The 144,179-nt window shown below is 31.4% G+C and overlaps 3 protein-coding genes and 1 long non-coding RNA gene across 4 annotated transcripts; all 4 read right to left on the reverse strand.

Moving 5' to 3' along the window:
* Nucleotides 1-4,209: 4,209 nt before the first annotated feature.
* Nucleotides 4,210-7,852, reverse strand: LOC121121218 (uncharacterized). The gene is made up of 2 exons (XM_040716096.2): nucleotides 7,301-7,852; nucleotides 4,210-6,962 (listed from the first exon to the last, which is right to left on the reverse strand). Exons 1-2 carry the CDS (start codon nucleotides 7,430-7,432, stop codon nucleotides 4,767-4,769), a joined length of 2,328 nt encoding a protein of 775 aa, XP_040572030.1. The 5' UTR covers nucleotides 7,433-7,852; the 3' UTR covers nucleotides 4,210-4,766.
* A 9,346-nt stretch (nucleotides 7,853-17,198) lies between these two features.
* LOC121121944 (tachykinin-like peptides receptor 86C) lies at nucleotides 17,199-119,558 on the reverse strand. Its single transcript, XM_040716933.2, has 9 exons — nucleotides 119,203-119,558; nucleotides 97,596-97,707; nucleotides 91,436-91,537; nucleotides 69,638-69,772; nucleotides 41,205-41,270; nucleotides 40,992-41,142; nucleotides 40,735-40,931; nucleotides 40,460-40,652; nucleotides 17,199-17,753 (listed from the first exon to the last, which is right to left on the reverse strand). Exons 1-9 carry the CDS (start codon nucleotides 119,429-119,431, stop codon nucleotides 17,526-17,528), a joined length of 1,413 nt encoding a protein of 470 aa, XP_040572867.1. The 5' UTR covers nucleotides 119,432-119,558; the 3' UTR covers nucleotides 17,199-17,525.
* Nucleotides 93,890-95,001, reverse strand: LOC121121945 (uncharacterized). The gene is made up of 2 exons (XM_040716934.2): nucleotides 94,350-95,001; nucleotides 93,890-94,274 (listed from the first exon to the last, which is right to left on the reverse strand). The coding sequence occupies exons 1-2, from the start codon at nucleotides 94,861-94,863 to the stop codon at nucleotides 94,042-94,044; spliced, it is 747 nt and encodes a 248-aa protein (XP_040572868.1). The 5' UTR covers nucleotides 94,864-95,001; the 3' UTR covers nucleotides 93,890-94,041.
* A 10,423-nt stretch (nucleotides 119,559-129,981) lies between the features above and the next one.
* On the reverse strand, nucleotides 129,982-131,098 carry LOC139905982 (uncharacterized). The gene is made up of 2 exons (XR_011781162.1): nucleotides 130,121-131,098; nucleotides 129,982-130,062 (listed from the first exon to the last, which is right to left on the reverse strand). It is a non-coding gene; the product is annotated as an uncharacterized lncRNA (long non-coding RNA).
* Between the last annotated feature and the right edge of the window lie 13,081 nt (nucleotides 131,099-144,179).

Genomic DNA, 144,179 nt, shown 5'->3' on the forward strand with positions numbered 1-144,179 from the left:
CTTGCTAGGATTGAAGAATATAAAAACAAAGAAAATAATGTATCATAGCAAGAGCGTATAATTATAAGTTCTAGCCACACACCTCCTACTTCAAACTTAAGATATTTTGTCTCTTTGAAAAGAGGTAATGAGGAAATTTGAAATGACATAGATAGTAACCACCTCATTTCAACTGTTGTATTTAGTAGAAAAGAATAAGGACCGGTCCTAGGACTGATTTTTTTTTATTAAGACCGGACTAATAAGGATCCAATCTTTTTAGATCGGTCCAACATTACGCATAACCTTTCATACAAAAATAAACAGAAAAAAGGCCTAAAATCCTTTGGTAGTTGGACCATTCTTCCCAAGTAGGGAATTATTATCTAATAATTGTTTTGAATTACAAACAACTCTATAAAGACTAATTCGATCAATGAACGTTCAAAACACTAATTAAGAGAAAATAAACCGAAAAATCCACAGCTGACAACAAAATAAAGTGTACATTTTTGTGTTAGAGAGATTATGCCGTGTCTCAAATACAATTAAATAAGAGGTCGATTTAAAAAATCGACCTATCATTGTTTTGGACACTCTCCAGATCACTAAAATTCTATGAATCAAATTTTTGAACAATATCCTTTACAAAATGATCACCAAATTACATTATGCAAATTATGAAGTCTTATTGAAATATAAATAATAATTAAGTGATTTGATTAAATAATTACAAATCCATAAATTATTTCCAATCCAAAATACATAAATATAATAAATATTCCCTGATTAATATTTTTACTTTTCAATATTTAAAATGAAAGGTAAGGGTATTCTAACGAGTAAGACTCATCCTTATATAATTTGCAAGATAGATAAGATTCATTAATAAAAAAATATACAAAACGTTTAATTGCAAAAACTTTTTTTTTATAAAAAAATTCAATTTCCTTAAATTTTTAAATGTATTTCCTCAAACTCACAGCTAAAGGTCTCGAAGGTACTTTATTTGAATATAAATCAAATAAGGAGGTCAAATCATATTTTATTGTATTAGAAATGTATATATCGAACCAAAAATCTGAAAATTTTTTCTCTTTCCCCCAAAAATCCCTTGTTCGGATAAAACCATTAGTAATTTCAAATTTGGGATGCACCACAGACTTGACAAAAAGAATGCAAAAGAACATCCCAAATTTTGAAAGCAATTCCAAAGGATTTTACGTACATAAAAATAATCTGATTAAACCAAAAAAAAAATTGAACTATGGACCATTAAATAATATTGGATAATGCGTAGTGATGTGGTTCTTAAGATTGGTCTTGGTCTCGTCTCTCTCTCAACTTCTCAAACCCTTGGTCTTGTCTCTATTTCAAATGCTATAAAGTCTCGGTTTTGCTTGGTGTCCAGACCAAAAGCATCTACAATTAAAGCTTTTGTTTTCTTAAAAAACAGTCCCGCTTTTTCTCTTTTAGTTTGAGACCCTTTAAGTATTGTTATATCTTTGGTTTCGACCTATCACATTCTTAGTTTTTGCTATAAACTCGGAAAATATTGTTTTGAGCACAACAGTAATATCATGTGAAGAGTGTTTCGAGTTAGACACGCTTTCGTTGATTTGATGCTGCTCATTCAAATAAGTATCTACACACTGTATTTATTATCAGATGAAATTCTAAGCTAGAGGTGATGAATACAAAGATCAAATCCTAGGTTAATAGGAATACAAGGTTAGACCATCATGTAATCGGGCTTGCTAGAATCTTCAATTTGATGTACTTGTACCAATCACTTGGCAAAACAGACAGATTTTGATGTCATAGAGAATAACAACAGTATATTAACACCATATAAGATTAGAAATTATATTATTAATAAATAATAATATATGATTAATAGTACTCTTTGACGTCACTATTAAAAAGCGTGGCGGAGGTCAAACGTAAGTTGGAAAAGCGTTATGGATTAATCTTGTATTTCTATTAACCTTGATGAAATCCTCTCAAATATATACTTTAATACCAGAGCTTGCGGAGTCGGAGTCTTTTTTGTTAGTGTCGGAAAATTTGTACCGACTCCGACTTCGGCTACAAAAATTATTATAATCTATGGAAGTAAAACTTATAACCAATACAAAAAGAGTTTTGAGCGTAGGATTGTATCTGATGAAGCTGTGCCATAATCATTGTTCTTATTTTTATTGGAAGAGAACTGTTAGAGGTAACAAGGAATACTCTCTACATGGAATATTCAGCCTTTTTGTCTTTCTTTTTTCACCCTTAATTCGTCAAAGTAGGGAAATTTTTAATGACAATAGTAGAAAAAATATCCCTTAGTTGGTCAAAAAAAGGGAAAGGAAAGAAAGAGTGCATGTTCCATTTTATAGAGTATTCCTTAGTGGCGTGTGCAGGATTATATATATATATATATTTTTTTTTTTTTTTTTTTTTTTGGGGGAGATTTTGCAATTTTTCTAAAAAGATTCCAAAAATTAACATTTTTTATAATAAAATTTCAAAAAGTAATTTTAGATATTACATTTTTTTGTAACAAATTCAAGAAATCCAGAGATTTAACGAAAAATTAAATTTTTGGAAAAAAATTTCAAAAAACCATAGCTATTTTCAAAAAAACATTTTTTCCCCGTAGTTGTTACGTTCTGCATCATTCATACTATGAATTCATCTTTACTCGAGTTCCAAACTTTGAGCCGAACAGGGCATTCATTCCGGACGATAACTTGGAGGAAAAACCTCTCAAACATAAAGTCAATCCAAGTTTCCAATGGACAACTCCATTGTCAAATCAATTCTACTCCAGGCATAAGAGAATGAGATGACAATTAATATTCAATTGAGTCCTTAATGTATATTCACCAATGTGGTAACATATGAAGGAATAGGTCAAGGAAGAATCCTCCATAACCACAAAACCCAAGAGATTATTTTCTCTAATGCCGTAGTTGAGCCCTATCTCCTATCATCACAGATTGTTATTAATCAGGTCCCTCATCCCAATTTAATGAGCCTAAACGAACTTTTTGAAATCAGTTCGAACTTGAAAATCGTATTTATTACTAAGAACGTGTTTCCCGTAGGCTTTCCGGTATACTACCAAAAAACTTTGTTTAAAATAAACTCGGTATGAGGACCTCGGGTACAGATCATACCGAATGGCCGAACAACACATCCTCACGGCATCCATGAATGCCACCAGGCTCACCAACGGTAAGCGTCTCCTCAATGACTTGAAGAGGCATGGAGGAAGAATAATCTTCTCCGACGAGAAGAACTGGACTGTCTACAGAAGCTACAACGTCCAGAATAACAGGTGGCTTGCCAAGGAGAGAGAAGAGGTCCCTGCAGTCTTCACCGCAAAGTTCCCGCCCTCCGTGATGACCCTGGGTGTCATCTGCAGCACCAGTGAGGTGATGCCTCCTTTCTTCTTCAATCCCAAGGAAAAGGTTAACGCGATAAGGTACTGCGAAGTCATGGAGGAGTTCGTCATCCCCTGGATGAAGGATACGGCCGCTGAGAGGGAGTTCATATTCCAATAAGACTCAGCGTCCGCACATCGCCATGAGGACCACAAACCTCTTCAACTCCCACGACATCACTTTCTGGGATCGCAACGCCTGGCCCTCCAACTCACCCGACCTCAATCCGTGTGATTACTACTGGTAGGGGAAGTTGGAGAGGGAGGTGTGTAAGGTCAGCCACAAATGCATCGCGGCCCTGTAGGGCTCCATCACGAGGGAGTGGAATGCTGTCGAGTCCGCGGAAGTCATTAGGGTATGCAAATCCTTTAGGGGCAGGATGGAGAAGATGGTGGCTGCTGAGGGAGGACATGTTGAATAAATTTATTGTTCAATATCATGTCTAACTTTTTCATATTAACAAATACAATCCAAATTCCATTTTTATCAAACAGGTTGAACTTTAAGATAGTTCCAATTTATCGTAGTTACAACATTCCTCGTTCTTCTCTCTGTCTATCAATATTTACTAGAGATATAAGGAATATTTTACATAAATAATCATTCATAAGACATTGGAATTCCAGTTAATGATCGAAAAAGAGCGTCTTTTTACACAATCAACCTAACTGGCACTTTAATTGCCATACATAAATATAGAAAGAGGTATTTGACTAAGAATGCACAAGATACCCACGCATGTGACGGTTTTAGAAGATCCATTCATACACTGGACTTCTAAAAACCTGTTAAATAATATTCAAATTCATTTATTAAATTATAATTTAAATAACACTTCATTAATAGTTTAGTTTACTATAACTATAGAAGGGGAGATATAAATATTTAGATTTTTTCAAAAGTATCAGTTTATTAGTTATATTTTAGATACTCAAAAAGTGCAAATGATGCACATTCAAAATGAAGTACCTTTTTTTTCATTGAAACGATAATTTAAAAATTATATATTTTTTTAAAAACAGAGACATGGCCAAGATAGATATCCTCGTTTAAAAAAGGAACAAGAAATGATTTCACGGAGGCAATGTAAATATATTGATAAATGATAATGTTGGAAGGCACAACTACAAACGACTAAACAGAATTTAATTTTTTGAGACTGTTGACTGACCCATAATTATATATTTTTGTCAATGAGGAAGACACGAAGTAATTTTCTAAGGAAGAACAAAGTAGATTTATGGCACTAAAATAAATAATACCCTTTCACATATCTTCAACATTGCAAATACATCCGTTAATTCTTGAAATAAAAAGGAGGAAAAGCTCTGATGTTGACTAATAATACGTTTACTTCTTACGGCCTTTCTTTTTTCTTCCTTTGGAATCCTGTGTTTTGACTTTTTTGCGAGGAAGTTCTGCGGGCTCCTCACTCTCTTCCTTGATTTCTTCCATAATTCTAGGTTGTGACAAAACCATAGCCTCACCCTGAAGCTTTCCTTCTTCTTCGTCAGAGTCTGACAAAAGAGGAGCCTTAGAGTGAATATCCTTTTCTTGAGACCTAGATAATAGACTCATTTCATCGTCATCTTCTGTCCGGTTAGAGCTAGGAATGGGTCTTCCCTTTTCTTGATATGCAACACCTTTTTCCCAGACATGGCCATTACTTTTTGAAATTTTAGCCCATTCCGGACGGAAGTCGGTCGATGAAGCGAATTTATCATTCTTCTTAGATTCTTTATCAGTACTTTGTGTTGAATTAATTTCTTCTGTAGCTGGTAACATATTAGAGATAGGTAATGTCTCTAGCGAAGGAATTTCGTGAATTGACACGTCGTCGGCCATAGTGTCAACTGACTCAGGAGAGGTATCTCCTTTAGGTCCACTGTCGTCTTTTTCCAAATCGGTGGATGACCCTTCGTCAGTTCCCGTACTACCCGACTCAGGAGATATGTGTTCTTTCGGAACACTATTTTCTTTCTCCAAACCGGTGGCTGTTCCTTCATTATTCATCGCATTACCTGATTCAGGAGAGATGTTATCCTTCGGAACACTATTTTCTTTCTCCAAATAGGTCGACGACCCTTCGTCAGTCATCGCATTACCTGACTCAGGAGAGATGTTCTCCTTCGGAACACTATTTTCTTTCTCCAAATAGGTCGACGACCCTTCGTCAGTCATCGCATTACCTGACTCAGGAGAGATGCTCTCCTTCGGAACACTACTTTCTTTCTCCAAATAGGTCGACGACCCTTCGTCAGTCATCGCATTGCCTGACTCAGGAGAGATGTTATCCTTCGGAACACTATTTTCTTTCTCCAAATAGGTCGACGACCCTTCGTCAGTCATCGCATTACCTGACTCAGGAGAGATGTTATCCTCCAAGAAACTTGTATCTTTTTTAAATTCCGCGGATGACTCTCCACGAAGAAACCTCTCAAACATAGGAGAGGGCTCATTTTCTTCCTTTAATAACCTAGGCTTCAAGTCGGTTATTTCAGCTGAAGAAGAACAATCCTCCGTTGATGTTCCATCATTTGATGACTGGGTGTTAATTTCAATATTCTTAAGGTTAATAAAGGACTGGGGTACAGATGTAGGTTCATTTACGTTCTGTAAATTACTAAGAGATAAGGAGCTATCCTTGAACGGACTAGTAGACACCCGTTCATTTGTGTGTGTTTCTGTGTTGGATTTTTCACTGGTGAATGAAGTAAAGGAAGAGATGGGTTTAACGACCGGAGATAATTCAACTGAGTCTTTGCGAGAAGAGCTTGATTCTGTTTCTCCAGTTTTAGAATTTTCAGTCCCATTCATATGAATTTGATTAAATGAGCTGAGTAGTAACTTAGCTTCCTTTGGGCTTAAGATTCCGTCAGAATAATTCAAGTCATCCTTTGAGTCTAGAACCTTATCACCATTTAAGCTATTTTTGAATGCCGTCATAGGAGATAGATCCTGCGGAACAGATTCAAAATTTGAAGTAACTATTTGAGTGACTTCCTTTTCAACTGAGGTTCTCTTAGATTTAAACAACTCAAATGAAGGACTGCGAGATCCTTTTTTGGGAGATAATTCTGTATCATCCTTTACAAATGAAGATTCTCTGGACAAATACACGTAGCTCTTAGATGGCGATGATGATCCAGATGGAAGAGAAGATGGAGCATACCGCGAACTATTAGGAGTTGGAGATCGTTCCATACTTTTTCTATTGAGTACTTCCTCAAAAGGAACATATCGACCTATTTCAGATAATCTTTCTGACGAAGCTCGACTAGAACGTGAGGTTTCAAAGTTTATTTTACCATCTAAACCCTCCAAAGTATCTTCAATGATTTTTTTACTTTTCTCAGGAACAAAGTTTTTAGTCATTTCCTGAGAAAGGACCTTCTGAATGACTCTCCTAGCCTCTTCTTTTTCGTCAAATTCATTTAGAACTTCTCCATTTTCAGTTGTCGTTATGGATATAGATACCTTTTTGGTACTGGAGGGAGCATTTGAGCTACTCAAGGGTGCTACCTTTTTAACCTCAATAGATGATTCCTGCAGAAGTGGAAAAATGATGAAATATTATTAATTTATACTTAGATGTATTTCGTATGAACATATAAATATGAAGGAAATTAAGCGAAGACTCTTTTTATTTGAATATAGATAAAAGTCATGATAAGGAGCCTTGAGAATGCAGTTTAGCCCTAGACTATAAGTCAATTTCATGTGTAATTAATTTTAAAAGATATCTTAATCTATCTTCTTTGCTAGTAATTGCTACTCATTAGGGCAAAAATAAGCTCAAGTAAAAATTGAGAAGAGCATAGAATGACTTTTTTAATTTGCAAACCATAAGTGGAATTAAAATCCACATGGTCAAAAATCCTCACCGAATCAACTTCATTGTCTCTCTTTTTCTTCCGAATCACGGAAAAATATCTATAATATCCAAATCCCAGAAGAAGGATTGCTCCAATAGTGACTGCTGTTGTCACTCTCAACACTTCCGCACCGGTAGACATGAGTAGTTGAGCCCCAAGGTCACTAGTAAATACTAAACAGTAAGATAGAGATGATTTGAATCACCAGTAACTCACTCCAGCAGCACCTTCCCTCTCCACTTGATAAATAACATATGACTTCGTAAAGGAAAAGAAAACTGTGAGGGTAAGCTGCAGACAAGAAGAAGAAAAAGGCAACAACAGAACGCGGGAAATATGTAGAGCTGTGTACGGTTTATTTATTTAGGTATTCAACTTTCATGACCTTATGAATATGAGATTGTAATAGTCTCTTTCATTTAATCGTGAGTAGGAAATCATGGATGGAAAGTTCTTTTCGATGACCTTACTTCCCCATTTACAACGAAAGAATCAATCAAATAATTAATATAATATATTCAAACTCTACTAACACTACAACTTCAAGTCCACATTGTTTTTGATTCTAAGGAGCGCGCGCTCAATCAACTTTTTTCTTCAAGACGTACTTATTATTAAGAATATCAAGGCAAAAAAAACAAAAACATGAAAGAACATAGCTGCTGCTGGAACCCACAATCTTTAGCCTGCATAGCTAAGTTTGTTAGTTCCTTCTTTTTCTTTTTTCTGTCTATCCTAAATAAATTATATTAAAATACAACAATTAATATAATTCATAATATCATCATGTAGTATGCATTTCATAGAAATGAAACGTGACCCGAAATTAAGAGGAAACGTTTAGTACGGCGTTACTTCGCTAACAAAAAAGCCTACTGTGTCTTTAGTTTGGAACTGTCGATATTTTTGATTCTTTTCTTATAATTAGTGTTCTGAATGTTGATTGGTTCAACAGGAATTAGCTCATTGTAAGCTGTCAACGATTCTCAACTATTATTGAATAATAATTCCATAGATGCGAAGAATTGCTAAATTGACAACTGATTTGGGCCTCATTTTTTATTTGGTTCGGAAGAAAGGTTGCGTGATGCAATATAGGTTCGATGCATAGAATTCAAGTGAATGTATCAATCATATCATCTTAACATATCTAAGGACGGGCTGATCCATTTAAAAAAATACTCAATAATAAGTTGTTAAAAAATGAAAGCTTACTGTATATCTATTTTTAAAATTCGAGTGATGTCATTGAATGTACTATTTATGTACTGGATGTACGTTTTATAATTTATGCATTCCTATGAGAAATGCCTTCTTTGGTGTCTTTATGTTATTCATTTAAGCCTATGGCTACTTTTAAATTTTTGCAGATTGGGTGTGGTTAAAATTTTAGATTGTGTATCACTGTGGATATTTAATATGATCCTTGTTATTCATTTATTTTCAAACATCCTTCTTCTGGAAATTTTAATTACTCGAAGAAGTTCAGGGGGCTTTCCTGTTGCAGAAAGTCTTTATCGAAATTTTAAGGATATTCTACGGGAAGGATACTAAAAAAACAAGTATCACACTCTCACCCCACACACGCATCATCAATCAAATCAGTTCAAATATCTAATTTCGAATCACAATGTTTCAAAAATGAAAACCAACCTACCCTGTCATAATAGTCTTCCACGTGTGTGATGTTTTATGTTTAATCTGAAGTAAATACATGTTTTTCCTCGAATGCATTATTCTTCATTGATCAGAACTTGAGAGAAAGGTTGAATGACGTCACGTAGTAAGATTAAAAATCTCACTCCGAATTAATTTCACAGAGGGCGTCAGCAGAGTTCTTTATTTTTGGGCTTAATTTTTTTGAAAAATTTGGAAGTTTAAAATTTTGTCATATATTTTCATTTGATTTTTTTGTCGTTTTTTGAGGGATAAAGACAAAAATTCTTTTTTTTCTGGAGGGGAGGGGGGAGCTGATCTGAGTGTCCTTGAAAATATCATTTTTTTAAACTGAATATTTTTTATTCACAAGAGCTTGTTCCACCTCTCATTCAATGGGGATTCCAGATTTTTCATTCATTATCACCTCCGCCCTATTTGCTTACGTGCAAACTTGATTTTAAATTCGTAAATTTGCGTATTAAACACCCTGTTATTTGATTGTTTTTCGGGGAATGTGGTAAACACGAAGCAACAAGGTGTTTTCAAGAGAAGATTGCAAGCCACATTGTGCCAATATGGTATGTTGGAGAAAAGCTAGCTTGAGGCACCTCTCAGAGGAGCAAATGATAAATGTCAACGATTTGGTTTTCAGTGGCTACATTCAGTACTGTCTTCCATCTGCAATTCCTTCCGTTTCTTCATGAGGAAGCGGGCTGAGCAGGGAAGTTCTACCTCAAAGCCATCAGCAATTCAAGTGGATTTTAAGTTCTTTATGGTTATAAATTACTTCAACAACCTTTCCGAAAACACAAAGACACCAACCCCAAAAGTTACTGTTACATCTGGGAGGTTGGCATGTCAAACAAAAATACTCTTGATAACCTTGTTCCTCACGGCAGACTCAAAAACCTCCCAGACAAATCTCCCATGATTATCTAGATCTTTTTTAAATGCAAATATGAGATCGGAGAAGGGATGAAACATACCTGCTTTCTGATAGCAAAGTATTTTAACATTCTCACAAATATCTCCAGCCAGATCTCTACTCAAACTTTCCTCTCTACTTATCATTCTGTCAATCTGTCAGGTCGCCAGACCTTTCAGGTTGTCAAATCTTTAAGGGAAGATCTCGGTAGACTTCTCGTTGAGCCCAACCTGCAGAGGATCTTGACAGAGAGAGGAATTAATTGCCAGGAGTTTTCCAATTCACAGAGCTGGGGTTTAGGAAAGAAAAGAAGTGTGGATCTACCGAGGTTGAGAAAAGGCTTGTTCCATTCTGCAAGGATGTCTAGAGCTCCATTCAGTTCATTGTCAGTAGTGGGAACATTACTGGAGACTGTGACATCCAGCTGGGACTAGATGGATGGAAAGTTTTTTTATGGTGTCCGTTAATGTGATACAGAAAGACAATTCTCGAGCAGGCCCATCCAGTGCCTTCAAAGATTCGGGAGTGAAGCGCTTGTTTTTCTTTACGATAGTAAAGAGTATTTATCTATTAAGTATAGTATTAGGCCCAGTCAAATTATATTAAAGCCAATTAGGGCAAATTCTTTGTATATATTATATAAAATTCCGGAAATAATGTAAATTTTCAAAGTGAAGTATTAAAGTATTTAATACTTACCCTAAACAATACAATGACAATTTTGTAATAGTTGTAGCAACTGAATATAAAGAAATTACCTACATTGAGTAATGAGTAAGTAAGTTTTGAATTTTGATAAATTATATCAATTCTGGGCGAAAAAAATCAATGCTTCAAAGGATGAATGTTAGATTAAAAACGTTCAGAAAATTACTTGGATTCCTCAAAATCAGTTTTTATCCAATATCTCTAAGTAAAGTTGACAAAAATGTCGGATTTTCCCCCCCACAATAATCAACATTATATTATAAATTTATTTTTAATGAACATTTTTTGGCTATTTTGAAATAGTTGTTTATATCTGTTAATATCTGTTTTGATGTCTGTTCTTCCCTAAGTTAATTGCTATACAACTTATAACTTTCAGGGGCATCTGCAGGGGGTGGCTGAAGGGGATGTAGCATTTACCCATATTAAGAATTAATTCCTTTTTACTAAAAATTTTTTTGGTCAGGTTGAAAAAAAAATTTGCGAAAATAGTTGTAAAATTTTTTTTGAAAGATTTATTTTCTTAAAAAAAGTCATTCAGGCAAATTATGCAACAAAGCAAAAAAGTATATTTAAAAATTTTTTTTTTTGTAATATTTAAAATTTAGTTTTTGAATTTTTTTCCCAAAAAAATTAACTTTTTGTGAAAAGCTGTGAATTTTTCAAATTTAAAGAAAAAAAAATAATATTTGAAATTTTGTTAGAAAAAATTAAGATTCTGTGAATAGCTATAGATTTTTTAAGTTTATTTTCAAAAAGTTTAATATTTGAAATTTAATTTTCTATGAGTAGCCATAGATTTTTGAAATTTTTTACTAAAAAAATATGATTCGAAATTTTTCTCCCAAAAAGTTAATTTTTTGTAAACAGTTGTGGATTTTTGAAATTTTTTCAAAACATTTAATTTTATGTGGAGAACTATGGATTTGTGACCGTTTTTTCAAAAAAAAAAATCTGAAGCCAAGCCCTTTTACAAAATAAAATCCTGCGGACGCCCTGTTATCAAAAAAAAATTGTTTCATTTGCGATTTGCATTACACAATAAATTATGTCTATTAATTTGATTTAATAAGATTATTGAGGTCTATTATTATTTCATGACCAGATGTTCTCAAATAATAATTATATGTATCAGTAAATGTCCTTAAAAGGTAAAGAAACAAAATAGAATAATAGATATGTATTAATATTTTATCTTTGGGTCCACTTCCAATTATCTACATATTTTGTGACTAGTACAATGTAAATATATTTCATCGCCATTTTATTAGAGCATTTGTGAGTTAATTGAAACAGACGTTTATTCTATGTTGTAAATCTACTTTTCATGATTAAATGAAGGGACATTACTTTCCCGGTCATGAGTGTCAACTATTTTATTAAATATGTGCAGTAATCATAATAGCTATAAATTTTAAGTATTCACATCTGATATCATTTGCCCGCCTTTGCCCTACATATTAATTCCAAAAGTATATATAAATAAAATTTTCAAATTTGTAGATATGAGCTTATATAGAAATAAAGGGTTGAAATTATTTTCGTTGGAGATGAATATACGGAGTTTTCAACCCATATAGCCACAAATAACTTGATAGAATTGTCTTTTTAAAGTCTCCTAACTCCTTTCACGCATGACTCTTTATATAAATCTTTCTAGCGGTATATGGAGGAACCTCATAAATAAGTTACGTTTCTCGTATTGTAAATTTAGTTTGGTACATAGATATCTTTATTACATATTTCTTGTTGAAGAGGGAGGTGTTCCTAATTATAGAAAATTTCAGCGATCTCAAGTAACTATGCGGATGTTCGTTTACCTTCCTTCTCAGCTCTGACTCCACTAACTATAAATCACACAGGCTAAGGTCAGGGCTGTTGGACGGCCGCTCGTCAACTTTGATAACGACGTGGAACTAACTGTCGAGGTAAAACATGACAGTTTTGGCAACCTGAACCTTTTATTTGAAGGGTATGTGGCTTCTACCGATGGTATCACAACATTATTAAGAATGTCCAAGTACACTGAGGAGGTGAACTTGAATGTATTGTAAAAATGTGAGCCGGCATGACATTGCCCTCACTGTTGATAAAAGCTAAGCGCCATTATCTTGGATGAGAGCATGACCTTTATTATAGGAAGAAAATTACATTTGTCTTCCGCCATCCAGCAGTCATTTTTGGGAGTAGATAGAGTCCAATTGACAACATAGTATTTCCCGCTGTAAGCTCCAACAATTTTATAGTACTATAGTTTATAGCCCTTGTAAAAAAATCGGTTTTAAGAAAAATAATTAGGTTTGTAACTGGAATTTTGAATCTTCTATTTTTTTAAAAAAAAAATAAATTTTAGTTGTTCCTTTGATTTGGTGCATACACGGGTACTTTGTCGAAGGCCACTTTGCCAGAACCTTCTTGCAGATAGCCACATTGCCGAACGGACACATAGCCTAATGCAAGGTTTAGCAAAAGACTTCTTCTTTTTTTTGTGATGATGATTCATGTTGCAATCTTAATCAATTATTGCTATGATTAAGTGTTTATTAATTAATTATAGTCTCTTATTCTATAATTATCAAGATTTGTTTGGTCATTGGATGAGAAACTTATTCTACACAAGGAATCCATGTTCCTCCGAAAAACAATACGAAAAATAATCACCAAACATCTACACCTGACAACAACATAATATACTCTATATTTTTGAGAGGCAACGCTGTGATTTATAGGAAGATTGACAAGATTTTTATTTTTCTATGATTCTAATAGGGGCTCAAGCCCACTATTGAATCAGCTTTATAATGAACTTTTTCCTTTAAATTGAATTATCATGAATGGAAATCATAATTACATAGTGTTCAAACATGAATCATCATCAAATATATTTATTATTTTTTTCGCAAAAGTATCTGTTCGGCAAAAAAAGGGTTTCCACAAAGCTTCCTAGAGCCGATTTGGTACCCCATTATCGTGAGGGGCAAAATAAACGTTCAGGAGCTTTTTTTTTTTATTCCTTCTTGAAAATTTGAATTTAATTTGGAATCTTAGTTTTTTAGAAACTAAACTGCACTTTTCCCTAAAGAAATATCCATTTTTGTCCCAAATGACCTTTCTTAAATATATATATATATATATGTTTTTTAATGAACTTTCTTTCGACAATTGTCCCAAATTATGTCAGAAAATAGTTTTACTTACTCAAAAATATTGCCTTTTCAAATTGCATTGCACGACGAAGGGGGGACATATCGTTCAAACCTTTTCTTCAGATTTTAAAGGTATAAACAATTAAATTTTCTTATCCATCGGTTACCAGATTAAAAAAGGACAAATATTCTTAATATAAACATAAGTTATAACTGATATTACTAAATATTTCATATTGATTATTAAATTCCTTGTATCTTCATCTAAACAAATCCCTTTAAAAAAAAATTAAATCCCTACATTAAACTAAATAATAAACAGGGTGAGCATTTTAGAGAAGATGGTTCTGCTGAATTAATAGTTAAGACCATTATTAACATCAGCTGTCTGTTATATGATTTTGGGAGGCGAAAATGAGTTACTGCTATAGAGAAGAAACTCAAAAATTTCAGGATAGAAAGAGAAAGTATGACATGCGGGCAAACTTATATAATGTACCCCGTCCTTCTTGATTCAAAATAATTCTTGCTCTACCTCTATTGTTTCCCCACTGCTGATTTCTAAGAAAAATATTGGACAACCCAGTCTGATACAATTAGCTATACAAGATCCTCATATCGTTCAGACTTGTATCTTTGTAACTCTTCCGGGAGAGCACAATACACTTGAAGGTGATAATCGGATATGTTATTTTCTTTATTCAATATACAGCGGCTTGGAAAATGATAAAGTTTATGACGTTTGTATAACTGACACATAGATAGGAAGGTGGAGATAACTGATCTGACGTAGAAATGTTAATTTCCTTGCAACTGCAAATTAATTTCTTTGAATTTTAAGAATATATCTGAGAATACGCAATGTTATCCTTGATGTTTTTTAGATCATCATAAAGCCCAGTTTGAGAGTCAAACAAAGAATAAAAATATTTCAGGAAGTTTTCATTTGATAGCCTTGTAACTTCTCTTGTAGCAATAAACGTTTAAAGTATTCATCATTATCAATGCCAAACTGTTGAAACAGTCTGGAATTAAATAATGTACCCGGATCATATTTACTGTTTTCATAACAGTATTAATTGATTTCTAAAGTCGGCTACTAAAACTTTTATGGTACTAGATGCTGCCTGTGATTACAAAAAGGACTGCAACGGCTTTATAAGAAAGGGATGAAGCAATGATGACGACCTATCATGGATGATGGATGCACCATTGATTGCACTGCAAGAATGTTAGCAATTGGGATGTTTTTGTCTTGCAAAAGTTATCAATGATATCAAATACTGACTCTCCTTTTAATATTGATTAATTTTTCATCTTTGACAAAAAGAAACATAAGCGATTATTACATATTCATTTCCTAGTAAAATGGACTTATCTAAATACAAGCTAAATTATGTTACACAATTTATCTTTTGTTTTCAGTCATTTAATCTATTCTTCCTTGAACTGAGTTATTACTACGAGGTATATACTTCATAATTTGGTCTAGTGACTTATGTACAACTGTGGGCATAATCTTTCTTACTGTGTATGTAATCCTTACCAGATCAAGCAATTAGCAAAGGTTTGTTGTTGGAAGTATGCAAACTGTTAGTGTATTGTTGTGAAGTGATCAAAACCATATTTCCAATAGTTTTTTGTCCCTTTAACTTTTTTCTCAAAGCAGCAGACAAATAGGTTTGATGACTCTCCATGATTTTGATTAATTAAGAAATAAGAGATTTTTGATACAAAAAATATCTTAATAAAACTTTATAACTACTGGATGTCATTTAAGTATTGGCTTAAAGTTTTAGGGTACATAATTTGGTTTTTAGACAATGAATCTTACTTTTTGTAATTCCAGGTTTTAAATTATTTATTCTAGGTAGTCTGATTGCTTTTGAGAATAATAGTGACCTGAGTTTAGAGTAAAATATAAAAGGTATCAATAATGAAGTACTTTAATACAATCCAGGTATAATGTACTTACATCTTATCAACCGGATAATATTCAATATTTCCATTATTGCTTCCTTGTAGTCACATCTGCTTAATTTAAAAGATCAATTTGTTTGTTTTATGTAATAATTTGTAATTTCCGCTTTTTTGTTCTACCCCCCCCCCTTTTTGCATAACCGTCCACCCAGATCAAAATATTGGTGGGTTTTTGTCTCATTTACAAAGTCAATAAATACTATTAACTACTATTTTATGCAAAATTATTGCGAAAAAGTGTTTTTTTTTCAATTTACTTCGCCAATTTCGGTTTGACAATTTTTGACATAAATTAGAAATGGACTTCTTATCTACAGAACTTTTTGGATGCGTGTATGTTGGTACGTTATTTGAAGTTTATAACATATTTTAAAAAAAAATCATAATAATACATTTATTATAATACACGTCCACGCCAAATGGGTCTAAATATTTTGAAGAAATAATTAAAAAAAGATATAATAATAATATTGTAATTTTCCACTCCCTCTTTCACCTGAGCAACGCCGGGTTGCTGGTAATATATATGAAGGTTAATAAAAATTCAAAGTTAGACCATAATGTAATCAGGTTTGCTATAATTTTCAATATGAGATATTGTACCGACTGCTGGACAAGACAGACAAATTTTGACAAAACACGCAACCACTCATCTACTATGACGTCAATATTAAAAGTGTGGTGGAAGTCAAACATCAGTCTTATACGCGTTATGGTATAGCCTTGTATATATATACTTAAATACAACTTTACAATAGTTTCCTTGCACTAATACCACTGTAAATACTGAAGGTTCTCCTCGTGTAATAGACAGCAGGTGATAGCAATGATCTTATTTCAGTAATCCCATATGCCTTACTCCTGCATTCTCCTTGCCCTCTCCGAAATGTCTACGCCCTAGTTGACATTTTTGTAATGAAAAAATGAGTGACATGGCAATAATGAATTAGGATTATTTTCAATATCAGCTACCTGTTATATGACTTTTTTGGGTTATGGGGAGAAAATGAACAAATAAAATTTTCTACATTTAAAATAGTATTTGTGGAGGTAAAATATATTAATTATCTCCGCTAACGAAGTTCATTGGAGGTTATGTTTTTACCTCTGTTTGTTTATTTGTTTACTGATCACCTGAAATACAGCCAAAGTTACTGATCAATTTTGATTTAGCTTGGTACAAAAATTATATATGATCACTGTGCGAGGGCATTTTTTCGTCGAGTCAGAGTCGGAAAAATTAGTCAACTACAAACATTATTATAATAGATGTAAATTCAACTTATTTATAATTATTGGTTGATTTATGCAAATAAACCACATTTATAATCATTGGCTAACATAGTTATGAGGGAGAAGTGAACACCACGAGGACCTATTACATAATGAACAAAGATGAAAAAAGAGCACACGCATCAACAATTTTTCCATTTCTAATTTTTAAAGGTAGTTTTTACCCGACAAAAATATTAACTCTAGTTATGCCTGATTTCGATTATAAAAAAAGAAGTTTATATTATAAGTATATAAATAGACTTATTATCAAAAGATTATGATCAAATACATGCAATAAACTTGAATACATTTATGAATATGAAACGCGAATATAAATTCTATATAATATACATAATACGACTACATAGAGAGGAACATATATTTCTTTATCTTTTTGATGAGTAAACAACTAACATCAATTATAAAGTACACGTCATACAACATATTAAACACTTTTCTTAGTTCCATTTACATATCGATACTCCTATTTATTCTTTGTAGCAAATTAAAAATGAAACATTTTTGACAACAACTCTCATCATTATATCATTTGATTTGAACTTTTTGAAGTGGATCTTCCTATGTTTCTATAAGGGTCCTTGCCGTAGTTAATCAATGATTCTTTACGGGATGTTGCAACAATCATGGAACATCTTCGAGGTACACGGTTTGTTGAGGTGCGAAGTAGATTATTTGTGGACACACTCTTTTCGCGGGATCTTGAGGAAAGAGTTTTGGAGGTTGAATAACTACGATTCTTATTTGTATACTAAAATAAATAGAAAATATGTAAGTTTTTCTTCTACAAATATCCGTGTTACAATAGGGGTGGGTTCCTTTGTAGATCCCCATCCAAATTAAACAATTTTTATTTTTTACCAGGAAATTTAATATTTGAAATTGTTTTCAATAAATTTATTTTTTTGAGAATAACTATGGGTTTTTTGAATTTTTTTTTCAATAAATTTAATATTTGGATTTTTTTACAAATAAAAGTTAACTTTTTATGAAGAGTTGTGGATATTTAAAAAAAAAAAAATAATTTAATTTTTCAATTTTTATTAACAAAAAATTATTTTCTATAAATAATTATTGATTTTGCAGTTTTTTTTCCGAAAAAATTAATATTTGAAATTTTTTTCCCAACAAATGGAATTTTTTGCTAACAATTGAAGATTTTGAAATTTTTTTTTCAAAAAAGTTAATATTATAAATTAAATTTTTTAAATTTTCATTGAAACAAAAATTATATTCAAAATTTTTTTCCCAAAAAATTTAATATTTAATTTTTTAAATTTACATAAAAAAAAATAATTTTAAAAAAATCCTAAAATCAAGCCTCCCCCAAAATATAATCCTGCGGAGACTCCTACTGTACGTCTCTGACGATTTGTTATTCCAGAGTAATTTTCTTTATTAATAGAGCAAATTAATATTTTTATAATCAAAGTATGTCTGTCCATCGACTCATAATAACTCCGAGCAATGCTGGGTACTAGCACTAGTTGGCCATAATATACATACTTGTATGTATATTATGAAAATATAGAACTTTTTGTTATTTGATACAAGTTACAACGTATTAAAATTAATATTCCCTCTAGATTGTTATACATAACATAATTAGTTTCAGTAATTGATAACATTACTAAATATTATAAGACATTGTCTTATACGAATATGTAATTAAAATAGAGAAAATGAAAGAGTTGTATCACGTGTCTCAAATTTTGCATACATCAAACGATGAAAAAAGTTCACTTGTGGCGCCGTCAAAACAAAGGCAGGCTAAAATTATTTTCCCCCAAATAGAGTGTGGATTACATTTCTGCACTCAGTTTGTAAATACTATTGTCGACATGTTTTTCAGTTTTTAGCATGGCTTCCAACGAATAAATGATGGTTTTTAGATTTACTTGCTTTGATAAATCAGTAATGAACTCTATTGTCAAGTAAACAATGTAACTTGACTTATTCCCCACTAATTAACAACTAAGTTAATCTGTATAGCTTTTACAATAACATAAAAACTGTAGTTTTCACATGTAGATAATATCTTTTACAAAAGGAGGAGAGATTTGTATCAAAAAATATTCTTATTAAGCCTTTGAATGTGCTGTAAATTGCACTTATAATTAAAAAAATTGAACTTGACAATAATAGAATGAGAAATTGAGAGATTTTATTTGAATGGAGCAAATCTAAGTTTCTTAAATAAAATAAAGGTTCTAAACTATATATAAAATCCTTGAGTCTCTTAACTCATCCCACAAATTTGAATACAAAGCCTCTAATTTACTCAAATATGTCTTGAAATATTGGCCTGTACATATGTATACATACATAGATGAAGTGAAACAATAAACAGGGCTTTTCTCCTGTTCTTGACTGTTGTTTGAGATTGTTTTTATGTTAATGTACCACAAATATAAGTTATAACATAATACCTATGTTAAACAAACCTACTTTATTAGAAATATAATATCCAATTTCAAGGTAGCTGGATTATTACTCCCAATATTTTTATTTGGGGGCAAAAACGGTTAGCAACATTAATATTTATATAACCATTTTGCTTTTCATATTTGTAACATAAACAAAATATTAAGTAGCTCGAATATCTTCCTATTAATACAAAGTTTGGATCAGACTTGGTCTCAACTATTGCAGCCCCTATGTAAAAAGGATTGAACGGGTCTAAATATCAATCTGGCTAGGAATAAGTACCTATAATAACTGAGAGTAGAGCCATTTTAGCTTTAACAGGACCTTGGACATATATAAATGTGCGGGGCTCTTATCTTTCTTTGCCTTTCGGATATTTCAAGTAAATTTCGAATTTTACAATTTTTTTTTTTTTTTCAATAACCTTATTAAAAAAAAAAAAAAAAAATAGAATAATCTCTTTTTTTCTAGAAAATAAATATTATTTTTTTAAATCAAGGTTACAGTGACCTTGATTTAGTTAGCTACCTCCTCTATTTTTTTTTTAGAATGATAAAGAAAATTTTAATGATCGATCAAAGTTGTATCATAACGAAATGTTAGAGCTTTGTTTCTAAAAATATTGTCACAACTTTGTTCTTAATTTTTATTAGAAAATATAAATTTTCTCTTAATAAAAATCAAAATTTTGTAGTCTCACTTTTTATTTCTCTATTTTGAGTGGGAAAATTTCTAAATTCCCCCCCCCTCCTTTAGACTCCTTACATAGATTCTTGACTTCCCTATAAAAACGAGGCAGAATAAAGTCTTTAAATCTTTCAACTCAAGTTTCTTAACTATTTTAATTCATGTCAGAGTCAAGTCGTTTAGTCAACAATGCTAATTCCTAAGTAAGAGTCAATATCAGCATACATCGTAAAATAAAGAATAAAGAACTTTCGTTAATAAAAATATGTTTATACTAATTGGAGATGCAAAACTCAAAGTAAAAAGTATAAATACTTTGGAGCTATGGATGCACCCAATGTTATGAGTAAAGCTTTCATAATGTGCCAAAATAAAATAAATATATACGAACTAAGTTAATTACATCATATCAAGTGTTTAGCTCAAATAAAGTTTTAATCAAGTTTGAAATCCCTCAACTTCTAATTTATTTACTATTAGGGCAAAATGAAAGTTCTCGGTCCACAGAGAGATGGTAAATAGTTAAGTTTCCTTATGGGTGCAAAGGTCAATCTTTTTATGACTAGTTGCAACGGGTTCGTTCAAGTAGTTTGTTTACACGAACTGTTGAAGTAAACATCTTTTGTTTTTTTTTGTTAAAATTGAATATCGTGAAGTTATATAACTCTTTGTTTTGGATAGACTAACCCCTAAGGAAATTCATCCAAAGTTGAAAAAAGTTTACGGGGACTCTACTCTTTCCATGTCAACTCTTAAAAAGTGGGCAGCTGAATTTAAACGTGGTCATCTTCCGGAAAGGTCATGGCAAGCGTGTTTTGGGAAAGCGATCCTTTTATTGATTATGTTGAGACAGAACAATTATAGGTGAATATTATTATTACTCCAACCTTCTTGGCTAGCGTGATACCGAAATTGGTAAGAAGAGACCTGGCTGATAGAAGAAAAAAAAAAAACATTTTTTAACTGAATAGAGCACCTACATACAAGAGTGCGTTAACAGTGGTAAAATGGCAGGATTGGAGATTTGATTTGCTCGGCCACCCCTATTCTTCTGATTTGGAGCCCTCAGCCTTTTATCTGTTCACAAATCTAAATAAATTTGTTTCGCATCCAATGAAGAAGTTAAGAGGGTCGTTGATGATTTTATTCACAACCTTCCAGGATCTTACTTCCTGGAAAGAATACTGATGTTGGAAAGGATCTGGATCAAAAGTGTGGAAGTCAAGGGAGATTATGTAGAAAAATAAAATTTATTTTGAAATGAAATTCACTGTCTTTCATTGTTAGAATGAAAACTTTTCGCCTTAGCCAAGGAAATCAATTAGTTATGTAGGTTATATATCACGAAGTTTAATATAGATATATTTATGGAATGAACATTTATGTTAATAAATTAATCAGTATGTGTAGAAATACCAAGGAATAACAATCCAACAAATCAGAGAGTATTTAATAACTTTCTTTCGCTTATAGATAAAATATGAGAAGGTTACTCTATAATAGAAAACTTTCTTGAAAATAAATTCAACATGGCAATGCGTATTTCTGAAAAATAAAAAATATAATGAATATCTGTTTTTTCAATCAATTTAATTGACTATTTCTAGATTGGTATGACAATTGGCATAATATAATGTCCAAAATAATTTCTAAAGCTAGTGAATATGACTATAAAATGGATCTTCATTATTAAGCTAAAATTGTTTCAAATTAGAACTTAAAAACATAATTTACACTAACGTAAAAATTTTATTCAGACTAAAATATCTATAATTAATATATGAGTATAAATAATTAAAAAATTATATAATTCAGATAAAATAATATCTTTAATTCCTTTTGGAAATGAGAAACAAAAATTGCACTTTACCCCAAACTCAGTAGATTAAATCTAGCCTCTGATGTAAAAATCAAGATGTCAATTATAAATACATTTTTAGGATCATTATTCACTGCAAAAGGATTTCAAACAAGAAAAAAAAGTGCCAACAGAAGAATGAAGAAGTGTTGGCCATAAACATATTGGTTTTCAAAAATATATGTTAACAGCCAGCACTATAAAGAGTGCTCCGTGATGAACATATATCATATGAAAGTATATGTAAAAAGGAATGAAATCTTCCAGACGTTTAGTTCAACTCTTATTAAAAAGAGAAATAAGTTCATCAAATCATATTCATTTATTTTCTAACGCTGTTAATATTATTATTATTTTATTATAGAGGAGAAAAGGTCTAAGTATTGAGTAACTAAGTGTGGATGTGATCATGAAAAACAGAGAGTAAAACTGATGCTTTTTCGGGGAGTTATTTTATCTATTATATAAGCTAATTTGGTCTGTTCGTCGACACCTAATGCTAATGCCGGATACTAACAATAGTGACTGATAAAGGATTGTTTTTGAACACTAATGAGATAGGTAATTAAGTATATACATACTGTAAGTTTTCAGAAAGTCGTTGGAGGTTCTAGAAGAGGGTTTCCAAAAAAGAAGAATACAAAAAAAGGGCTTTGTTTCTCTTGAATTTTGAAAGTAAACTAATTAAAATTATAACCTTTTTGTAAATTTGACTCTTTATATTAATAACTTAATAGTCAAGTAAAATCTTTAATTATGAGTTTAATTCGTTTCTGAAATGAGCTTGTTCGGACTAACGAAAGCAATGTTACCCTATAAGAAATAATTTAAAAAAATATTGAAGCTTAAAGTAGCTCTCATTTTCCGTCAACAAACCTCGACTACCACTAAAAACGCTTATGTAGATGACATTTTTGATCTAAAAAGTCATGTCTTGGGCGAACTCGTAGCTTAGCCCTTCGTTAGTGGACTAGAATTTTCTGTAGTCCACATTTTATAAAAGTGCTTCAAATCTGTTTAAAATAGATTTGATTGCTAGAAATTTTTAGTATCCTCATGAAACATCTTTAAAATTTTTTCCTAAATTTTGTAATTTCTAATCAAACTTTGATGAATTTATTCGCTTTAAAGTCGTTCATTCAATTTAAAGTATGTATACGCGTTGTTACTAATGTAATATTAGTAGTCATTCTTTATATCACACTGAATCTCATCTAAACTAATGAGTTCATTTTTTTCTACCTAAAATTCGTTAAAAGTAATTAATCTTCCATATAAATTTTTATCAAAAAGTAAAATTATAATGTTTCAACTATAATAATCAGAAGTTATATCTTGTTAGTTTAAAAAAATAATGTATTTTTTCTCCTTTTCTTGAACTCAAGCCAGTATTTGCAAAATATTTGAAATTTAAGTAGAGTAATTTTATGTCAATGTCGACTGTATATCATTTAATAAAAATTGTTTAATTCTTGGGGATTTTTTTTTACTCAAGTACTCTAAATACGTAAAAAATGATGTTTACTAACGGAGGGCTAAGGTGTTATTTTACTAAGTTTTGGCCATACCATGGGAAAAAAAAGAAACTCCTTTTATTTTAATTCCTTTATAAAAGGAAATGACAGGAAATTATATTTAGAATATTATCTTACATATTTTTCTTAAAAATATGTTGAACGTGGTTTCGTATTTGTGATTTAAATACTACATAATCAACATGTAATCTATCTATTTCAATTCCATCTTTTTAGTAATTGAGGGATTCCATGGACAATTTACACTCTATATATTTTTCTGATCCGATGTAAAAAAATTTTTTTAATGTCAAATAACTTATTATTGGCAAGATAAAAATGAAATTTTTTATAATTGTAACACAATCCAGTTCTAAGTTATTTTTCATAATGAATATGATCATGAATCGTCTTCAAGATCCCTGCGTTTTGGATGGTAGTTTGTAAACCACTCATTTGATGGATACATACCCTATTATATAATATACATTGTTTCATAACTTTTGAGTTATGCAATGAAATACTTTGGAGTTATGTTTTAAAAAAATAGGGTTGTCCATATAAACTTTTTAAAGAATAAATTAGATACTAAATCAATATTTTACTCTAGGAAAATGATGAAAGTGGTAGAACCGTGGGCTTAGGGGATATTAGTAGTTTCATTAGTTCATATAAATAAAGTTATATAATAAAATTCTACGTTGAATGGTTTTTAGAGTTGTAATCCCTATAAAGTTAATCAAATCTTGTGAATCTAAGCAACTTCACATGTAATTTTCATTCCCAGAAATGATAATTAATAGAATGCATTTATCACACAAAACCAATCCCTGTACTGACTTTATGTCAAGTGTAATTATATACAATAATGCAGAATAATGAACAATACACAGGGAAAATTGTAGCATTAATCCCAAATTCCTCTTTGTACTAAGCTTTAAAAAATGTTAAATTTATCCTCACTGAGTGCGTTTTAAGATTTGATAAAATTATAACGAGACGTTATTGCGGGTGTTCTATACTTTTTTAATTATTTTGTTATATAAAGAATAAATTATATAACTCAATATATTCGCATTATATGGCATTACAAGAAAACAGGTATATTTTTGATAAACTTGGGAAATTATCTGAACACATATCTCATATATTTTATTTGGATAAATAAACCATCGAACCTTTAAGGAAATATTCCATAGAACGACGGTTCAGGACCATTTCCAAGGACCAATTGGACTGGTTCTAAGGCTATACTGAACCGAATAAACAAGGACCAACACAACTCTAGTTCCAACTATTTCTGTACATCTCTACTGTATAAACCCTCTGTTAGTGAACTGAGAGATTTAAAAAAAAAAAAAAAAAACTTTTTATTCATTTGAATCTAATTTTATTTCCCAATACTTTTCACAATGCTCCTGAAACATTGAATTTAAGTTTATATAAATCTTATTGGTCGCTGTACAGGTAAAAAATGTCCTAAGACTAACCTAAAGAAGGAAAACACCATTTGATTTACAAGAGAGTTTGACTTTTTTAAATCTCCGACTACTTCCAATGTAAAATCACCAGTAAAATTGTAGCTAAGACAATTTTTCAGAGGCATTTCCCATCACATGGAGACTTCAAGTTTTTTGATTATTTCCCAAGACCTAGCCAAGGATCCCCCAGTTTTTCAAAGACTTTAAAGATCCTCGAGTATGGGCAGTCGGTGTATTTTAATCCTTTTATAACCAGAAAGTGGTTCATTTGGACGCTCCAAATGTGTTGTGTGTCCCACAATTTCCTGATCCAAAAGGAGTTGAGGCATTTCCAAAATTTAGCAAATGATATCATGCTTAAGCCACAATATTTTATTGTATTGTGCATTCTTTGAGTTGATATATTTTTCTTCCTTAAGATTTTAAGGAAAGAATGTTAGAATGTTCAATTACATTAATCTCAGAAGCTATCTTTGGACAGAATGGAGATATTAGAAATAAGTTGGGGATTTTGGGCAAAATGTACGTGCTTCATGCACTTACTCTATCCTATGTGAATAAATTTAAATAAGCGTTATTATCATTTAATAATTATGTTTTCTTATAGGGTTTATTTTTTTACCAAGTTAACTAACTATAAATAGGATACTCTCTAGGGGAGGGTTAATGTCAATTCTTTCATCATTTTTAAAGTATTTTTTTAGTGCAATATGGCCCTTTTTCCTGGGAAAGTCATCATATACTACAATTTTAATTAATATCGCTATGAAATTCAACTTTTTTTTTCTAGACTAATTACGAAGGAAAACAAACACATGCGACTGTATGTAAACACTGGTTCTCACTTTGTATTTAAGGTCATATTTTAAATACAAAAGTAGGTATTCAATAAACATATACCAGGGGCATCCACAGGATTATATATATATATATTTTTATTTTTTTTTTTTTGGGGGGTGATTTTTTTTAAAAATCAAAATCACAGGGGGGAAAAAAATTGATTTTTTTATTTAACATAAATACACAAAATACAGAACTTTAAAAAAAATCAAAATCACAGAATTACATTCTTTTGAAAATATGTTTGAAACATTAATATTCTTGGAAAAAAATTTCAATTTTTATTTATTTAGCATAAATACACAAAATACAGCCAATAATAACAATTATAAATTATCATTAAAAGAATATAACGTACAAACACATTCCTTATAGTATGACATCAATCACTACATTTTAAACTTCAAACACTCATATTTGAACATATTGAAAAAAAAAAACATGAGAAAAAAAATTTCATTTATTAAATTTTTGAAAAAATGTTCATTTATTATATTTTTGAAAATGAAAAAACAAAAAAATTCTATTTTCAATTTTCAGAAAAAATTAAAAATTTTTTCACAAAAAATATTATAGTAAAAGAAAAAAATCCTTCATTTATTAAAAGCTACAGCCTCTCCAGACCCCCCCCTATTTTATATATCATATTTTTCAAAATCTCAAAAATCAACAGCTATTGTAAACAAAACAAATTACCGTATGCGTCAGAAGGCCTTGTACACTTTTTATACAGATAATAGCGTTTAAATTTGGTGCGTTTCATAAAGAGAGAGAAATAAAAATAAATTGGTTTCCTTTTAAGTGTTGATTGAGGTAATAAAATCAGCTGTAGGTCTTTCAGGAGTTCCAAAATACAGAAATGAAAAAACTTCAACAAAAAATTGTTGTACACATCAAAGCCCGTGAGAAATCCCTTCATGATTGCACGTAACTTTGGTATCAGTAAGGCCACTGTAAACAACACCAGGAAGCTCTACAACGAAACCAAATCCTATTTCTATCTTTATAGGTCGGGAAGACCAAAATCGGTACGCACAGAGAGCCTCATAATGAGTGTGAAGGTGAAGATAGACGTTAATCCTCGTGACAACATCTGCAAAAATTGGACAGGGACCTCAGGGTTCACGAAACGGCTGTGTAGTACATTGTTAAACAGGATTTGGGCCTGAAGTCTGGGACTGTCACAAAAATTCAGGATTTGACGGCTGTACACAGACAAAAGAGGCTGGAACGGTCGAAGATCCTCCTTAATAAATTGAAAAAAACCAATAGGAAAGTCCTCATTTCTTCATATGAAATTTTTTTACAGTTGATACAGTCAAAAGCTCCCGCAGCCTTCGGTACATTACCAACACTCTCAAAGACGCCCTTCCAGGGATACAATTCACCGGGCATTCGAAACATACAGTAAATGCCATGATACACGGTGTCATTGGTTCAATCGGTAAGGCGTTTCCACTGTTGTGGATAAAATGGACCTTGAAGGCCTTAGAATATAAAATTATATTGGCGAAGAAGGTGTTTTCCGCCCTCAACGTGACCTACAACATTGGAAATTGGGTATTGCCACAAGATGGATCACCGTGCTACACTTCCAAGATCACTCAAAAGTATTTAACCAACAAATTAGTGGGAGATAGGTTGTGGTCCAAGGAGATGTGGCCGCCCAATTTCCTTCACCTAAACCCACTTGACAACTATGTGTGGAGTGTCGTAGAGAGGAAGGTCATTGCTCACTACCACAACAGCGTGGAGTTCATGAAAGACAAGGTGGAGGAGGAATTGCCCAACATTGCAGAAGAAGCCCTCAGGAAAATTTGTTGTAATTTCGAACCCCCTTGGCGCTCTGTATTGCGCAGAGGGCGGAATTTTCGAAGAATAATAGAAACTAAAATATTATTCATCTTTTTTTAATATTGCTTTGTATAATTAATATTAAGCCTAGTCTGATCTTTGTTCCTAATAAAGTAAAAAGAGTACAAGCACTTATGACGCAAACAGTTAATGTTTTTTTGATATCGAGGTAATGCCGCAATTCTATGATACATAAAGATAAATAATATCATAGTTTCATAGCAACATATTGATGCAGGGCTTACTAATATTCAATACAAATGATGAGTCCCTTATTCTAATTGATGAATATAAGTATCCGTATAAAATTTAGTTATTACTTTGAGTTCTTAGCCTACACCACATATGTAACGTCGTTCCCTATATTGTATCACGCAACCTTTCTTACGAAAATAAAAATAAAGAAAGGACCAAACTTATTTGGTAATTAGCCAATTATTTCCTACTAATAGACGTGCTAAGAGCTTAATAAGAGCTAATCCAATTCAACCAATCAATGTTCAGAGCACTGATGATAAAGTTGACGTCACTCATCTTTATTTCTTCTTTTTCTAATTATTTCTCGTAATAGTCCCAAGGACCTTCGGTATTAAGGACCTGTCCTAAGAACTGATAGGCGAGGTCCTCAGACTGGAGTAGACCGAATAAATAAGGACTGAAACAGCACTAAGTATATGCTATATAATATTTACAAAATAGCAAATTAAATAAAAATACAAAATATACTCTTCCTTTCTGGGGTCATATATTTTTAATCTACAAATCTCTGAGTAAGATAAGCGGTAATACAAATTTAAAGCACGTAGGGAATAGGGAATCATAGACAAATGATCAAAAGTTAAATCGCAAGGCTTTAAGAAAATCAAACTTCAAAATTCCTATCTAATTTAACTTTTTTTTATTGAAGGCGTACGGAATGCAAAAAGTTTCCTCATGAGTGTTTTTGATTATAATCCTTGTTTGAATTTTGATTACGTGAGATCTCTTCAATTGTGAACAAGTAGATGCTCAAGAGTTGATAGTAAAAAGGGATCTAATATATTTATATAATGCTGAAGTACTAAAAATATTGTTTAAATAAAATTCCTTTAGTATCTGTGTCTGCAATTTCTGTTAATTTGCTACATTTTTATGTAAATATTTGTCCCTAAAATAATGTTTAGTTAAAATTTAGACATTAGAACGGTTTGATTTCAACTTTTATCGAATTTCGATTAGAGATAGGCTGGAAAAGTTGCCTTAGGGTATGAAAATAAGGTGTAGAAAATTTCATTTCTCTACGATTTCATCTTCAGTTGGTCCATTTTGTTTAAATTTTTTGAAAAAATGATAATTTTCCCTTAATTTGACTATATTTTTTGATAAGAATATATATAAGATTTTTAAAAATATACAAATGTTAGTACAGTTCACATCTAGTATTTGCTAAACTTTTTTCTAAAATGGTAGTTTGTTCCGCAAAAAGGGAAAATTTATACCATTTTTTTGATGATTCGCGGTTAACCTGCACCTGTTTTTTTCTTGATGGTAAAGTTGCTTTTACAAATCCATTTCTACTATTTTCTCCACATATTCTCTCCGATGATTTTGTAACGGACTTTATCATTCGCTCTACTGCCTCGGTGTGGCATGGTATATACAAAAAGTTTTCATATTTTCCTTTTGATATAATTATTTCTTGTATATGTTTGTTTGTACATTGTCATTGGAGGTTCTGTAACATTTTCTTCCCATTCTATCATTTCATAATAATATTCTGCAAGAAATTGAGTATTTGGGATTCTAAATTTTCAAACCGTGTCTGAAATACTACTTTTCTTTGCTTTCAATATCCCATGCCTCCCAACTTCATGGACTTGGCTTCTATCATCGTTTATCAATTATCATAGACATCAAAATGTTTTCAGGATGACAAAAGTACACATTTTGATGTATAATTGGCTTCACAATTATTTGGGCTTGAGGTCAACAACTTCTTAGTCATTTTAATGACTCAAATAGGTGTCTGGATCCGTTTATAACTGATGGCTTACTTTTCATTTTGAACCATATCGGACCATTCATTATAAAAATAACAATTTCTTTCAGGTTTTTAAATATATTTTTTTGTAAAAACATAAAGCCTTAAATTGTTATTGGAAGTAGTAATCCATCTAGAATGTGACATTTTACCAGGATATCTATTTGACAGTGCGTTGCTACAAGTACCTATAGATACTGCTGTGTAAATACCTAATATGTATTGTTGGTTATTAATATTAGTCAAGTTATAAAAAAGTTGAAATTGATGGGTTTGTATTATACAATTTTGAACTTGTCCAAGCAATCCCTATTTCTCCAGTTAGACCTGTGGGTCCTGAAGTTTTACCATCCAAAGTTGTAACAAGGTTCATTCACAGAAGCTCATTTTGATATAAAGGTATATCACCCATTGAAGATGTCTTTCAAGAGTTCTTTCCAGTTAAGAAATAATCCCATTTTTGAACCCAGAGTAGGTCACAGTTCCATCACATCCGTCAAGTCTTTAAAATTGATATTTTCATTTTCTAGAAAACTAAGAATGGAAGAACTAATATTTAATGCAGATCCAGATCATTTCCTACAAGTTTTTCTTAATCTTTGATAACAACAATTTACTTTGGGACTCCATTGACTTTGCGATGGAATAGCGAGAAGGAATGGTTTTAACAGTATAAAGTTCTATGAACTTTACAAGATTTGGATGACTATCAATATGGATTGGAACAATCAGGAAACATACATCCAGGCTTGTGAACGGAATGGTTTTTTTTTAAACGAGTTTTTAGCCCTCCGTTCAAATAGGTAAGAGGAATTTTGGAAGAGGTGTAGTTGTCCGCAAGACAAGTATCTTAGAAGTACGACTATGCAAATTCAGAGGCAATTTTTGAAATCGGGGAGGGTCTAAAGCCTCCATCCCTGCAGACGTCTCTGATATTAACATTCATGTAAATGTGAATTAACCAATTTAAAAAGCACTTCATTATTATGTCCCTTTTACGGAGTAGGAATTTAATTTATCTTGTACTCAGTTAAACAAATTCTCACACTCATTGTTGTTTATTTTTGGTGTAATTTTTTGTATGGATTCAAAGTACTCTACATTGAGTCCAACGTTACTGGCTACAATGGAGAGTAATAGTATTTCTATAAATCTTGGCTGCTATGTAGCCTACATGTCGGTGTTAAGTTAAAAAAAAACAATTTATTTTTATGAAAAAGACAGGCATTTTAAAGATATATTACGGTCAATTATAGGCCTTGAATTCAAATTTCTGGGATAAATTGAAATACTCAAGAGTGTTAAATGTAATTTAAAAATTCCGTTTCATCTACTTGACTTAATTTGGCCCCAATATTGTTTTAGAAAGTATAATTTATTAATTTCCTAATTCTATAAAAGTGGCAGTGAATATTGTCTACTTTAACTTCAATTAGTGGTTTAATCAGAATCATTTGTTCATTGAAATAAAGTATAATTTTTTGGAAAATGTATTCCATGTGCAATTTTGAGAAAAAATATTTTAGCTTCCTTTTGGGTTGACGTGCTACAAATATCCAATTCTATTACAATGACTGAGTATTATTAAGAGTTGGTCATAAGTTATATATAATAAAGTTTAATAATTGATTATGAGTTAACGCATCTATATTTACATACGGGATTAAGAGGAGATCGATATGAATAACAACAGATATAGCCTTTCTAATTCTGTGAAAATAAAATATTGTTATTTTTACTCGGCTATTACTGTTATGAACTTTAGTTGTATTAATTATATTAATACAATTCCCATAGACATTTGAGACGAAAAAGAAGCTTTGGCGCCCCAGACAAACCTGAAAGCGTTCTTGTTTTTCTACATTCAATTTAATTTAGCAATCTCATTTGAGTATCCCACTTTTTTATGCCTCAAAAACTGTACAGCTTCATTTAACGACTGCGCTACTGTATGTATGTATAATGTTCAAGCCTGGAACTACCCAAGGTTAATTGAAATATAAGGTTAGACCATCATGTAATCGGGCTTGCTAGAATTTTCAATTTGATGTATCGTACCGACTGCTGGGTAAAAGAGAGAGATTTTGACGTCATAGAGAATAGAAAGGGTACCAAATACAAATCCACAAAATACCAAAATTAGGAACTGGGACTACGTTGTGGGCCAAGAGAGAGAAGTTTGGTATCCTTGGAGTATGATATTATATTTTATTTACATTTTATCGTATATGTATACATTATTAATAATTGATTATTATTATTACGATAATAATACCTATTTGCCATTTGGAAAAAGTATAATGTATTGGCACAATGAAACTGTCAGTTGTGCAATTGCCATTTGTGATTCTCCTAACAACATAATTTATCATCATTTTCCAAAGCATCCCTCAAGGAAGAAAAAAGGGGAAAGTACTTGTCATCGAAAGGAATCTTTTTTGAATTTTGCAAAAAAAAAAAAAATACAAAAGGATTTCATTAAGTTTCAAGGGATTTTTTTTTGGATACCGAAACATATGTGATGGGTCGGCTCATCAGCATAATTCAGGAAAAGTATTTCTAAGGAAGAATATGAAGCTATAAAAAAAATTATTTGCACTCGTACATTCATTAGTATATTAATATTGTAAACAAAGGTAGCTTTAAAAGAAAAATAGCAAAAAATTTATTAGTCAAAAAATAGAGACGGAAATTATATATATTTTTTTGAAACTCATTATTTAATTTTAAACATTAAACTTTCAAAGTGTGAGTGCATGTGTTCTAGCTAAGTCTAAAAACCTTGTCAAACAATTCCTCGGAAGTTTGATGGCCAACATTTTTTCGAAGTAAAAGAGATCTTCCTTAACACAACTGTAATGCTATTGGGAGCGAAGTTTTCTTCTTGTATTAAATCCACAAAGAGTCAATATGGGAACTGTTTGACTGTGGATTAATCAGTTATATTTCAATAAAGTATTCGTTTTAAGATACTCAAGTTTAATTAAATCATTACATAACAATGCATCTTATGATTTTTTTTTAAATTCATGATCCCTAGTAGATATAATTATGTTGCACTTTATCACAATTACCTATTATTGATATGCCGGGAGTGGCGAAGTAACACGACCTTTTGTTAGATTGAACTCCACACATTCTCCAAGGAGTCTCCATCAAGTATCTTCTATTTGATGAAGAATGCTTATGATAATTTATAGCCATCCTAACAAATGGCAGTCAATACAAATAAATTATAATTAATTGAAGGAGTAATGTAAGGATCGAATATATTGATCTTGGATTGAATGATATAATTGATGATGACAAGGTTGAGAGGAGTTAACACAGAATAATTAATAAGTAATAAGCCTTCAATTTTATCTTCCAAATAAAGTTTTGTGAAATCAGACAGTTTTCTTCGTTCTCGCTGTATGTAGTGCGCTATGGAAAAGTGATCTTCTTGAGAAAGTGAGACTTAGCTTCATATCCTTCACTACGACGTGGAAGATCCTCAATGGGGTTGAGTAACTTAAATAAAATAAAGATCTTATCAAATCTTGTAGAATCAAGAAAGTACATTGTTGAGACAGACTCGGAGAAGACTCGGGACTCCAATACTTTGAAATAAAGGAGCATTGATAGAGTTGTTAGATGAGAATCTGACCCAGGAAAACGAAAGTCCTTCACTTTGATAGCGGAAATAAGGATTCATAATGTCCCAAAATCCGGAGTAGATAAGGAGGATGGATGAAAGGATGACTAAATAGAAGTGGACATCGACAGCAGACAAAAACTATGGTAGAGACATAGGGAAATTCAAATTCTGTAATAAGTCCCCCTTTTTATATGTGTTTGACTAAGACTAGAGTTTAAGATCGACTTCGAAGTAATTCCAGCCAATGTTTTTACTATATCCGACTAATTTGTACAAAATTACATATATTAGTGCTATGATTCTCGAGACCGATCTTTGTCTCTTTTATGGTTTTGGTCTCGTCTCGGTCATCTGGTAGTTAGCCGAGTAAGTCGATCATACCAACTTTTATACATCTCTTATCTACTCCAAGACTATCCATCATATTATTTCTTTACCATTTTTTAAATGAATTACATATTTATAAATTCGTAATATTAAGATCGATATAGTATATTATTCAATACTGCATTATAATACTTGCCTAGTAATCTACTATAAAAGTGTAGCTATCAATTTGTATTTCTATATGATTTAAATTTCTTCTTATACATTATAAAATGGTCAATATATATATTCAGGCTTGTGAACGGAACACAAATTTGTACGGCGTTTTATGGAACGTGTGTTCAATGAACGGAAGGGATTTTTTTTTTAACATTGAACGCTAAAAATTAGATTTTAGCATTCTGTTCCAATAGATCGTAGAAATTTTGGAAGGGATTTATTTGTTTACGGGATAAGTATCCCAGCAACATGACTTTGCAAATTCTGATACAATTTTTGAAACTGGGCTGAACCTATATTCTTCTCTCCTGCAGACACCCCTAATAGTAATATTCATGTAAATGTGAATTAACCATTCTAAAAAGTACATTATTATTATTAATCTCCCTTTTACGCAATATTAATTTAATTTTTCTTGCACTCAATGAAACATAGTTTGTCCACATGTTATACTTTCTCTTTCTATCTCGAAATTGGAAACAGGGACAGAGGATAGTTGAAATTCAATTCTTGCAACCTTTCAATAATAAGGAAATAACTGGGGTACGTCAAGCGTAGGGATGCGAAGTGAAGGAAGAATATTAGTGGCCGAGGAAGAGAAGACGCGCAGTGAGGCGGAAGGATCTCGACTTTTCCGAGTTGTTCGGTTAATTAGCACTTTGACGTGTTACGGAAACAGATGTAAGATCTCATTTTGTGGAAGAAGTTTTGAATTAGGCTCCTATTGAGTATTCGGAGGAGGGGTGAGTTCTGTTGGAGTCCATCCGTTGCGGTTGACTGAGGGGCGAGGCCGGAGGAGACCATATGCAATTATGTAATGCATTAGGACTATTTCTTATTAATCGAACAACACGGAAAAGTCGAGATCTTCTCTTCCTCACCCAATAATATTCTTCTTTCACTTAGGCTCCCTAGCTTGACAAATCCAAGTTATTTCCTTATTATTGAAGGTGCTGAGAATTGAATTTCGACTATCCTCTGTCCCTGTCTCCAATTACGAGATAGAAAGTATAACGCGTGGGAAACTTATGAAACATGAAACACATTCTCACGCTCTTAAATATTTGAAGAGTACTTTTTAGCCAAAAACGCTTTAGAAATATAATTTATTAAGTTCCTAATTCTAAAAATGTGGCGGTGAATTTTGGCTACTTTAAGTAATATTTGAGGTATCTTCAAAGGATTAATCTGAGTGACATGTTCATTGAAATGAACTATAATTTGTTGGAAAATCTATTCCATGTTCAAATTCGAGAATAATTACTCTAGCTTCATTTTGGGTTGACGTGCTATGTACTATTTTTTAACTATTTAAATATTGTATGAATTGGAATCTGTAGTGTCTACGCACACAACCTGCTTCATCCCTTAATATAAATCTACTCATTTATTTACTTGATTATGTGTACCTTGTCTTACTTTTATCTAGATTTGGATGAGGTTACATCGAAGGAGATACATATTTCTTCCAGGGACGAGCAGGATGCTCGTGTCCCTTTAACCTATGTAAGGGTGGATGATATATCTCCAGGAACAGGCAGGGTACTTGTGTTCTTAAAACTTCTATGAGAAGTTTTCTCCTTTCTCCGGTGTGTGTGCTGATAACACTGTACATCCATGGAGAGAAATAGATTTCTATATATAAGAGTAAATGGTTTGTCATAACCTGGTTATGGATGGAGCATATCACCAGGTTTCTATTCATGAAGGAGAACCTGGTTAAGTACCGGCATGGATTTGGTGATTGGCGGGTGGTGTCTCCTTTCCTTTCCTCTTATTATTTCTTGTATTGTCGTGTATATATATGTGTGTATGTAAAGTACAGTCCTTACCTTTTATCAGTATAAATGGGCGTGTTATATATATATCAGAGTAGTATTTTAATAAGAATAGAATTGTTCCTATTAAACAAGCCTTGCCTTATTCCTCCATGTCTATCCTCTCCTCATTTCTCTCGGTCGTCCTGAATTCCTTTTAATAAACAGTTTGTCAACCTTCTTCGAGACAAAACAGAATCGGCATCGGAATCAGCATCGGGATTGTTTTTTTGAATCGTCCTATCACTATTAGTAACCTTGGATTGAGCACTCATAGATATTTCCCGCCATTCTCTTTAATCTGTTTTCCTTTTATATAAACCTCATTTTTAAAGAAATAAAATCCACTAGTCCACTAAATCCTCATAGACTCTCCTTTTATTAGGGGGGAGATTGTTAATCTAAATTCAAATTTTGCTCTAATTTTCTGATACAAGGGTATGTTCTAGCAACTTAAAAAAGGAATGATTTTTGAATTCGCTTGCAATGTTGGGGAGACTACTTAGTATAACATAACTACTGTTGTAAATGTACATATACTTATAATAAAAAGTAATTTGTGTGTGTGTGTGGGGGTGGGTTGTGAACGATTTGAATATTTTTTTCAACAAAAATTCTTCTAAAACATAAGAAAAGTTGGACCAAAATGTCCGGCCTCAATGAGAAAGATGACGCCATCACCCAGTTCATCCTACATATGTATTGATGGTACCAATAGGAAAAGAGCTCACACTCACAAATTGCGGTTCACTAGCAATGAGGAGGACTAGAACCCAGACGAGAAGTTTGGTTACCCCGGCCCCTATCTCAACATATTTTTGTTCTGAAGGAGGCCGTCAAGGGAAAGAGAGCACTATGTTGCACACTTGTCTAAACTGTCCTCCCAGCATCAAAGTGTCAAAGATATCCACCGACACCAGCTCGAGGAACAATCTGAACCGCCACGTCAAGAAATATCACCTCAACAAGGTTGAAGAGCTCGAAGTGCTACTGGCGGCAAAGACTAAGAAGGTGGGTAGGTGCCCCAAAACGGCACATGCAATTATTAATGATGATATGCAAACGTCCATTCTGTCCTTCACCAAATCTCACCAGAGCACATGGATACCCCATGTCATCGTTGACAATATGATTGTCAACTGAGTGATAAACAGCTGCTACGCCTTCTATAGTGTTGAAGATCCTAGTTTCATCAGGATCATCATGGCTTTAACTCATGGCAAAAAGGCTATCTCCAGGGCCAGGTTTATATCCAAATTGATAACACCTTCAAGGATATGAAGGAGACGATAGTCAATAAATTGGCTGAGGCAGACCATACATTTGGTAATGAGGGAGATGCTGGTCACCACAACTTATCTCCCTCAACTCAAATGAGCCTTTCTTACTGAGGAGACTCAAGAAAAAGCTAAACAATTCCGTTTTGAGGAGATCACCTTATTTGAACATCAGCCATCCAGCCAGCTGTATCAGGATGTGCAGAAAGAGACTAATTTGTTCACAAAACGTCCCAACTAGATGGATACGGCCAAGCATGAAGTGGAAAGATACCTGGCTGATGACTCTGAAGGTCTGGAAATGATCTTGGCCTACCGGAGGATTAAGTCCGCAGACCGATGCAAGACAGAGTCACATCACAAGAGTTTTATTATTCGGTCATTTTTTTGGACCGACTGAGTGAGTCGATCACGTGATAGACTCCGAACGATAATGTACCAATTAACACTACTTTGAGAAGCAGCTCCTGTTAATGTCAAATAAAGACCTATTATCATCATATTAAAATATTGTAAATAAATATATTTGAAAATGGTGTATGTATCGTTTATTTAAGTTAAAAAATATACATAAATAGGTTTGTTTATGGGTTTAAAGAAGCTGTATATTTGAATATGATCGCAATTAAATTGATCATATCCCTGATCGCAAATGGTCCGGATCGTTACATCGCTATATTGTAGTGAACTTCTGATCAATGCAATTTTTTTCCTGATAGCTCACAACCCTGCTAATAATCAATGATAAACGCAAGGTGGCGCTACTATCCTACAGTATGCAACAAACTACTATTTAGTAAACAGCGTTCATACTTCATTGTAATTGAACATGTCTGATTAATTTAGGAACAAACCTTGTCAGACATTATAATGGATATTTATTTATTTACTGGTATGTAGATATCCCTATATGTATTTACAAAAAAAGGATTAAGTTATATATTAAGGAAATAAGAATATGGGGAACGAAAAAATAATATCATTCAAGTAATTTCTTCAAAAATTGGGTTATCAACAAAACTAATACTTATTTGTGTAAATTATCTTATTAAGTATATTTAAGGCTTTAATGATGATAACACAGCATAATATGCTCAATACCTTATCTCATATAAATCCGCAATATGTCTAAAACTATTCCTTTTAAACATTTAAATTAAACTTAAACACACTATTAAATAATTATATGTGAGATATATAAGAATTTTTTTCTCCCGGGGATATCTAATAGTTGTAAAATCCCGAGAAATCCCGGCAAAAACTAAATTTCGAGATTTATTAAGTAGGTACAGCGAAAAATTAAGCGATTTTAATTTTTCAATTTTAATAAACTGAGGATAAAAAAATATGTTACTAGTAGAGGTGGTATCCAGCGTTACGCTGATTTAATAGGCGTCGACCAACATACAAATTTTGCTTGAATAATATAGAACGTGATTCCCCAAGAAATTATCGGTGTCAGTCAATGTTTTTCAGAAGCACACTCACACATAGTTACTTAATACTAAGAAAATCTTTCATCAAGAGTAAAAAGGATAATAATAACGCTTGATATTTAAAAAAGATGAATTGATGACCAGCGAGTATTTTAAATCATTGCTCAAACTCATTAAAAGTCAAATTCATTTTTTCCAGTTTTATATAAAATACTCCTTTTTCTTTTCTTTTTTAATATGAGTTGAACTGAACGCCTGCAAAATACCTTTTTTTTATACAGTGCTCCATGTATTTAAATTTTTTTAGAATTCTTCAATTCTACTCCCAATCCAACAAGAGATTACAAATAAAACTTTTACTGTTCAGACTTCGTTCCAGCGCCAATTGTTTTTTTTTCCCGGCTCGGTCTTGATTGTTTTTTTCTGGACCGATTTTCAGTCCAGACTGTAGGCCGATATTTCTCAATTTCGCTTTATGACTATAAAACTAACATATATTATAATTTAAAATTTAGATTTGCTTTTTAAATTGGCAATTTAAAATGACTATTATTACTCTTAATTAACTATGACCGAATTAAGTTTACTTCTGTGTTCACCATGAGTTAAAACCTTTGATAAATTCAATGAAAGGAATTTATTTTTAACTTGATCAAAAGATGCCTGAATTCGGAGTTCTGTATTCCAAGAGGAACGACTTGATGAAAATTCCTCCGAGTTATCTCCGTTTAAACTTCATATGATGTCATTTTAACATATTCACAATTTGAAGGCACATATTACATTATAAACACTTTGTGTGTAAATCGGTCGAGACCGAATTTTAAATTAGACCGAATGTTTCTTTTTTTACCGATCTAAACAGATTTTTTTATTGGACAGGTCTAGACTGATTTGTTCCTTTGGGACGATCTAGAATGTATTTCCATGAGACCGGTCTAGATCAAACTTTTTTAAGGACCTAATTATTGTGGTCCAACAAAAATCATAACGATCTCAGAACGGTCGAAAATTCTCAAACCAAAAACCAACCCTAATATCTAAATTGGTGGATATATATGTCTTTTAAATATCCAAACATACATTCATTAATACAGATAAAATTTGCTTGGTTAATGTAGATAACAAGATTTTCATTATAATTACGTTTAATAATTTTTTTTTTGTATATATCATTTAATAGTAGGATGTATTAATTTTTGAAATATTGGATAAATTATGATGAAAAAGTTTTACTATAGACAAGTACACTGTTAAATGATAGAAATCTAGTTATCATTCCACGACAATCAACATTTTTGCTATGCTCACTAGTTTTCGTAATCATTCAAGGCTTTGTGATAATGTTAGAGCTTGTCATTGTCATCGAGCGTAGTATTTAAAAAAAAAAAAAGATAGACATTCAATTGATTTTTTTTGTTAAATATTTGCTTAGGAAGATTGTGAATCCTTCTGTATATTAAAAAAATGGAATCCTTATATTAAATTTAGTTCAAGAATAACCTAGAAAAAAGTTATAACCAAAATATTGTAAATTAATCTCACAATCAAATGTAGAAATACTTCAATGTTACTTTGACTAAAATATGTTATTCCCAAGGGGGTCCACAGGGGGAAGGCTAGAGGGGTTGTAGCCCCCCAATCAAGGAATTTTTGCTTTTTACTAGAAAATTAAATATTTGATTTTTTTTTCAAAGAATTTAATATTGGAAATTTAATTTAATTTTACCAATTTAAAAAAAAATAATAATTTTCTTTGAATAGCTATTGATTTTGGATATTTAAAAAAAAAATTTATATTTGACATTTTTTGAGAATAGCAATGAAATTTTGAAATTGTTTTCCAAAAAATTTAATATTTGGAATTTATTTTATAAATATCTATTCAGAAAAATAAAATTTTTTAGATTTTTTTTCCAAAAATTTTAGTTTTTGGATTTTCTTTTCTAAAAAATTTCAAAAACCAAGACTCCCCTCTCCCCCCCCAAAAAAATTTTTATGGACGCCTTTGATTCTGCAAATGGTTGCACTCAAAAAATGTAAAATGAAGGGTTTTAACTTACCATTAATGATGGATTTGAGGTTGTTATAGAGGAATAGGTCCTATTCACAGTCATGCCATTGTGTGACGTCTGACAGCTATGAATCATGTTGAGCTCAATATTAGTTCCATCATTCCAATTGTGGTCGTGTGACTTTTTACTCATGAATAAGTGGGGAATTAAAAGAAATATTTTTATAAAATATTTCCGAAATCTGTAAATTGCATGCAATATAATGATAGATTATATATAAGATAATTAAAGTATTAGGCTTTGATTCAAATCCTATTTCATACCGAACGTTCATCCAAAAGTAGACAATTGGATTAACGATAGAGTTTGCCATTGCCAGCCAATAAAATCCCAGGTAAACGTGTTGAATGTATGGCTTATTTACAATAGAATTGTCATGATATACATAAATGAAATACACATGATAGGGGCACCAACAAATCCCAAAAACAGTGACAATGGTGAAAAACATTTTTACAACCTGAAATTATGTTTGACAATACATGCAAAACAATGAATTCTTATCAAGCTATAAACTAACCCTTTTTTTGTTCTGATAGTTTCTTAAAAGTGTTGGAGTTTCCTCACCAATAAGCGAGGATCCCCAGAGATGACGACCCATTCTCGTATAACAAAACGCCATGAGTATCATAGGGACCACATAGGTCATAACGAAGAATATAACGTTGTACCTATATACATTTGAGATCTTGCCGTGAGGGAATCAATATTTGATATCAATTAAATATCTTACACATAGTCTTGTATTGAAATATGAGGTAGTCCATCGGGCCAAACGAGGATGCAAATGGTTTGGGATCTGAAAGATAAAATAATTAGAACTAAAGATGACTTAAAACTCCTTAACATTAAAGTATATAAAATAACACATGGACTAAAAAGTATCCGGTTTCATTCATAGATGGCGTTATTTTTTCTGTAAGTACTAAACTTTAAAAGACAGTTGTAAAAGTTTAATGACAATCTGTACTTTAGTTTGTGAAATATTTTGCTAAGTGTGACGATACTAGTATTCTTTCCAAAGCAATTGATCGAAAACGATTTCGTGTTTTAATTTTAGACGGCTTCTTGATGGGAAAAAATATTGTAGAAGCTAGGGAATGCCTTGAAAAGTGTTATAGACTCTGGTCTATAGAAAACAACAATTAAGCGCTGCTTTGCTGACTTCAAACATGGTAGTGGAGATACAAATGATGCAGAACACAGTTCATGTCCAAATGAAGCGGTAATAAAAGAGAAGATTAATAATAATATAAAAAAAAACACACACACAAAATCGTTTTGAATGATTGAAAAGTGAAGTTACAAAGTTTGAGTTAGCCTGACATCGTAAAGATATAAAAAGAACGTGTTTCTCATGAGAAAGCTCTGTCCAAAGTGGGTGGCGCGTTTGCTCACTGTTGAATAAAAACAAAAATGTGCTGATGATTCTGAACTGTGTTTGGCCATGTTTAAACGTAACAAACTGGTATTCTTGCAATGTATGAAACATGGATCTATCCCTTTACTCCAGAATCAAAACGATCATCATCTGTGTGGACTGCAACTAGTGAACCCCGTCCAAAGTACCCAAAGGCACAACAAACAACTCAAAAGTTATGTTTCAGTATTTTGGATACGCATGTAACATATTCATAGACTATCTTGAGAAAGGAAACACCAATTCAAAATTCTTGCCGTTCAAAAATTGCTTCAATGAAGAGTTTATTACTGAAATGGAGAACTAGTTTGAAGAAAATGCGAGTCCGTCTAAAAAATACAAATTTTATCATGTTTAGTGAAACATAAAGTATGTATCTGAAAAGTGCTAAACTCATAATAAGTACCTGTGTACTTTAGTTGTTTTAAATATTATGTACCTACATACTTTAATTGAAATTTATTGATGCTGAATATATAGGTATTTACAGCATGCGGCCGTTGTTTGACAACGAACTTTGAGCGCTTGTGACTGATGTACATACGCAGGTAGTTCGTTGCTTGTTGTCTTGGTGGCTAGATAAAAGGGTTTGGATTCGGGTAAAAAAAATGACATTGATAAGCAAAGTATTTTAATGCCAGAATCGTGGAAAAGGCAGAGTTTCCTTTTTGGGATCTGCGTCGAATGAGACAATGTTCAGATTGAAAACTTCTTAAACCTGGAAAGGTCCTTTCTTTGAAGAGTCATGAATGAACAGGAAGAGTCTGGAGGTGAAGATGAATTAATAACAATGCGTCCTGATGGAATGAAGATGTCAAAATGCTAGAAGGATCAGCTTCCAGGCGGGTGCCTGGATTTTCCCCAACCCTGGAAGCTATCATTACCACTAAGGGGTGTCTAAATTAATTACTAAAAGAGCTCAGACACACATAAATAAAAAATATTGTGTTGGTTGTTAAATAGAGATAACTCCATATATCTGTTTTTAAAAAAGTCTTTTAACACATCGATATCAGTTTAATCTTTTAAACTTAGTACAACATGAAACTTGGTTACGTTTTTATAAAAAAACTTATATGAAATATGTAAAGCATCCTTGATCATTAATGTGATGTCCATGGGCTCCAATTAGGACTTTCAAGCGAAGGTGGAAAGTCATCCAAACTTTATAAATATACTCCTAATCCATTTTCTCTATTCTTTATACTTCAGTTCTGCTATATTAATATGGCATATTTGGCAACCTCTGACCTATTTATGCTACCATATAGAGTAATCAAAAGGGCTGAGGTCGGGCCAAAGTACTCTCAATCGAATGTTCATATTTTTCACCGTTACACTATGAAAAATATTTACGGTATCATAATACATAATTAGACTTTCGAAACTGTTTAGTGATTTTTTTTACATCTATAGGATAATCTTTTTTTCCTCAAGGTCACTAAGGAAACGAGCGATGTCAATCAGCATTGGTGTTGTGTCAGTCTAGTTCAGTCAAGTCTTACGATAGTAGTAGAACACTAATCGGCATCATTTATCCAACCAGAGTGGTGGGGTCACCCCGTAAATGGAGTGATAGTTTATATCATAAAAAGATTAAAGCAATAACCAATTACAAATATTAATATAATTTCCCTATATAAGTAGATTTATGTGAAAATAAATTGGTTAGATTATAAGAAGAAAAATGCGAATATGAGAAAAGATTAAGTAGAAAAATAAATCATATCTAATTTCCATATCAAGAAAATACAAATCAATCGATTATAACCATTATGTACTGTACATATTTGGTTTCAATTAAGTAACCATTAACAAAAAGTATACCTACACAAGGAAATGAAATGTGATATCTATTTTAGAATATATGTATGGATTAACGTATATCTTAGAGCATTTGAAGTAACGACTCATTTTTATTCTATCATATTGTGACAGGTATTGTCGTTCTACGTATTTTCAGAATCATAAATTGATACCTGATATACTCGTAGGTATAATACCTGAAACTGAACTGAAAATGTATTCCTTTAGCTAAAACACACCTTATAAATGTATCTATAGCATTATGCAGGCATGAGATCAAGTCATCATGGAAAAATCACAAGTAAGTCTCAAGCTATGAACTTCAAGTCACAAGTATTAAAAATCTCATGTTCACATCAAGTATCAAGTTTAATTCCAATCAAGTGACAGGTTATGAAAAAGCAACTGGAGTTGCTATCTTATTGCATGGTCTATAAAGTGAATAATTTAAAGTCAAAAATCCTTTGTCTTATTCTCTTTTCTTCTTCTATAAATATCTCCTGCAAAAAAATGTATGCAAAAATACATAGTAACATGCAGCGAGAATCATTCTTAAAATTTTTGTCATTTACCCAGGCAGGTGTTTATTTATATCCAAATAAATAAAAAACATTTTCTCTTACACTTTTAGAAGAGCAAATTGTATTTAAAATCAGAAATTCTTGACTACAATTCGTTATTGATTGATTTTTGGTCAATTGGTGAATTTAATTATTAATATTTATTAAGAAATTTAAATATAATAAGCTGGTTAGATGCTGTGAATATAGATTACAATAATATTCGTAAAAAAATCGCTTATCAGTTTATAACTATTAATTATTTTGAATATGAACTTGTTAACTTGTTTTGAACATCTAAATTATCAATAATTATTTTAGTATAAATTAAAATAAACAATGAATTCCCCCTGAATATTACTGCAATCTATATTTAATGAATCTTACCAGCTTATTATATTTAAACTTCTTAATAACTAAATTTCCCAAAAGTGAGTCAAGATCCTTTTTAAAATGCATTTAAAAAAAATTTGAAATATATGGTCTACATTTTTATTAATTATAATCAAGATAAAGTAATAAATAAATTATTTTTCAAATGCTCAAATGTTTGTTTCAATTTATTGTTTACTTTGATTTGCATCGATATAGTTCTTTCATGCCGAGATATGGCACTGAATCGTATTTATTGCTTAAAAACATGATTCAAAAAACAAACTTTGAAGGCTTAACCTGTATCAGTTGAAAGTTTTAATTGTCATATTCGTGTTCTACGACTTAAATAAAATAAAATGTGGGTTTCAGTCTGTGGGGGCTCCAAGATTTTCATTGTGTGGCATAGTGTTATGATATACATCAGAGATCAATACTAAAAACAAATATAAAAAGTTCTCCTTGTATACATGTTCATTGTTGCCTAGAAACGTAGTGGTGGTAAAGTGGCACTTTATTTTGGCCCAGTACTTCACTTGCTCAACCGTTATGTCCTTGGCAATGCCGGGTAAATTTACCCCTAGTCATTATGAATTTTAAAACTGGAACAAATATTTTTCCATCTATTTTAACCAGTGCTTAGAAAAAAAACTACCGAACAAATGCGTGACATCATAAACCCTCTAGCTAGTTAGTAGGATAAAAATATTAATATAAGTTAAGATGGATTTAGTGGTCAGAAGTTTCCTACTCACCGCTGAATACTGAACTGATATTTATGACACAAAAAAATCAAAAAGAAGAAGAAAGGTCGACATTACTGTGATCTTCTCATTCATCCACACCCCCTTCTGGAGTCTGGGTAGAATAAAAGTAGAAGAGAACATGAGGAAAACTCAAAGAACCGAGCCAATACTTTTTCTTATAAAATAATCTTCTATCTTCTTCAATTTTTTTGTCGAAGTAATTTGGATTAATTTTGGTCCGGTTCATTTGTTTCTGAATTTGCTAAACCATGTTTTAAACTTGGTAAATTTCTAAAAAAAATCAAAGACAATGAAAGCTGATATTCCATTTTTGATGTTGGATGACTTCCCTTTTATGTTGACTTGAGTTGAGCTTTTAAGGTTTCTCAAAGAAAATCCAAAATAAATTTCGAAAGTTTTTTGTTTTTTTTTTCGCTTTTGACCAAATAGATTTAGATTTATACTTAATTCTTTACAACAGTTTTAATACACAAAGTGGAATTGGATTCTTAATATTTATGTAAACAAGGAACCCTATCAAATATTGAATAAAAAGTCCATGAAGTGTACCTGACTACACGTGTTTGAAACACCGTTATAGACATATGTACATAAATATAACAATGTTTGCATTAAAAGTCACGTTTTATAGCAGCTGTGGTCATATATTATGTACATTAGAGAGGTTTGATTTTTAACTTTTTTTCGAATTTCGATTATAGGTAGTGCAGTAAAGTTGTCAGTTGGTGTAAACATTACCATAGCAAAAATTTTATATTTCTACTAGGTCATCCTTAGTTAGCACATCTTACTTAAAGTGAGAAAGTTGAGAAAAGTTCTTTATTCCGCCAATAAGGATTAAAATACAGCACTAATCATTTCATTATTTTTCATATACTGATTATGATAGATATTTTTTTCTTTCGTTTAAACCAACAAATGTATTATTTTATTTAACATAAATATATAAAATACAATTGGAAATAATATTTTAAATTATGATAGATATTATTCTAATCTATAAAAAATACTCATAAAGATTTTTTCTAAAGCTACCCTATGAAGCAAAAAGAAAAAAAATACATTAGAAAATTTTACTCTTTCCTTTCTAAAAATGCATGTTGTGTGTTTTTTTTACCTTTATCTCTTATTTTGTTTCATTAGACTGTTTTAGAAAAAAAACTTTTAAAACACTTTTTATAGGTTACAAAAATGTCCATCAAAGTTATTTTATGTAAAGAACTAAAAATTCCCTCTTACTATCTATATTGAGTAAGTCAAGAGTTTTTACATTTTTTCATAATTTGATCGAAATGCCCGACTCAAAGATGACCTCGTAGGAAAAGGAAATTTTGCATACGTAATTTTCATTTTATGACAACTTTTCGAACTACTCGTAATGAAATTCGAAAAAAAGGAAAATCAAACCGCTCTAATGAGTGAGTACATACATAAAAACATAATATAGAGATATAAGCTATGTATTCCAATACGTTAAATGTAAGTAGATAGGTATATTATTATAGGTAGTGAATACATTCCTGCATTAATATTTCATTCCAATTTAGGTACATATAACATAATATTTTTATTTTTATGCGACCGATGAAGAACCTTATTTTAGAAATAAGAACAGCAACCATTTATTCATTATATGTACATATACCGAGTGGGTTAAAAGTGTTTGACCACCCATGTATATGACGAGGATTTAATTATGTTTTTTAAATTTCCAATCAATTTTGTACATTTATATCAGCTGATCTGGATTTCTTAGCTTATGAACAAGTGGTGTAACATTGTTAGATGTTAATTATTAATAAAAATAGAAACAAAAAGGTTAGAGATTGCCACATTGGTCTGTGCCACCTATAGCAACTCTGATATTGTTGAGATGCACAAGGTTAACTGTCATACAGATTAATAGTTCAGAAAGCTTGTGAAGGATGCAGAATGCCTCAAAGATCGCCTTAGAAATTGTAGAACAATATAACTAGCCTCAAAGAATGCTTATTATGCATTGGAGATCAATCAAACCATGAACATGCCAGAATTTACAAGGAAAATGAAGGTGAGCAAGTCTATAGCGTATAAAGTTGTCCAATGTACAGGAGGAAGATCTCTGAAGTATGTTGATAGGCCTTTGGTGACTCAAAATCAAATGGATGTCCTTGTGGAACGCTGCAAGAGGATAATAAATGATCTCAAACACAATGATGAGAAGACATTTACTATAGATGTTGTCATCAAGAAACAAAATAACATGGCTGTTTGTTTTAAAGATATCTCTGGAAGCCTTTTGGAAGTCTCCAAATCGAAACATCCAGCCCAATGATGATGCTTGGCATCATAACCTTCATCCCTTGACAAAAATACCGACTATCAGGAGCTGACTACTTAAGGATCTCGAAGAGCCAAGTCTTGCCATAGATCCCCAAGACCAAAGTTAAGAAGTCTGGGAAGTAGTTGTGGGTATTCCAACAAAATGGAAAGACTTTTGGACTCTTACGACTTTTCAATGTGGTTACATATTAATTCTAAAGCTTGTAGAGTCTACCCCAGCAACATCATCTATCTTAAAGCCTGTATGGAGTCCAGGACTTACATACACTGCCTTCGGACATCCTCTGGAGGCTGTAATTGAAGCTGGTTGAAATCATTTTCATAAAACGTGTTTAATTAGATCCTGTTTTGAACAGACCATCTAGGATTTTATCAATTTTTTTTAACTCATGATATGTATGGTACTGATTGAAAAAGAATGCAAAATGAATTCAACAGAAACCCAGAGAAAAAAAAAAAACCTAACGATTGTACCCGTAAAAAGGAACAATCTTCATTGTAATTCTTCATTCTCGTGAAATTTTTATGAAGTTGATACCAATAAAGGGGGAAAAAGTTAAACTTTTTGTAAATTATTTACTTCAAGTTCTTTCATTGCAAAGTATTTTACGTAATAAAAAATTATTATTCGAGAGAACATTGAGTATGAGTGTACTTTTATTATATCCGGATTTGACTGTATATATCATTTTTATTGACAAATTATATCCTATTGTCTCGAATATCCCCCCTCCCTCCTCACAAATACTTTTTCTGCTGGGAACAATAGAAAAACTGACTCTGGAAAAGTTTGAGGCCTCTACAGTCATTTTAATTATAAAAAAATTGGATTTGTGAATCGAAATTGTCCATTTTTAGACCTTTTGCTCGTCCCACATATGATGCTAGGAGTCAAAAATTGTACTTTTTATATTTATTAATCAGCGAAAAATATTATGCACCTTGTTTTCCATCATTTAAGTGTACTAATAAACGCTCAATGATTTTGGGTTTCCCTGTTTTATCAAACATAACATGGAAAAATTTAACTTTATTTGAAGTGAAAGTTGTTGAACAGAAAGAAGATACATTATATTTGATCTATTTTTTTTATATTTTTCAAAAAATCTGAAACAAAATTAAGCCTACAAAAAATTTCAAAGATATACTAGATGGCGAAACATAAACATTCTGATTCGGCAATTCTTATTATTTTTCTTGCCAAAATTCAATATTTGTCAACATAGTAAAAATATCTTAACTGAAATGTGCTATGAATTTATTCAGTGCAAAACCATGCAATGTGGCTTTAACACACAGCTAGAGAAAATTTGTCAGCAACAAACATAATTACAATAATATTTTACATCAATATGTACTAGTATAGAACAACATTTTAGTAAATTGTATCATCTTATAGTTTAGTAAAATAGATATAAATCCTAAAAATGTAAATTTTATCATAGAATTCGAATTAGCATTGAATTTAGGATATTTTGCTACGAAAATGTACTATTTGGTAATTGCATTTAAAAAATTCGATATTTATAAGAGGTAGAAATAATTAAAATTTATTATCTAGTAACTAGATTTTGCAAAGGACAATTGAAAAATTTGTATCTCCTAGCTCCAATATTGGGGAAGATATAGTTGCCCAAATATCTCAGTTCAAGCTTTTGTACATGTTTTTCCACTTTGTCTCCAATATATATTTAAGTATAAAAATACATAATAAAATAATTTTTTTTTACGTAAAAGTATACTTATTTTATACTATTATATACTATTTTCCCTAAACAAATGTTATTTTAAATGTAGAAATTTATTCTCTATATAGCAATAGTGAAAGTTGTACTTTCGTTTTTTTTTTTTTTTGATGCACACAAAAATGGATTTTTCAGAAGGAATATTGGATTCGTTGAAAAAATAATCTTTGTAAAAAATATCTGTCATTTTTTGAATAATTTTTCAAATTTTTTTCTCCTTTCTCATCAAACGTCAATTTTCAATTTTAATGACGAAATTCCAAAAAGTTGCTGACCAGTCGCATCGCAGGCCCTACAAAATAATCAAGCATATTCCTATGATATTTTTTGGGCCTCCGAAGTAACTAAGAGCTTGACAAAAATAAAACGTCATTAAACATATTTCTATATCTTTCTCCTTCCCACTGCCTTTCTCTCTCTGTATCTTTTTTGAGAAGGACTGTCTTAACCTTTTGGTTTTTCTTCAAAATTAGTTGTTTTGTTTTATATGTTCTGTACAAGTTCCAATGTCTGTAGAAGTTATAACCTGTATAAGCAAATTCTACAAATCCCAATTTCTTCATCTTCAAATGCATTATTTACTTACAGCATTGGCCATTCTAATTACCAACTAAGTTAATTGATGCTATCATTTCCTTTTGATGTATGGTTATTATATATTTATAATTAATATAACTGTGGATATTTTAATTTTATAATAGTGTTAAGTAGTACTTATATTTTATTAATATAAAATAGCTAAAAATGACAGTATTAGATTATCAATCATCTATTGAATATTCAATCATTACATGCTCCTCATCCCAACTGATGTAAATCTTTCATTTAAAATTGTTCATCTAATGCATTATTTGTAACTTCTACAATTTTTTTAAAACAATTTGCCACTTGCACAGTACAAATAAAAAAAAAAAGTTATTACATATTTAATTCATGAAGGGATTTATAGAGAAAAAAGAAAGTGGGGGCTCCCCAAGGGGAGGGTTTTAGGTGCTGTAGTCCCCCCAGAAATTAAGGAATCTTTGTATTTTGGTTGATTTTTTTTTTTGAAAAGATGGAAAAAATTTACGCGAAAATAGGGGTAAAATTTTATTTTTGAAAGATTTTGTTTTTTATAAAAAGGTCATTCTAGCAAATTATACAGCAGAACAAAAAAATTTAATTTTCTGTAAAAAGCTATGGATTATGATTTTTTTTTGAAAATAAATTGATAAACCCCTATTATATATATATATATGTATATAATCCTGCGGACGCCCCTACACAATGCATTTACTTAAAATAGCATAAAACGAGTACATGGATAGCTACATTTACATACAAATGCTCACCAATTACTACTTACGTGTACGTGAAAACTGAATGAAGTGAGGCCTTATCCTATTTTCTATTTACAAAACCCTTATAATTATAAACAAAGATCAAAGTAAATTTGATAAGTCTACTTTCATTACTAATTTCATTCCTTTAGTTAAATAAGTTCATCCTTCATGTGTAACTACAAATAGGTATATATTAAAGGATTTACTATGTTTAAACAAAATAATAATATGCGTACAATGTACATACATATCTTTAGTTCAATAGCTATCCTTTATTCAGTTCTAATTTGTATAAATTAATTATAACAATGTTCGGTACTTTTGCCTTACAACCATTTTGCCTCAAGAATATTGCGCCATAATATTTAAATAAATAATATTTATATGTCGTGTTTATTTATTTTTGATTGAAATGAGTGACGCCCTCTTCATCCTGAGGTCAGAAACTTTTCATACAACCCTCGTATATAAGATTATGCAGAAATATCCTTGAGACAAAATTGCTTTAAGGCAAAATATACTAAAACAAAATGTTTCAAGGCAAAATGTCCTTTGGCAAAGTAGTTTAAGCCGAAAGTACCTAGTTTCAATTATAAAGAAAAATTTCCGTTCTATTTTAATCTTTTTTTGGTTTTTCGAGTTATTTTGTATACCTTCCATAAGCCATTCATTCCTAACTTTTACATCACTGAAGAGCCCATATCCATATTTTTTTGATAATCATGTATTAACACTTGATTGACATGAACCCCTTCTAATTAATCCTAAGTATCAAAGTCAATTAAAAAAGTGTACCATAAAAAAATTATTTGTTAATGACTAAAACTTTTGAAAATTACAGTATAACTTGATAATAATCCATTTTTATTTTGCTAATACTAAATGAATCTAATACTATACTATTTTTCTTTTAATTTAAATAATGAAATAAAATAACTTTGTTTAGAATTTAATTAACAAAATGGATATATTCTTTTAGTATTAATTTAATTAATACTATTATTCAAGAGCTTGTAATGCAAAAGAAATAATAAAAAAAAATTAAGAAATGGTTTTTTTCGAAGAATTGTCTATAATGGTATTTTATATTACGAAACTTAGATAAGTATCAGTTGGTATGATTGATTTATTTGGCTAACTACCAGATAATGTCGGCCCTTTTTAGGTCTACAAGAAAACATTTTCTATTTGATCTGTTTTGGGCTTACATATACATTAGGTAGTTTCATCTAAAACAATATTTTGAAGACTGTTTCTACCGCGGCAATACCCTATGTATTTTGTTATCAGTTGTGGATTCCCTAGTCTCACTTGATACGTAAAGGCTATAACATAATGGATTATTCTTGATAAATAAACGAAGTTATAATATACTATACTTTTGTTCCGTTTCTAATAGAACAAGAATACAATTTCTTGTTGATCCCTCTTCGTATTTATATTGGCCATCATATTATTTCTATGAAGAAATTTTGGCTGTACAATTACAAATGAATAGCTACGCTTTCAATAAAATATTGATGAGTAATATTTGAATATAGTATCAAATAAAATACTATGCTAGGGCGTCCGCAGAAATTGTATATATTTTTGTTTTTGGAGGGGAAGGCTTGGTTTTTAGAATTTTTTTCCAAAAATTTCCATTTTCCTAAAACAAATTTTTTTTTATATATTTCCTCATGATAATTTTTCCCGTCTACCTCACTAGTGCTCCACGATTTTTACTATGAACGAAATCATTGAACAGAGAGTTTACCTTAAATTTTGTGTTGTGATTGAAATTTTATGTGCTGACGTGTTGAAAATGTTAGAAAAAGCTTTTGGTGAATAAGTTTTATCAAAACGCATGCATATGAGTGGGACAAAGCGTTCAAAAAAGGGGTCGTGAGATCGTGGAAGACATACCGCTTCCTGGACGACCTTCGTCCTCTACCACCGAACTGAATATCGACACAGTGAAGATAATGGTCTTAACATCTCTCATCAGTCAGTTTGTACCATTCTGATGGAAAATTTTGGTCATGAGGCGCGTCGCTTCATGGCTTCTTCCAAAAGATCTGAATTTTCTGCAAAAACTGCACCGTGAGCAAGTCTCTTCGGACATACTTGATTGTGCGAATTCCGACCTGTTGAGCTACCAACTTACAACGTTCCTATCGATAAACAATTATATTGATACTATAACAAATATGTTCTTTACAAAGGTACATTCTTACAATATTTATATATATAAAGGTTTCATTCCCATTAATCCTTCTATTAATGATGACCTCACATCTCCCCTCAAGACGACAACTACCATAATAATGAGTATATTAAATCACTAACTGATTATTATATAAAAACTAATATTAATTCATTTTGAAGATGATTCAGGTTGATACGTTTTTAGGAAGCGTCTATTACATATAATTTCCTTTACTTCTACATCAACAAAGAGTGATCTTCCAAAGTGTTAGTAATTACTCCACGTATGTCCCCCATCTTTGTCTAAGTCTTTTTGGATCCTAACGTGATCTCAAGGAATTAGAAGGTTTTCTTCACCTAGGAATGCTCTGAGATCAGTCAAATTGCTCAGTAAAGGAAATTGGGCAATGGCTGTGACTAGTTCTGGGTTCGGTGATGTGCCGTGGATGAAACAATATATCAGCATAATTCCCGGATTCAACTATTTGAATTTTGGGTTTTGATAGTCTAATATTACTTTCCTTACGTCGCAAGAGGACTAATTTGATTCAAATTAGAGGTTCTTCAGGGTTGGAAACGAATATGAGGATATTATCGACGTTTTTCTTTACTCCTTTAAACCTGCTAATGCTCTGTCACCCTTCAAACAAAATTCTTCTCCGGAAGTGTTCAGTCCCATTGGAACTCTAAAATATAGAACACTTTCGAAGTGTGCAATGATTGGGGCCAGGTTGCGATAATTTTCCTCGATTTTAACTTGCCAATATCCCTTAGTGGTATCCAATACAACAGAATATTTAATTGATGATGGAATTGAAGGTGAGAGCTCTACTGGAGAGGGGAAAGGATGACTAGGTTCTTTAACAAAATTTCTAAGGCGGGTGTAATACACGACGAACCGTACCATTTGGTTTTGGAATGACTATACAAGGACTGACCCAATGAGTAGCTTGGCCAATTGGTTCAATTATGTCTCATGAAATCATGAATTTGAGTTATTTTTCAGACGCATCTTGGAAAGTAAATGGAATGTTTTGTGCTGTAGTAACTTGCATCGGTCCAATATCCACACTGTCCTTCAAGTATATTTGCATAGGGGGACCCTTAATTGCCTTAAGATTTTCTGAAGATTGAAAAACAGAATCAAATTCACCAATTATACTCCCTACTTCCTTTTTTAATTTTGGAAAGATTTATTCACCGTCGTCGATAGTGTCTTAGGGATGATAGATTCATTTGGAGAGACTTGAGGAAAAGATTCAGGTATAACCCTCAGTCTATGTAGACCATCCCCTGACACAATTAATTCATCTTGTAGGTTTTGAGTAACGTATGTTCTGATGTATGTTTCGGGGACTTCTCCAATTTAGATACGAAAACAGACTGTACCCATGCATCTCAAGCTCAAATTGTTCACTGCTGTGATGAAGATTCTTTTATTTGAGTCTATTGCCATGTTGTACTGCAATAGCAAGCCATGAGATATAAGAGACTGAGTAACTCCTGTATGAGGCAGAGCTTTCATGGTAAAAGCCTGTCCTGACCTTGGATAAACTTTGTCTCGAGATACAGAGTGACGTGATCGATCAATAAAGTTTTCACTTGCATCTTCGACGTTTTGATTGGCTTGACCTAGCTCTAAACTGGAGACTTATCATCCTGGAAGCATATTTTCTCTAAATGGGCCGTGTTTTTGTGCATTTCTTCACGTTTCATTTTTAGCAAGACATTCAAAAGGTCGATGTGATGTATTTGACTCCCTAGAAATGGAAAAATATTTTTTTTTGCATATTTCATCTAAATATCCTCTTACGCCTGTTTTTGAGCGTCTGGAGTTATTGTGAATGATAATATACTCTATAATTTTAAATCTAGACAACTTTTTATATGTGTTATATATTTGGTTTTATGGAAGCTTTAGAGAGTTTTAGGATCCATAGCCTTAATTTTAGACTGTTTCAACGACTTCTTCAAGAATAATCTCCTCAGACTTTGCCTCCTTTTCTTCCCATTATAACTCAGAGTTGAATCTCTTCTCCATTCTTTGTAAGGCATCCTCTATTTTGGACATAATGTATTGTTCTTGCTTAATCATATCCTCGGTTCTTTCCTCCAATGTCAAGGAGTCTACTCCACCCATAAAGTTTCTAAGTGCTGTAATTTGACAAGCTACATTCACCTTCATTCATGGAGAAGCCACTTTATTTGTCAGCTGCGCCACGTTGAGTTACCAACTTTTGACGTTTCTATTGATAGGCGATTTTATTGATACTAATACAAATAAATTATGTACAAAGGTACATTCTTACACCATAGATTTACAGGTTTAATTCCCATTAATCTTTCTACTTATACATGACATACATCATACAACCCAACGTACGTGGAAGGCATCATAACTGGTAATGGGACGTGGGCCCGCAAGTGTGACATACACTCAACCCAACAATTATCAGAATGGAGAGAGAAAAACGAGCCAAAACCAAATAATGTAAAATTGTGGAGCACTAGTGAGGAATACTTACTTATCCAGAGGTAGCAAGCAAACTGGTTTACAGATCGTGCTTAAACTTGGCATCGTAATGGAAGACAGTGCTGCAGAACTAGATAAAAAAACGTTTTTAAATACCTTTAGTGCAGGCAATTAAAATTAACTATTCCCGCTACTTTTTTGACAGAAGTTATATATGTAATTAATTTTAAAAATGGTGGATAAAAAATATGATAATGATAGTCTGGGAGTAAACAAAAGATAAATATCAGTTGCTGAGGTTGGTTTATTTGCATTACTGCCATATAATTTCGGAGCTTTTTTTGTTCCAATTTAGATGAAAGTTTACGTGATACAATTAAGGTAACGATGTTCTATAGTAGAAGAATCTGAAAACCCCGTTTACGCATAAAACAACTTGTATAATTAATTTGTAGGAGTTGTAACTTGTAGAAGCAAATTGTACAAATTCATTTTTAACTGCTGCATAGACTCATTGTTACTTCTCTAGTACTACTACAGATTATCCACATAAGATATATCAACATTTTAACTAGCTAGGATTAATCATATTTCTTCCTCTTGTGAACGCCATCCGAACAAAAGAACTACAAAATCGTTTTAAATATGTTTCCTGTATAGATGGCGTTCTAAGTCCTTGAATATGAAATGTTCCGAGGACTGATCTCATAAATTGCATCATAATTAAAGGGCAACGTCATATTGAGGGATATTAATTGATATTTTTGCTAAATAAAATGAGGATACTTTCATTAGATCTTGATGAAACTCCATCATATGGCTTTCAAAATAAAATAAAAACTTATCAAACACTTGCATTGAAATTACTTGATGCCAAAAAAACCCATTGATATTGAAATGAAATCTATTGTTGAAATAATTTATCTTTGGATCAATTAGAAGGAAGAAAAGTAGGATAACAAGAGGAAAATATATCATCACATCCTTAAAAATATAACAGTTAATAAGTTAATTTACTTGCTACACTAAGTAAATGACTATAATATATATTAGTGCCTTATATACATATGATGAAACTTTGAATTTTGTTTCATTGTAACTTTATTGTAATATTCTATTTAATATATCGATGGTATCTAGCAATGATATAAGGAGGAATTACTTCGATACTGCTCCTCAATTATACTCTGAGTCCAACAAGGAACTTTTAGTCTCTAAATGCAATAGTGATTAAGTTTTACTTAGTTCTAATAATTTTTGTAGCCAGAGTCCCTACAAATTTTCCAACTCCTGACTCCGATTCCACCAAAAAGTCACCGACTCCAATTCTGCTGCCGTTATTGTAAATAATAACTATTTTTCAGTGTAGGAGTTTTTTTGTGTTGACAACTTTAATAGTGTTTTTTACTTTCTATAGCTGTTATCATTATTCCTGAAGAGAACAGAATAAAGTATAAAATGTAACTACGGCTGTGTGTATTCATAAATGACAGAGAGTAAGACTGAGGATTTGTTGTGGAGTTTTAAGATAAATTCCTGGTTAGACTCAGATTAGAACTGACGATCGAAAAGGGAGTAATTTCTTTTTATGTCCTTGTTTGATAGGGTTTGTGATTTGTGTTTATTTCCCGTCACTCATAACAGTATGTAGGTAACCTAATAATGCTAATGATCAAGCCCTTAATGGTCATTAGTTTCATTGTATCATTGAATTTTTGTCCCTGATAGGAGGAAGGCATTTTTTTATCAAATCCAATCCGGTTTTTTAATACTTCGATATATACAGGGTTCGGAAGCAAAAACTGGACTGAATGACTGATTTTAGATAAATATTAATAATTTTAAATTTTTTTTTAACAAAACTTTGAGACACGACCTTTGTGAACATGTTCAGAAGTTGTTCCACTCCTTCAAAATGGCGGTCTTCCGGTAGTCCATCTTTGGGTGAGATATGAGGTTAGTCTCCTTCTCCAAGGTGTCCTACACAGCAAAGTCCAACGGGTTCAAATCTGGCAAAGATAATGGCCACATGTCCTTGGACCAGAAATCAGCCATATTTTCGGTGCAGAACTTCTGGCATTTGGCCGATGTGTGTGAGGGTACACACATAGTTGTCCTCTGGGTAGGTGGCCTTGAGCCATGGCAGTATGGTGAAGCTCAGCACCTTGTAGTAGGCCTCCTGGCCGATTTTCTCCCAAGCCTTTAAAAAGAAGGGAGGCATATTCTTGCCGTTGCACTCCCTGACACCCAGGACCATTGTTTAGACTGGATGTTTTGTACAGAATACATCCTTGACCTCCTCTGGTGATCCCTAACCCAACAGTCGTTCTGACGCTTGTAGATCTGTCCCACAGTAATAATCTTGTTACTGTGGATCCATTTGCCTTGATCCACGCACGAACTTTCTTGCACCTCTGAAGTCTCCTTTCCTTCAGAGAGTCCGTCAATAGGTGGTATCGTGTCCTTGTGCAAGAGGAAAATCACAAGTCCTCCTTCACAGCCCTCCTGATTGTCCCGTCGTCCACGTCAAACTCGTTAGAGAGGTGATTCATGGATTTTGTGGGGTCCTCCTTGATCTTCTTCCACAGGTCCCCCAGAAAATCAGAATAGGAGCACTTCAAAATATCCATAATCTCTACCCCCTCAATTTTGGCATCCAGATGGTCTGAGATCCTCGACCTTTTTGCTTGCCTCTTGCTCACTCATGATGAAAGATTTGAGAAATGTTTATTTTTGTTTACTTATGCAGAAAGGATAGGAGATTCGTAATATGCAGGAAAAATTACAAAACCTCTCTGTTTTAATTACATTATTAACAGTTCACGTTTTGCTTCTGAATCCTGTATATTTTTGATAGATAGTAAAAATGTAGATTTTTTATTTGCCAGTCCTAATTTCTTAGTTTAACATTTCCCTAAAATTGAATGAAAAAAGGATTTTTATTAAAAAATAAACTTGATTGTTTAGGCTTCCAAATGGCAGACAGCAAGCAACATAACAGATTTGACATGAAAATAATCGTTCAATGTGGAGTTAAACATTTACAGGTACACTGTCTGTATATACATTTCAATATGATTAAATATGAAATTTATTCTCCTACATTTTTATTGAATAGAGTATATGTCTTGTAATGTCACGGGTTATCTCCTAGTAGTTTTTTCTTCAGAACAGATAGGTGAAGAAAATACGGTAAATGCTGTTGTACAAGTACATAGTGATTTGTAAAAGCAATATGTGTCAGTTAAGGAATCTTTGAGACTTTGCATGTTTTGACATGATTAATTGTATATTTATAATTATGTCCAATAATTGGATTTACTGCGTATGTAGACAACTTGATTTGTTGTAAAATTCCGATGCATGCAATCACAGATTCTTTAAAGGAAGCTGATATTTTTTTGTGCAAAATAATGTACTTAAATAAATATAAATACATTTTATTACATGAAAAAGGTTTGCAAAACCATTCAGGTGAAGGTTATAAAGAATCCTGCATTTTTTGTCCTCCAAATACTTATTACATTCCACTCTATTCAAATGAATCAATCTAATAATATACATAATTAGAGACCTTATCTATCGAACATAAATTACATCATGTTGAAAACTGCACTTGACCAATCAATCCATTTATTATAAACAGGGTGTGTCCTCTATTTTCTCATAAGCTCATCATTATATTTTAATAAAACCAATGCAAAATTAATGCTAAATATTAAAAAAATTAATAGGGCATCAACAACAGTCTCGACTTGGCCTAGGGAATAAGAGCAGGTCTTGTGAAAGTATTCTTTGCCAGATTCTGGAATTCCTCCCGGATCATGGAAATAACCTCATATTTTGTGTCGGAGGAGGATCTCTTGGCGTGTGTACAACTTGGTTTCCTACAAAGAAATACATGGCGTTGAGATCCGGTGAGCTTGGTAGCCAAGCACTGGGTCCAACCAGAATCAAATAAAAGTCAGCGTTTTCTTTGCAATGCAGCATGGAGAAGAGAAGAGCCTTATTACTACTCATATGGTCCCTCAGGTGCAAATTCCTCAATTCAAGGATTGACATGATCTTCTTGTCCATATTTCCATAAGTTTGGAATCTCAAAATTACCTCGTCCGACGCAGATTGCAACAATGACTCTCTGCCTTTTCAACGATCTTAGAATAAATATTTTGTTGATCGATGCCATTTTTTTAACAGGCAACAAACTCTTCACGCTAGCTCTCAAAAGATCAAACAACGTCCTACTGGTACATACACAGCTATTACATATTACATTCAAAAGAATAATTTCTATAGGTCGCGTTGTCTATGAGCTACTGCAAATCCATTGGATTTTTGATTTTTTTTCAAAAAAAATTTGAAATTTAATTTTTTAATTTTTTTTTTTAAGCTTAACTTTTCAATTTTTTGTTACGAAAAATTAAATTTTCTAAGACTAGCTATGGATATTAGATTTTTTTCCCCAAAAAACATAATCTTTGAAATGTAATTTTTAAAATTTTTTCCAAAATATTTATTTTTTGGATTCATTTTCAAATAAATTCCAAAAACCATGCCCTCCTCCCCCCCTAAAAAAATATATGTATATAATCCTGTGGACACCCTTGCTACCCACAGCTAATCTAATGAAACCTGATGTTTTCCTAAAATTATTGAAATTGTCAGGGTTACCATGACATTTTGTATTTTGTTTTTACATAGTAAAAAAGCTTGCAATTTTAAACCCTAAGGATTGCCATCAAACAACAAATAAATTCTTTCTTACAAACATTTACTCATGGCAGGAAAGCTATGTACGCACATTGTACATATACGTAAAGGGAAAAATGATTTCAGCCTACTTCAAAATAGGCTTCAAAGTGTATTTTATAATATTTAATATTCACAAACTGTAGTTCAACATTTTATTTTTCCTACAATTCTATTGCAAGTGTCATCAATAAGTCATGCTTGGAATTTAAATGATTTAAAATAGAATATATTTACCAAGATATAGAAAATCCTTGAGGTTTGAATGTTTAATATTATTTAAAAATCCAAACAAGCAGGGAACTTTGTTTTTAAATGTGAAGTAAAATCTTCATAATGCAAATAGAATCCTTCTATTCGAGAGCTACTCAAAAATCAGTATATTAAATGTTAACTATATAGTTATTCATATTATTGTATACAATACAACGGACATGCAGGACCAGTGGTACGTCAGGCGTTAAAAAAATAAAAAAAGGCTATTTGGACAAATAAAATATTCTTCATTTTATAAATAGATAAAAATATTACTTTCTAAAAAACCAACAAAAATTCGATACAGTCTAAGAAAAGGTACCTTATAAATTCTCATAAGAAAAAATAAGATTTATTTTATCGTTTTATCTGATATTGGCACACTCATTGATGACACTCCATGTCTCAAAGGTTCCCTTCTCCTGATATAAACTTTTGTAAAAAGAAATTAGGGAAATTTAATTAGGGCATCATTTATAAAATACTTATCGTCGATGGGTATACCTCATCATTTGGAAGGGATAAATTATAAAAACTTTTAACTGAGTGATAATTTATTTAATATGTATTCGACATATATTCTTATGAATTATATATAATTAAATGAAGCATATATAATGAACTAATTATGTACAGGTTTTCCCGAAGGCATACAACTCCGAGAAATCCCAGAAGTGAAATTATAGTATTTACTCTCAAGCTAAAATCTAATGTCTCAGAAGTAAAGAGTGATTGAATAGTTTCTAAGTTTGTTTATCAATCAGTTAAGTATGTTTTTATTACATTCGATCTCAAGGTGAAATCATATACAATTATTTCACTTCATATAACAAAAAACAAATACACATAAATAATATAGTTACTTCAAATATAGCAATCCTGATTTATTAGTAAAACCCTGTATCTTAAAAATCAATACGTATGTGCTCTATTACATAAATAGAAAGATGGATACCCTCAATTCTCAAACATCGAGGATTCAAGAATACTCCCTCTTGTGTATTAATGATTTGATAGAGAGCCTAAGTGTAAGTCCTTGTTGGACTGGGAGTAGAATTGAGGAATTCTAAAATGAAATAAAATTTTGGAGGGATTGAATTCAATTCATATTAAAAAAGGAAAAAAAAAGGAAAGTACATACGAGGTCTTCATACAAAATTGGAAAAAATGAATGTAACTTTAAATAAGGTTTTGCGAGGAGCTAAAGTACTCTATGGCTCATCAAATCATACTAACAAAATCTGGAGCTGTTATTATTATTTTTATTCTTGAGGAGAAATATTTAGTTGTTAGGTGCAAGTGTGTTTATTAAACATGGAGAGTAAGGCTCAGATTTTGCTGGGGAGTTATCTTCTATACTAGCAAAGCAAGATTTGTCTGTTTGACAGACGCCTAATATCTACGGGAAAGACTGAGTAATACCCCAAGCACAAAAAAATATTTAGTCTAAAATTTTAACATTTGTTTATCAATTAAAGATCAACTTTTACTATATAGTTTTCTTTTTACCCTTACTTTCCCGATTAGGTGTGATCCTAATTAATAGATAAATCACATATAATACATACATGTTTCTAAAACTAATAGAAACCAAAGTCCAAAATCCTTGCTGAATAATTAAAAGCTTAGTTTCGAGACCTTCTTAGATTTTTTAGACCATTATTTAAGACATTTTCTTACAATCATTTCAATTTTGATATTGGGCGTGTAAATTGATTAGATTCAAATTATGGGTTCAGCCTTATGCAGAGTGATCTAAGCTGTAAAGTAGGCCAATAAATGTTTTATACATGAAACACACACTTATTTTGTTTTTTCCTTTTTTTTTTGACCAAACAAGAGTCATTTAAAAAAAAAGTAAAATGATTATAAAATGAAAGAGTAATTAAAACAATCATGAAATGAATATTTTCAGATATTTTTAATCGATCTATTGGTTTTATGTTATTAAAATTAGCATCAAGTTTGAATTTATTTTACCCTTTATGTTACAAATTAAGATAGAATTTAGGAAATAAATTATTATGTTATCTTAATTATAATAATCTACAAAAATCAAATTTTGTAACTCAAAAATACATTTAGCCCTTTTTAGATTGTTTCAAAAATGTCGTATAAAAAGTACACTTTGAATATGAATTATTTTTGATTTAATTTCATATAATCTTTGCATACGATAAATGTTAGATTTAGTGAGAGTAATGATTTTTTTGTTATACTATTTGGATTATAAATCCTAATTTTTATGAAAACTGACACAAGATAAAAATAAATAAGAGTAATAAAGTGAAGATAACTCTCCTCCTAAAGGAAGGACTTAGATAACTTTTTGTTGATTTTGATATAGATTGTAAAGCAATAATACATTTGTTGCGGAGCACCCTCAATTTTGTTGAAACTAGCGGATTTTAGAAGTACCAATATCCAGTTTTGTTTAAACCTACATGGCAGCGCTTATTTTCTTTGTAGGACCCAAGTCGATGCAAAAAAAAAAATAGTGTCATTAATGAATTCTTTGCTTTTCTAAGAGAATATATTATGTACATATATTTCATTGGTTTAACTCCCTGGAGTAAGTAAGTTTGAAGAGCATTAATTATGCAAAAAACAAAAAATGTATAATGTCTTAAATGATTGGATACAATAAATAAGCTATATGAGGATGTAAAGGGTCGTGCACTACAATTGAATCAAACTTTGACATCCTCCAGATCATGAGCAAATATATTTTGACGATTTTTTTGGTTTGACTGAATAACAAAAATGGTAGTCAAGGGTAATCAATATGTCATCAGGGGTCATCAAGAATCGAAATTTATAAGTTTTTTTTTTCAGGACGATGGACATAACACTATCAATTACTGCTTCAATTATCCCACATGATGATTGACAGGCTTTGATAATATCTACTGAGAAGAGCTTTGAAGCCACGGGTTAAGAGAGTTCACGCTTTTGTATAAAGTGGCGCAGGTGTGCCACTCCAACTGCCTCTAGATATAAAAGTCCAAGGGATTCAGATCAGAGGAGCCTTGATGGATTGCTTCAGCCCTGCCTTGAAGGTGGGAGTCAATGTCTTCACCTGATACCAGTCCTGGAGTTTCCTAGAAATGTATCCGGAGGTCTCCAGCTCCTTAAGAACGATCCTCCGGACTGTGATTTTGGGGTAGCCAGTGAGTTTGACGGTGGCTTATACTTTGAGTCTTGCGTTGAATCATTCGGCGATGATGTTTCTTCTAAGCTGTTCCATCTCGTCCTCTAACTCAAGGAACACAACCGGAAATTTATTTTGTTAGTCATATAACCTCTTTTATGAGGAGGGGAAAAACTCGGCCGTGATGCATTCATACCGGATATGGATGAGGTCAAAGATTGCTCAAGTTATTGTGCACAAACCTTTCCATCCATGTGTAATGTTGTGCGGATTCCGGACCAAATTATAATGATAAGAAAGAAAATATCAAATTTACCCAGATGCAAGGATTGAAAGAAATTTTTATATTTGTACATAATTCACAAATCGTAGCTAACATGTACCACCAACAAAGCTGAGACTGTTTATTTTTCCAATTATGTTCTCTTTGTTTGTATAAAAACTTGTGAAAATCAAGAAATATATATTTGTATTAAACTATACACTTTGGATATGATGATGAGTGACTTACAACTTTATTTTGTTGAAAAAATACAAGTCATGGTTGATACAGACAAAATTAAGTATAATTTATAAGTACCATCGACAATTAGAAAACATAACAATGTAACAGTTAGGAACTAGCGGTGGCAAAGTGTTTTCAATGGGAAATGAGGTGTGAGCTTATATTTAAAAAAAAAAGGAAGAGTATAGGTACATATTGGAAACCGGCAAAAAATTTGTACATTTATTAATAACTACATTACTCGGAGTTATTTGTTAAACTATAATACATTGTTTTTCAATACTTTTGTTAACACCATTCATTGTGTGGTCAAATTGAGAAGTTTCACCTTTTTTATATAGAGCAACAGTCATGCCTAGGTTTAAATTTAAGCATGTATTTAAAAATTATAATTATTTTACAGAAAATTCAAAAAAATATTTCATATCAAATTATAAAAAGTAATTCAAAATTCTAAACTCACATACTAAAAAGAACTTATTTATAAACAATATTTTTAACCGTCATGCATTATAAATCCTTTTCACTACCAACTCTTGAGCATCCAACGTAAAAAAATAATTAAGGATTTGACAATTCCAGGCCAACAACTAGAAATATCTGACCTAGGGACTTATTAATACTCATAATCTATGTATTTGAAGGCCACAATGGTGTCCTTGGAAAGAAACATCGGATCCATCAAAGTTACCTGTACTTATAGTTGCTTCTAAAACATAAGAGATCATCTTTATAACTATGTACAATTACAATGCCTTGGGACCATCTTTATTTCTTAACAGAATGATTCTAACTCCCAGTTTTAATGACGACTAATGTTGAGAAATTTCTAATAGCTACATGGAATTAAAAAAACTCATTTGTTTTGTGTACTGTGTCATTTGTATCTATACCTGAGAAAGACAACATCCATGATAAAGAGGAACATTTTTTTAGCACTATCATTAGAAGGTCACATGGGCAGGCACTTCAAATAATAACTTGATATGACAGACTCTATAAATGATTCTCAATAAGGATACATAATATATGTATTGATATATGTATGTTTATTGCACCAACCTACAATATTTGCTTAAAAAAATTGCAAAAAGGAATTTTAACTCCTACATATAAAAAGTTTCTTTAAAAATGTATGTAAGTTAAAACCATGAATGGCTAATTTTGATTACAACAGAGTCAGATTTGAAACATAAATCAAGAATCATTATCCTATAACAATCACCAAATATAATCATATTTTCCAATTTTCATGTACGCAAATTTTGACAAATTGAACATCTTTTTTTTTGTATAGCTACAAGTCGGAACAAGAAAAATCTGTTTTGGCCATCTTTAAATTATAGAAAGTATAGTTAAAGAACAAGAGATTTGATACAATTTTGCATTCAAATAACAAGAGATTTGATACAATTTTGCATTCAAATAACAACTATTCGAAGGCAATTCTGCATCTAAAGGATAGTAGGTCTGAGTCTATGTTGTTCAGATTCAAAGTCAAGTCCATAAATCAATTACAAGGATACTCAAGGGCGTCCGTAGTGGGAAAGCTGAATCCCCCTCCCCCAAATTAGGGACTTTTTTGATTTTAACTAGAAAATTTAATATTTGAAATTTAGTTTTTGACATTTTTTGTGAACTGTTGTGTATTTTGGGGTTTTTTTTTGTTTTCCTTAAAGAATCAATTTTGTTAGAATTACTATGGATTTTTAATATTTTTTTCGAAAATTTTTTTTTTTTAATTTTTTTGTAAAGGTTGTGTATTTTGAGATTTTTTTCCAAAACATTCGTCAAATTTTAAATTTTTTTATGAAACAAATAAATTTTGAGACTAGTTATAAATTTTTTTCCAAAAAATGAAAAATTTGATCTTTTTTTTCGAAAATATGTAATATTTGAAAAATATATTTCAAAAAATTTAATTAAATTTTCTTTTTTTCGAGAAAATTCTAAAAACCGGGTCCCCTCCTCAAAAAAATAAATATATATATATATACATATATTTATATAGTCCTCAAGACGCCCTTGATTCCAAAATACACAGCTTTCATAGAACAAATTGAAAAATAATCTTTTTTGAAAAAAAAATTGAAATATTAGATTTTTTTTGAAAAAATTTCAAAAATTAAATTTTTTGGAATTTTTTTTCTTCAAAAATCCATACCTATGTCCACGTTTTGCTTTCGAACCCTGTACATATAGTTTTTTTATAGTGATCTATAAATATCCTGGTTGCCGAGTCATTGCCAGGTAAACAATAAAGCAAATACAAAATTATTAATATATTAAATCGTCACCGTGTGTTTCTCTCTCGGTTTACTATGGTTCCCTGATATATTGACATTGTGGCACTCTACCTTGTAACGTAAAAACACTTCTACATTTTACATGAATATCTCAATCATTGTACAAATATTAATATTAATCTATGGTCATTATTGATAAGTAATGCTATGGATGGAAGACTGTAATTAAGATTACTATTTCTATTAGTTATTATTATTATTATGTTTTCTTTCTCATTCTGATTGTTTGATCGTATTCAGTGCTCAAGATTTGATATTATCAGGAATACATCTTAGGAATAAAGTATCAGTTCTTTTTATTTAATCACTTCTAAGTATAATAACTCAATATTAATCTACTAAACGAAGACTTGATCGATATTAATTAATATAAAAATCAAAATCCCATGTAATATCTTTTTTTAGTTCATAATACGTAAAGTAAGCTGCTTTATATCATAAAAATGTAAACTTATTCAAGGAAAATTAAATGCATCTCTGTCTATTTAAAAAAGCGAGCCGTGCAAAGGTATAAATCAAGTGACCACATGATCAATATTTGTAAAAAGTAGTGGTTGTAGTCTTACTTTTTTTTATCAGCTAGAGGCGTTGAGTTAACCTGAATCAGGGTTAATTATAATATCCTTGCATGGCTAAAACATTGGATCCCAGATATCACATTTAAAAAAATATTCATTGTTCAAAATACTATTTGACATTTTGGAAAATTTAAAGGAATAATACTCATTGATCACAACAGCAAAGAAGGAACATATGTTTACGGCCTGTACTATTTTACATTTTTTCTACTCATGAATTTTTGAATCAACAATTAATTCGTTAAATTACCATCAATAGTTTAAAAATGAGGTTAATTTTATGGAAAGTCCGGAAATATCCATTCTACTTTGCCATTTATCAATGAAATGCGAAATGTGTCAAATTAATTTCTTTAACTGAATCCTAGTGAACGAGTAAGTTGTTTAACAGGAAAAAAAAAAAAAAACCTAAGTAGACCTTCGATAAGTGTGTTACTCATTTCAAGACAGATAAAAATTTAGTATTATAAATTTTTTTATCGGATATGACAAGTATTGATTTTGCAATTTTTATAACTTCTGTAAAAGAATTATTTTACTATGATCTAATCTCCTAAAAAATAAGATCATATCGCTGAAATTATTATATCCTAGTTTTAATTAGATAAAAGGCAATAAAAGTATTTTTTACACGTTTTTGTCAAATAATTTATGAAGCTTTTAATCTCGTAGTCAATTTTATCGACCATAGATTTGTTATGTTTTTTTCGTAAAATTCGCTGACAAACTACTCCCAACTTTTTACTTTGATTGATATAAATAGACTGGAGATCAATATAATTTTCTTAATCTGCCTGATAAGGCTAAACATGAGATCAAAAGCTTTGTATATCATGTGACAGAAACATGTTGTAAGTTAATCATGCAAATTGAAAATATTTTCTAAATATATATTTTTATTTGAATAAGTTACTATATTTATTTTTCGTTGATGTTTAGGATCAGAAATACTAAGGTTTGATTGCAATTCGTTTCTTTCCACAGCAGAAACATCATGACGTTAGAATACCTTGATCAAATCGTCCGTTTGCCTTAAAAGACTTTTGTGAAGGAAAAATCAAAATTAAAATCTGTACATTACATTTCTTGGACATCGGATATTTCTTTAAAAAAAAACATGTTGTTTACCTTTATTATGAAACTAATTGAAGAAACTTATTTCTAGTTTTGTATTTTCTACCAATTGGGTTGAAACACATATGTGAACATTATGAATACATCTGATTATTTTAAAAAGCTTTAAAATATTTGACGAAAAAATATTCATAATTTATTTTTTGAATAATTGGGTTGGCGTTAAAGTTGACTTATACCTATTTGTTTCTTTAATAGCCTTTGGAAACGAATTTATATAAATATTGTTAGAACTTGGTATGATCTAGGGAAAAGCAAACAAGCTCAAAATAAATCCTTTCTTGAAGCATATATCAGGTACCTACTTGTGTTGGTTTTCGGGGGGTAAATCCTATACCCGTCTCAGAGCATTATGATTTTTAGTGAACCAAACTCATTCGGACCTTCAAAAGAATTCATTTTAGATCGGTCTCAAAGTAAAAATCGATCTAGTTCGGTCCAAAAGAACATTCAGTCTGGATTTGTCTAATTTATAATTCGGTATAAATCAGGATAAGGGGGAAGTTTGGCCCAAAGATTAAGGCCGAAAAAAAATAGGTAAACTATTTTAAAAAGATTGAGTTTTGTTCTGAGATCTTGGTATGTACCGAAATATTGGTTCAAATTGGTCTAAATCAGATTTAAGACCGAACCGGGGAAATTAAATCGCTTTTGGGTCATGTCTAAAAAAATATACGATTAATAATATTTAAAAAAAAAAACCATTCTCAAAATTCAAATTATTTTTAAGTTTAAAAATTATATTGTTTGTATTCTTTCAAAGAGAATGTGATAAATATGGCTTAGGAAATTAGAATCCTCATTATTTTCATATACAGCAAAATCCAGCGCTTCAGATTTCCAGATTTTCCCCGGCATATATGATGACAAAATTACTTCATGCTTATTTGTGGTAAATTATACATACATGTGTTTTATTTAGTAGCCATAACACTGCCATGGAATCAATAGCAGAGACAAGATATCTTGTCTCTAATATTTTTGGAAGCGGAACGCACGTGCGCTGTTGGGATGATTAGGTTAACTACAATGTTTATACTAGTAATGCTCAGGTCTCAAAGATGACAAAATACCGTCCTTAAGTCTGGCAACAGGACTTTGTCTCCTTCCTTACATCCTATAGGAGCCCTGCTACGACTTTGTGGCCAAGAATATTTGGTCTCTTAGCTCCACTAACATGAATCCGATGGATTATTTTGTATGGAGCTACCTTGAAGTCAACAGAGGCCTCACACTTTTTGACTCTAATGTCCTGGAATGCAAGAAATTAGATGGGGGTCTAGTTTATAGGGGTTGCATGTGGTTCAGGACCCTAATTAGGCCGTTATTGGGAGAAAGGGATGGCATACTCTCTATTACTGTACCTGTAGTTTTTGTTTTTTGGATAAATTTTCAAAAATGACCATTTCATGTTAATTCAATATAGATAGATCCAAAGTGCCTGATTTTGTTGTTATACACTTTACAGTACATACTTATTACATAGGTAAGTACTTTTTCGGAGGTATTCTTACCTGAGAGAAAATGTCTGTGAATATAAAATAGCAGGTAAAGAGATGAGTATGCTTGCTGTCCATATGCCCATTATCACACTTCTCACAAACCATTTTGAGAGCTTTGGTCTTAGTGGGTAAAGTATGGCTCGATATCTATAAATAGAGGTAAAGGGTAAATATTAATGTATTTAAATTGCAATTAATTAATAATTGATGAACAAGAAAATGAAGGTCTTCCAATCAGAACTAATTCTTCCCCTCTTTACTAATCTATTAATTGCATATTTTTTATTGCTCTATGTATAATCATAATTGAATCTCATAGTTTTACGTCATACCCGGAAATTTATTTTTAGCTGTACAATAACAAAACAATTCGTCAAACAAATTAAATCTATAGTTTGTTAATTCTTTAATAAGTCATTCACAACTACATTGTGAACAAGTTCCAATGTAGTTGTGATTCTTTTTCATAGAAAGTACCCGTAGATTATATGGTTTTTCTTGTTGGAAATTTTAGCTACATTCAAATAGCATATACAAACAAAATCCCCGTCCAAATAATTAGCAAGTATAATTTATGCACACATCCAATTTCAAAAATTACGCAAATCAATCAAGGTTAATAGAAATAGCAGGTTAGACCATCATGTGACCCGGCTTGCTAGAATTTTCAATCTGATGTATTGTACCGTCTGCTGGCCAAGGTACGCAGATACTGACATAACATTCAACCACTCATATTCTATGACGCCACTATTAAAACTATTCCACTGTGGAAGTCAAACATCAGTCGTACACGCGTTATGGTATAATCTTGTACTTCTATTAACCTTGAAGTCAATTAAATTTTACTTTTTTCCAAAGGCTTTTGAATTACACCTTAAATTCCAAAAGTTGTTGATTACGAATCTTTAATTTGTTTCTACGTATAAAATCTGGTTTTAAAGAATATTCGATTTGTGTTTTTAGCCTTTTCATATTTTTAACCAATACATTTTTGTAATGAAAAAAGTTACTTTTTATGTTGATTTCAAATATTTGTTTATATTTTACATGCAATGATCACATCTTGATAAAATAGAATTTAACGGATAAAAAAAAGTCATATTTCATTAATTTGGGTTGAAAAAGAATAGAAACTCTATTTTTAATTGTTTTTTACAACAAAATATACCAGTTGAAGCGTAAATAATACAGGTTCCATTCAAAAAAGAATATTTTGCTCCAAAGGGTATAGTTCAACTGCAATATTGGTTTTGTTTTGAATTATATTGAGAAATAACAAATAAGAAGTTGATGAAATAATTTATACAAACTCTGTTGTTTATATTGGAATTTATTTGATTTCATGTTTTTACGAAATTAAATTCAACATTTTGAAAATTTTGATAAATTTTTCCTTAAAAAACATATTCAAATCAATATTGCAGCTGAACTAAATCTTTTTGTACCAAATACTCTTTTGTAAAGAGATTGCTGTATATATTTTCAATTTTGTTTTCTTCAACTACAACTTCAATTTAACATGTATGAATAAATATTAAATCAATGATTCATTATTTATTGATTACATTCGTATATGATTGATTTCCTATCTAAAAAGTAATGGTTTTAACTAACTTTTCGTTCCTTTTATTTTATCACACAACTTTTCTTCCAAAAAGAAACAAAAAAAGGGCCAAAAATATTTGGTAGTCAATCACCCAAGTACTCTTGAGTACTCGCAGACTATCATTTTCATATTTCTTTACACTCTTTAAAATGAAGTAAATGTATATATATATATATCATAACATTAAAATCCTACATATTATTTCATTTGAACTGTATTATATTAATGGGCCATTTCATGTCAAGTCTACCATTTATGGAAATTTTTGACATGGTCATCACTCATCACCGATTTTGATATTTCTAGTCAGGATGTCTATTTCTTCAGAAAAACAACATGTGTGAAATTTTAGAACCGTGGAGGAAGGAGGGGTCGTTTGGGAGTCCCTCAAAGTTTGGACACCTTCGAACTTGAGTTAGCCATAACTCCATTTAGAAAACACCGATTTCATTTTTTTTTTTTTTTTGCATTAAAATACTTTCAACTGGAAGAACTTCCACTCATATTTCTAAAAAAATGGGATATCTGCAAAAAAAAACAACGATGAAAACATTATTGCAAATTATAAAAAATGGCTCCCCAGCCAAACTTCAAAATGGATATCAACATTTTTTATTTTTTGTAAAAACTTTAATTTACTCACATTCTATATGTGTGCAAACAATTAGAGTGTGAGCTCAATGGGATCAACTTTATTTAGGCCGAAAAGTGAACAAAGTCATAATCGCCATTATAATTAATTCTGTCATTTTATTGAAAAACATATGCAATTCAGTGTCGTTTTTCCTTTCTATCCCCTCTAGCTTTTAAATATTCATAATCTTGCCATACAAGGAAAAATTATTTGACCACTTTGAGAAAATAGTGTTGATGAAGTACGATTTCAGCAATATATAACACATTATAAATTTAAATCCCTAAAGTTATATGACTCATGAATACATAATAAATATCTATTTTAATAGATCAAAATAAAATTATAGTATCAATATATACTTGTACAATTTTCTTATACAAGTTGAAACTTGAACAAACATCGCAACTTGTACACAACATATACATATATAGGACGAGGGATCAACAAGGAATTGTATTTCTTTCCTTTTGGAAATAGAGCACAAGCTGTATATTATTTATAACTTATTACTTTGTTTATTAATCCATAATAATCAATTATGAAGGTTCCGTGATGTATCGAGTGAGACAAGGGAATCAACAAAAATACAAATTACATGTAGTATTTTTGTGTTAGCGACGTAACGATTTGATAAATATTTAATAACAAACATATTTTATCTTTTAAAATACATTTAACAATTACATGGCTGATTGCAGATAAATATAAGCTCATATCTGAAATTGGTACAACATTTTGCAAAGAATATAATAAGTTTCATGTGGATTATAAAAATCTTTCATATTCAAAAGTTGGCTAAAACCTATAAAAAATGTAAAAATTCTAAAAAAAAAACCAAATCAAAAATTTTCAATAACCAAATTTGACACGAAAAAGCTAATTACAGATTCGTAATTGAAGCTGTAAGTACTATTAGAGTATAATTTAATTATTAAGAGCTAAAGGAAAAATATATACAAGGAATGTCCTCAAGAAATCCTCAGTGTTACTTTCCATTTTTCATGATCACACTCCCACGTAACTACTCAATACAATAATATGTATATCAATTCATATGACGTGTTACCTTCTCAAGAATGATAGAATAAGAGTTTGAGATTTTTTATTATATATTGGGATGACTAATGAGTACTTCCGTCTAAATCAGTTTTCACTTCTACATATTTTTATTTTGTGCCATTTTTATGGCTAACTTTTGAAGCAAAAGTTGTACTTTCAACAATTTTCTACACTTTTTATACAATACGTCTCCCTCCATTCTGAATGATGGCTTCAATACGGGGACGAAGAGAAACAAAGCTGGTCAGGATGACTCCTCTGTGATCATGGCCTACAGAGTGTCGAAATTCGGGTGAGAAGTTTTGTTCGTCTTACCCTCCAAGACTCATCAACAGAGAGAAGTACATGTGTTTCAGATCGGGCGAGGAAGAAGGCAATAAGTCTGCCCACCAAACATTAATTTCAGTATATATAACCTGTTTATCCTGATAATATTTTACGCCAATTGATTTTTCTCGCCAGAGAGATATTCGTTTAAATAATTTCTATAGTTGTTCTATTCATATGTTGACTTCCTACCTATATACTATCATGTTTAGTCTCGGAGTTTAATTCGTTTTAGAGGGATTTAAAGTTTATTTCACATTTTATTAAGTTAATATGTGTCATAAATGCACATCCTTCCTCTTCTGAACTAGCATTGGACCTCAACCATCTTCATTCCACCAATATCTGGATCTTCAATCTAAAGCAATGCCATTTGTGTTATCTTTTTCTTCTGGCATAAAATAGGCGTATTTTCTTTTACATACTAAGAAGCAGACTCTCTAATTGAGCGGAACATTTTTGCCCATTTGTTACTCAACCTTTGACGATGGAGGAAATTGGAAGTGAAAAGTATTATACTAAAATAGCAGAGTCATATAAAAATGGAAATTCCCTCAACCGGAAATGGGAGATCGTCACATACAACAAATGGGGTAAGAGCCCATCCCACGATGGGAAAACAAGGTTACAAAGAATCTCAAAACAAGAATAACAAATTTGTAGTTAAAAATCAGACTCCATGAAAAATAACTCTCTGCACATGAAAAAACTTCAAATCAAGGGCCTCAAAGTAAGAAAGGAGGGGCATGGTAAAGAAACTCCTCTATCCAAAAGGCCTAAAAATTCAAAGCAGGAGTCTCCTGAGCAACAAAAGATTCCACAATAGAAGCCTTAGCGTAAATTTCTGTGTGCAGAAATTGTCAAGGAGCCACAGAAATCACCATTGTAAGACAAAAATGGTGATCAAATCTCCCCCCATTGAGTAGAACAATGTAATAAAAATACTCGACACAGACTATATACGTCTCTTATTCACAACAGAATCCTCCACAAAACTGTTACCTAACTATGAAAGTCGCCGCTACACCAATCATAGAGTAGTGATCTATGTTAGTTATTACACTTTGGAACAATACGTCCGAAATGTTATCTTGAACGAGACACCTCTCTTGCCAGCCTCGTGGGGAGAGGTGGAGAAAATGAGAAAGGAAAAAAATGAAAGTGTAAGTAGCTGCAAGTAGGAAATTGTAAATGACTGCGGCGATGCTGGCACTAAAAAAATAAGTGTAAAAATACTCCAAAGGCCAAGGAAACTGTCGAGAAACTGCTACTGAGGACTACGGAATGTCAGATGAGCAACTAGAAGACCTTCTAAATCAAGCAGCAATTTGTGAAAAACTCTGGAATAAATTCAACTATTTATTCAAAAAGTCGGGATGGTAAAAAACAGTCCAAAATAGATATGTTCTTTGATTTGACTTCCAAAATAATTATTATTGGATAAAACCAAACAAACGAAACCAAAATGATTAGCACCTCTTATATCAACACTGCAAAGTAGCTAACTCTAAATTAAAACTCAGAAAATCTCAAATAACCTTAATAACAGAGCCATACCTCAGTAACAGGTCAACAAAAAGCCTAGCTCTAAGTTTGTATTTGAACTGCTAATTATTTACATGAATGGATTGTTGCAAAATTATCTGACAAAGATGTTTTCCCAGTATGCTTAAAAATAGACAAGTAAAACAATCTATAATTGTGCAGTCTATCTTGATCAATTGTTACAAGTTGAGAACGAAACCCTATTATGTCTTATTGAGCATGGTAAACACCTACGAAAACCTCTTCTTATGGCCGTGGATTCGAATGCTCATAATCATCACTTGGGGTAGTCAATACATTGACACTAGAGGATACATTCTTGAAAACCTAATGGATGAACATAATCTTATAGTATTAAATGAAGGAAATGAATCTATTTTTGTCTCTCAACGACCCAAATCAACTATTGACATTACAATTATGAATCAACATGCTTTTGAAAAGTTTGAGACTAAAGAAGGGCATGTAGATCTGTTCGTCCCCGTATTGAATCCATAATTCAGAATAGAGGGTAACGTATTGTATAAAAATTGTAGAAAATTGTTGAAAGTACAACTTTTGCTTCAAAAGTTAGCCATCAAAATGGCAACAAATAAAAATATGTAGAAGTAAAAACTGCTTTTAAATTTTTTGAGTCCTTTCCTTGTATACAGGGCTCACTGTATATTTTACTCCAAGATGTTTATCACATAAATATATTTTAATAAAATATTGCAGGTGTGTGCGAATAACAAGAGTTATTCATCTCTCTCATGTATATATTCAAAATTCATATGCGTACATGTTTAGATTTGAATAAAATATATACAGTGGTATGTTCAAATGAATTTAGTTTGCTTTTATTAGTGAGCACTCTTTTACTCATTCGTCATCTCAAAATATTTAAAAAAAAAAAAAATCAGAAACTCTTATTAATATACTTTCATTCTTTAGAAGTATTATTGTATTGAGAGGGTACGTGGGAGTGTGATTATGAAAAACGGTTGGTAGCACTGATGATTTCTTGGAGAGTTATCTACTATATTATGAAAGAAAAACTTGTCTTTTAGCTAGCTTCTAATTACTCCAAGCAATGTCGGGTACTACCGTTAGTAGTCAATAAAGTAAACTCGGTTATGTTATAAATATAACAAATGTATTATGTTGCCACCAGACGGCGCCACTCTTAATTGTTTTGTAAATACCAATATAAGTCAACAATACTCATATCCCATTATTTATAATTTCATTCAATAAAAAAGTAATGAATATAAATATTATCTATTGTGATTAATCGGAAAACGAATGAAAAAATGACATAAAATGGAAATATTGGTATTTATTCATAAAGTTAAGGAAACATAAAAGAGTAATAATTATAAATTATATTAAATCCAATAATTGTCGATCGGGCCAATTTAAAAAATTATACAAATAATGGTATATATTAGTCGTTGTAATATTCCCTTAATTTAACGTTGAATGGATAAGTTAATATTTTATTTGAAGAGATGTTTCACTCTTAAAATTTATTAAATTTTGGTCTTTAATTTGTGTCAAAATACCGTTTTGTTGCATATCCCAGAGATGTAAAATTGGTCATCCCGGTTTTGAAACAACAAATAGTATATTAGCTTCTCATAAATTCCCATCAGATCTCAATGACAGATAGATAGATATACATAGGAAAGGGTGTGCCCGGTTCAGTTTTAGTAGTTCTATCAATCCTGGTTCAGTTCTTTCATTTCAAAGGTCTCAGCTCAGCTTTATCGGTTTTGGTTCCGGTCTTCGGGCTCGATTTTTTTTATACTGGCTCAGTTTCGGAACAGGCACTTAAAACAAGGGGCGTTGTAAGCAAATTGGGTACAGGAAAGGACGTCAGATACAAGCAGGGCTGCAGCTACCTTATACTCTGATTGTGTAGTATCCAAAATTCCAACAGGGACCCCGATAACTAAGGTTGCTTAAAACAATGGTTTTCAAAGTTGGACCGTTAGAAACGGCTAGAGAAAGGGATGGAAGATCGATAATTGAGGATTTCGTTCAATCTACACATACATTGAACGTATGTTTCGTATAAAGAGGGCTATTAGTGTAGGGGTGCCTTGGCATAGTAAAGTTTGAGAAACCCTGGCTTAAGAAATATTATATTTATCATCTTATAGGCCCCTGAGAAGCTTAGAAGTGGACCTGGATCCATTATCTATCACAACCCTTCCCTCTTTTATTTACACTGTTTGGTGCCTAAAAATTACTTTTCCAGATCCATTAGAAACCTTTAGTTAGTTGGAACTCAGATATAACTGTATCACCCTGGCGACGTAAAAAAAATCATTGTAAAACGCTGCAATTGTACAGAAAAAAAGCTCAGAAAATTGACTAATTGATAAAGCTAATTTATTTTTTACAATATTTATTATTCTCTATAGGAATAAAAGCAGAAGAACCGAGACCGATAAGCGTATTGATTATTGCGTATCAGTTCCAGTTCTGGTGGTTCAAGAGCCGGAACCGCTAGACTGATAAGGCCACAACCTTGATTATTGGCCATTAAAAAGTTAGAGGCGATTATACTTATCCTGCAAATACAAAAAAACTTCTAACGCTGAATTGCCTCTATTCATCATCAGATATGTTATATTCAATAGTTTTACTTGTAAACCACTTCTATGAAAACATTTGGGAAAGTTAATTATAAATTCAGAAAGCAATCAATCTTTAATTAAAGTGTAATAATATTGAATCAAATATTTTCTATTGATTTTGTTTCCCCTGTTTTTTTTTATGTAACTTATATTTGTTACAAATCATTATTGATCTCATTTCTCGATCAGTTTTCAAAATATCCAAATTTCGAAAAATTATTCTATCTTTTGTTTAGTGCTTGTAGCTATGTTTGGTTTGCTGACCAGACGGTTTGCCCCAGAAAATTTCGTCCTCATATATATATATCGTAGCATAAAAGTGTACTCCCCCCTAATTTTGAGTCCTTTGAAATTCATTTTTTTACATGTACAACTTTGCCCAATGAATTCAACAGAGCCTTCTCAAAATCAAACATTAAGGATTCTGGTTCTAGAGTTTCATTTAGTCCTTTTAATGCCAGGAAAGACGAAAGTATGTTTTCTGAGATATAGATGGAAGTACCGCTAAAAGACGATGTATACATATTTGTCCTACAACGGCACATATTGTAAAAAGTAGATAACATACGCTAGAGCAGGATTTGAAAGTTCTATCGTAAGGCCAAAGCTTGTAATTAACGAAGTCGAGAATCCACTTTTTGCTCCAAAAATGAATATGCAATCCTCATAGAATTCCCATTTTCGAATAGTAAGAATTTTTGTCATTTGCTAGCAAGGTATATTCAAGAATGAATGCTAAAAAATGCATTACAACTTATTTCAAATAGAGGAAGACTCATTTTAAACCTTAAATTATAATTCGGAAGATATATTTTTGTTTTAATATATGTATAGATGAGAGCAAAAGTTCCAAGGGGCGAAAATTCCTGGGGCGAAACATCCTAGAATTGTTTGGTATAATTACTCCCCTTTTGGGAACCAAAGATTTGATGTCAACTTTAAAAAATATATTATTTTTGTTTCTAAATTACTGAAATACCAAAACGCGATTAATTCTTGAACTAAATACTTAAAAAATAAGATTCCGACCTTCATATTGTGTATACTATGTTTTGATACATTTTATTTCATATGCTTAAAATTTATAAGCAAAATAGGAAAAAAAAAAACTTATTTATTAATATACTATTTTTGTAAACAAGTAAACAAATTGCAGAGTTACAAAATGGGATCAAAAAAAGATTAATACTATTAAAACTATTGTGTTAAATTATACTCCATAACTGTAAGTTTATTCCTGTATGTACATTGTACATATATTGGATGTAAAAAGTAATTTCATTTATCTTTGATCTACTACGATTCTTGTTGCTGTGGAAATGCTTTAGTATCCCTTGTAAAAAGAAGAATTTATTATGCATCGACAAACATATGTGCAAACTTTGATTTGGTAATATAAATTTACTGTATTGATAAAGAAGTTAACTCCCTAAGAAGTCCTCAGGGTTACTTTAGTTTTTCATGAGCACATTCATATATATTCACTTTATACTAACATAGATGTTATCTCCTCAAACCGAAATAATAATCATTACAGATTGAGAAAATAATGCACATTCTTCAAGTTCTCATTTAAAGTTACATTCATGATTTACTCTAATGCTCCTCGGCTAAGAGTGCATAAATTATGATCAGAAACATATGAATGTATTAGCAATAAATAGATTTTGATTCATCTCATTTGTTGTTCATATTTTTAAATATCTTATATTCCAAATATTTTTTTTATATCTTGCACAAATATATACAACATATAAATACCAGCTACCTATACCTATAAATTAGGTCTCCTTTATAGTCTCTAGACTCAAATGACTCAATAGTACTTATATAGACTACAAAATATATTACTAAAAGAATGGGTGTTGGTGTCCTTGACGTTCAAAATACTTGAGTTGGAGTCGGTTATTATATTAACCGACTCCCCAGCCTTGGTATACACGCAGCATGAAATCTAAAGCATACAATATTCACACAATAAAACAATGATATCCAGCAGGCAACTCAGAAGAAGTCAACGGGTGACTGGGTGCCGCGGGCGTAAGTTTAGTGACCCTTGACATAGATATTTTCTCCTCAAACATGAAACAATAATCATAATAGTTTAATAATATAAAAATAACCTTTTCATGCTGCCAACAACAAGCAAACTCGCGAGGTAAAAAATGCTTAGGATTTACAACGCTGAATACACTTACTTCCCTTTTCTTTTTAATACGACGTTCTGAGCTTTAGCTTTATGCAACTATAAGTAAAATGTAGAGGAAAACAATAGTTCTGAGGAAAAAAAACGGTTGTTAAAATCGTTTTTCTTCTTCAATCTTTAATTAATCGTTGTGGTACCAACACTTTCCTCTATATAAAATATGTCCTTCTACTTTTGTTCTTACTTTAAAAAAATGCCTAAGTTATAATAATAATATGTATGTTCAAATATCATTTTATAATATTTCCCTGCGCTAATGATAATTTAAAATTATCTTAATATAACAGGCCTCTGATTGGTCTTATTTCCGTAGTACCATATGTCTTGCTCCCATCTTCTCCTTGTGCTCTCCAAAATGCCTACCCTAGCTATATCCCACGCAAGACACACTCGTTGCTAAACCTAATCTAAAGTCAAATTCATTATTTTTAATCTATTCCTCCTCCCATTTCTTTTCTTTTTGAATCTGAGGCACTGAACTATATCTATAGCATTAATAAAAATGATTCCTCTTCAGACAATCGATCAAACAAACAGACAGAAAAAACTTGTTTTTTTAAAATTTATGAATATAGACTAGCACGAACACTCTATCTTACAGATAGCCAATTAAAAATATTTTAATTATATTTAGCTTGTTAAAATTCTACAATAAAAACGATCTACTATAAACTATAATAGGTAAATTTCAATTATACAACCTACTTGTATACAACATTTTTGTAGTTTTATGTCCATTTGATGTAAATATAATCAAACCAGCACCTCCTTTTGACACACTTGAAAATGCAACATATAATTGAACATGTGAAAATACTGATTTTGGTAAAAATAAAGCAATTTTTTCAAATGTTTGACGTTGTGATTTATTTATTACCATTGCTATTGCTAACTTGCCATGTTTCTTGTTCAACCATATTGTTAATTGAAGACACATACTAAGATTAACTCACTAATCATTTTCTTCCTTCATTTAACAAATTCTTTTTTTTTTAATTCGTATACAATATTCAACTCACTCTTTCAGTTTAGACAATAATTTGTATTTTTGATTTCTAATTTCATGGTGCATTTTCGAATCTACAACTCATACCTTAAAAAAACTTTGAGACAGGGGGAATCGATCTTGTTGATGAAAAAAAAAAAATCAACTTATTATTTAAAAAAAAAAAAACTTGCCCTCCAATGCCCAGGAATCTTGTCTGATCAGAATTAAACATAGTCCTACTTACGTCACTCAGAAATCTGAACAACATTTATTTTATATTTAAAGTCTGTATCTATCTCTGATTTTGAAGTTTCTATCATTTTTTTTCGATCACACAGACATAAATAATTTTAATTATATAGGATGATAATAGTTGCATGTACAAGTGTACGTACAAACAATTTTAAATGTACACTTTATAGAACTTATATAAATTAGGAAAAATATTTAAAAAAAAAATTAAAGACGTTTTTCTCACGATTTTCTTTTATGTATAATATTATATTTTACCCCGGATTTTTATTACATTCTATTATATTGGATGGAAATGGATAATAATATTAAAATAATGATCGTCATCAAAACTTTATCTATCTCTCTATCTCTTGTCTTTATACCACCCAAAACGAAGCTCAAAAAAGAGTGCCTCAAATTTATATTATTTTTGAACCGTTAGCTATACATTATATGTAACTAAATCGTGTATCAAAGCATAAATGATCCCATTACTAGACTTTAAATATGTATATTTTCATACAACATACTTATAAGAACAGTAAGTAGGCATAGAAAAATGTACCTACTGCTTTCATCAAAGCCTTCCTTTCTTTTTTTCATCCATATTTACGATTCACTGGAAATACATATTTTAAAAAATATAATATTTAGGATTAAAAAGATGTACAGAAGTTGTACCGAAATGACAAAAGTTGGGAATTTGGTATTGCCGGATATTTTGTATTTTATTCCAGTAAATAAGAAAACGTCCAAAAAATCGTCCTTCATGGACACTGTTTGATTTAAAATCTGTAAAATGTCGAAAAAAAAGAAAATTTTCATGTTGTTTTTTAAAATTATCGATTTGAATCCAGTTACCGAATTTTTATTTTATTAATTATAATAGATAAAACATATATTTAGGAACAATAGTGTTCATTTAACCTCAAATAACTTCAACTATTAATATCCTGGATTGGATCAACGTCACTGGACCTTTTATCACAGTAGTCATTCCTCAAAATCAACTTATTAGTTGTGTCTCTTCACTGCTTCGACTTCTCAAAATGCTATACCAGACACAAAGTTCTGAACATGATGTAAAGAAGTAACATTTCATTCCAAATTTGTTGACTATATCAGAGGAAAATTAAAATTCCCTTTACTTTTCCGTATTCATGAAACAAAAAAATAATTCGAAGCAATTATTGATGCATAGTTTCTTTTTGAAAGGTTATAACAAAAAAAGTATTTTAATATTCACAATAAATGAAAAAATTAAAAATATGCTTAAATTAAAACAAATTAACCTTAGAAGTCAAGGAATAATAAATATATGGTCGTATTTTTAAGAGTTTAATTGATAGTTTTCGTATTCAAAATTATAAATTGGTAAAATAGGTTGTCATATTTGGCATAAATGAATCTTGTAGTTTTTTTTTTTTTTAAATGACACACACTCTCGATATTTTCTTTAAAAATATCAAAAAGAGTAGTTTTTCCAATCTATTGTTACTCCCCTTCTAATAAATTGCATATAAAAAGTAATGTGTGGCGATAATAAATAAATAAAACTACAAAATTGTCCTACAATGGCTTAAAGTATTCCTTAATTAATACTTAAGGACCTAATATAAGATCTGGTGTTTTCCTCCAATCAATGTTATACAATTTTAGGTTGATTTCTTGCCAAGTATTCTTATACGTGATATGAATGTGGATATGGATAAAAAATTGGGGCATGCTAACTTACACTTCTTACATAAGCTTGTAGGGGAACTCAATTTCATTGATATTGTTAAAATTCGAAGTCCTCATGACATTTTTTTTTTTTTTTTTTTTTTTTTTTTTTTTTGAGAAATGTAAATTAGACATCAAGAATTGAACTTGCTTATGTCTCTCCAAGCATTCAAAAAAATCGTTTTATTATCCAGAATCTTTTTTGATCACAAGACCATCCTAGTGGAATTTTGATCAACTCCTTCAATTTGGCAGTATAGACTATCCATGCTAACCAACCCGTTGGCTTGTCGTCTTATACTAAATATTAAAATTTCTGCTAATAAGTTTAGGAGGTAAAAAGGAGAGAATCAATACTGTTCAACAAAAGTGTTGAAGGGATCATAGAGAAGGGATCTGTAATTCATAGATTTTTGCAGCTGATACTCTTAATGCGTACCATATATAATATCTGATGTTGCAGAGGAAAAGATGGAGAGAAAACAAAAGAAAGATTGCAAGTTCAATATTTGAAGAAAAAAAATACCACATTCTAACAACGTTCGATATTGGAATATTTCTACTCCCATCTTTAGAATACTCTTGGAGGCCAACAAAACGATTTTTCTAGAAAATGCAAATCATTTGACACGTTTCCTGTGTTCACATTGCAAAGTATTTTGGGTTATGTCAAAAGTAGTTTTAAAAGAAATAAAAAACCGGGACCTGGTGGTTTAGGAGGAAAACATTTTACTCTCCCCCAGATTTTTTTGTTCCGTTTTTCTTAAAGTTTGGAGTTTTAATGGAGAAGTATGAAAAATTACCTGTGGTTAAATTGCACTTATCCCAAAGAAAGGTAAATTTGGTCATTGGAGGCCAATGGCAGGTTTGAACAAAACATATAGAATCCTAGCAGGAGTAATTTCAAAACAAATCGAGTCTATCCTCAACCAAAAGAAAGGGGAACCATCAAAAAGGATTTCATGACGAAGACGAAACTCCAACGAAGACAAGACGAAGACGAAATAAAAGATAACTACGACAAAACAATGACAATGTCTGACAAAGATTATATTATGACACTGACGAAACTCTGACAAAAACTAATGACTTACGATTACAAACCCAATAAAATAAATGCAATTACTGATACTGATGGCTCGTGCATCATGCCCCCATGGTCTTAAAACAAACTCATAACACAAAACTTTACTTAAAGCATATTAAATTAATAATTAGTGTGTATGTATGTATGTGTTACCGGGAATGTGGAAAATGCACGTCAGAGTGGGCATTGTGCAACATTTCCATCAAAGCGGGCATTGTGCTTTATGATACAATTTGATACTCTGGTTTATTATCATACTATCAATAACCCCTTCCAAAAAAATATTATAATACACACCAGTTGTACAAGTTAACCACTTGTTCAAAAGGAGATCGTTACCCACAACTTCCCTGCGCATCAAGGACGCCTTTGCATATCCTATAATACACCCCTCCCATAGGTTGAGCAAAGTAATTGCAAGTTCAAAAAGTGGATCATTAACCACCGCCACCGCTTCCCTGAGAATTAAGGATCACTTTCAATATCCTATAATATACCAAATCCCATGGGTTGTGTAAGTAAACCCTTGGTCGAAAAGGTGGGTTGTTATTCGTAGAACTTTCTAACCTCTTTTTTTTTTTGGTATTATACTTAATGGCAAACATAACGATAAAATTGTTTAGCACTTGAACTGTTTAATTATCAAATTACCCACAATCATTTTACCTGACATAGTTAATGTACGTAAAATGACCACACTATTAGAAATTTTATATATTGCCCAGGTTGCACATTGCCTGGGAATTCCGCAAATTGCGCACTCGAACGGGCGTTTTGCAAAATGCCCAATTTTCCACATTACACGTAAAATATGTATTTCATCATCCCCCAAGTTGTGCAATATATCAGTATGGACCAAAGTAGGTTCATAACCCACCACCAAATCGTTGTTATTGGCAAATGAACCCCTTATGCGAGACTCTATTTACTTTTTCCAACGGAGTACCTAGTGGGCTTATAACCCAACGCTAATTCATTGTGTTTTATATGACCTCTAAAGTTTAGCTAAAATTTTTACTTATATTATCCATTTGACTTGCTACTGTGTTTGCAAAGGCGGTCAGCATCAAGAATGTGGAGGGGGGGGGGGTCAGGCTTAGAAACATTTAAGAGCCATAACTATAAATTACAGAGTAGTATTTGTTGAATTTAAAAAGTACAATATTCAAAATCCCTAAATTTTAGTCCCGTTTGAATAATTCATGTATCTGTGAGAAAAAAATATTTTTTTACAGAAATTATCATACTTTATTGCCAGTCCTCCCTTTTCTTTGTATTTGTAGTCGTAATAGGCAAATATTAACGTATATAATTCATTTGAGTTCATTCATTGAAGGCCCAGGTGTTTTACAATATTGATATTACGACCACATAAAATTTTGATTTACTCAATAGATAATATTTGGTAATGGGTCCGAATCAGGACCCATCAGGACTTTTATTTAAGTAAATTGGCACTAAAAACCTCTTCAACGTTTTTCTTTTTTTAAGGGGGGAGGGAGAGGATCTGAAGAAGAAGTCACGAATATAACAATAATGAATTAGAATGACATTTTTCTGTACATATATTTTCAAATTAGACACTTCATGGATTCGAACTTGAAGATGGTGAACTAGGAAAGTCAATATCTTTGTATGTGATGGTTTTTGTATAAACTGCATGTGAATTCATAAACAGCAGGTGAAAAAATGAAATGAATATTTCTGACAAAGTTTTTCCAATCACTTGAACCGATATTTTTATAGTCTGTTATTTTTGTAAAATCATTACGTCTTAAAAAATAATGTACTCAATTTAAATATTTAATAAATTATAGAACACCAAACAAATTAAATAAGTAAATATTTGTCTATTACGACTACAAGTACAAAAAAAAAAAAAAAAAAAAAAAGGAACACTAGCCACAAAGAATGAGAATGTCTTTAATAATAAAAAAAATCACAGATAAATGAATGATTTACAACCTGGATTAAAATTTAACAGATTTTGAATATTTTACTTTTTAACTTCAACAAATACTATTTGGCTCTTAAACGTTTCTAGGCCTGAGCCCCGTATTCTTGATGCTGACCCAGGGCACCCACAGTAGTACATTTTGAGGGGACTTGGTTTTATGAATTTTTTGAAAAAAATCCAAAATTGACATTTTTGAAAAAATTTCAAAAATCCATAGCTATTCACAAAAAATTAAATTATTGGGAAAAATAATTTCAAATATTAATTTTTTTGGAAAATCAATTCAAAACCCATAGATATTCACAAAAAATTTAATTTTTAGCAAGACAATTTTAAAAATCAAATTTCAAAAGTTAAATTTTTTGAAAAAAAATCAAAAATCCATAGCTAGGCAGATAAAATTAATTTTTTTGGAAAAAAATTCTATATTAAACTTTTGGCTCTGCGTATAATCTGTCAGAATAACGAAAACAAAATTGATAATAAAAACAAAAAATCCTTAATTTGGGGAGGACTCCATCTCCTCCAGCCTACCCCTTGCAGACGCCTTTCCAAATCCTGTAGGAAGTCAAATGGATTATATAACTACAAAATCTGGTTATACTGTAGAAGTAATTATAAGAAAACCCCAGTGAATTACCATAGGGTTTAACCCCACTAAGTGCCCCGCTGGTATATTGCACAACTTGTGGGCAGGAAAAGTAAATAGAGTTTCGAATAAGGGGTTCCTTTGCCAATTACAATGATTTGGTTATCAGTTATGAACCTACATATTGACATACTTTTTTGTACTTTAAAACCCTATTTTTCAAATGTCCTTTATTACTAAGAAAATATACATCAAACTAGAAAAATGGTTTCAAATGCAGAGAAAACTCTTCCAAAGACGAAATTCTGACTAAGACGAAAATATGACAAAAATCATAACGAAAACGAAACTCTGACGAAGACAAAATTCTGTGGAAGACGAAATTCTGACTAAGAAGAAACTTTGACTAAGACGAAACTCCGACGAAAACGAACCTTTGACGAACCTCTGACGAAGAAGAAACTCTGACTGTGACGAAATAAAATAGAACTATGACGAAACAATGACAATGTATGACGAAGACAATATTATGACGCAGACGAAACTATTAGGAATTAAGCTACGTCTTTTATGAGCACACACGAATGTTCAATCTGTTTTTGAATATAATTGAATCTATTTAGGAAACTCAGGAATTTAATAATTTCTTCAGACTACCTATTCCAAAAAGAATGGCCCAACTAAGAAATACATCGGATTTTCATCACAGTGTATTACTCAACACAACTTTTACTACCGGAATTAAACCCTAAAAAAGAGAACAAGAACTACGTGCTATTCATTTTTTGATTATTACTTACTATTATAATATATATACATACATACTATATATTATTTAATGCAAACTGTATTTCTTTTTCTATTCATTAATTATCGTCATTATCCATTCACTGATCATAAACTACAATTTTGTTTGTATTAATAGAATATAAATCTAATCGTCGTAAAATTCTTAATTAGTATTTTTTAAATATGGTGATTTTTCCGCTTAGAAATCAAGAAAACAATATTATAACGCTCTACAAACTTTTTAAGAATGGTTTTTAAATAAATTAATCATAGGTTTTCACAATTTTTGCTTATGTGGTTGGTGTACTTGGTGTAGGGATATTAGTTTCTCCACAGCAGGTTGAAATTCACTAAGAAGAAGACGGCTGATAATTCTAAATTTGTTCCTTTACTTTAAAAGAATCAGGATAGCTGCACTAATAGCCCGTTCTGCCAAATATGATGTTGGAATTGCAATGAAATATATCTTTACCTTGTTCAATAATAATGGGTAATGGTGAGATATTCTTTTTTGTAGCCAAAAATAGGCAAAATAATTGAATGATTTTTATCGCTCCTACAACTGTATATTATAAATTCCAAGATATATACATATAAATGAATTTTAATAGTGTAATAAAAAAGTGTTTAAGAGAATCAGCTTTTATTTAAAAATTTTAATGCAATGGATGGGACTGGTGTTTTCTGACTAGTTCACTCACTTTAGGATCGATGCTGCTTAGAAGTAGTCTCAAATCTCCCTTTCTACAATTTGCAGGCGATTTCTTTGCATTGTAAGAAGTCTAAAAACTGCACTAAATTCCCTTTCAGCCATGTGAAAGGATGGGAAAGCAAGGAAATAAAGTTTAATTGCCTCCCACAAGTTTGGATATCTTTCAGGAATTTCTTTCTGCACCCAAAAATCAGTGTACGATTTTGTGAAGAGAAGCTTCAATTCAAAAGTGTTTTTTACAGCAATTCAATCTTCTTGAATTACAAAATTCGTCTCACTTGAACAACCATCAATGAAGGGATTCAGCACTGAGTCTAGTATTTCCATATTTATGATATCTTAGTATCTTTCAATTATGTCATTCTGCAGAGATTTAAAAGGATCACAATACATCAAGAGATCATCATCTATAGAAGTATTAGTGTCATCAGTTAGTAGTTTAAGACTTGGAAAAGTCTTGGATAAGACTTGGCATGTTCTGACGACCAATGTTTTCTCGAAAGAAACACGGCTTATCTATGAAAGTACAGATTTTCGGTTTTGCATTAATTAAGCTTATTTCATCTCCTTGTAACTGTAAATTTAAATCCTAAAATTTACAGAATAAATCAGTCAGATACGCAATATCTGTTTTGCATGCCAAGAGACCATCACTTAAATCACTGCATTTCTTTTCCTGTAAAAATTGCACAACTGAATCGAAAAGAGAATAAAACCGTTATAATCAGTTTCCTTATGATAATTCCAGTATGTAGAGGAAGATGGTAAAATTCTTCGTTATTATAGCAAGATAATTGACGAAATATTCGAGAATTTAGGGGTTGACTCTGGATCTTATTTACTGATTTAACAACAATACTGAGATAATTATGAAGACGACAACTCAAGCTTTTGGCAATCAAATGCTGCCAATGAATTACACAATGTATAGTAAAAACATCAGGTACTGCCTTTTTTAAATAAGAAAGAAGTCCCTTATGTTTTCCTGATAATGATGGAGCACCGTTTGTAGAACACACAATGATGTATCTGTATCCAATTCCTTTGCAAACAGTAATTCTTGCATTTCTTTATTGTTTTTAATAAAACGACAATACCCTAAGAGCAGTGCTTCATTGTCTGATAACTTAAATTCATCCAGCTGCAAGCCAACCCTTTGTTTTTTAAGAATGTCACACAAACTTTCTTCAATATCTTCAGCCATTTCATCAATTTCTTCTTCGAACAGTATCATCACTAAGAGGAATACATTTAATAATAGTATAAGGATAACTATGGTGTACTATTATGCGAAAAACTTCTTCTACTACCTGTAAAAGAAGTTGCTCTCCAATTGAATGAAGCTTGCCTGATTTAGCAAGTAGTTTGGTAATATTGTTTCTCTGGATGCATTTTATTTAAGTGTGCAGAGAGCCTTGATGTCTTCATCGCCTCGTTAATGAGTTTTTTCTCACAAATAAGACACATTGGTTTTTGAACATTGTGAGGAAAATTAACAAAGCCAAATTTCAAATATTCAACAGAATACTGTCTACACTTTTCTTTCAATGAGTTTTGAGACATAATGACGGTAAAAACATAACGTAACATTCTTACAAGGTAAATAGGAAACAGAACAAAAATTCAGCTTAATAACTTAATTCTACTAATTTATAACAAGATATTGAAGCATTGATGATATAAACTTGTAAATTGAGCTTCTCCAGAACATGATGAAAAATTTCGAGTGTGTAGTTTTGTAAAATAAAACTACGTTTAGTTTTACTAAATAAATACTCGCACTCTAAATTTTCTTTCATGCCCTGGAGTAGAAATCCGCATATTTTTAACACTCACACAGGGGAATACATATAATGATCCTGCGTCCGGCAACAATGCTCAACTGACCGATCACCGAATAAACGGAATTATATTTCCTTCACTTCGCTTCTTTGTATTGTGTGTAAATAAAGAAAACAGCAAGCCATTTCAAGAGGTTTTGTGAGTCATTCAGGTCCTGAAATGAAAATAAAAGATGTCTTTGTGTATTACACCTTGATGTCGTCAAGATATTTGGACTCTTTAAAGTGAATTGTAATGTCTTACAAAGCTTTTAAGAAAAAATAATCTTACTATGGAGACTGTGGGTACTCTTAATGGTGAATTACTTTTTTACTCTTATTTGCTATTGTTCTTATTCTTGGTATGTGCTTGTATATTTCATTGGAATTCTGTATGATGACAGATTTTATTTAGTTGTATTTGCTCTTTGATATGTGAATAATGATTAGGCAGGTTTTTTTAGGAGACAGATAAATATAAACTAAAATTTTTATTAATGTTATTTTTTTTACGTGATCTTTCTTCCTTCATTTATTTCTAATGTCTCATTTGTGCATAGAACAGCTTAACCTTAGTTAAAAAAATTAAAAAAATGCCCATACTTAATTAATGAACCTAGCAAGTAGAGATAGTTAAATTAAACATTATGGAATTCTCGATAGAACTATATTATATTCAAGTTTGGACTTCTAAAAATTAGGCCTTATAAAACAAAACAGATATTTAGAGTTTAAAGTTCAAAATTAGAGTCAGAGGCTGTCATTTGAAATATTTTGTAAAATTAAAAAAATAGATATATTTTCACATAAAATACTTCTTTTATTCTTCAGATTGATCCATCAGTTAAAGAAATTTAAATGGCAAAAATTTGAAGTACCCTCTGGTTTTGATACAAATTGGATAACAAAAACAGTTTATATTTTTTAAATAAAGTACATAGTTATTATGAAATTTATCCGGGAGCCTTACAGGAAGGGTAATAGAAATACAAAGTTATACCTTAACGTGTGTACGGCTGATGTTTGATTTCGACCACTCTTTTTAATATTGAGGTCATAGTGAATAATGGTTGGTTGCGTGTTTTGTCAAAATCTGCAGTCGTTACAATACATTAAAGTGAAAATTCTAGCAAACCCGATTACATGATAGTCTGACCTTGTATTTTTAATAACCCTGGCTTACAGGTTATTTAATCTCAAAGAGGAGGAAGGATACTGATGGCAGTTGAGTTCTGTTTTTAAAAGAGATTTCTTGTGGATATTTATTCGTATTATTATATATTTTATCATTAGTAAGTGGATTAATTATTTCATTAATAGCGAGTAATGTTTAATTAAAAATTAATTTTAGCATCTAATCATTTTGAATTGTATTCGTTGTTTTAGAGGATTTTTATTCAGTTATAACTTGAACTTTTCATAGCTTTTTTTTTCTCATGCTAAGATTGAAATGAAACACATAGTTTATAATAATTCAAGATCATTTTTACTTTTTTTATCACATATCAGGTATCTTAAAGCCAAGGGTTCATAAATATGTAAACGTTGATATGAATGGCTTATAACATTTAATGGGGAAATAAAAAGAGATTTGGTGGGAAAAGTTGTGCAATGGAAAAATACTATTATAGAATTATATCTAAGCCAAGATTTATGTTTCCGAAAAATGACAACTCAAAAGTTATTTGAATAATTCTAGGATGGAGATGATAAATCCATCATGGAAGAAACAGATAAAACATAAGGTTTTTGCAGAAAAAAGTATTCGTTTTTAAATTTAGAGGTAGATCATATCTGAATTCGTTATATATTAACTCTATTGAACTATTTCTATAAATGAAATTAATTTCGCATAATTGATTGATAGCATATTACACTTTCCTTTCTTTTTCAAAAGACACTTACCTATCAAATGTTATGGCTACAAGAGTTAAAACACTGGCTGATACTGTGAGATAGGCAACGAAATTATTGATTGTGCAATATATTTGACCAAATATCCAGTTCCTATAAAATAGTAGGTAGCAAAATTAATTATTAAATTATATGAGTACGTATTATTTTCTTTATCTACATTTGATAAATTGGGATTTTTTAGCATTTATCTACTTTATAAAAAATATGTACATTTTTTAAAGTGCATTTAATCAAATTGTACGATAATCAAAAGGAGAAATGAATTCAATTTGAAACAAATATTTAAATTGATGAATCAGTTTAATATCCTTACTATTATTGATGTGGTTCCCCAGATAGGTTTTCACAATCAATATCATTTTTTTTTCTTTGACTTCTCAAAGCTATTGTCGTTTCTTAGTCTCTGATAAGTTGCTCTTGAATACAACTACATATAAAAATTACAAAATATATTTATACTCAAATGGAGCTCTATTCTTTTTAAATTAGTATTCTTCCGATCTGATGAAATTGATTAATTTTATTTTTACATATGTATACCCTAACAAGCTTTTATCAATTTGAATGTGTTATTGAAGACAGATATGTTCTAGGTAGTCTGGGTGGGGTACGAAAAGGTAAATGCAAGAAATGGTAAAATAATACTTTTAAAATTAAATTATACATTTACATCCTGGATCTACCAGCCGATATTAGATATTATGCCAAATGAAGGTGACTCAAAGAAACTTTTTAAATAGAAACCAATTACAAATTTTATTGCAAATGTAAATGAAAGCATCAAATCCAGATTTAAGGCGAATTCGTAGATCTTACAACTATTATGCGCCACAACATGTTAGAGTAATGAATAATCTATTTTGAAAGTGAATTCACATTTGAAAATCCTGTGTATAATGTTGGATTGTAATAATATAAAGGGAAATCTGGAGAATAATTGTTCTTACTGAGACTTCCTTTAATCAACTAAGACAAAAGAGTGATTAATGATATACATACACTCTACACAGGTAGCAACAAGAGAATTAATATTAACAGGAACAGATAATATATAACAACTACAATATAAAACTCTAATCAAATTTACACGGATCAGTATTGACATAATAATAATAATACTAACACCTCCACTTCAATGCAGATCATTTAAATTAATAATTCCTACAAGCTTTAATAATTTAACAAATTAATTTTTAAACAGTCCTTTTGTTAGCAAATCAGACACCATATCTTCATTCCGACAGTGGACGAGTGTAATCTTGTTTGCCTTCACTATTTCTCTGGTGAAATTATATCTTATATCAATAGGCTTGGCTCTACCATGATATTGGGGGTTCTTAGTCAAGCTTATGGTCGACTGATTGTCTTCAAAAATCACTGTAGCGCTATCACAAGGTCTTTCCATATTGCCCAATAAATTTCGAATCCAAATGCATTCTTGTGATGCAGCTGAAAGAGTCATATATTCGGCTTCTACAGTCGATAACGCAACCGAATTTTGTTTTTGACTTTTCAAAGATATAGATCCTTCATTGTATAAGAAAATTTCAACACTTGTTGGCTTCCTATCGTCATGATCTACAGCCCAATCAGAATCTGAAAATCCTACGAGCTCTCCATTATCACTTTTACGATAACAAAGACCAAGATTCCTTGTGTTCTTCAAATAACGAAGGATTATTTTCAGAGCAACCCAACGTTCGGATCAAGGAGCATCACAATAACGGGCAAGAGCTCCAACTTCAAATGCTAAATCTGGTCTTGTTCGAGTAGATAAGTAGGTAAGACTACCAACAATTGATCTATATTTACCAGGTTTTACTATTTCTTCATCCATAATTTTTGTCAGCTTTGTTTCTAAAGCTACAGGGGTTTCCACCGTTTTGCTATCCTCAAATCTAGTTCCTTCTAATATGCTCAGACAAAATGTTGATCCATATATATCCATTTTTAATATCTTGTAATATATTTATTCCAAGAAAATATCGCAAAGGTTTTCCATCTGTAGTCACAAACATAGAGTTCATCTTCTTCTTTATATCAATTAATTTGTCTTCAGAACCAATGAGTAAAATATCATCTACATACAGCGCAACAAATACTTTTTCATTGTTAGTAAACCGATTAGTTTTAAATGTTGACCTAATGTAAAATTCCAACATGTAGGGGCTTGTTTTAATCCATACAAACTTTTCTTCAATTTGCAGACTAATTTTTCATTTAGAGGCTCACTGAATCCCTCAGGTTGTTCAACATACACTTTTTCAGTTATTTCGCCATTAAGAAAGGCAGTTTTCACATCAAGCTGATGTAATTGAAGCCCTTCTCCAGCAGCTATTGCTAAGAGTAATCGTACAGTTTCAAACCTAATTACAGGACTGAAAGTTTCATCATAATCTTCTTCATATCTTTGAGAATAATCTCCGCTACTAGCCGTGCCTTGAATCTTACGGGCCTATTTTCTTCATCTTTCTTCAGTTTAAATAATCATTTTGTTTTTATAACACTTCTATTATCAGGACGTTCTACCAAATCCCAAACCTCATTTTTCTTCAAGGACGTAAGTTCCTCTATTATAGCCTTCTTCCACTCTGTTACATCTGAGCTTTGTAGAACCTCAGATCTTCATGTAACACATATGCTTTTTCTCTGAAAAGATCTGGTTGTTTCTTTTCTCTTGTAGTTCTTCTGAGTTCTTGTTCACTATCCTCAATCTTATGAGGAGAACGATAACCGATATCGTCCTCTGAATTTGCTTCATCATTTGAGTTCTCAATTACTATCACTTTCTTGACAAGCTCAGGATCACAATAATTTTCATTTAAACCTATAACATTTTCATCAAAAATAACATATCTACTAAAAATAATTTCTCAGCTTTTAGGTTCATATAATTTATAACCTTTTACTTGTCCTCCATATCCCAATAACACCATTCTTTTACTCTTGAAGTCCAGCTTTTGACGACTCTCTAGGTATAAAAACATGACTACATCACCAATTCTTCTTAGATTTGTCAAATCAGGCTTTTTACCATTCCAAAATTTATAAGGGGTCACTTTGTTAATTTTATGGCCTTTCTTCAACCCGTGGGGAAAATGACCCGTAAAATTTTTTATTTGGTAACAATCCCTTTTTTTGTGACCAGGTTTGCCACAACCAAAACATTTAAGTAACCGTCCACTCCCAATGGCTAAACCCTTTTTAGGTTCTTTTGAAGTTTTATATTCAAGCTTCCTCTCTGTGTTCAGGATCCGCTCCACGACTATTTCCCACTTTGATATCTCAGGATGAGCCTCCAATACCGTCACAAGTATATTAAAATCTTTAAGAAGACTCGCTAATATATACACAACCTTATCTTCCTCATCGACCTTGCTCCCTATTCCGGCAAGTTCATCAAATATTTCAGTCATCGTCTTGACATGACCTTAAACACTATCACAGTCTTTCAACTGACAAGCAACCAACTTTTTCCTTAATTCTAGTTTATTTGCCCAAGTTTGCTTTCGAAATTGACTTTGCAGTCGACTACAAACTTCAGAGGGGTTCGTTGCATCACTGACTAAGTATAGTAGAGATGTATCTATTGTTAATATTATAATAGCAAGGGCTTTGTCTTTACGAATTCCAAATGCAACATGCTCAGTATACTTCTCAGCCGTTATCTTAGGCTCCATGTCTTCTTCTGTAACTTTTTCCCAAAGATTCTCCTTCATCAATGCCATTCGACACTTAATTTTCCACATGGGGAAAGATGGGCATTCTATTCAGAGACATATCACTTTATATATATTTCACTAATCAATTCAAGCACAACATCAAAGTATCTGGCCTCATAACCTGCTGGATTGTAATAATATAAAGATATATCTGGAGAATAATTGTTCGTACTGAGACTTCCTTTAATCAACTAAGACAAAATAGTTATTATATACATACACGCTACGCAGCTAGCAACAAGATAATTAATATAAACAGGAACAGATAATATATAAGGACAACTACAATATAAAACTCTAATCAAATTTACACAGATCAGTATTGATATGTGTAATAATAATACCAACATATGTATAAAAAAAAAAGAAACCAAATATCGAATAGCTGCGATAAAAGAGGAGTGAGGGAAGGAATAAACAAGGGCATTGTCAAAAATTACTCCGGTGTCGATTTCCAATTCTACTTTGAGTCGAAAAATGACTTACAATTATAACTCCGGAACAAATCCTCAGGGTTTTTTTATGAGCACACACGAATGTTCAACCAGGTTTTGAATATAATTGAATCTATTAAGGAAAGGATGTTCACCACTCAGGAATTAAATAATAAAAAGAAAATTCATCCTTTAGATTACTAATTATAAACAAAAACGGGCCAGCCAAAAAATTAACAGGATTTACATCGCCATATGTACATACATATGTCGACCTTTAGATGTAAGAACATGAATGAGCAAATGAGCTTATAAGTAGTGTCCTTGTAGTAACAAAAAAAGTACCTCAAAAAATGGTAACTCCTGCTAAATAATTTATATATTATTTTCTCTCCTGTAATTTTTTCCTACAATAAGTGAAGCGATAGATTGAACGAGTAAAGGGGGACAATTTTGCAATCTTTCTGTTGCAAAATAAGAGTATTATTACTGATCATTCAAAGTGACCTGTTTTCAAATGCAAAATATACTTTGACGAGCAAGATAAGAGTCATTTATTGATAGTGGTATGTGCAAATCCAACTTATTTATCTTAGAGAAGGATAAGCATATATGCATAATTAATAATGAATTTATATGAAAAAAAAAAAGCTTCTTGGAATTTTTTTAATATCTATAATGTAACTCTAAAAAGTTAGATATTAGCCTGGGGCTTTTGCAAGATTATATTTTGAAGGAGGGTTTGGTTTTTGATTAAAAGAAAAAAAAAATATTTGAAAATAATTTGAACAATTAAATTTTGAATATTAAATTTTTTGAAATAAATTACCGAAGTACATATCTAATCTCAAAAAGTGAAATTTTTGGAAAAAAGTTTCAAATATTCAATTTTTTGAAAAAAAAAAAAAAAAAAAATTTGGGGGAAAAAATTAAATTGAAATTTGAAAAAAAAATTCTCAAAAAATTACTTTTTTGAAATTTTTTTTAGAATTCTGCTCCTTTTCACAAATAATTTCCAAAATCTATTTCTGTTAAAATAAAATTAAAATTTTTTCGCAAACGATTTCAAATATTAAATTTTTTAGAAAAAAATTAAAAAGCCAAAGCTATTTTAAAAAAATTACATCCTTTGAAAAAAAAAAATCTTTACTCAATAGAAATGCACAAAAAATTTCAAAAATCGGCTGCTTCTCACAAAAAATTTAAAAATCCACTGTTGTTCACAAAATATTTCATAAATCAATAGCTATTCTCAAAAAATTTGAAAATCTGATTCTGTTCACAATAAATTATTTTTTCAAAAAAATTCAGATATCAACAGATATTCACAAAAAATTTAGTTTTTGGAAAAAAATTACAAATATTAAATTTTTTGTGAAAAGAAATTTCATAAATCAATAACTATTCACAAAATTTTTTAAAAATCTGCCACTGTTTACAACAAATTAATTTGTTTTTTTTCAAAAAAAAAAAATATTTAATTTTTTTGAAAAAAATTACAAAAAGCTATTCCCAAAAAATTTAATTTCCAAATTTTAAATTTTTTGCTCTGCTGAATAATTTTCCCCAAATGATGGGAAAAAGTTCTACTAAACACTCAAAATTCCTTCATTTGCCATCCCACTTCTTACGGACGCTCATGTTTAAGGACAAACAAGTGAGGCTAGACTGGACTTTGGTCCCTATTCAAGGGCCGACACATTACTATTCTTAACCCTTCGATGTACAAATGTAGAATGTTTCAAAAAGAGCAAAAGTATAATTATGATTAGTGTAATCCTTCTAATACCCTATCTACCTATAAAAATGTGCAAAAAACGAAGAAAAATATATTTCTCTATTCCTACATTATATAAAGATTTGTATATAAGCTATTTATGAGTATAAAAAATGAGTAAAAATGAGAATTGCATGCAATGAAGGAATTTAGGGCATCAATAAATATGATGAATACGGCATTTTATTTATGATTGATTTTGATATATGACTTACTTGTCTCTCATATAAATAAAGTTAAAGATGGTATTGAAAATCGTCATGAGAAGGTCAACAATGCTGAGATTAACGAGCAAATAGTTGGTAGTGTTCCACATTCTCCGATGTCCTAAAAAATAAATATTTAAATATATATTTTTATACCTATACGCTAATAGTTTGTAAATAGGATTAATTTCAATAAAAAAATTAAATATATAATTGTACTTGTGTTTATTTATAAAAAAAAATATATTTTTTATCAATTCAAAAAAAAATAATCTCCTAACAAACTCCAAACAGACTTATTTGTATTTTGACCTTTTACATTATATTAGAAATGGATTGACTCTGGACAAACTAACATTTTCAAGTTCTTTGCAGAATGATCGTATCGACTAATAATTCACTACTATTAAATAAGTTATTGTTACCAATTAAATGGTGCATCTTTTTTTAGTGGATATCCCTCAAATCTTTATGAAAATATATTTAAGGAGAAAAATATGAAAAAATCACCGGCAACTGAAATACCAAAATTTAGTATCTTCAGTGTATGGACACCTCATAGGATCATAGGATAGTGTAAAACAAAACTTTAAATGTGTACCATCATATCGAAACAAAAATAATTTTTTTCTAAATTAAAAAAAATCTTGGGGAAGAATGACGTAATATTGCTGTATATAAATCTCCTTAGGATTATATTTATGAATGAACTTTTTTTTTTAGAAAAGAAGACTTGGAAAAATAAATTCTTATATGTTTTCTACTTAAACTATACATAGAACCCATTATTTTTTTAGGGTTAAGTAAAAAAAAAAAAAAACTACGCCACTGTCAAATTTCCTCATTTCCAATTTTATCGAAGGCAATCTTTTACCGACAATTTTCTCCGGGTTAGTTTTCCGCGCACGCTTTCAATTATATATGTATATTATTTGGTACGAGCACTACTTTGTACAAATATTGATCCCATGGTCCTTGTTTCGTCTCTTGGTTTTTAACTTTGAGGGAGACTACCTTAAAATGTATCATTTCTTTCTCTTAAAATATAAAGAGAATAACTTATTTTTCATAATATTTATGGTTTATTAATGCCCCCCACAAAAAAAAGAAGAAATAATCCCAGGATCTCTCTCAAAATACCTTATTCAAAGATATGAGGAAGCCTAGACATTTGGGTTTTTTTATTTACCCCCAAAAATATCGATTATCTCATTTTAAAGGCTTCGGTCTCAGTCTCGGTTCAGCTTTATTGTTCTCGCTTCCGGTCTCGGTTCTTTTTTATAATTGATCTGTTTGGTAACAGGAACTTAAAACAACGGGTGTCACTAGAAAATTCGGGTCTAGGAAATGATATTCCATACAAACAGGGGTGCAGCTGCCTTATGCGCAGAGTGTATAGTACCCCAAGTTTCAACAGGGGCCCTGAAAACTCGTATAAAGGGGGCCTCAGTTTAAAATGTATTAGTGTAGGGGGAGCTTTGTTTAGGGAAATTTGGGAAACCCTGGCTTAAGAAATATTATAGTAATTATGTTATAGGCCCTGACAAGCTCAGTAACAGACCTTTATCCATAATCTACCCCACCCCTTAACTCTTTTATTTACGCTGTCTTGTACCTAAAACCCCTTTGCAGATCCATAAGAAGCCCTTAGCTATTTGGAACTCAGGCACAACTGTATTACCCTGGCAAAGTAAAAAATAATTGGAAAAAGCTTTCTGCAATTTTACAAAAAAAACAACAAAGAAAATTCACTTATTGATTAAAACTATTTTTTTTAAATATTTATTTAGTTTTCTTTACATATCCTATTTAGGGACGAACACACAAGAACTGAGACCGATAAACAATATATTGCGGTCTCGGTTATACTTTGTCGGTTCCGATTCTAGCAGTTCAAGAACTGGAACTGCAATACTGCTAAGGGCACAACCTTGGTTAATATTCATAATTAAGTTTGAACAAAATACGGGTAATTTTCCCCAGGGCAGTTTTCCTAGTACCAATTTGAAGAACTATAAGGAAAACGTGTCCTCCAAATGAAAAGAGAGAGGAACAGAAAAGAGGACAAAATATCTACATTAATGCCGTACTAGTAAAGTGTTGAAATTTATGTATTCAACCTTTTTTTTATATAGATATAAGTTTTGAAATAGTGTTCCCATAAATCGTGTTGGTTATTATAAAATTATGTTTGAATTAATTGAAGGACTGACTGGCTGGCTGGGAAATATCTAGGATATCTTCAGATTTGTTGTTTTCAGATCAAGATAAAGTTCCTTCCTTTTAAGAGCTTATTTTTTGTATAAAACATTTGTGGATGTTGCTAATCGGATTAAAGTACAATGGTTCTGATCGTTTGAAAATCCAAAGCATTCCCTAGTGACACATTTGTTTTTCTTCAAAATGGAAAGTTTGGATTATAGTCATATGTATCACTTGAGAAAACTTTGGAAATTGAGCCACATTAAATAAAAATTAAAACGTCTGAATCCCTTTACAAATGGAAAATGTTGTTCAGAAAAGTCATTATACAATAGCTATAGAGGTCAAAAAGGACCCTTTGAAGACTGAAACTTTAGAAACATAACTTTTTCATTAAAATACAACAGAAGATCAAATTAACGGATCACCTTAAAAATTCCCAGTACACACGTTAAAATAAAAAGTTTTGAAAAAGTTGACCTTTGGCCTTTTATATGACCTTTAAACTGTACGGGTATCCTGTATAAGTTTTTCCACACGTCATACTTTCTCTTTCTTTCTCGAAATATTTGGAGACAGCGACAGAGGAAAGTTGAAATTAAATTATCCCAACCATTTAATAATAAAGAAATAACTTCGGTACGTCAAGCTAAGGAACCCGAAGTGATGAATATTTGACAGATGAAGGGAAGGATCTCGACTTTTTTGAGTTATTTCATTCAAGAATTGAATGAAAATATGAAAGAACCTCATATCCGATATTGTCTTATAATGTCGTCAAGAGTTCTATAAAAATAACTAATATCCTTAAGATACTACCTCCACATATACGCGTTGAGATATGTTAAAAAAAGCTCTTCAGAGGTGTCCATTACACCTAACCGTCTGGGTATACCCTTGAAATGACTCCAGAAAGACTCAATTGTCTGAATATGAGCTCCAGTTAATGGATCCATAGAGTTATAGTTATGCACAACAGTAAAGTGTGCTATATCTAATTTATTCCCAAGGTTGGGATAGGCTGCCCAACCGTCAGAAATGGCAGTTGTTCCCGGTAAAAAGTGTAATGTATTTCATGTTTCCTTTCCCCTTGTTCTTATCTTCTTGTATTTTCTTTTATGTATTAAAGTACTGTATTTTAAATAGTATAAATAGTCGTGTATTTTGTAAATAAATTAGAGTATGGTTAGAATACACATGATCCTATGAATAAGTGTTATATTATTCCTCCACGTGATTTCTTCTCCTCATGTCTCTCGGTCATCCTGGATCTCTCCAACTATAAATAAGTTTGTGTCTCTCCCTCGTCAAGACGCAACAAAAAGTAAAAACTTATTCGAAAAATTGTGATCGATAAAATTGTAACACAACATCATATAGGTAACGCACAAATAATTAAGTTTGAACAAAGGACATAATGATAGACTGTAAACTAAGCGTCAATATGATAAAATTTGATTTGTTCATATTTTATATACAATAAGTAAGTAAATTTAAATTATATTATTAATAATAGACGTGTTTATTTTTTAGTTATTTATTTTAGTTAATATTATAATATAGTTGTTAGGTATAGAAATATACAGTAAAAGCTCCTATAATTGTATAATCCTACATGTAAACTTATTCCAAGTATTATGATCGATAAAATCATCACAAAATCAAATGATAATTAATGTAATATAATATTAAGACGAATTATTAGGTCTCGAATTAGGCAATTGAATTCACTATTATCAGAGTTTATTGATATACAAGAAGAAAAACTCAACTAGTAATTTGCAAACTACGACTCCCATACAAAGTATTCCTGAAAGTAATTCTACAAGTCGTAGTCTCTTACATAATTAGATATAATTTCCTCCGGCCTCATCCCTCAGTCAACGGATAGACTCCGAGAGAACTCATCCCCTATCCTCCTTCTAATACTCTATAAGAGCCAAATTCACAACTTCTTCCACACAATGTTACCTTCGTTTTAATTTCGAAGTGCTAATTATCCGAATAATTGGAAAAAGTCGAGATCCTTCTCTTCATTCGTCAAAAAATTCTTTTCTTCACTTCTCGTTCCTTCGCTTGACGTACCAAAGTTATTTCCTTATTATTAAAAGGTTGCGATAATTTAATTTCAACGTTTCTCTGTAGTTGTCTCCAATTTCTATATAGAAAGATAAAGTATGACGTGGGGACAAACTTATTCAGGATACTCAACTGTACTTTATAAACTCAAAATGTTATATAACTACTCCTTTACGCATTAAAGGCTTTAATAATAACAACATTTACGACCTTTTTCTTATTACTTTGAAAATAGATTAAAAAAATACGCATTCATGGGTGAATGAGGGGGAAGGTTCGCTGGAAATGAATTATTTTTTTCTGGGAGTGCTTAAAATAAGCTCCTGCATTCGAAAATTTGGGGTAAAATTTAATTTTCTCATTTTGATAAATTAACACCAACCCCCTAGTATAAACATTTCAATTAATTATTGTTTAGTAATCTATGATATTATTATTCAATGATGATGTAATAGGTACTGCTTTTAATCTATAATATTTATTCTACTCAAATAAAATTTATGTTTTTAATGTGTTCAATGAAAATCTTCGAGAGAGTAATATTCCAATATGTATACAAACAATTTAGCTGTTTAGAAGAAGATTCCTGAGTCAATAAGCTTGGAAATTGCAACGATATTCAGATATTACAATAGAAATTGATTAAAGTTATGAAGTTCACTTATAATTTTTAAAGCACATAGTCACTTAACGTTCTACATAACTATTTTTATGTGATAGCATAATAGAATAATGCATTATAGACCAAAATATTGAGAAAAGAGGAGCATATTATCTTTGAGTGTTCAAAATAATATTTTACTTGTTTTCCGAAGGTAACAAATGCTAAGAAAATTGGGAGGTAGTCTTGAAGTGTTCAAGATGTATCATTGTCCCTATTTGCAGTACAGCACGAATTCAAACTTATAAATGAAATTGATATTTGTAATAGAAACTATTTTTAGTGATTCGTGCGTTATCGGGATTGATGACACAAAAGGACACTTATTAAGGAAAGAGTTCACTTAAAGTAGGAATTGACTTTAGGAGAATCAAACACAAGAGTTTTAATGAAGGGGTTTCGGGTGGAAAATGATAAATGTATTTTTTCCTCACTACATTTCCCATTATTTTTTTTTATTGGTTCAGAAGTATTTCTTAGGGTTATGTTGCTGTACCAGCAACATCACTTCCACATATACAGAATTGATACTGTTTGTTTATTTTGGCTCGATGAAGCAGTCATGTAGTACGTACATGTCTAATAAGGTGTCAAAAAAATGGTTTGGTATCATTACGACTTTGCTGCTATTGTTTGTTTCTTGGCTTGATCCCCATGATGCTCAAAACTGAATCTTAGAAAATATCCAAAGTTTTCACAGATTCTTTATTTATTTCACTCATTTTTTTAAAGCTCCCCAAACACTGGATATTGTCGACTTGTACTCTTACCAAAAATAGACTTCTATGAAAATTTAATAATTACTCCTTCAGGCTAAATGAAGAATATGTTTTTCTAGAGCTCTTTCAATAAGAAAACATGATCCTTTATGAGCTTCAGTATTTGATGCTGTTGGATCTTTTATATTCAACTCGTTTAAAACATTACATTAGCCTGTTGTTCACCGTTTGCTCTTTCAATGACAGGGACAGACAATATTTTTTCATTAAAAGAGGGTACAGCTGCAACTACTGCCAATCTTTCTCCATTTAATATCATTTTTTGAATCACAGTGAATTGTTATTCACCATGGATATTTGGATGTTACTTCAGAACACAAAGAGGGTTTCCAACACCGAACATAGACATTGTATTTAATACTTTTACATTTTCAGAAAGTCTGTTTTGAAGTTATTTAATAAGTTTCATCAAAAATTGAGAGCATTGATCCCAGAGGTTATTTTCTGGATCCTCTGATAAGTGATGGTTCATATTATATATATATTTTTTTGCTTCATATCCTAATTAGTTACAATTTGAAAACATTTTTTTCTTCCAAATTACATATATAAGGATGCCCTATAAAATAAAACAAAGTTTATCTTTATGTTTGAATGAAAAAAAGGTATTTGGGATCAAGGAAATAAAAATGTAATCATATTAATAAGTCCCAAGGAAAATATGTTTTCAACTCAGGAATTCAATAATAATGACAACAGCTAAAGGAAAAAAAAAATTATTCTTCAGATTACCAATTCCGAAAAGAACCGGGCCAGCTAAAAAATTCAGAGGACTTACATTAATGATACATATCAACATATTTTTTAATTCTTGAGTATTGAGTAACTACGTGTCAGTGTAATCATATAAAATGGAGCGTTGATATAATTTTTTTTTTAAATCAAGTTAAAGCCAATTTTTTATTTACGTCGACGCTTAAAAACTATGGGAAATGTCTGATACAACTGCTAATATCAGACATTTCATATAATATTATCATGCACAGAGTTGTGTTATTTTGTCACAAGACGGCACCAACTGAGATCATTTTGTAAGCAAACTAATATAAGTAAACAATGCTCATGCCCTAATATGGTTATATTTGTTACCTTTGAATGATTAATTATTATTATCATAGCTTTTAAGATTTATTTTAAACTTTTCGAGACGTTTTTCATTTGTTATATACCGGGCCGTGCAAAATTATTTACCGATGATGTATATATATTTTTTTAAGAGGTTTTGTGGCAACCAATCTGATTGTTTCGTATTTTTACTGTTAAAATAAACAAAAATCCTTCCTGTGAGAGCGTAACAGCTTCCACACGTGAGACCATGTCCAATCAGGAAACAAAGAGGATCAAAATTGTAGCCCTCCTCCAAGCGGAAGTGCCTCATAACAAAATTAAAGAACAGGTTGGGGCCTCGTTGAAGACAATTTACAACATTTCCAAGCGCTTGGAGGCTGGGGGCGATCTCAAGCATTCCCCTGGGGCTGGCAGGAAGCCCACTGTCTCAACAAGGTAAGTAAAGGCAGTGTTCAAGAGGACTCCCAACAGGTCCATTGCCGACATGGCCAGAAAGATCGGAACGTCGAGATCAACTGTTTCAAGGGCATTGAAAAGGGATGGAGGAAAGTCCCTGAGGCGTACTGAACGCCCTCTGCTAACTGAACGTCAGCGAGAAGTCAGACTAGAGCGTGCCAGAAAATCTTGAATGATATCAAGAGCTCATCTGGGGGCATCATCATTTTTTTAGATGAGAAAACTTTTACGGTCGATCCTGTTTTCAACAGGCAAAATGACCGTGTTGTGAGCTTTGGAGATGTGCAAGATCAACGGGAAGGCCATGAAGCCGGTATGGTTCCCCACTGGCTACAAATTAACAGCGGAGGATTATGTGAAGATTCTGGCGTCCAAGGTCCTTCCGTGGATCAAATCCATAGTCGGCAACTCTCCTTGGGTTTTTCAATAAGATGAAGCACCCGCCCACGCTTCCAACAAAGCTCAGGAGTGGCTCAAGGACAACATGAACTTTTGGCCAAGGACTACTGGCCACCTCAGAGCCCAGATCTGAACCCACTAGACTTCTCTATCTAGGCGCACGTGGAGACCAAGGCCTGCAAAAAACGACACAAGAATATAAATGCCTTAAAGGCTGCTGTTAACAAGGCCTGGGCCTCCATGGACGCTGATTACATCCAGCAAGTCTGTGGCAGCTTCAGACGTCGCCTGACCAGTGTCATTGAGTCGAATGGTGGCTACATTGATTAAATTTGATCACAAACTATTTTATTATTCTAAAAATGTATGAATAAATTGTTTCTCAAGTCATTCGAAATGTCATTATTGTCAGCAATATGTTCTGAACAAAAATCGGTAAATAATTCTGCACGGCCCGGTAATATGTCATCAAAGAAATTTTTTGTCATATAATAGTCTCATTTTTTAATTTGTATACCTGCTGGTATGATATACAATATATGTAGGTATATATTGTGCCTTATCATTTAATAAGTTTAAAATATGATTGTAAATACCTATAGCTGTATGAATACTTAAGTATATGCAAATGTTTGCATATTTATTCCTTAGAATTACGGGAAATAACTATGCAAGAGATTATCCTATTTATGTTCATAAATGTGGCAAAACATCTTTATTCTCTATAAATATGACTTTTTGGTTTCATTTAAATTTTACTTGAGTTTATGCAATAAAGAAATATGTTCAAACCTAGCCCCTTAAGAGTTTTGATGTTTTTTCTAATTGACGGAAATCGTATCGAAAAGGTAAAATGGAAGCATTTGGCTTGTAAATATTAACTGCTCCTTTTATTTTGTACAATTTCCTTATAAAAATTACAACTTGTACAAATAGATTGCACGTTTTAATTTTTTGCCTAGAAAAATTGTAAATACTCCGTCTATATCCAACAAGGTATTGTTGCATTTTTCAAAAATTTTATAGTTACTCAATTGTAAAATAAATTTGTTGGAAAAGAAAAAAAATCAGAATTTATTAGCCTGCTCCACGACTTTTCCCAGGTAGAACTCACTTTCTCAATGATATTTCTTTTGAACAGATATCTCAATTATTGTGTAACCCCATTACAGTTGACCCTCTCTAAAAGCATGGAATATTTTAAAGAAGACTCAAATGGAAAGATTTTTTTCACTTCAAAGAAAATAATCCAAATGAAGAGAAACCTCCACATTCCATGTGCAAGAAAAAGAAAACCAACATACCTTCAAACACAAGTACAAAACTTAATGTTCTGTAATACTATGACAAGGGAATTTATTGTATCACAAAAAAATAAAGGCATTCCCAAAAAAAAAACAATGAGGAAGAAGCCTCGACAAATCTGATCAAGTTCAGGAGTGATAGTCATTAAGTCTACCGATGAGGGATCGGGGATTGTTATCACGGACTATGAGGACTACATTGAGTCAGCAAAGGAGCATCTGGACAAACCCAATCTACTGCATTAAGATTAATGAGAAAAAAGTGAGAAACATTAAGTCAAAGATATCTCAAGACGTAAAGGAAATTGGAGTCACTGATGGCATTTCCAAAGAAGATATCAAAACTTTAAATTCAAAAGAAAAGAACCCATTCAGGTTTTACCTTCTACACAAGGTTCACAAAGCAGTAAAGAGAAAAGTTCTCCCTCCAAGACCAATCATTAGTGGGAACAAATCTATCACTGAGAACAGGAGTATGCTTGTAGATCACTGTGCAAGAGATCTAGTATAGGATATCCCAAGCTAAGTCAAAGACACTCCCCACTTCCTAAGAGACTCGAAAGAAATCAAAAAAGGGCGAACTACTTCCTAACCATGCCTTCTCAGTGTTAGTGGGTGTTACTAGTCTTTATTCCAACATATCCCATGATGAGGGAATTAAATGCTTTTAAGAAGCCTTGAATACAAAAAAATCCTTATCACTTCCTACAGTAGTTCCCATGAAGCTCTTGCCTTGGTCCTCACCTGCAAAATATTTTAGTTCAAAAAGGAGATATTCATTTAACTACTAGGAACTGCTCAAGCGACAAGGGGGGTACCCACATATGCCAATATCTTCACAGGATTCATAGATTAACTCATTAAAGGACTAGCCAATCTTATTCTTGGAATGTCTCTTATAATCTACAAGAGATTCATTGATGTCATCTTCTTGATAAGGATTAGTACAAAGGTAGAATTCAAGATCTTCATGCAGAAGATCAATGAACTTCATGCAAAGATAAAATATCACTTCCAGAACGAATCCACAACTTTCCTTGACACTACTATCTCTATCAAAAAAGGCAAGTTGATAACTGACCTTTACAGGAAAGAATGTGACAAAATTCAGTACCTAAAAATATCCCTAGAGTCTGGTCCTTAGAATTGCTAGGATATGCAGTGACTTTGAACAAAGAAAACAAAGGATGGTCGAACGGAAGGAAATGTTAACGAGTAGAAGTTACTCTGGAAGAAATGATAATGATTATTTGAACAGAGGCATGTCCATACCAAGAGAAGAAGAACTCAAACCCACTGTAAAAGTGAAATGTAATCGAGTTCTATTTCGCATCACATATTACCCACAGTTACCACGTTTTCCCCAGATTATTAAGAAAGACTGAAACACATTAGTGAGGGATCCCACTATGAAACAAATCTTCCTTTTCCCACCAATGGTTGCATTTAAACAACCAGGAAATCTAAAAACTGTGATCTGTTATGCCAAAGTTCCAGGACTTTCAAGTGATAGGCCTACCAGGTTAAATGTGAGGCTCAAAAAGTGCAAAAAGGAGAAATGCAATTGCTGCCCATTTCTGGATAATATTAAAAAAGTATGTGCTACTCAATCAACATTTGTTGTACATATCCGTCATTTGGTTGACTGTGAGATAACTGGAGCAATATATTGCATTACTTGTTCAAAACCCAATATGTAGGCCAAAACAGGAAGAAGATTAAAAGACATAGTGAGAGAAAATATAGATTACATTAATAGAGGGGAAGGATCTACTGGATTACATTTCACCGGTGCCCACAAGATGTAATATATGAAAGTACAAATAATTCAAAAGGTGACCCGAGATCCAGAAGTGATGAGATTGACCAAAGAGGGAGAGTGGATTTGGAAATTTATCACAAAGAGAGCAGGGCTAAATAGAAAATCGTGAGGAAACTACATCCACTACTGTATCCCAGTTTCCTTCTTTTTAAATTAAAATATTCAATTATCAGATTTTGCTCTTTGTTTTTTGGAAAAAAATTTCAAAAATCCATATCTATTCACTACAACTTATTTATTTCGAAAATAAATTCCAAAAAAAAATTTTGAAATATTTAATAATTTGCTCTGTTGCATAATTTGCCCGAAGGACGATTTTTTTAAAGGTAAACGCAACAATTACTTAATTTGGGGGGTTGGATATCATGAAATGATAATTTAAAAGAGTATTTTAGTTCCTAAATGAGTGTTCAATTATATTCATAATTAAAAAAGGATTAATGTGCTAATACAGTTATCAATATAATTATAATTATATATCAAACTTAATTAGTCGGAACAATTTTGAGGTTTTCTACTATTGAACCTCCTCAATAGATGATAACTATCATTTACAATATTTTAATGTTAATTCATATTAGATAGAAATATTTCTGATTATTTTTTTTTAGGTTTTTGTATTATAATAAAGTTGAGCATTCATTAACTATAGGTAAATTATTAGGTAGAAGTATTGTCAGTTGCTATGATACCAATATTTTTACATTGGTTCCTGTACCAATATAGACAGAGATTCAAATAATATGGCATGTCGCTATGTATAATAAAAAATAATTCAAAAATTAACATGGTGACTGAAGAATGTTTTAAAAGAGACCATCTTAGCTATCATTAAGGCTTATTCAATGTTATATAAGTCTAGGACGGATTGCCTCATCAGTCTTTTCCCTCCACCTTTTCAGTCATTTTTTTATCAGTCCAATATTTTTAACCATTCAACGATCCTAAGGACTGATATAACAGTTTTTCAGTTCTACCGTCCTTGCTATCTTTTTATTTTCTTCCCTCATAGAAGAATATAACAACTAAATAAATAAGAATTTATAGCTAGAATGTATGATAATACGTTCTAGTCACACATCTCCTACATGTATAAAGAGGCTATGAAGTACAATGTAACTTCAGCGACTTAAATGGCGTAGTTCTCCTATTAGCTGTTTTAGTTTCTGCAAAACAAACGAGAAGGGCCAATATCCCACCTCATATAATATCCTTTGATTCTTGTTTGGTTGGTAAGGACTTCCTTTTGGCCTTTTACCTGTAGCTCCTTTCTAGGGAAAACAATTTGATGGTTTATCAGCAAGTGACGGACGCTTGGTTATCAAGTGGCCAAGTATTTTTGTTGTCGGTTAGAGACTTTTATGTGTCAGTATCTAAGTACATATTACACATTGAGGATGTTGTTGTTCATTGATTATGTAACATGTTAATCCATAATGTATAAATTCCTCTTGATATTTTCGATCTTTAGTGTGCTGTTCAGACTGATGATGGATATTGCCACGAAGGTATCCCCTCTGCTGAAGATAGACGCACAAGAGAACGGGGATGCTTGTCTGCTCTCTACTTTCGCTTACCTCTCCTGTCCTGCTTGCATCTCGGCTGGCCTCTCCTCCTCCACTAGCTTATCAAGCTCAGGTAGCATTTCCTTCTTCGCTAGACAGTCATGTTCTGGTAAACTCCTTGATTTGGTTGGTATTGACTGACGTTTCATTGTGACTGTAAATAATTTATAACTATTTCCAAAAGAATTTTGGCCAGCTACCATGTGACTGGTGCTGCTGTAAATTGATTTTTTTTTAGTGATACTTATATTGAAAAGGGGTTTTACCGGAAAGAGTTGCAGTAATAAAGTACTACTATGTCTCTGTTGTCTTCTTTAGGTCGAGGCCTTATTCAATATACCAACTAAACGGTCAGCTACAACTGCATGGCTTTATTTTAATATCAACTTATATATACATATATAGAATTGGTTTTTTTTACTAAAATAAATAAATGATTGAATTTGTTTTTTGAAATGGATTTAGCAACACCGCATCTGTAAATGCTGCATTTATGTGAAAACTTGAAATGTATTATGGGAAAAAACTATTTTGGTTGGTGTGTAATCTGCATGTACATAATCCTTACACTGTCTAATTCTTGAACTTGATGACTCAGCTCTCTCACATAATAGATTATCTGGACCAATAGTAAAGCAGTTAGACTAAGTTAATAGCTTGCATATCAATTCAAACATTCTCCGAATCACTAATGGCTCCCACTGTGTGACGACATTATTCAAGATTTGTCTACAGATCAACACTACGATTATAAGAAAGTGGGCACCATCAGAGAAGAAGTATTTACTGAATGGATGGCTTTCTTGGAGATTGGGCCTGTTTATCACAGGCACTGGCTCACCACTGCTAACAGACTTTTAAGACTTGGGGTATCAAAGCAGAAGCTGAACGAGAAAAATCTAAAAAATAAGGATCCTCAATTCTACTTTAGATGTAATAGGGACTTACAATTATAACTCAACACAAAATCCTCAAGGTTAATCTTTGTCTTTTATAAGCACATGCAAATGTTCAATTCTGTTTTGTATATAATTGTTAGCTGATCTAATGAAACATCATAACAACTAAACTACTCCTCTCTAAAGCATTTTTCAAACTTTCAGGGTTACCATGCCGATTTTCGGATTCTTTTTTACCATGACCAAAATGCTACTGATATTTACCTAAATTTGTAAGCACGTTTATTTTTTACATAGATATATAAATAAGTCATAAATTTTTAATCTATTTTATAAAATTTGTCTGTATAGGTCTTTTTCACAAAGAGATAATCTCGGCTAAAATCCTAAAAATTATCACTTTTTTGTTTCTCTAAGTACAATTAAAGGTCGTCATAGCAATAAAAATTTAGAAAGAGCTTATTTAAAAAAAATCTAAATAACGACGGGCTTCCACAAAGGGTAGGAGGACTGTAAGCCCCATCACCCCCAAATTAAGTAATTTTGCTTTTACTGAAGATTTTTTGTTTTTGCTCAGGATGAAAAAAATTCAATTGAAAATTAAATATTTGATTTTTTTTTTCTAAAAAATATAATTTTATGTCAACAGCTTTGGATTCTTGAAATTTTTATCAAAAAAATTTCATTTTAGAAATATTTTGTGAGTACTATTGATTTTAGAAATTTGTTTTAAAAAAAAAATCAAAAAACCAAGCCTCCCCCCAAAAAAAAAAAAGAAGAAGTATATAAATAGATATATTACCCTGTGGACCCCCTTGATTACCAGATATTTTTACTACTAATAAGTAATATCCTAATGTATGTATTATAGCTGATTGTCTTAGGTTTAATCATTGAAAAATAAAGCGAAAGTATTTATTTGTATTCTTTAGCTGACAATGAATGTATTATGAATAATTAATTAATTCTTTGAACAAGTATTCTTCATCATCATAAACGGAGGAGGATAAAAAAATTTTAATAAACTTTTTTTTTTTTTTTTTTTTAATAGTCTCCTATTTGTAACACTATTAATATCAAATAGGTTTAAATAAATAATTATTTGCTGTTGCTGAGCTCCTTTCATATTAATATTCAAGAAAAAAAATATCAATAAAAATTATTAATGTTCATAATAATTTAGTATACTTTATCGCAAATAAGACAGGGGATAATAAGAGATCTTTAAAAAGCTGAGCCTAAATCACTGAATAGAGATGATTTCATACAGACATAAGAAAAAATTACGTTTCTAAATGTTATTGGTAATCTAGCCGATTAGGAAATTACGCTTATACAAAAGTATAGTGATTTAATAACGAATTACGACTTATATCTGCAATTTATTCTGCGTGAATTGAAGACCATTGATGATTGTATGATTACATGATGTTCAGTATATTAGGATATTACTTATTCATAAGAATTAAAAATATCTATTTATGATGTTAAACCCTTTTTTGCCCTCGGTGGTAACTTTTTTTTATAATACTTTATTATACATGTCCTTGTGCCAAAAATCAGCAATGTTGTACATGCAGAGCTTCTAGCATTTGGCCGATGTGTGTGAGAGTGCACCATCTTGGGTCCACACATAGTCTGTCTCTGGGTAGGTGGGCTTTCGTATGGCAGTATGGTGAATCTCATTATATTGTAGTAGGCCTCCTGGACAATTTTCTCCCCAGCCTTAAAAAAGAAGGCATCTTCTTGCCGTCGGATGCAACGACCCCCCGGCTCATTGTTTGGGCCTAATATTTTGTACGGATCCCCCATTGACCTCCTCTGGTGATTCCCCAAGCCCAACGGTTGTAGACCTGGTCCACAGTGAAAATCTTCTCGTCAGAGGACTTTTTTACTTTGGATACATTTGACTTGATCCACGCAAGAACTTTGTTGCACCTCTGGAGTCTCTCTCAGAGTGTTCGTTAACAACTGGCATGGGCTCCTTGTGTAAGATGACAACCCCAAGTCCTCCTTCACAGCTCTCCTGATTGTCCCCTCATCCACGTTGAACTCGTTAGAGAGGCGATTCATGGATTTTGGTGGGTCCTTCTTAATCTTTCTCTTGTTCACTCATGATGAAAGATTTGAGAAATGTTTAGTATTGTTTAGTTATGCAGGAAAGGACAGGAGATTCAGAATATGTAGGAAATAATCACAAAACCTTTCAATTTTTATTACATAATAAGCATTTATTAACAATCCCGCTTTGCTTCCGAACACTATAGATGAATGATTTGAAATCCTTTTTTTTTTTTTTTTAAACTGTAAAGCCATTGAACTACTTTTAAACCCTTGTTCCTTATCTTTATTTTTTCATTAAAAAATGATTTAATAGACTCCATATTCTACATATGTGTTAATAATCTGACAAAATTTATAATTTACGGACTAATTTAAACTATACTGCTTGGATTTAAAAAATATATGTAGCCATCTTTATATCCCTATATACTCGAATATATAATAAATATGTATATATGTTCCATAAAATTGTAATAAAGAATCCCTATCCTTTTGATAAGGTTTAATCCTTTTTTAATAAGTAAACTAACAGAGGTAGTGTCACTACAGAATGCATATTTTTAACTATCTATCACTTCCCTGGGTTGTGAATCGACCGTAAAGACTAAATATCCTTTAAAATATCTTTTTTGTATTAATTTTTTTTCCAATATCTATAAAAATTCTTAGATTATTTAAATTCCTGTTTTTATACATACATTGTTTGAATGACCTTTTTCTTTTGAAAGACATAATGAAATGTTGATCAATTTTTTTTTGTCATAATTCAAAATAATTTAGCTGTTGTCATTTTTTTTTATAGAAACATAAATTCATTTGTCGACAAAAAACGCTGACATTGGAAGAAAATATTTTGAATGTGACAACTAAGTTTTAATCAACACTCCCCATAGTCACTGGCTGGAGTCTGGTATATCTGTTGAAAATAATTGATCCATCTGATCGGATCAACCAAATTAAAATGTGTACAATGTACATATGAATGATTCCATAAAATTTTATTAAAAGATAAGAAATTGCAACTACTCTGACGGATTTTAATGAAATTAGAATTTTTTTTTAGAGATATTTTAAAATTGCTTATATTAAAAATTTATAAGCTAAATTTGATCCACTATGACAGTTATGAAGATTTAAAATCTTGCTCTGATTTTTGTTTATTTTTACTTTTTGATTGCTTTAGAAAGTAAGTTATAATTTTATATTTGCTGTACTACGAGGTTATTCAGTATCATCAAATAAAAATGAATTTACAAATATTAATTTTAAAATATACCTATACAGGATGGTCCTGATAAATTTGGAAATTATTTAAAGGCTTATAACGAACGAACGAGATGGGTTAAAAACACTTAATTATTTGAATGCTACATTTAATGACTTGAAATTATTTATAATGAGATCCGTCTTTCTTTATAACTTTGCCCACACGGGGCAGGAAGCTTTGGCAGGCTTGCAAAATCTTGTACAGTTCAGTGGTTCTAGTTTTTCACTTTGAATTTACATTCCCTTGAATGATGGAGTAAAAAAGTCATTTATAATTTTTCGTTTTATTTCAATGCTTATATAAGAAGTGTTTCAATCATCCAATTTAAGGCAAGTATACCCCGTTCTGTTCGATAACCTGTTGCCAACGACAATCCAAATTTATAATGTCCGTCTCGAAGAAACCCGAGTGCTAAAAAAACTCGAACAACTAATTTTCACAGGCATGTATTGAGGCCAAATTTGTCCCCTTAAGGACATTGGCCATAGACAGGAACAGGTGGTAATCACTTCGTGCCATGTTCAAACTGTAGGGTGGATGCATACCATAAGAACTTCCTATCCGAGCTCAAGGAGCTTCTGGCTTGTCGACAAAAGATGTGTCAGCCTGTTGTTGTCTTTTGATGTCTTATTTTCTCGGATTCACCAATACTTTTGTAGTATACATCTATGTTCACCTTAGCCACGTTTTATCGTATTATACTCTGTGACCAATAATGAACAAGATACTATATATACTTAGTTAAAAAAAGTTTGGGAAATACGAAATTACCTTTTCCCCGACCTATTATATGTATATAATAAATATATTTTCATTTGGAGTTGATTCAAATTGCAAAACTTATTATTTGGAATAATTTTATTCTATTTATAATGTTGAAATAAGTATAAATTACATAGTTTCAAGGGCAGAACTGTTAGCGCAGGAACAGTCAATTTTTGCAAGCAGTGGGCTAAATGAGGTAATTATGATCATTTCTAGATTTACAAATCATGTGAAAACTCAGTATACAATACAAACTTTATTATTTTCTTGGATTATAATCAAAAATAAACTGTTTCGTTGAAAAAACTAATTATTTACTTACATGTCAAAAAATATAAGAAAATAGGTAATATAATACTTATATGAATAAACAATGACTGCATTACATCTATTTATTAAGGCTTAAGTTCTTCCACGAGTTTACAAGTGCAAGATCTTATGATAATGACATAACATAATTATTTATATTATTATACTTCAAATATACAATAAATCAAAAATACCTACGATACGTCAAGCGTAGGGACGCGAAGCGAAGAATATATTGAGCGAATTGTAAACTTATTCCGACGATAATTATCAATAAAATCATCACAAAATCAAATGATAATTAATGTAATATAATATTAAGACTTATTATTAGATAACAAATAAATAAGTTTGAGTTAAGACCATGATTATAGACTGTAAACTAAGGGAAAAATAATTCAATTAGCCTTTGAATTAATTCTTATGGGGGTTAATCAAACGTGAGTACGGATTTGTACACTACGACTCCTGTGTAAAGTATTCCTGAAAAGTAATTCTACTGTCATGAATACATGGTAGATATAAGAAAAAGTAGTAATGCCTAACAAAATTAGATATGATCTCCTCCAGCCTCATCCTAGAGTCAAATGGACTCCAAGAGAACTCACCCCCTCCTCCGAATACTCAATAAGAGCCAAATTCCCAGCTTCTTCCACACAATGAGACCTTCCATCTACTTTCATGACCCTTCCAAGTGCTAATTAATCGAATAACTTCAAAAATTCGAGATCCTTCTTCTCTTCCTCCATCTACTTATACTTGGTTTCACTTTGTGTCCCTACGCTTGACGTACCAGAAGTATTTCTTATTTATTGAAAGGTTGGGATAATTGAATCAGAAGGTTTCGGTTTTACTGTCTCCAAATTCGAGATAAAGAGAAAGTATAACGTTCGGGAAAACTTGTAAAGGGGTCCGGGAAATACCTCAATGTAACATCTCACGGGAACACCTTAGAAGAATCTAATTAGGAAAAGTGAAAGCCTAAAAAAATAGTTCATGTCGGTGAGGGACAACTTTGCAAAGATGAGTTTCTAAAGGATTGGGAAATAAATGACTATCCTATATTTTTTGGGGATCTCAGGAATGTTGTAAGCTAGAGTGATATGTAATAAAAGATCAAATAAAGACAAAGGATATGGCTTTGTCTGCTTTCGGGATCCTCAGGACTTTACAGGAGACGTGAGGGAAATGAAAGGCAAATATGTTTGGAGTAGTCTTTTTAAAATGATAAAGTCGAACAAAACAAAAAAAAATAATAATAATTGGATACAAATGATAAATTATTTATTCATGTATGAAATTCCATTTCAAGAACATTTCATAAATATTTCATTTGTATTATACTAAATTAATTTTGGGATAAGCTTTCATATGTTATATATTGTGTTTATTTTTTTTTTATTCAAGGGGTAAAATAACTTCTAGATTTCGTTTAAAATCAAAATCAAAAAGTACCTTCATGATAAGTTTGATTGTACTAGTATTAAACACTAGTATGGTGGTAGAACATATTTTAAATGGCGTTCAAATCAAATCGATATCAGCTAAAATTTGTGCTTTGATGCACAAATATGTCGGAATACTTTTAAAAAACTATTGGAATGAAATTGTTTGGGGAAGAAATATCGGACAGAATGTGGTGGGCGAGAGAAAAATACCTCGCTCACATATTTACTGAACAAATTTAGCATGAAAAATCCATTCTTTCAATATAAATAATGTTTTCAATTCTTACAATAACATGTATCCGAGAAATTCATTTCAAGAATCTGAATTAACTCTGTTTCTAAATAACAAAATTAAATTTTAGACTTCTAGTATGATATATGTGCAATTTGTAATTTTTAAGTTACGACAATTTGGGCCATAATACTGCTCAATGTATTTTTTATTTTTTTTAAATCTTGGAAAAAGAATGTCCTTCATTTATTAATAAAAATCCCACAATTCGAAGAAAACATTTTCTGGCAATTTTTGGACTTATTGCTGCATTTTATATTCCTTTTTTTATAGTTTTTACTTACCAATGCAAACTTTTTAAATTATAGTCCATTTTGATCCAAGCCAGGGTTCTTGGCGTCTATATATAGCAAAATATGTACAAATAGTTCATTAACATTGCTGTACGCTCAAAAGATATAAACATACATTACTTTTTATGTAGTTTTGAACATTATTTCTACAGAATTTTTTATTTATTTTACGAGTTCCTTTTTTATTAACTTATTACTATTTTGCGTCAATGTTTTTTAAGAGACTTGTTACTTGATTCATTCTTAGTTTAAAAAAAGAATAGTTAAGTTAGTTTGTTTGAGGTTTTATATGTTATACCTTGGATAATTAATATTTTGACCTATTTCATTAAGTAGACCCAAGTAATTTATAGCAAAATCCTACAGAATCCTTTTCTTTTGCTATTTGTTTTCAAAATCTATTTTTTGTACTTAGACAATTAAAACAAAATGTATGTTTCTGTAATGTAGTGTGGCAACTTAAAAACAATCTTGAACTAAATTCAAAATAATGAGAAAATCCAAATATATTTTCGAACTTCATAAATAAATAGAGCCCAATAAGTCATAAAAAAATACATGAGTTGAAAAGTCCCGGGATTCACAAAAACTTGGTGTTATTTTTTAAATTCCATTATTTTCATTTAGTATCAACCTTCAAAAGCCAGATGTCAAAACTTCATATGACGCTACTTTTGTTATTTCCAAAACAATTTCGTTTTTTAAATTTATACTGCTTATTGATGAGAGGAAATTAATTTTTAAAATAAGCAGTGGCTTGAAAAGGGTTATGTGGAGTCTACTTTTTGAAGCAAATAAAAAAATGAATAATAAAATACTTATTGAAAAGTGTTTTATTTGTTTACACCGGGTCTTTTAAGTCCAGATTTTATTAATATGTATTGTCTTCAAGACTCTCAACAAACAATTCATTTTTAAACATAATTAAATATGTATAATAACGTTCAGTACAAAATATTATTAGCAGTACATGTATAAATTAATAATAAAAAGGTTGAAGAAACGGATGATCACAAAATAGTAAACTCCAGAAAGTTACATGATAAAATAATGATAATTAATAATGATTAGACGCACCACGTATATGAGTCAATTATGGGCTTTATATTTAAATTATCGGGATTAGCTAAGATACCTAGTGCTCTATATTTATTTTAGAAATACTAACTTTCCTTTACAAAAGCTGCTATTGGTGAATTTTTCAAGTCATTTTAGTTACTTTTATGTAATTGAGGCATAAAATTTCAGCATCATTTTATTGGATAGGTATTTTTTGAAAACCACCCTATTATAACAACATTTTGGAAAGTGATACATGAGTGCGTCAACATAACAACAATTTTGAAAAAAATCAAGAAAAGGACAAAATCCCAAATTGTTTTTATATTTCATATTTACAAACAGCTTAATATTTCATTGACATATTTGCATCAATAATAGGTTTTATATTTAAATTTTTAGGATAAATTAAGATACCCTAGAATATTAGAGATAGTTTATATCCTTCATTGGATTTATAATACTTATATTCGCCCCTATATCTATCAATTTCTTATTCTTTCAATCAATTTGTACTAATTTGGGGGCGATTTGCCGTGCTCCTACATGATTAACAATAATTATTTTGTGTTAGAAATTGTCAATAGTTCATTGAAGAAAAGATATGTTCATTTTGAGAAAAATCATGGCAGCTTGTTTTTGTGTTGACGGGATAAGTATGATAAAACGTGGAATTTTTAAAATATACATTCAAGGCATAATATTTTTGAACACAATAATTGACTTTTAAAAAAAATGTACAAATAGTTTAAATATGATTAAATTGCATTTGATAGTAACTTAGATTGTAAAAATAAACCTTAAACATATTCGTAGATTATAACTTTTAATCTATGTATAAAAATTTGGATCAACAAGATTTATTTTTTATAACTCTGTACATACCCAAAACAATCCATAGAACAATCCCATTTCCTGCTGTTCCTACCACCACAATAAAACTAAATCCACAAGTCCATAGGATATAAACAGGCTCCAATCCTCCACTTTGAGATTCACTTCCATTCACTAAACTCACATTACTTTGACAGTTATTTCCTTGACACATATGATGGGGTTCGACTGAGGAGAAGGAGGACACATTAAAAAACTCGGTTGTGGATAAATTGTTCATGATTTGAGGTTTCTTGAATTAATTTAATACTATGATTAAAACAGCATTACATCTTGGTGAGATGAAAATATACTCCCAGCAGGAGAATTAATTGGGTTCTCTCTTGAACCGTCGAAAGATAAAAACTACTCTTCCTCTTGGTTCACAAACCATTCATTTACCGTCTTTCTCTCTTTCATTCTAAAAGAATTTCTCTCCTAGTAATAGTATATATTATGTAAACGGTTGAAGGTACAAGGTGTTTTCACTCTTCCTTCTAACAACATATTTCCTCCTTTTCCATCCTGTTGATTCTTCAATTTACAATTTTGTATATTCATAAATGATGTTTGAGGTTGTTTTTTTTTTGAAAAATTGAAACAGGCATGAAAGTCAGTAGACATGTTCAACAACTTTCACTAAAATTCTAAAAAATATACTTTAATTAAATTACTTGTAAATGATCTAAAAAGGTATGTATATATTTTAACAAGAATTATTAATGAAGGTTCCAAATTATATTTTTATAAAATTATAAATATTGGATGTAGATTGATTTGTTCAATATATGTATATAAAATATACATATTAATACAACAAAAATAATTACAAATCATGAATCGACAATATTCTAATGGTTTTCTTCAGGACATTAAATTTGAATTATGATGTTTAAAAAAAAGTGTATCACCCCGTAGATCAAGAAGTAGTAAGAGTGAATACGCTCTCTCTCACAGCCCCTTCAAGAGCAACCACCCCGTATTGTAACTCTCCCGGGTCCCTCTGTCTAAACTTTTACTATTTTTTATTAGTGTATAATAACCAACCATTTATTATTATTTTCACATTAACTTGTAATACATTCTTTGAAGAAACATAGAAAAATAAAAGTCAAACATATATTAAACTGTACCGAAATTACAAAAATCAGGAATTTGCTATAACCAGATATTTTTTATTTTGCATTTTATTCCTCTAAACAATAAAATACCATCAAACGTCCAAAAATCGTCCTTCATGGACGCTATTGGATTTGAAAATCTGTAAAATGTCGAAAAATGTAGATGATGTTTCTTTAAAATTTTCAATTTAAATGAAGTTGCAGGATTTTTATTTTATTAAGTATTATAGGTAAAACAATAGATACACTTCTTGATATTTTGCAATAATATTAAAACAATCTTTCTCTAGCTTGTATCAAAGGATGAGTATTTTAGTTTTAAGTGTGTTATTAATAAATAAAAATTATCTTTTAATTCCGCGTATAACGCCCATTTATTTATTTAGACGTTTCTCTTCATTTTGACGACTCAAAACTCATTTTTGGAAACTAATTGTCCAATAAATTATTTTTAAATATACTTTTGTTGTTCAGTTATGCCAAATAAGACACCCTATTTTACGAATTCCTAATTTGGGACTACGCAAACTGCCAATTAAAATTTCTTAAAAATACTACCTTCTACTTATTATTCTTTAATTCATAGTCTTGATTTGTTTGTATTTAGGCATAATTTTATTTTTGTATTCTATAAGTTTGATATTTTTAATTTATTATGAATATTTCATTCCTTTTCTTCGATAAACCTTCAAAAAAGAAACTATGAATTAATAATTGCTTCCAATTATTTCTTTCTTTCATTAATAGGGAAAATTAAACGCAATTTTATTTTTGCTCTGTTATAGGCCGTCTCTCTTACCCACCAATTTGAGCTGAAGTGTTGGTTCCTTCTTTCACTGCACATTCACAACTTTGTGTGTGGCATGACATTTTGAAAAGGCGAAGCAGTGAAACAGACAAAACTAATAAGTTGACTTTGAGTATTGGCTACTGTGATAAAAGGTCTAGTGACGTTGATCCAATCCAGGATATTAATAATTGAAGTAGTATCCAACTGAGGTTAGGTGCACAGTATGGCCTTACATGTACATTTGCCCCACACCTTTCTCTACAAATTTCATTGGAATACGGTTTACTTTTTTTGAGTGTGAATCTTTTTTTTCATATTCTGAATTAATTAATTTGTATTTGTTATTACGTATGTAATGGACCTGTTAAAATATATAATCCAATTTAATTTACAACCACATATGGAAGTAATAATTCACAATCGACTCGACTATAACATGTAACTTTTTTGTTTTATCTTTAGGCAACACATGCTTTGAGATGTAGAGCCGTACGAAATGACTTCCCTATATGAGCCATATTTAATGTGAAACAATGTCGATTTTCATATTAAGAAGTTATTTATCAACAATTATAAGGATAATCATTTTTGTAATGTGATAGGCATAAAATTGATCATTAGACAAATCATCAACGACATTTTCAGACGTTTAATGCTGGGAGAAACTTGTACTTATTTTTCTAAATTTATAATTCGTGAACACCTGAAAACTTGGCACCTGAAAACGAGTAAGCTCAATTTTTTGGAACCATTGAGCACAGTTATTATATGATATAGCTGTAATTTGTCGGTTGGAAGGTCAAACACTATTGAAACAAGTCTATATATAGACTAAAAGTTTCTCTATTAATTGCACTCTGAGCATGTTCTTCTATCTTTATTATCAAGCTCTAAGCAAGAAGATAACCAATTCGAGATTTCAAAAAAGAGACAAAAAAAAACGATTTGGGAGATATCAGTTTACGGGCGTACTGTTCACCTAACTGTATCTGGATGATACTTTAATTAATAATATCAAGGGCTTAAATAACGCCACTGAGCTTTTTACCACGGTAGTCATTCTATAAAGTCAACTGATATCGAAAGTTTTATGGGGGAAAAAAAAAGACATTAAATACTCATAATTAATTAAAAAGTATCAATGGTCGTATTTTTAAGTGTTTTGTTGTCCAAAATTAAAAATTGGTAAAATAGAGTGTCTTATTTGGCAAAAATGAACAACAAAAGTATATTTAGTAATAATATATTCCACAATTGGTGTCAAAAAATGAGATTTGAGTTGTCAAATGAAGAGAAACATCTAAATAAATGCGCGTTATACGGGGCAGAAATAGAAAATATTTATTTATTGGTAGCATGTTTGAAACTAAAATACTCATCCTTTGAGGCAAGATATAGAAAGTTATTTATAACATTCTTGCAAAATATATGTCTCATATTTCATAAAATAAAAATCCTGTAACTTGATTCAAATCGTTAGTTTTAAGGAAACAACATCAAAATTTCCTTTTTTTCGACATTTTACAGATTTTCAACGCAAATGATGAAGGATTTGTCATTTTGGTACAGTATAGTATATATATATATTAAGAAATAATATTAAATTAAACCAAACAAATTGTAATAGTTATATGGAATTGGATTTTTGGAAAGACCCAGGAGAATTCAAGAGCAAAACTTAATTAAGAGCATTATTAACAGTGATGTAAATTAATTGAATTTTTTAGCTGGCCTGTTTTTTGTTTTGCTTTCTGAATTAGTAGTCTGAAGAATGAATTTTCTTTTTCTTAGCAGCTGTCATTATTATTTAATTTCCTGAGTAGTGAACATCCTTTCCAAAATAGATTCAATCCTATTCATAACCTGATAAAACGTTTATATTTGATCATAAAAGACGTAGTGTAACGCTGAGGATTTGTTGCAGAGTAATAATTGTAAGCCCTTTTTGGACTGAGAGTAGAATTAGGACGACATCGGAGTACTTCTAGCAAACACCCTTGTTTATATCTTTTCTCCTTTCTCCCTTGTCACAGCATGATTGTAGCTGATCTAATGAAACGTCAAAATTGTCAGGTTTACTATGTTGATTTTCGTTTTTTTTAATAGGTCCATTGATGCAAAGTATTTTCATTACTAATTATTAACATCAGCTGTCTGCTATATAATTTTTTTTTTTTTTTTTGGAAGGAGGGAGGGGAGGAGAGGAAATAGAAAGCAAAGCCTTCCTCATTTAAAATAGCATTAAAACCGGGAAAATATTATAAATACAGTCAAATCCAGAAATAATAAAAAATACGCTTCTAGTCAATAAATAAGTCTTATAGAAGAAACATCAAGTACAAAATCTGCATAGAGTCACATTTTTCTTCACTTTTTAGGTTTCAACTTTCTTAGGAATTGTTATGTATGGAGAATTCCCATCATGACATTTCCCTTGAATAGGTACAAATGGTTAGATAGAGCTAACTTTTTTGTTCTGCATATTTATTTTTAAATTCATTTTACATTCTTTTTCAAACAATGCAGATACATATCGTGAGTGTTCCAAATAAATGAAAAAAAAACCACTTTTGCGGAAAGATAAGATATAAATCATCGATGATCTGTCAATAAAGAGGTTTCATCAAATATTTGTTTGACTCAAAATACGGAATTTGAAAATTACGGATTTTCATAAGTATCCAAAAAAAAAAAAATATTTTTATATACTCTAGATATAAATGATAATCTGGATATAGTCACCTTATTATCTGAAAAATAGTAATTTCCTTTATCTGGACACAATTGTATATTCACATAAATTTCATTACACATTTGTATAAAAATACACCAGAGATATGTTGGAATTCTTCCTGCAAAGATAACTCTTAACACCACAAAGATCTATTAAAGAATTAAAAAAATAAAATAAAAATAAGAGCAAATACATCAACTGTCATTACTTTTTTAATATCTTTTTTTTTCTTTAAAAAAATCCGACACTTATCAATCCTACAAAAAAAATTGCATTGTCGATTGCAAATGCGGTTGTATCATCATCTAGAACAAAAAGCAACATCCGAGTCAGATAAATAATTACCAGGACATAAACCCTTGGTGAAAAAAACAAAAAAAAACTGGACGAAGGTTTATAGAGATACAAGGTTAGACCATCATGTAATCAGACTTGCTAGAATTTTTAATTTATCGTACATCACTCTGTCAAGACAGGGAGATTTTGATAAAACAAGCAACTACTCATACACTATGACGTCAATATTAAAAAGCGTGGTGGAAGTCAAGCATCAGACGTACTCTCTCAAACTCTCTCGAGGACAAAACTCCTCTAGAGTAAAATATCCCTGGGACTCTACCAATGATTCGAAAAAATACATTTTTATTTACATATCTTCAAGTTTATACGTGAGAGTTATTAAATTAAAAATTCCCAATCAAGTCAAATTCCTTAGATTTTTCTTCCATTTTCCAATCAACTAAAGAATGATTTTCTCTTATATTAATTAATGATTTTTGTAATTTATGTTGGGAAACAGTTAGTTAGGAAATACCTACAAATTTTGATAAACATAAAAATAAAAACGTGATTACTACCTATATATTTTAAAGTAATCATATTTACTTAAAATGGGAACTCTTAACTGGAATACAAGAAAAGTTGGTAGCTTCTAAAACAGCTGTTTAAATATTAGGAGTATGTAATTTTCTGCCCCTTCTGGATTGAACTGGAGGTGATAGCTGTATATGGAGTTATTTGAATGAATACTTTATTTATTAAATATTACGGCATTTACAGGGTGTTCTTGATAAATTGGAACTATCTTAAAATTCAATCTGCTTGATAAAAATGGAATTTGGAGTGTATTTGTTAATATGAAAAATTTAGACATGATATTAGACAATAAATTTATTCAACATGTCCTCCCTCAGCAGCCACCATCTTCTCCATCCTGTCCCTAAAGGATTTGCATGCCCTGACGACTACCGCGGAATCGATAGAATTCCACTACCTCGTGATGGAGCCCTTCAGGGCCGCGATTCTCTTGTGCCTGACCTTGCACACCTCCCTCTCCAACTTTCCCTACCAGTAGTAATCACACGGATTGAGGTCGGGTGAGTTGGAGGGCCAGGTGTTGCGATCCCAGAAAGTGATGTCATGGGAGTTGAAGAGGTTAATGGTCCTCATGGCGATGTGTGCGGGCGCGGAGTCTTGTTGGAATATGAGCTCCCTCCCAGCAGCCGTATTCTTCATCCAGGGGATGACGACCTCCTCCATGACTTCGCAGTACCTTATCGCGTTAACCCTTTCCTTGGGATTGAAGAAGAAAGGAGCATCACCTCACCGGTGCTGCAGATGACACCCAGGGTCATCACGGAGGCTGGGAACTTTATGGTGAAGACTGCAGGGACCTCTTCTCTCTCCTTTCTCAGACCTTCCCCTCAACTTCCCAGGCATTGAAGACCCGGTAAACCGTGGTCTTGGGGTAGTTAAGAAGCTTGTAGATAGCAGAGGGCTTGTGTCCTGTGCGAGACAATTCGAGGATGGCGTCTCTCCTTCCTTGTTCCATGATGACTATTGTTTGTTGTCAAAACAATTATGGTGGAAGTTATATTGTATTGTTCACGCAACCTTTTATATATGTATGATTTAACCCCGAATCTCCACATTATGGATCTGGATGAAGTTTAAAGTAGTTCCAATTTATTATGGACACCCTGTAAATCAATGCTTTGGTTCTTAGTTAAATCTTTAAATACAAATTCAAACATTAGAGTGTGAGCTCAGTCATTTTTATTTACCATTGATCTTTTTTATTTGAAACAAATCAGTCGTGGGGAGGACTCAAAGTGTCATCTCCTTCTTTATTCCTATAGTTGAAAATGTTTAATTAGTTATTCTGGTAGTTTGATTTATATCTCTACTTAAGTAACTTTTGTGGTACGAGATAAATAAAAAGATAGTTACTTTCAAAAGAGTTATCCCCCTTCATTGTCTCATTGTACCCCTAACACCAGGGGCACTAAACAGTTTTTTGTTCCGAGCCAAAATGAGACAAAGAGATCATCTCGAGAGCAGTACAAATGATAAATGCCATGGACGTTTCAATATTATTTTTTTACATATTATAACTATAATATCCCGTGAATTCTAAGTTATCTTTTTATAATTCACATTCGGACTGGTTGAGGCAATCCTCATTATCTGATCTAAGTGTTGATGAGTGAGTTTAGTACAATATGTATTGTGGTTTTAAATTAACCTGCTCCTTTCCAACAAGGATAAACGTAGTATTAGGGTTTACCTCCTCCACCCTAAGTGGCTTGTGAATATCCCTATATCATTATAAATTGTATTAAATATGCTTATGTATATACATTCATTATATAATACTTTTGGTGATATATATTCGTCGAAATGTCTTTGAACCCTATTCTAGGCACAGGTGTTTTTTATGTTTCATGGAAATATTAACTAATAACTGCAATTGATAAATTGAAATTTATGAAAAAGTGGCCATAAAGTTTTGGATGAAGTGTTCTATCACTACAGAAAGACAAAAACTTAAATCAATTATATTACATTCCTCAGAAGTTTGAAGACAGATGCATGCATTCATATCACGGGAGAGACTTTGTCACTTCAAAGTTAGAAGAGAAGTGTAGAAGAAAGCATATTGCTGCAAGGAAAAATGAATAAATGAAAATGAATTTAAAATACAAAAACAACCACTTAAATAGTGTAATTATATAAAAAGTTTTCCTGTGACGTCAACATTGTTAAATTTTATAATAATTGCAACCATTTTTTCATTAATATTATGGAAAATCAGTTCGTGAAAAGGGATGATTATCTTAAGTCAATTCAGGAAGTTTTATCCTAATACAAATAAATCGATAATAATGAGACAACTTAAAACAATGATCATAGTTGCATCATTGTTGAGAGGACCGAAGATAACACGTATAGTGTGGTAAATTCAAGTGGGAGGAGAAAAACATCTGGTGATGAAACATTCCAAGAAATGACAGAGTAAACACTTATTGTCCAAGAATACAATATGCGAAAATACAGCTCCGACAAAGACAAATAGTAATAAAGAGATCCAGGCAGTATCAAAAATTTGAAAAGGAATTAATTACATCTATGATGATATTAGTAGCTGCTCTAAGGTTCCAAATGAAAAGTAAATATAATCCCAAAGTCTCATATTGATCAACAACAAATTTTGTCCCAATGTTTTTGTTCACGGTCAGTTGGGGGGGAAAAAATAAGCCAGATCCATAGCCATCTCCAAATAAAAGGGAAAACCCCTTTAAGCAAGTGAGGAGCTCAAAATAAAAGATTGTGGATACTTTAAAAGTTTACACATTATAACAAGTTGTCTTTATATAGTTGTCCATTTATTTTTTTTTGGTCAAATGTAATACCAAAAATAAACACGCAAGGAAAATTAGAAATGAAACTCGATGACTTTTTCCAATATAGAGTAAAAATGATTAAGAATGATAGCCCAAAGATCCTCGGGATTAATAAAGCTTAAGATAAGGGAAGGAAAAAATAGGAAGTCACGCCATACCCTGATGAAATATTTATTATCTTGCAGACCTGATGGAATCTGATGTTAAATCGAAAGTTTCCTCGTCTTGCGACATAGCATGCTACTTTTGCCTGCCTAAATCCCTCTACGGGGAATGTTTCGTCAAGAGGGGTACTGACACTTGTGTCGAAGAAAGTATAAGATTTTATATTTATAAAGTCTTAGAACGGCTCTAGTCAATGGCGTATGACTGTAATTTCGACATGTGGAATAAACATTTATTTAGTAAATATATTAGGGCCTTATTCCACTTTTATTAATCAGTGCCATGAATTTGGATCTTGAATTGTTAGGAAAATATTCAAATAAGTAAAATTAAATCCCTTAAAAGTCAAAAAGATAATTTGTATTGTTAAGGTTTTGACTAAAACCGACGATATATTATTATGCTTTCAGAAAGATTTTCAGCTCACGATGGGTGAGCAGAGAGTTCGTTTTACTAAATATTATAAGAATTATATGCTCCTGTTTATTCCTCTGAAATAATGTTGAGCTGCACTAAAAATAACTTTAATAACAGTAAATCCCTTGACCTGATTGAATAGGAGGAAATGTTTATTCTCTGTTTAAAGATGAGATTGTTCCTTATTTAATATGTCTTGATAAATCTATGGAAAGATACGGAAAACTTTTTAAATAAATCAATTAAATGAATAATATCATTAATTAACAAAAAAGGGAAATGGGACTGACATTGGTCGCTGGAGGCCGATAACAGTGCTAAATGAGATATATCGAATTAAATCTGGAGGAATTACCCATTAAATTCAGCTAATATTGTATAAGAAGATTGGTACTCATCAGAAAAGTTTCCTAGAAGGAAAAAAGGTATCAGATGTCCCTCAAAATATCCAAAGTGTGATTAATTCTGTAAAAAGTAGGAGAAAATGTGGGGCCCTAAACGTAGTTGATTTTCGTAAGGCATTTGATACAGTTAATCATGACCATATTCTTTATTCTACGAAGAAATTTCTTTTAAAGCATTTTATCCAACTTTGTTCGATCTTAACTTTCTAACAAGACCTCTACATTTGATATAAGTGGGAGAAAAAGTAATCTTATAGTGCTGAATAAATCTGTCCTCAAGGATGTCGGACGACTCCTCAAATGTTTTTTTATGGCCATGGAAAATTAGCCATAAAAATTAAGCACAAGTATGGTAGCTATGGTATTTTAGTTGATGGCAAACATTATGTAATTGATCTTTACACCAGCAATGTGATGTTGTTAATTGAGCCAACTCATCAATTCATCTCATTTGAATTTAAAAATATGTCTGGGTTAGAAATTAATTAAAGAAAAACTATTATTCTTCCATTAGGCGAATGGAGTACAGTTGCAAGATCAAAGCTTGTGGGTTGCACTATAAAAGGAAAAAATAATGTATTGGGTATGAAAGTGAAGGAGAATATAGTTCAAATTGAGTTACACTTAGGGTTTTAATATATAAAAAATATTTTTTTGTCGAGGTTTGAATTCTCAGACGCGTATTGATTTTTATAACACATTTATCATTCCTTTAGTCCTATAAAGGCACCAGCTCTACCATAATTGACAGATTTGACAATCAAAGAGGAGATCAAATGGCTTTGTGTCTCTTTCAAGGGTATAGAAAATTTAGGGCTTAGAAATGGAAGCAATAAATGGTAATATAATTAACGTTAATGATCTGACCCCGACCACAAACTTCCTGATGGAAAATATCGGTTTCCCCTTATATAATTGGCCTCATTTATATCCAGGGACCTGTCACTTAAAGAGGATGATTTTGCTTTCATGCGTTGATGTCTGCAGCATTGGGTTTACACCATATGGAATCTTTTGTGTGAAGTTGTCGAAACAAAAAAAAATATATTTCAATTCCAGATTTAGACAGATTGTATTGTTTTGTACGATCCCTGTAAAGTTTGTGGAATGTTTTTTGTAAATATTTTGGATGGTTTGGTCCAGTGCCCTTTGATTTCCTTTTTACTTGATTTTTTTTTACCCTGAATGTGGAGGGTGAAAACCTTAATATCTTAAAAGCAACAGTTTTGTTCGGCTTGCCTACAATGCAAAGACAAAAAGCTATGAAAATTGGCCAATACATTTCGCTCTTTTGAGCGTCAAAGTTCTTATTGCCATTAAGTTGGAATATGGGGAACCAATTCTTATACAAAACTGAAGAGCATAATTGTTGCGTCTTGACGAGGGAGAGACACAAGCTTATTTATAATAGGAGAGATCCAGGATGACCAAGAGACATGAGGAGAAGAATTCACGTGGAGGAATAATGTAACACTGCTTATATGATCATGTGTATTCCAACTATACTCTAATATATTTACAAAAGACGAGACTATTTATAACACGTAAAACACAGTACCTATAATACATAGACGAATATACAAGAAGATAAAAACATGTAAGGAGATATTAAATACATAACATCACCCCCCAAGCACCAAATCCATGGCGGTGCTTACACAGGTTCCTCTCCATGAACAGCAGCCTATAGATCCGCTCCATCCATGTCCAGGCGCGGACAAAACATTCTTCCTTGTGCTGCAAAACTTTATCTCCATAGACGTGCCGTGCTCTCAGCATGCGCACCGGAGAAAGGAGGACAATACTCCTCATAAAGGTTTTAAGGACCCGAGCACCTTGCTCGTTCCTGGGAGAAATAACATTCACCCTTGTTGAAGTTTTAAGGACCCGAGCACCCTGCTCGTCCCTGGGAGAAATAACATTCACCCTTGTTGAGGTTTTAAGGACCCGAGCACCCTGCTCGTCCCTGGGAGACATCTTGCTCGATGTACCCTCATCCAACTCGGGATGATCCAGAAGAGAGACCGTTCCACATCCATTAACCAATGATGTGAACGGGAGAGTAGGAACAGTAGAGAACCAAAATTGCGTAGGAATAAATCCATTTTTAATTATGTGGTCCCTGACCCGGACACACACTTCACTTCTTGAAAGTGACCAAGGTTCTCTTCCTTCCTCCACGAGGCCCAAACTGAGGCACAGTCCATATTGCTCCGCCTTCTGCAGACGAACGAGCGTTCTCCCCATCGACGAAAAAGGGCTACCCAACTCCAACAGGGCTAGCTTCGCCGACGATCCCACAGCAGGGAGGTCACGTGATCCTGATCCCATCCTCGTCGCCAAAGTTGCGTCTTGACGAACGAGAGAGTCAAACTTCTTTATCATAGGAGAAATCCAGGATGACCGGGAGAGATGAGAGGAAGAAATGGCGTGGAGGAATGAAACTACACTGTTTATATGCTCATGTGTCTTCTAACTATACTCTAATATATTTACAAAAGACGAGACTATTTATAACACGTAAAACACAGTACTTATAATACATAGACGAATATACAAGAAGATAAAAACATGTAAGGAGATATTAAATACAAAACAATAATTGTGTTCTCAGCAGCTAAATATGGGTAGTGATTCCTAGAGTCATGCTATTGACATTGACAAATGTAAATTGTCAGATTCAACTAGATATATGACTAGTTTAAAAACAATTGTTCAGAGGTATGAATGCTTTTCTTGAGGGATACAAATGGAATGATTATTATGTTTTCAATTGTTTAGTGTGTGTTTTATTATATAAATATTTGATCGTTGGAATTTTTAATTGTTTTTCGGTGTAAGTATTAGTAAGGGGGTATAATTTTAAATATAATACTTATTCATGTTAATATAACACAATTCCTCCTTGCAATTTCATATTATGTTATGTTATTTTTTGTATATATCTACATGTATGATATGAATAACAATAAATAAAATATAACTAGTATGGAAAATAATAAACGGTTGGATGTTAAAATGGGAGCAACAAGTATAATGACATAAACCTAACTGTCCATCAAAAAAATTATTTCTCTATTGTCTAGTTTCATTATATAAATATTATATAATCCGAAAATGTATTAAAAGTATGTTATTATAGAATCTCGTTTCCATATTGTAGATAAAAATTATCTATTAGATATTTTTCCCTTATTATTAATATCTTCCTTTTTTCATTTTTACAAGAAAAACGATACAAATTTAGACATATCATAGGGACAACGAAGACAAGGAATAGGTATTTTCAATATATACATATATTGTTTTTACTTAATTAAAATATACATATTCGCTTAACATTAGGACTATGTAGTATTCAATGCAGATGTTAAGTATATTTTTATCCTTAAAGCCATTTTATGATGTTTTCATCAAGATTTATTGGAATTATGTTCTTTTTATTTAGTAAAAATATTATTAACATTCATCCTCCAAGATTCTCCTTCAATTATCACTGTGCAACAGAAAAAATGGTACAAAAACAGTATGTGCTCAACTTAGTACAGTTTGATCCCCTAATTACAAATATGGCCTAAATTTTTTCTCTCATTGCCTCGTAGTTTTCAGAAAAAGGTGATACTATTTTCCACTTTAAAAAAAGATAATTCGAGTTAAAAGTATGATGCAAACATTTTAAAAACGGTTTTAGAATTTTTTAACATTCGGCTTTAAAATATATTAATATAACTTATCCCTATCTTCAACACCAAGAGCTTAAAACAGCTTTGAAGCATAAAAATAGGCATACATATCAAAAATGTATGGCCTTCCTCTGAAGGCCACAAGGCTATGAGAGAAAAAATAAGAGCACATTTGGAATGAGGGGATCAAATTGTACTAAGTTAAGCATATACTTTTCTTGTGCATACAAAAAAGGTTGATTTTGTTGGAAAGTGTTATGATGCAATTTATGACGTCAGTGAAAACTCTAAACTAAGGAACAACAGTCCTTTGGACAATACAATTGGGCTTGAGACTGAAGTGGACAAAATAATTTGCAGTCCAACACAATACTACATCCATTAATAATTTAAAAAGTTGGGAAATAAAAACTACGACTGCAGAATCTTAATACATATTAAAATGTAAAACGCAGTAAAAAGTAAAACCGATTTAGTCTCTTTTTGATTATCTTTTAATTTTATTATACCTCCTTATTTTGTTGTATATACCTACTTGCTAAACTATCTGTTTCTAATTTCAACTCTAAATATGATTTAGAATTTGATAACAAGGCATTCAGTCTCCAAATTATTTTTACACATTTTGAAAGAAACAAAATTTAAACATAATAGGACATTGATACATCAATACAATCATTAAGATAAATTAGATCCAATGATATTTTCTAGAGATTAATTTAATAAAAGGATTAATTTTATGGACATGATTGTGCTAAATTAACATTAAAACAATTTTGAAAAAAAAAGAAGTTTTTTTTTACATCATACGTACACGCCCAACAGTGGCGTTGCTAGCCACATTTTTTGGCAGGTTTACTTGAAAATTGAATTGAACATATAATTGTTAAAAAAGAGCTCATTCGAAGCATCCACTTCCGGCATCAATCACGAAAAGAGGAGTAGGCGTTGACAAAGTAATTCCTTGGTATGTTGGTCATTGTCTCCTTGATAGAGGGAATCAGAGGGCCCTTGATGGCATGAGATGAACAACTTGTTTGTAGATTCAAAATAACACAAGGCAAAATAATTCATCATATTAAGGTCCGGACAGCTCGGGAGCTATATTTCCTACCCAATGAAGTCATAGCAGTGCTCACTCAACCACTTCTGAGACCTGTCTGGGACATGACATTATGCTTAGTCTTGTTACCAGACCCAATGCCCACCTCCAACGATTTGCAGGATTCAAAGCGGCACAATTTGCCCATCATCTTCAGAAAAATGTCCGCATTGAACCTCCGACCCGTTTTGAAAATGTGAGGAGGCATAACATAATCCTTACTTTCTTAGCGGATGAGGAAGGATCTGGGATCTAAGAAGAGCCTTACGAATATGTTGGACTGCCTGGATTGGGACACCAGTCACATTTGAAACCTCGCCATTTGATATTTCCATGTGGTTGTGGACAAAATTCATTGTCACGTTGCAACCCCGTCTCTAACTATTTAAATTCAATCATCTTTATATCTCTGCCGCCAAAAAAAAGAGACGTCATCAGACACCTGCATCATAACGAAAATTGCCGGTGCACGCAAGGGCCCATTTGATTTTAACGCCCTGTATATTGTAAATATCTAATGATTTTCTAGAGTTGCTACATTTAATTTGCGAATGGAAACACACGATTATGATCTCAATCTTAAATATAAAGGATTGGAAAAAAATATTTCCTAATGTCATATAAGGCTTAAGGCTGGATTTATTTTATCGTTACCTGTAAAGGTTATGTTAAAAATTTAGATTTCTATAATTCATACTTTTGTCAGTTTCCTGGCTCTCAAAGTTGAAGGAGAGTTTATCACATTGAACTTCTAAAGACTAACAGAGAAGTTTGTATCCCTTTTATTGTTATTTGGACTCCTTTCGAAAAGCCGTAATGATAAAAATCGAGTACTGGAACATTCCATTTCAAGCTATTAAAGCTTGATTGCAGAAAAATATTTATAGAGCCCATCAAAGTAAAAATCTTAGAGCAATGCACCTGCAGAAAGATTTTCATCTTTCTTCATCAAGATTGATTTAACTTCATGGAGCTATGGCGGCGATCCAATAAGATTTCCTTTGTCTGATAAAAGTTTAATGTTCCTCTATCGATTTTTCACAATTTTAGAAAACTTCCCCTATGAATTTTTTCCCCCATTATAGCTTATTGTTGTATATTTATATTCCCTAAAAGTTGTTTAGATGCTTAGTTAGCTTGATAATTGAGTTCCTACTCAAGTTAAAAGCCGTATATTTGTAGTCATTTTTTGATTGATTTATCATATAAAAATTCGATGCTATTAATGTATTTTACTTATGGGATTTTCTTATTCATTAAATTTAACAAAAGTCATTGTTATTTATTGTTTATTACTTTTTTTTTTAGAGAACTAATTATTCCCTAAAAGGATTATAAATATATGTTATCTCTCCAAATAAATAAAGTTAATTTTTTTTTTTAAATCTCGAGGTAAGAAGGACGGCAAGGATATTGCCATCAAAAGTTTTACATTTCGATACCCCTTTTTTGCTTGATTCTTAATATTAAAAATTTATATTATATAATGTACAAAACCTTTTTATTTAAAGTATGTCCAGATGTTTACATTTAAAAAAAATAAAGTTAGGGTAGCTGGCCGATAATTTTCTTTTTATACATAAATAAAAGGTAATATACCCAATTATGTTTTCACATCATATAAACGAGGTGTGCTCAAAAAGTAAAATGACTTTTTAAATTTTGTAAATTTGATATGCTATATTTTTTTATGCTACTACGTATTCGGTGATTCTTTGATATTTCCATTGCACTCTTCCGTTGGGACGATTTGGCTTTGGTTTCGATATCATAACCATTAGGGTCATTCTTATTTTTTATTGAGTTGAAATCTCCGGATCGTTGGATCATAATCTGTTCCTATTGATGAAAAATACAATCGGCTAAGTTTCAGCGAAATTGAAAAATATTTAGTGGGAGCTCAAGAGCCTCAAAGTTTTGAAAATTCCCAATTTTTTCGAAAAAATTTCCTTCTTCCTCGATTATCATGAAAACAGTTCACAGTACAGCTTTTTATGTTTTGTAATTTTCTTTTTAAAATGACGTCATTTAATCAAAATATATTTATGCTATTCTGAGAAAAAAATATTCATAATATGAATGACAATGCGAAATAGTTGAAGAGATAACTAATACATAATTGACTTGTTGGGGGCAATCTTTTTACATTTTACTAATTTCCTTCTGCAAAACATGATTCTTTGTTTTAATTGTATTGGTTCCAAATTTGCAAAGTTAAATTAGTCCCATTTACCGGTCCTTCAAATGTGTCCTATATATCAAAGCGCCCTCATTGAAGCATCATTTCTGAGATGTACACCTGAAGTACTTTTGTTTACAATTTAAATCCATTTGGCATGGAACTACACTTGTATTATATTTATACAGCGGAACTATTGAGGAGGGAGAAGAACTAGGGTCTACTCAATCAAATTGTAAAAGAGGAAGGAAAACTTTAATTACTCCAGAAGTAGCATCAATTCTTGTTCCCACAAAATTTTGTAATCGAAAAGATATTTTTATATTAGCAGAATCAGTCCAGAGTATGGATGAACACAATCATGAGTTTGCTCTTAACCAATGTACAATTTCTAGTAAGAGAACTAAACATTGATTAAAAAAAAAAAAAAATATTTAAAAAAAGTCCGATGAATCATTCCTCTGCCAGTCCATTGGGATTGTAAATGAAGAGTTAGCACTAAAGTTACAATTCTGAAATTTTTAACAAGGTTTTATGATTTTATGAAGACAATTTCGGAGTAACTTAGTTAATTTTTAGTTTTTATTGTATAAAAATGTATAGAAAGGAAATCAGGCCTCTTGAAAATGTACAGAAGCGCTTAATTAGATGGTATTCGGCGATATATCCTATGATGTTGGTTTACATCTAGTCGGGCTGTTGTCACTTGAAAATAGGAGGAAACTAACGAATGTGGATATGATGTTTAAAGTTATTAATGGTCTGACTATTTTTAATATCAAGCCCAAAGTATGTAGTAAGCTGTACAACACTAGGTTGTCTTCCCATTTTTACTTAGTTCAGCCATCGGCAAATACTAATTACCTCCAACATAGCTTTTTTAATTGAACTATACGGATATGGAACAGCTTCCCCGACGAGGTGAGAAGAATGTCTTCACTTTGTGGTTTTAAGAGACTTTAAAAAAATAATCCACATCTACTTTAATTCCACACCGCATTGTATCATTTCATTTTACCATATTATTTCATTAAATTTTATCTTATAGTTGTATTATACTTTATCATAATGTTTTATTATATTTTATTATGAGTCGACAATATTGGGCCTTTTTTTAGCCACTGGTCGAAACCAACCAAATAAGTTTAAATCATGGAACAAACAAAACCTAAACAACATCCAGATTTTGCTATGCACTAGGGAAAAGCCTAGGGACATTGCCAACCCGTTGAGGTGCCCCTGCACTACTATGTATGTAGTTAGGAACAAATTTGAGGTATCTGGGTCAACTTGAAAAATAAAGTCCAAAGTTTGGTTTGAGTCCAATTTATTTTATGTTTGGCCTGCATCTACGTGGCCATTATCATCACCAGATCTGAATCCAGTAGATTAAAGCATATCGAGCGTTATAAAGAGGAAAGCCTGTGGGAATGTGGATGATTTGAAAGCCTGGATAAAATAAATCTGCCCTATATCAGTAAGGATTGCTCAATATATAGAAACCGTTGGGAGGCTGCTGTGGCAGCCAATGGGAATCATATTAAATAAATTATAGCTTAATGAAATGAAGATTTATTATATAAAATCTCTTGTTCTTGAAATATGCTATCGAATATTGATGTATTAATATTTGGTCAGATTTTGGTTCCCCACAATAAACATAGAAATAGTGTTGTTTTGGTCCTTATTTGTTCGTTCCAGTCCAATCTTAGGACTAGTCCTAAATAATGGCAGTCCTTGAAATCTGTCCTTTGCTGAGGCCTTGGATTTTTTTCTTTTAAATGTGTAAGGTTTATTAAGCCAAATGAAATGTATAAGATATGTATTCAGAGCAGTGCACATATCTTGCAAAAAATATTCATATTTTCATTATAATGCAATATAATACGAATATATATAGTATTTTTGCTTAGTTATGTAATTTATTTTATTCTTATTACAAAATACATAAAAAGAAAAAAACCTCCTATGGACGTCATCATGGGTCAATTATACCTTATTTAAGTACCGACAAGTGGAACTGGATGGTACCAAACTGAACAGCAGTTCTCGGTCCTACATAAGGTTTGGCATAACATTACATGCATCCCATTATTTAGGTCACTTATAGGCTCTGGGATATATTGAGATATCCAAGAATGTTAAATAAAGTTAAAAACCTTCAATTGATGAAAGATATTTAATTTGACTCTGATACGGTATTTTAAATAAAATATATCAATTTATAAATAAATTTATAACACTTTAATTTTTGCTAATTTAAATGTAATTTATAACGGTCTAATAAAAAGGATTAATCTGAATAATTTGTTTTGGAAGAAGAATTGCCAACGTTCTCTGCAACCTTCTCTTCAAAGACACTGGCACGCAAAAGTGTTGCCTTTTTCGTTGTTACTCCGAAACTTTCACACTTAGAGACATGAACTTCAACAAATCTAGTTTTCTTATGTTATAGCTACCGTGTGGTTGGTATATAATAGTAATTAAATGTTACTGGAAGTTTGGGGTCCCTACTTTGCTCACAAGGAAACTTTTAAAAAAATACTAGTAGATATAGGGTGACGGGCAATTATCATAATCTGGAGCACATAAAGGAGAGTGGGCCGAAAATTATAATTTTAGAAATAGATATAATAATTAACTATATTTGTTGCAGATGAAACACTATTCCATCCCAAATTTCGGGCTGATTGAACGTATTTTGGAGTTTGACAGTTCAGTTAAAAGTTTCTGTATTGAGATTTTGTGGATTTTTAAATATTTTTTTTTCCATTATTACAAAGTATGGTTATGAAACTTGACTAGTATTTTAAAACTATAAAAATGAAATGACTCAATTTTGTTCTTCTGGAATTAAAAAATATATAAGTCTTTCATATATATCTCATTATATTTTTTGTATAATATTGAAATATGTTCATCTTTAGCGAAACAGTAATAATTCACTTTTTCTAACATAATCATTATTAATCATAGTCAAAACTCAATAAATCGTTAATCCTCATAATTACAATGATAGAGGGAAAGGAGTGAGCTATCTAGACACAAAAAATATTTTACATGAAAAAATAAATGTTTTAAAAATATGTATATTTTTTAGTCGGGTTAAAAAAAGGGCCTATCAACAGAGAAGGTCTTATCACACGCAACAGACTTATTCCAAAAATCTATTTATCAGTAACAATGTACAAAATCCTGTAAGTTTTTACTATGTACTGGTAGTTGCATAAATACGCGGACTATTCGTGGCAAATGATTAAATGTGTAATAAAATTCATTTGATGTATTTTTTTGAGAATTATATAATAGAAATTTTATTCTGGTATAAAATTTAAAATAATTATTGAATATAACCACCATCAGCTGCTATGACACCCTCCAAGCGCCTGCGGAAGCCCTTGCACACATTGATGATGTAATGGTCTTCCATGGCTGTCCATTGCTCATTGACGCTGGCCTTCAGTGAGTCCAAATTCGAGTGGCGGGTAGCACAGGCCTTCTTCTCAATTTGCCACCACACACTGTAGTCGAGGGGATTCAGGTGATTGAGGTGGCCAAATGTTTTTGTCCCAAAATGGCATGTTGGTAGCGAGCCAATCATGAGTCATTCCAGAGGTATGGGCAGGTCTTTCAGATCTTTTCCCTCATTGAGGAGCTTCTGGACCTTGAACACAGTAGTCCTGGATAGTCCAGTGCTCTTGATTATCTTCTTGACAGACCTACCGACGTGGAGGAGAGTGGCAACCATATGACATATGGCCTCGTCATTCATCGTAAACGACTTTGTTTGATGCGAGTAAGAAAAACAAAAACAAAGCCAAAAGATTTACCGAGTTACTTGTGGTGGAATTTTTTATTTCCAGTCACGGAACCTCGAGATATAAGCGTTTAAAAATTAGTCCGCGTATTTATGCAACTACCTGTATAATTCCGCTATGCAAATATAGAAATAGCGAAAACTGGGAATAGCAGAGATTATCAGATTTTCGTATCGAAGTCTTTTCAATACTCGAACAGTAATATCCGTACTAAAAGGTGAAAAAATCATTGTCAATCTAAAATGAGGTTAGGTTTCTCAAAGTGAAGTGTTATTTCCTGCGGTCTGGTACATTATTATGGAAACTCTTTTGACCAAGTTTTGGAAGGTACAGTCAAAGCTGTGGACTATGCTAATGATGTCATCCTATTGATAGGTGGAACACATCGTCACACTACTTGTCAAAGTAATGCAGGAATCAATAAATATGGTTTGTGAATGAGGTGAATGAGTAAATGAGCTCATCTTCAATCAAACTTTAGCCTTTGTAAAGGCATACAAATTAAGATCTTAATACTTCCAACGATTAGATATGGGTGGGAAAGTAATGGAATATGCAATGTAAATGAAGTACCTGAGTGTAACTTTCGATCAATGACTCACCTTGACCGAAGACATCGAATAAAAAACTGTCAAGTGTGCCTATATCTGGAACATGGGTAGGGCAATTATAGGAAAAAAGTGGGGGTTCACCTCAAATAAAGTGATCTGGCTTTACGAGGCCATGATCATTCCTTCATCACCTATGGTTTTCTTGTTTGAGGACACACCATTAATTCAAGGAAAGGTGGAATTAAGACATTAAATACCTTTCAATGAAAGGTAATCTTGAGGATGACTCACGCTGACTTCAGGAATAGAGACTTTTTTGCGCTTCACTCCCCTTGAACTCTATAAACAAGTAACGGATTTATGATGGAGAACAAGGTATTTTCTAAGGTACACCTGGGATGGCATTGGTAATCTGCCTATGCGTCGTGATACGCCGTATGCATCGTTTCTCCTTTGATACATTACTTGATTAAAGTGAATTGAATCAACCAAGTGACTTCATCAATGGGAATCTTATCTGGATCAACAACTGCCAGATTGACAACTCTGACACAGTCATATACACAGACAGACCCATAGATGAACAAGGAAAAACAGGCGCAGGATGGCTTATCACTCGCGGTGGGTTGTCCATTTACCAATCATCGACCTTGTTGAATAAAGAAGCATTGGTCTTTCAAACAGAAGTATTCACCATCTCACAATCATTGAAAGCTCTTCTCATGCAAGAGAACCTGTTAAGAAAGGGTATAGTTCGGTCAGATTCTCAATCAGTCATTGCTGCTATTATCAATCTCTGTACTACAAGTGATGAAGCCAAAAAGAGCAAACAAATATTGAACAGAGGTAAAAGTATATCTTGAATGGTTCAAAGGGCATACTTATGTGATAGGACAAAAATTTGCATATTGCCTGCAAAAATAGAGACTAAGAATCATAACCAAATTTTGGTTGGACTCCCTAAAAGCGTTATTAAGCGAGTGATGCAAAGTCTGATGCAAGTGATACAAAGAAGACCAATGCATGAAACGTGCACATATTAAGTTGAATGAGCCAAAGCCAATAATTGTCAAACTTGGACGTGAGAAAATCAAACTTATTATATAAACTGCAGGTCATGAGGCATTTTTTGCCCACCTGAGTAAATGGATAAATGCAACATGTAATATTTACATGAAAGAATCGCAGAGTGCAAACTATCTTATAAACCAATGCCCGATACTCCCGTATGAAAAATATCAAGTAATGCAAGAAGAAGATATGTTCGTGTTTAAAATTGATTAAATGAACAAAAATATCAGGAATTGTTGATAACAATTTCCATGCTGAACTGGTAAGTAGGATCTGCTGCAGTAGTACAAACACCCCAATGTGTAGTCAGTCGTATTCTTTCCCTTAGTTTTTTTTTAAGATTCTTTTTACATTCATGTACGGATATTACGGTCAGCAGCAATAAATTTTAAGTAAAAAAAGAAGAGTCTAGTAGGGCCGGGACGGTATGCCAAACCCAAGGTTCGGTACAAAACGCAGTACAACCACAGATCATATAAATATAAAGGTCTATCTTCAGGCAAGCACTATTGGCAAATGTGCGACATTAACCCTCCCAAATGTTCAATGTGGATCAACAGATAAGTAAATAAATCTTCAAAAAATTAAATCTTTCAACGAATATTAATTAGGTAAGTTAGTTAGAATAAACTTTAAGCCCCTTCAAAGACACTTTAATATTACTACCACATTTTAATGGTTTGATAAAAAATTTCACTTAGCTCATTTACTTTTTAGTGCCCTTAATCCAAAATGAAAAAGGCCGGAGGAACTTATTGTACTTCGATAAATTGAATTCCTGAATGACAGGTTCTGTCTTAATTTGCTAAGGCTATTGACATTGAGATGTAACACTTTGGAATAAAAGGATCGATTAGGCAACTTAATTGTCTATGAGATATCATTGCGGAAAGGAGTAGATTTTGACCCCATCCTTGATGTGCTGCAGAGAATCAAGCATTAGAATATTTTGCTGGATATTGTTTAAGAAATCTCAACAAGTTGCTACTTGCTTCTTGTGAGACATGCAGTAACCTAAGCACAAAGTTAACTGTGTTTATAACTTAAATTGAAACCAGTTAAATGTTCTTGTGGCTGAAAAGATACGATACAGACTCATCAACCCTTTTCCCATTTTACTTGAGATCAACTTCTGCCTCTTTCATCACTTATCATGTAATGGGATTCTTAAGCTCCTAAACATCACTATTCTGAAGTATATATGGCCTCCAACATTTTGCCAAGACTACGTATGTAAAAATATAGCTCTACATATTGCTCGTACTTGTACATTAAAGTTAAATAGATCAATAACAAGCTAAAGAACACTTTTTCAAAAAGAGCCAAAAGAAACTAAAAATTATAAAGCATTCGTAACTGTTGTCACATTTTAACATCATGTCATAGAAATTTGCAATAAATATTATTTCGGTCATAGTTTATATCATCCTTGTGATTGCTCATAAGACTAGTTATACAGATTGGGCGCACCAGAGAGCCACTATCAACATTAGTCACAATATTGTCTTACTAGACCTCTATATGTATATGCTCTGTGGTACAACCTTCACTGTACGCGGTTCGTTAAAGTATAATGGTAAAATGTGTTTTTTTATTATAATTAATATAATTTTTCAAGTTTTTTCGATATTTTATTCGTAAATAATTTCTTTTCTCTACCAATAAATGATTCCTGAATTTAATTAACTGCTCTGAAAATGAAAGGTTGATGTGAAATCTATATTCTTTATATAATACTATTATTCATGATTTTTTTTTTTTTTTTTCCTAAAAAATGAGCTTTTCTACATTCTCCGATAATAATCAAGACTGAGGAGCAGTAATAATAGCACCAGCTATTGAAATTATTATTTCACATGATACAAATGTTTCGATAGTTGTGCAGCTAACTTGGAAACATAGGGTAATTTATTTAAAATATCCATCCACCATACCACTGGGGTTTTGTCAATTGGGATATATTTCATCATTTTATAAGTCATTTGAAATTATTTCTGATATAAAAGAATTCTTATGGATTAAAATAATTTCTTAGTCGTGGGTTTAAATTACTAGTTAATTGATAAGTTATAGAATTATAACGTGCATTTATGATATTAAGTAAAAGAAGTATGGTTAAAATAAAAAAATCGAATAACTATAACAAAAATTAAGAAATTTTAATAGAAGTTAAACACAGAAAAATCAAACAAATTAATGATGAAAAATGATACAATATAGAAGTTCATATTAACTATTACAAATGTATTCAAAAAACCATTAGCGATAATTTTAGATTATATCTATACCATTTGAAGCTACCCCCCCATGAGACCATTCAAGCAGTTTTTTTTGTCCATATTTCTGTATTTTACCATTTACAATATATGTGTTCCTGTAAATTGTCTCCTCGGAATTTGATAGGTCTTGTAAATTGATTTAAGCTGGAATTTCCTCTATTAATGTATTCAATTTGGTTTTAACTGGCTCTAGCTCAATGCGTAAATGTTCAACAATAGTCAAGCTTACAAGTGAAAAAGACTCCCTAGTTAAGCGGTTACAGCCTTGTTGATTGGGTTGAGATTAATATTGATCATTCTTCATATATAAACTCATCATATATAATTTATCAGTGTCGTTTGACTATGGTTGGGGAATATAAGGCTACTTACAACAACGTATTCGATATAATATTTTGTTGTCATCTGGTAGGCAGCTAGAAAATTACAATGCTTCAATTAATTTCAATCTAGACAAAGGTAGATAATTTTTAAGCATTTTACTAACAATATTAATTAAATTGAGCTTAAATGAATTATATTGTACAGGGGTACACTAATTAATAATAATAAAAAAAGAGAAAATACATCAACAGTTTTTCTCTTCTCTAATCACGAAAACAGTAATTTATTGAAATTTGCATCCCATCTTTAGTGATGGGTGATCTGTAGCGATGGCAGAAAGCCAGGAACAAGACTTATGGCAATACTGATTTAAGACCCTTGATAACATTGCCTGTTTCTATATAATTTGGTACATTTTGCAAAAGAATGTTCTAATACATTTCTAAAATGGAGAGAATATGTAGAAAAATTGAAAAAAAATAAATTGCGAGCTACGAATAAATATCCGCCACAAGAGCACTTACAAGGCAAAAATGAATATACGACTGACGAAGGATTGGTAAATGGAGCTGTATCAATGGGGTCTAATTCAACTTAGAAGGATATTGTTGAATCTTCTGGTAGTCAAAGAAGGACACCTCATCTCAGGTTAATTTGATTGAAGAATC

The sequence above is a fragment of the Lepeophtheirus salmonis genome, chromosome 7, assembly GCF_016086655.4.
Source record: "Lepeophtheirus salmonis chromosome 7, UVic_Lsal_1.4, whole genome shotgun sequence".
Lineage (NCBI taxonomy): Eukaryota > Metazoa > Arthropoda > Copepoda > Siphonostomatoida > Caligidae > Lepeophtheirus > Lepeophtheirus salmonis.

Bases quoted from the DNA above. Each gene is read 5' to 3' on its own strand.
- LOC121121218 (XM_040716096.2), bottom strand. From the start codon at position 7,432: ATGTCTACCGGTGCGGAAGTGTTGAGAGTGACAACAGCAGTCACTATT. The intron at 6,963-7,300 runs GTGAGGATTTTT...CCACTTCTGCAG, and splicing joins GAGACAATGAAGTTGATTCG to GAATCATCTATTGAGGTTAA.
- LOC121121945 (XM_040716934.2), bottom strand. From the start codon at position 94,863: ATGACTGAAATATTTGATGAACTTGCCGGAATAGGGAGCAAGGTCGAT. The intron at 94,275-94,349 runs GTTATAAATTAT...AAAATGTTATAG, and splicing joins ATATGGAGGACAAGTAAAAG to GTTTAAATGAAAATTATTGT.
- LOC121121944 (XM_040716933.2), bottom strand. From the start codon at position 119,431: ATGAACAATTTATCCACAACCGAGTTTTTTAATGTGTCCTCCTTCTCC. The intron at 69,773-91,435 runs GTAAGTGTCTTT...CTCTATTTATAG, and splicing joins GTAGCCATAACATTTGATAG to ATATCGAGCCATACTTTACC. The intron at 40,653-40,734 runs GTATGAAATAGG...TGCAATTTACAG, and splicing joins TACTTTTGGATGAACGTTCG to ATTTCGGAAATATTTTATAA.